At 38.9% G+C, this 144,179-nt stretch overlaps 3 protein-coding genes across 3 annotated transcripts in view; 2 read left to right on the plus strand and 1 right to left on the minus strand.

Moving 5' to 3' along the window:
* Positions 1–39,087: 39,087 nt before the first annotated feature.
* LOC140238917 (E3 ubiquitin-protein ligase TRIM36-like) lies at positions 39,088–61,895 on the plus strand. The gene is made up of 10 exons (XM_072318815.1): positions 39,088–39,227; positions 44,915–45,563; positions 46,141–46,284; positions 53,757–53,952; positions 56,587–56,733; positions 57,681–57,776; positions 58,046–58,299; positions 58,794–58,921; positions 59,850–60,221; positions 60,755–61,895. Exons 1-10 carry the CDS (start codon positions 39,140–39,142, stop codon positions 61,414–61,416), a joined length of 2,736 nt encoding a protein of 911 aa, XP_072174916.1. The 5' UTR covers positions 39,088–39,139; the 3' UTR covers positions 61,417–61,895.
* Positions 61,896–67,246: 5,351 nt separating this feature from the next.
* LOC140238858 (cathepsin J-like) lies at positions 67,247–115,519 on the plus strand. Its single transcript, XM_072318756.1, has 5 exons — positions 67,247–67,632; positions 68,502–68,694; positions 70,170–70,384; positions 71,868–72,105; positions 114,334–115,519. Exons 1-5 carry the CDS (start codon positions 67,369–67,371, stop codon positions 114,423–114,425), a joined length of 1,002 nt encoding a protein of 333 aa, XP_072174857.1. The 5' UTR covers positions 67,247–67,368; the 3' UTR covers positions 114,426–115,519.
* Positions 115,520–123,912: 8,393 nt separating this feature from the next.
* The window catches only part of LOC140238699 (transmembrane protease serine 9-like), a 33,810-nt gene continuing 13,543 nt past the window's right edge, over positions 123,913–144,179 (minus strand). Inside the window, exons 6-16 of the mRNA XM_072318598.1 lie at positions 144,084–144,151; positions 140,942–140,946; positions 139,954–140,134; positions 138,179–138,450; positions 136,563–136,705; positions 135,620–135,788; positions 131,323–131,544; positions 129,751–129,943; positions 126,669–126,940; positions 125,803–125,936; positions 123,913–124,583 (exon numbers count right to left, since the gene is read on the minus strand). Coding sequence (XP_072174699.1) covers positions 124,419–124,583; positions 125,803–125,936; positions 126,669–126,940; positions 129,751–129,943; positions 131,323–131,544; positions 135,620–135,788; positions 136,563–136,705; positions 138,179–138,450; positions 139,954–140,134; positions 140,942–140,946; positions 144,084–144,151 — 1,824 coding nt within the window. The 3' untranslated portion in view covers positions 123,913–124,418. The remainder of the gene's footprint in view (positions 124,584–125,802; positions 125,937–126,668; positions 126,941–129,750; positions 129,944–131,322; positions 131,545–135,619; positions 135,789–136,562; positions 136,706–138,178; positions 138,451–139,953; positions 140,135–140,941; positions 140,947–144,083; positions 144,152–144,179) is intronic.

The following is a 144,179-nucleotide window of genomic DNA, read 5'->3' on the forward strand; positions in this document are numbered from 1 at the left end:
CACGTAATTTTTTTATTTTGAGTAATACATGTACGTTATCTCATGTCATAACTGTTACCATGGTTACAGTAAGCGACATTGATGGATTGATGGGTGGGTTCTGATTGCAGCGCCAATCCCTATATAATAAAGATTCAAGTTTCGCCTTATATGTCAGTTTATGAGAGCATCTGTTGTATAAAGAGAAGAATGAGGTAGTGTTTTTCTGCCTTTATCTCACTCAATCTTGCTCTATCACCCTCACCCCCTCCCTCCATCTTTCTCTCTAAAAAAGAAAAAGTGAAAACCTCAAAACACGCTTACCATCACGTAGTCAAACTGGCTCTGCGCAATTAATAACCCACAGATTATGTGCAACAGTTCTGTCATTGTCAGACCAATTGGTTTGCCAATCAACAAACGTCAATGTTCCGTGACTCAGGAGTTTTGTTTTTGTTTTGTTTTTCGTTGTTGTGAGAGATTTACCTGATCGGGAAATACTGCCGGACCGTAAGAACAGTACACAAGCTAGGCATTATGGAAAGAGGCATTTTCGCTTCACATAATGATGATGATGATGATGATGATGATGATGATGATGATGATGATAATAACAATAATAATAATAATAATAATAATAATAATAATAATAATAATAATAATAATAATAATAATAATAATAATAATAATGATAACAATAACAATAATAATAATAATAATAATAATAATAATAATAACAATAATAATAATAATAATAATAATAATAATAATATTAATAATAAAGTAATTATCATTGTTGTAATTATTGTTATTTTTTCTCTGTTACTGATGATATTCCCTAATATATCTCTTAAATATAACGTTCATATCAGATGTTGAGTGTTAAATGGAACGTGCCCGTACATATAGTCCCCTAGTTATCGTATCAGTTTGACAATATCAATACTTTATCACTCAGGTCAGCCATTTCCATCATCCATGCAATCAACCCTGCAATAGCGTGTTTCAGTAAAGGGAAATGTGGGGGTGCTGTATAGAGCTTTTCCGGATGCATGGTAAGATGACGAGACGGAGTTGTTGTACTTACACACATTTCTGTTGCTTTTATTATCATCGTTGTTGTAATTGTCACTCACATGTAGCAAAAGACAACACACGCGAACACAAATCAAACAAATATGTTTTTGTCATTACCTAAGCTAGTCAAAGCTTAGGACATCGCGTGGTTATTGATATTTGGCTGAGAAGAAATCCATGACTTAACTATGATTTCCGCTTCGGCAGCCCGTCTGTCAAAGTTTTAATGATACTGCAAGAAAGGGTTATAAAACGGAAGTTACTGTTAATCTACAAACACACACACACACAAACACACACACATAACAAGCTTTATATGTACTTGTGGGAGTACCCCATTGTTTTCTCCCATACAACCAAGACAATACTCCCACAGTGTCATTTTTACCCCACAGTGTCTGACTGTAAAGCAAAACATAAGATATGGACCACCCATAATGTGTCTCTTGGTTGTCCACACCCATGTACGCACACACACACACAGACACACACACATACACACACACACACACACACGCACACACGCACACACACTTTATGCAATACAATAAAACTCTAATGGGTAGTTTTTACTAATATCTAATACCAAAAACGTAATTTTTATGTTTGTTTTGTTTTGTTTTTTTGTTTTTGGTTTGTTTGTTTGTTTGTGTGGGATTTTTTGTGGGGGGGGGGGGAGCTAGTGGGAGGAGTTTGAAGTTATGACATCCTCACCCCTGGTGATTTCCATGCTATGTGATAGCTGACTATAATATTACTGTTTCGTCGAAACAAAATAATGAGACATTTATTTGCCATGACTCTCTCATTTCATGCGTGATTTGGAAAATATTTCCTTCAACCGTTTCTCTTCACCTTATTTCACTTTATTTATCAAAATCACCTAAAATGGTGTCAAATTATACTTTGAGCCATGGAGGTACATTGTACCAGTAAGCATGTGTTCGTAATCCCTAAATGTGCGAGAAAGGAAAAAAATAGATACAAATAGAACCTGCCTCACGTAGATTGATCATAGTTATTCATCTGTAGCTTCAAAGTTTACGTATAGTATTTACTGTTGTTGTACCTCACAAGCCATGTTTATTCCACCCTTTTCGCACGCTAAAGCCCCGGCCATGGAAGTGCGCATCCAGGTGGAAATCGTACAAAGCACATTTCAGGAAGTATCACATTAAATGAATCTCAGCTTGCACGACTTTCGGCGGGGCACACTAACTGTCATGTTGCATCAATGTTATACGTCCCCGGAGGGAATCATTTACGTCACCTCCAGCATATATACTGTCACCGCGTTCCCCGTGTGAAGTTTCCTTGGGCATGGGCGAGTCTATCGGTAATGTACATAATCATTTGGCTCTAGAGATCAGATAAAGCTGAAAGGACCCCTCTTTCTCGCCTCCCACACTAGAATAGATGAATAATTATTCCAATTACCAAAGAGCAAAACATGAAAAACTTATACAAGCACAAACATTACTCTCCGGCTAAAGCAGGTAAGTATGGTGGAATATCACGGAGTATAACCTAAGCAAAACAACCACAAATAATCATGTAAGGAAATACGATTTTTAAAAAGGAATGGAAGTACATATCGAACATAAAAATGTATAAATGTAGAAACAACAACAACTTGCTGGTTCTTCAGCGAGTCCTTTACCTTGTACTCGTACGAAAAAATGGACTCCAGTTCTCGAGTGGTGGCGCTAGAGTGAAATCATCGGATCGATCTTTCATGTATTAGTATCCTGCACCTCTTTTCAGTACGAATTATTATTTAAGACAGTGGGAATATAAAGGTGTCAAATGAAGAGAATATGGGATGTATAGAACGTTATGATGTCCTCAAAATTTCGTTTTCCAATGTGGCGTGCAAATAAGAAGATGGTAATCATCATGTATTATGTAACAAGTTGCCTCTTTAAAGGTAAAGAAGGTAAAGTCCCTTGCTGGTAGTGACTTACTGTAGTAGTTGTGAGGGCAGTCACGTTGACTGATAGTTTGAATGTCGATGACCTGTTCAAGTTTGTTTCACATTTTTGTTTGTCATCTTAAGATACACATCAATTGAAATTGAGTGGAAGAAAGCCAAGCTAAACGTTAGTGCTTTCTCTCTAACTGTTTATTGTTTGATTGCATAATCATCCAATGATCTAGCTCTTTTTTATTCTTTTTTTTTTCCTTGGGTGGGTATAGGTTTTCGTTTTCTTTTTAGTTTGATATCGTTATACTTTTTGACCTTTTATAGGATCACCATAATTCTTGTGGAAGTCTTTTCTCTGTTCTGTGTTCCTGCTATTGAATATTTGGAAAATAGGAAAAGGGTGTTGAGGTGAAAATGATGTTATAGCAAATAGGCCTAGTTAATCTTCAAAAGTGAATTTTTGGTCATTTCTCTATAGTTCGTGTCATCTACGAAATGATGTCTGTTATTTTTGTATTTACTACTTCATCCGTTTTTCTATTAATCATCAATATCTTCTTTTTTCAACCTATATTGACATCTAATACTATTTTTTCCCATACCTGTTTCTTCTGAAGATATCGTTTTCCCTTTACCTGTCACTTGGCCGCATAGGAACGTTAAGCTTGGAAATTCAACAATATGAATAGCTCCCTCTCGAAACTGAATGCTTCGGGTTTATGGCTTTGAAAAAGCACATCATTTCAGCAAATGCTATCTACCACGACCTGAAAAGTTTATTACATCATTCCACGTCCGCCTATCAACATCGGATTAATAGAATTAACATGGAATTCTCGTAATGACTACGGATACATAATTTCCAAAGTTTTTTTTTTACAGCACACAGTAATGAAATAAGACAATTTCCCTGTTTGACGCTAGGTGAGAAAACTATCTGGTGGAATGATATTTAATCATTGTTCTATTTCATTAATGTTGCTTATTGCAGTATGGCAGCATACCTTGCATTACAATATGTGAATGTGTGTGTTAAACTGTGTAAACGAGTAATGCTAAATGCCTCGTATGATATTAGTTATTAGGTATATTATCATGATATCAGGTTACGCTCTATCAAATTGGACCGGTGATTTCGCTACAAAGTACTCATTCTCTTGCGAGTTCATCATTGGATCACACACATTTACCACTGAACTCTTGGAAAATAAAAGTAAAAAAAAAAATACATTGGTATTCCGCAGAGAAACAGTGGCAACATTTTTCAGTTCACGAGTGTAACTCTCCGTCCCCAATCGAACTACAGGCGTATTGTAAACTCTGCAATGAAAGTATCACAGTTGCGAAGCCCTGTCAAAAGAATACTTGAACCAAAGAACAGGGACCATTGTTTGATTCAAATCCAGCTGTTCGGCGTGTTGCAGCACTCCCCCTCGCATTTCTTTCTTTGTCTGGAACTCTTTTCAATCGATTTATTAGCATATGAATAGTAAACGACCGACCAAGCACGCGAACGTATCTGCCACACAACAGTGAAATCAGCATGGTCAATGATTGTTACTCTTTTCAACCTACCGGGGGTACGATATTGTGTGCTTTTCATTCACTAATAGGCTTTTAAGCTATATTATGATAATTGGAAAAATACAAATGAAATAACTGGGCGAATATTCTGATAGTAAGCAATTTGTGACAAAAGTTAAAAAAGACTATACCATTGAAAGTCATTTTAGTGCATTCAATACAATAATGAAAAGATAAACAAAACAGGAACAGATATAAAAACTCGGAAGAAACACATTTGGTAAACAAATGCAATTATTTCCGAGAACGTTTGGCCATGGAGTTGTGTGTGTTGCAGCTCCATTTTGACTGTCCAATAATGTACCACTGGGTTACTACAAAATTAGGTCACCAAGTATAAGGATTTTGACTTCTGATCAATGCCATTATACTTTGCTCTTCTCTATGTGGAGGAATGTTGGACCGGTAGGTCCCTAAAAACTACTTTTGATGGGGATTAAGCGATTTCGCCTGATGTTGCTATTTTAATCAGTCAATTCAGACACACTTCGATAACCTTTAATTGCGTCTCCAGAAAATGACGAAAGAATTAAAGAAGGAAGGTTTATTTGAAGAGTTTGTTTGCAAAAACCGATAAGTCCATATTTGCCAAATGGAGATATCTGCGATTAAAGGTCAAGAAAAATAAAGAGAATAATAAGAAAATTTTTGCTTCTTTTGACCATATTTTCAAAAATATAGCTTTATATGTAGTGACCAATATATCATTTAAAAGGTATTATTTTGTACTTTATGACAGAGATCATACTTCAAAATCTTCAAAAATGGACTTATCGGTTTTTGCAAACAAACCCTTCATTTATTTCTCTTTCTTCTCTCGCTGCGCACCGATACATTAAGGTTAGGCTGTAAACAACCTATACAGAGCACGGTGATTATTGATTTCTCTTCATTCAGCTGGATGCTACTTGTTACGGTACGTAAACGACAAAAAAGAATACAGAATTCTCGCTGAACACAATTGTCTTACCCACACACAGACGAGCACCGTTCTATTCCCAAAGAGATTGTTAGGATACAGTCTCTTTGTTCATTCCACATACATTGTGCCAGCACAAAATAAGAAACCCTACGAAGGTAATGCTTAACATCGGGAAAAGAGGAGGGAATAGAATTTGCTTCTCACTCAGCTCACTCAATCTCGTTCTTTAAGGTTTGGCAGTGTACCTGAAGTGACAGGCGCTAGGCAGCGGAGGCGACGAACGCACGCATGTTTGTGTGCGCTCACCTAAAAGGCAGACGACGCGACGTGATCACACGGCGTAAATCCTCTCCGGCGATTTATGAACGAGTGACAACGGACCTGACTACGGACAGGATTGACGAGTACCGGTAGTTAAACTGTCGTCTTGTGGAAAAGAATATCGCAGTCTTGCAGAAACAGGACTTCAAGAAAGTAGCCTTCCCGTGTTCTAGTTAGCGCAGGAGTTCCTAGGACAGTCAACAGTTACCGGTTTGCGTATTCAAAACGTGGTCTCTCAACTTCCCTTGTAAGCCGGTAAGTGTACACATTCGATTTAAAGAATGCTGCCATACTCTACTCTGATCGTCATCCACTAGATACATGTGTCATTGTTTTTATTATGTGTAGACTTCATCTATACCATGTATGTAAGACGAATTCATGAGAATTTGAAATATTATGATCTTTTTTCTTTTATTGTGATCAGCTCGCACCTCAGAACAACATGTGTAGTTAAACGGTGATGCTCTGCGGATTATTTATAACATTATTTCGCTGATTACACATTTACAGCAATGCTGTCATTGTACTACATTATAAACACAAGCACACACACACACACACACACACACACACACACACACACACACACACACACACACACACATAAATTTGACACTCACACACACTCAAATGTCATGATGGGTGGCGATGCTTGTTTTCAGATGCTCGGTTTTATTTATTTATCGACCAGCTATTGTAATTCAACTAATTTATAATCGTACTGATTTTTTTCTCTCTCTCTCATAAAAAGAGAAAAAAATCCATCCTGAACACTTCGCAACAGTGCCAAACAACGGTGTATTGTGGTACTCCGTCTAAATACAGGGCTGTGTGACAGGTTCTGTCAATCCTGTTGCTACTATAACTGCATCCGCCGAGGAGGTGTTGTTTTCTACAGGTGTTTGTGTTTGTTTGTCTGTTTATTTGTGTCGTTGATTTTTGTGTGAATGCTTGTTTGTCTGGTAGCAATACACAATTACTCGAAAGTTAGTATTTGGGGATTTGATTAAATTGTTAAGAAAGGTCTGTTGTAGAGAAACAAACAGGTGGGTATGTTTTGCTGGTGATCAAGGTTGTGATCTGGATCTAAATTATGATGTACTAAGTATTCAAATAGTGCGTTCACAGTTCTATATACACTCCTACAGTGTTTGTCACCCACACTCTATGGGGCCCTGGCGGACGTTTGCGCTCTCCAAGTCCTTCTAGAAAGTTTGATGTATGTTTACATCCGGCGAATCGATAGCACATTTCATAATGCCAATGAAAACTAAAGGATACCAGTTTATCATGCCTGGCCAAAATATAATCCAATTCTCAGTATGAGACAGTTTCCTTCACACGAAGGTGAACGGCCCGGCAAAGAGAAGGCTAATGATACCTGGCCAAAAGGAGCGCTCGAGACATGTCCGACTTAGCAACAATGCATCGCGGATTCTAACCATTGAAATGAAGGAAAACTATAACGGACAAGGATTCGAAGCCTTCAGACCAGAAACACATATCATTATTATTGTTGAATAACACAACATTCTGTGGGGTCTAAATGTCTGCTCCAACAAAGGAACTCATAGTCATTATTTCCGTAAATGGCACGGATTGCTGGTCTATCCACTGCTGACAATGGCATATAGTGATATGCCTGCAAACACACACACCGATCGTTGTATCATTTAATTTTGTTTGTTCATTCAACGGCTTCCCATGCATTTTCGTACCGATGATCTACGGCCAATATCTCAGACACAACTAACGCCAGCTCACTTCCATTCTCACTGTTTGTGAAGAAGTTGCGTGGAAGAAGGGAAGGAGGAGAAGAAGAAGGAATGAGAAGTTGAAGGAGAAACAAGAGGACGACAGAGGTGTGGAAAAGATACACTATTAGGAGAAGAATGAAGTAGAATAGAACTAAAAAAAAAATCAAATCTTTCTTACACATTTTGTTTTCAATATGACGCTAATAGACGGTTATTTTCGTTGTTAGAAATTATTCAAACGTGATTCTGTCAGTTTCTCTTTTGTGAACACTCTTTTGGTGTTGGATAGAGCTATGCTGTGTATGTTAACAGCCTTACGTGGAGATGCATCTTGCAATATCTGAAATTCAAACCAGAATGACGTCTTTCAAATTAAAACAACGCACCAATGAATACTCCTGCACGCTGGTATGTACGTGCCTAAAGCTTCCTTAAGCCTTCGAGCACTTTGGGGAAAGAACTTCGCATTAAAGGACTTAAAAAGGCCACACCTTGTAAGCTTCTTTCAATAAGCTATCCGTCTCTCTCTAAGATTCTCCTTGCTCCTTAAACTCGAACTAATAAGGCTCTTGAAGTATTCACTTGTGCAACTTCACTGGGTAATTAACTGCGTCTCTCCAGACGGGCAGTTAGAAGTATCATTGAAATGTCATTGAAAAGTATTAAAGGGATGGTACAGTATTGGTTGAGATGAGAATTGGGCTTTTAACTTTTTGCGAGATACCAAGAAAATGCTTATGAAATAGTACAGAGCATACCATTTTAAGAGGAATTCAAAGTTTATTTGATGAAAATCGGGTTTGGAATGACTGAAAAATCCAAAAACAGAGTAAAACAAAGCGATCGTAATAAAGTGTGCATGGGTCCCACACTTATTAGAATAGCTCTGTTTTGGATATCTCATCCATTTCAAAACCAATTTTCATCAAATAAACGTTTAATTCCTCATTGAATTACATGCTCTTTCATATTTCATAAGAGGTTTCTCATTATCTCACCAAAAAATGTTAGAAACCTGAAATTAGGTCTCAACCAAAACTATACGATCCCTTTAAAGAGTAGAAAAGAAAGGGATAGAGAATGGGGAGGGATAAAGAAGAGGAAGATGAGAAAGTAAAAGACGTTGAGGGTTGAGAGAACAGGAATTATACACAGAAGATGAAAGATTCCATGAGGATTTATGGTGACAATACCAAGTTCTGTAGCAAAATTACCCCGGATTTGATGCATTACTTCATTAAACTTTATGACAGTGCTATCATTAATATGGGTATAATAAATAGGAAGATAAACTTCTCGTCGTCCACAGGGATTTCTTTTTTTAATGTTTCAACCCCTGATGCAGGAGGACATTTCGCAGGTATGCCTGCATACATTGTATATTTACCGCGCTGGTCATTAAACCATACACACCTTTAGCAGCCTGCTCTGATGGCTCACTGGGGGTTCGGCAGGGCAGCTTTGCAGGGTGATGAACGGTTCACTCAAGAGCACTGACAGTCAAGCGTATGTGTCCTTTGAATATCATTTAGCCCTTCCACTTGAGTACAGTTGTATGTTGTGGCAGTGACTGCATAGGTTCCAATCAAAGGCCGTCTATATGGAAACCGATTGGCAGCATCAATCTTTTATCTGCTCCCATTTTTCCCCCTAAACTGTTTGCATCACTACCCCCCCCCCCCCCTCATCCTATTCTTACCATGGACAGTGGACTATAGAAATCTATAGTTATTCTAAGTGAAGATGTTGAATAAATACGCAGTGCATTGGCTTCAACGATTGTCTATTTTGCCCAGGGATATGTTCGCCTCATGCTCTTCATATTTCGAGCTCAATTCTCATGAATGGTAACTCTGCACTAAAAAGATATGAATAACATTTTGATATAAAACGTCAATTGTGCTTAGCGCACTTTATGATGAACGAGTTGGTCATTATCATCATGGGTGAATGATCGCGCTGAGATTATGGGGATTCGTGCAAAAAATAGAATGATCATTCCCCAAAATAAAGCCTTCCTGGATGTTTGCAAAAATACCCGATTTTTGTTTTGTTTTGTTTTGTTTTGTTTTTTTTCCCTGCAGTCTGCAACAGACTGCATGCAATCATGCAATGGGAACATTTAGCCTGGATACAATGCGCTGTTAATACATAATTAATTAATACAATAAATCATCAAGTTCGTAAAGTTATAACGGTATTAGATTTTGAATAATGTAATTTCGTTAAAAGTAGGGACCGTAAGATATTTGAAATCAATATAAGTAAAGAAGGTATTTGAATGCTTGAAAGATTTCATACGATATTATACAATTTGACACCCACAATCTGTCCAACAATGGACTCAAGAATATCTAAACAGATTGCAGTTTTTGTCAACCAGCCAGAAACCAATCTTGTAGTTGTCGTTATAGTTTTTTTTTTTCCTGGACACTGACAGCAATAAGAATATAGACGCTGAGACATGATGTCAAAGTTATTCTTCTTGGGGTGAGTGCTTTGGGTATATACGTTTCAGCACATCTAGTTTTCCACTGTGTACGTATATTAATCAAGAGTGTATCCCATGGGGTCCAGATTTTATTTCGCGTAACGTGAGAATTCCCTCTGAAATTCCCCATGCAAGGCTTGTGTACAGTCGTGCAGAGTTTCTCCGTATCCAATTCTACTGAATAGGAAATGACCTTTCATTCACAAATCATAGCCTTACGCACTGCTCAGAGACATTTTCTTAGCTTCTGAATGACCAAAATAAGCTACAATGAGCTAAGGAAAAGAGAAAGGGAAAGAGAAAGGAGCTTCAATACTATGTCGACACACTGACAAAGTGCAAAGCACGAGAAATGTGAAATGTGGATATACACTATCGCTGTAGGGCCAATACAATGTAGCACGATATTGTTGTTATTTTTATTTGACGAAGAAGATGTTATGATTTCGTGCTATAATTCTTACTCGTTAGCATGCTTGTGAGTGCATAATTATGTGTGTGACAGTTTGCGTACATGATTGTACTTGTAGTTTGATTGACTTTATAACACTTATTTCTTTTTGTAAACGATTTGAGACAGATGCAATGGGAAGAAGGTCTGAAAAGAGACTATATACCTTGGGCACGGGGTTCCTCATCCCCAGTCTTACATGTTGAGACGCATCCTTGCTCAGCGGGCGAGAAGCCCCTAGTGTAGAACTGGGCTCAGAATGGATTACAACCACATCCGTCTCTGCCAACCTTTTTATCATAATTTTCACTGCTATTCTTAGCAAAGGAGATATCCGCTTCCACTAAAATTGCAACAACAACGGTAAAATTACGTAAAAAAAGAAAGAGAATTGAACATGTTTTCAGGTAAACTGGCAAAAGTGGTATACTTTTAGATACATTCTATACATGTGAAAACAAACTGGGGAAGACATAATCGAATGCACTCACATAATATGAAGTGCGCATGCCCTCTTATGTATTGATTATTTTGTGTATTATTTAGTGAGTTACATGGATTGACAGGTGTAAATGTGCACGGAAATGTAATGTAATATCAAGGAATATATAATGAGAGTAAGAAAAGAGAACAAACTGAATTAAAGTTTATCTGAAGTCAGACTACTTATCGAACGATTAGTGCGATTAGTGTAGTATTATTAACAGCGACACAATACCTTATTTATTGATGAATGAATCCCCTTCCCAACTATACACGTGTGTCTACAGAATTGCTGTACGCACAGATTCTAGAATCGAAGCAGAACAGCTATAAAGGAAAACACTTCACATTTTATAAGTTCAATTAAATAGATACGTGTTTCGATTGTTGGTGCGGGGTATTTATGTTGCACACAATGTGTATAGTGCACAACATCCATATTTCTCGCTTGTTAGCACACACTGTTAGGGCCTAAGTCGATTTAAATTTAGTAGTTGAAATATGGAGCGTAAATATATTACGGAAGAATTATTTTGCGAGATAATAGTAATAATCATTATCATATACTATACTACTGCTTTTCTACTACTACTACTACTACTACTACTACTACTACTACTACTACTACTACTACTACAACTACTATAATGACAATAATACTGATAGTATAATAGTAATAATAATGATAATAATAATGATGATAATAATAATAATGATAATAATAATAATAATAATAATAATAATAATGATAATAGTAATAATAATAATAATAATAATAATAATAATAACAATAATAATAATAATAATAATAATAATAATAACGACATGATAATAACTGCATGTGTCTCTTAAAGACTGCAATCAGAGCGCTGTTACAAAAAAGCACACACACACAAAATAAGCGTTCATTAGAAGTAGAAGTATAGTAGTACTAGCAGTAATCGTACTTTAATCCTATTACAGTCAATGACTAAGCTAGTGTGAATCTGGTTTGTGGAGAAAGTTCTTTTGAAATACGTCTTTAAGGTTATACCCTATTTTAAGGAGTTTACCGAAGGCCTATAATCCGCATATTTCGTAGACTTTTATGTGTTTAGGATTGCTTTAAGTGGAAACGATACAACTTCCTTTGAAAACGTTCTCTTATTGATAGGTATAAAGCGTACCGATAGCTCCGAAAAGTTGATTCTTTTTTTTTTTATATACTGTGGATATTCCTCCCAAAGAAAGATTAACCTACAGACAATCTATTGTATTCTTGTATATGTAAATAATTTGACAGACAGAATCCTGGACAACTTACACATGACAAGAAGTAAATGATTTTCGAGAGTGAAAGAACAGCAAACAGGCACAACCTTCCTATAATCTGTAGCAGCAGTACAATCCGTCATTTGCTCGCCAAAACACATCGACGCAAAAACAAGAAATGACGTCATCCACGACACCTCAATGCGAAATTGAATCGAACACGTGGACGATTACGAGCCCCAGCGTTGTTAAGGCGATGCGATGAGCTCATGCTGCTATATTCGGCGAATGCTCTTATAGCTAAACGAATGTCACGGTACAGCAAGCGCATTTCGCACAGTGAGAATATCTTAATGTACATAGTGCATTGCAAAGTATCTTTGCAAAATACAGCCAGTATTTTACAGCCTGACGAGACCCCTGCAAATAAACTCCGGCATTTATTATCTTAAGCATGCCAATCATCCTCTTGAATACTCTTTAGTGCTGCTTGATCGTCACGGTGGTAAAAATGAAAACGTATTGCCTGATCTATCAGCATTGAATGCAAGCTCAACGAATTCCAAATTTGGAAAGTAGTAATTGAAGTCAATAATCATCTCTTATATTCATATTTTATATTCATCTTTCTACACGTGATTGTCTCTTACAACCAGACAACTTGCCTGAGCCCTGTCGAGCTTTGCCCGATATAGCAACAACTAAATATGCAAAGTGCATTCCAAGTGTTGAAATGCACTCTGTGTGTACAGTTAAATGGAATAGCTTGTTGCCAAGTCTTTATGGTACAATGTGTTTGACAATGACTACACTAGCTCATTGGCATACTATGAGAAACATCAATCAGCCTATACACGGGTTATCTGGACCGAGAAGAGGCCTGAAAGATTTTAGAATACCACGAGGGTATTGGCTTGATTTTACCAAGGTGGTATAACTCTAACGTTGAAGACTACAGTGGATCAACATCAATGACATCTTGTATCAGGAAGAGGGAGAAAGCTCCCACCTCTCTGATCAAACTAACACTGACTAAGTGGGTACTGTGCTATAGTGGACAGCCAGGAAGTGGACAGTAATCTGTATGGACTCCCATCGTGCCCATCGACAAATTCTTAGTGCCAGTCCTTGTTTGCGCACACAGTCTTAAGTCTCTCCGTACCAGGGATTTTGGACAGTGTGTGCAACACTAATGGGGGTTTTCTGTGCCAATTTACACTCAAAGCACACAAAGGTTTATAGGCATAATTTACCATTTGCAGATGAAAGAAAAACCCAGCATTAGTGGTTTGAAATAGTTCTAAAATGTGAGTTAGGGATAGAAACAACCACTGTAAAAATTTGAATCTGTATAATCGATGTTAAGTATTGTTAAATACACAAAATGTGAACAATTATGATACAAATGTTTCCAGACTGACACCGTCTACAGTTATGGTTTATTGAAAGAAATACTGATATATCCTTATATTTTAGGTTCTATCGCGAAAATTTTTAAATAATAATAATAATAATAGTGTATACTTTTATAGCGCAACAGTCCATCAAAAGATGCTCATGGCGCATATGGTAGGATGTTTTGTGATACAACAGACCTACACATGTGGATCAAATGTGATGTCTTGGACATTTTTTTTTTTAAGTTAAACAGGAACTTTAAAACTGTTTTCAGCTTCAGATTTTATTTCTAGACCCAGTCACACAAAATGGACACCTTTGTATTATGTTGCAATGATAAGTGTAGCAGAGCAAGCAGAAATGAAAGTGTTGACATCATTGGGGCTACCCTCCGTATTCAAGATCACCTCATTGTCGTCGTTTACAGTCTATTATATTAAATGGTTAGTCAAATACCGGTTAGTGATTGGCTAAACAGAGTCACGTGATGGAGGAACATTGGTTATGTTCGCCCATGGGAGAACATTTTTGTAATGTTCTCCCATGGGAAAACATTTTCACGTAACAAAATGACAGGGACCCGCGCACAGTGAATTTGGCTCTGCGCGAGCGATCGAGTGCGTTGTGCTGGTGGACGTTGCGAACATGGGTTGGTATATGACTAACCCATATAATATAACAGATGATGACTTTTGTTGTCGGGAACATACCAAACGTTCGACCCTCAGGGTTTGAAATGCTATTTTTATAAGTCCCTCGACTTCGTCTCGGGACTTATAACCTCCCTCAATAGCATTTCAAACCCTTCGGGTGGAACATTCGGTATGTTCCCTCCCCCGCCAGTCATCATCTCAATGTTTCCCCATCGCCGCCCACATCTATGATTTCATCTATAAAGCCTAGTACATGAGCACTAATGACAGAAGTTAATAAATAATTGCAGCTATACATTGGTCCATATCCTCAGCTCCGGTTAGGATATCCTCTGAACCATCGGTTACCATGGTTATAGTTACTGATAATAACATAATGACAAATAACTGTATGAACCTGGGTATACATTTTCATGTGGAAAGCGGCTCTACGTTCCGAGGTACAGTAATTATCCGAAGTGCATTTTCTGGCGTCTAGTGAACACTTGCATTGGGATGTAAATACGGCAGGTTCATTACGTAATTAAATGACATAACGGAGATGCCTGCACAAACACAGTGTATTGTTTGTTCACATCAGGCGCAGATGAATCGTGTACGAGGTGGCGGAGATAGCACCTTGTCTGTGGTGTTTTATTGCATGCTCGTCTAATCACTGTTTTTACAGTCCATGTTTCTGTTCAATATTCTATATTTTCATATAACAATTTATTATATCCTGTGTCCCTTTTGATTACATACTGTCTTTGTATTCCTATCCAGTTCTGTACTTCTCTATCTCTCTATCTGTATAATACTATTTATCTATCGGTATACTACCTTTTTTTTTCTACTCATCGATTTATAGTGATATACATGTACATTTGTCTAATCGATGTGTCTTGTTAATTGATAAGCTATACTGATCTATGCGAAAATCTGTACCCTCTTTGTCTCATGACGACACTCTGTTGGTCTATTTGGTTCATTTCTTTTTGCATTATTTTTTTTAATACTGCGTATACATGTACCTATTTATACTATTTGCCTATAAGCCATTTCATTGTCCTACACAAATCAAAATAAATTATCCAATTTTCCATGTATACTGTAGCTATCTTATGGATCTATGCCTCCTCCTATACATTATACCTGCATCAGACTATCACTTGCACCAAAGCTATATCAAATTGGATTATCCGTGATTATTGGTCATGACTCAGTTAAATCCATGTCGATCCATCTATTTCCGACTCACTTGATCCTTTTGTTTATCTATTTTCTGTCGTATTCAAAGGGTATTCATCATCGGGGCATTAGATAGATCCCTCTTCTCCACCCCACCCCCTTTCTCTCTCTCTCTCTTTTAGCCCTCAATTTTTTTTTTTTCGCCGCACTTTCCTCTCTGGTATACGACGTGCCGCCGTGTCCTTCGCATATGATAATTGAAAGTTTCTATACGTTGAACATCAGTCGATGGGTTGCCATTTTCACCACAATTGCCCTTCCTCTTCTTACATCACTAACGTGATATGTGTTGATATTCGGATCGTTGAGGTTACTGTTTTATTTTTCAACTATTGCCGGATTATTGTTGTATGTCATTGTATTCGCCTTAAAACGATTGCCAAATATATTTTCATTATGTTATCATTCTCAAGATTTGGTTGCCATATCATGACTATATTACAGCGTATATGTCAATTGAATGTCGGAGTCTCGACCTCTTACGAATCTACCACTGGTTTACCTCAGTGCAGTATAAGGCAGATGGCAACATTTGTATTGTAGGCACCTTTTGCTCTTACGCTCCCTTATGTTTATTGTTAACCCTTTCTGTGTTGTGGACTTTGTGCAGTGTGTACACTGCTGTGGGGTTTTCTTTGCCGATCGACACGTAAAAGCACGCAAAGAATTAAGAAATACACCGTATGCTGCCACCTTTTAACAATTTCGAGTGCATTGCTTTACTGTTTAACCCTTTTGGGACCACCTGCTGGATTATGCCGTAGACTTTTCATACAAAAAATGTTGCCATGAAATCCCCTCCTGAGGTGGGAGTCGAAGAAACGGTGACGAGTGTCCTGAATCAGGAAACGTACAAAAGCAAAATGGCCTTCATTCTTTCAAATACAGACCCGCATATACTCCCACATCTCTTCCTCTCTCTCCTTTCTGCCTCCCCTCCCCCCCCCCCCCCCCCCGCCGTCTCTTACTGTTATTCTCTTTTCTCCCGTCGTCGGTCAATTCCACTCTAATCAATACAATCGAACCACACTCTTGGAAATGAAGATGGGTCGAGGCAGAGATTGGGAACGGTGTCCCTCCCTCCCCCCCCCCCTTCAGCATTGCTTCACTCTCCAAGATGCTCTCTTTTGCGTTTATTGCTTGCCAGCGCGCCTTGTGTATTTACAATGCATGCACGTGCAAGTTAGAAGCTTATCGAACTATGAGGTAGCCTCCTATTTTAGTGACTATGATGTCAACGGTAGCAGGCCCCTCCACATCCAGGGTTCTAGCTATGTAGACGCTTCTCTAGGTGAATACATGGACAAATGGAGGAGGTTCTCTCTCCAATATGCAAGACATGTTTGGTTTTTCGGAAATGTCAGAGTACTACATTACTCATGAATGCCAAAGAGACACAGACATGATGTCATTTCACTGGAGCCACGATCAATACAATCTCAATTCCACCTGCCATGAATGACTGCCCCAATTTCGTCCTCCTATAAACGCCCTAAAGTAGGCCTACATTGGTTTAAGACCACAGACTAATATGCGAAATCCCACTGTTCTACTTTCCATGGTGTTTTTCCCCCTTCCTCTACAGAGACGATATACCAATAACAGTTTTCACAGTTTTCGTAATCTTTACTGTAGTTCTATAGGCGTACATTAGATGGTTAGATATCGATATAAGATAGACTATTAGTCATAAAGGTCTTCATGGCTTTGGTCGAACCGGTCTTGGTCTCATGCTCTGTATAAGTTGGTCCATCATTTCATATTCTGTCTAAGAAAAGAGAATCAGTTTCGATGTTGCTACCTGCTTTTCTTAAGGTTTATTTTTCTTGAATATTTTTGAAGTCTGTCAAGGAAAGCCAATTGCTATTATATTGATGTGCAAGGCTTTAATTGTCTATTTTGAATGTTTCACGAACTCTAAGAAATAATCAAAGTCATTGTGTTCAATCATACTTCTAAAAAAAATCCCTAAATTTCAATACACAATACGACATTCACTATACAGAAACCTGTTGGAATACCCCCCCCCCCCCCCCCAAAGAAAAAAAAAGGCGAAAACTGTCACCCGCACCACAGAAATGTAAGGGGATTGAACACGATGTCTGTCGTCTGTCTATGTGACATAGTTTATTTTATTATGCACTCTTTGCTGCTTCCGTACACTGATCATTCTGCCATACGGGACTGTGAACATAATATAATAGCATGATGGTTATTACTATACCACAGTAAAACGGGTTGCAACATCTACACACAAGCTCTTTCAACACAATTAATAGCAAAGGTTTCATTTTTTCAGATGTATATCGTCTACTGTTACAAAACTTTTAAAACTACTTGACTGCCCGTCAAAACCCTCTTTTACGACTTTCCACTTGATAAAATCGTATGATAAAATGGAGTGCAGATTTCACCTTTCAAAACTGGTATCGCCATCTTATAAATTTTAATATTGTGAAGTGCTTTGTGTAGGTGCAGCAGTCTCAGGTTTGCATGGTTTGTGTGCACGCTCTGTTACGGCATTCAGAATCTTAGCAAGTCATTATTTATTAATGTAGAGTGCTCCTGTTGACAAACATAATCATGTTGACAAACAGGAAGGTGAACAGCATTGCACTGGATTTATCTTATTTGCCTATCAAGGGATAGGCTCACTGAGATAACTCCGAGTTTACCAAACTTCAGGAGGGTGACACATATCTTTGTAGACATGTATTGGCCTGCATGCCTACTTTTATCATCACATAGGAGCTGTTGATGCATTATTTTGTATTGCATATTGCCAGATGCGGTCAATCGCGTCAGTTTGTGAAAACGCGCAAACACGTCTTCCTATTTTCACGAACTGACGCAATGGATTTACTCCGAGATTGCTCCTAAAATTATATTGTTCGTTTAGAATACAAGATGAACAGATTTTATTAAGAGTGGAGTTAAATTCTCTTCTCTCTTACCATTATGATATTTAGGTGATCATATGTGAAATTTGAGCATAAACATTGTATTCGAATGATGAAAACTTCATGCATGATTATCTATATACCATTATATATATATATATATGAAGAGTTTGTTTGCAAAAACCGATAAGTCCATTTTTGAAGATTTTGAAGTACGATCTCTGTCATAAAGTACAAAATAATACATTTTAAATGATATATTGGTCACTACATATAAAGGTATATTTTTGAAGTTATGGTCAAAAGAAACACAAATTTTCTTATCATTCTCTTTATTTTTCTTGACCTTTAATGGCAAATATCTCCATTTGACAATTATGGACTTATCGGTTTTTGCAAACAAACTCTTCATATATATATACTCATAACTCCGGGGCCGATCGCGTCACTTCGTGAGAAAACCAGCGATGGCTAGAAGTAGACGAAGAATTGAGAAGAAGAAGAAGAAGAAAAGGGATGAAGAAGGAGAAATGTATACCATGTATTACATTGTTAATCAGCTATGGAGTTCTATGCCACTATCGCAATCATCGCAACCTACACGTTTGTCAACAGCTTAGCAATTACTATAAGCGGAAAGGAGGTAATCTTCAACATAAAACAAGCTTGCCATTTGTCGTACCCGCAATGGAAGGGATACCAACTTGGTGCTTGCGTATTGTTAAAGCTCGTTATGAAGACACGTTTGGCTATGCATTATAGCAAAGACATTTCGCTCATCGTAATACTAACAATCCGTAGCATTATAATGCCAATTTGTCTCGATCCTTTTTGCATCAAATTTGATCAGTCCGATGTAATAGCAAGTCATTCATTTCACACTGTTCTACACTTCTAAGTAGCATTTGATTGCCAGGGCGCGTGTGTGTGGGTCCTGAAGGATGCTACGTGAGTAGTTCATTGCATTACATCTGCGTACAACACTGTTTAACTCTTTGTACGTTAATCCTTGTGCGTATGTTATAAGGAAGGTGGAGTATTTATTACACGCTGAGAGGTTGGAACTGTTTTCATTGCATCTAACTCTGCAGTCCTTCGTTGAGAGCAATGCCCTCCCTTGCTCCACACAGAATGTTCTCTTCTCCAATATGAGCTGAGGACCCCCACAGCATGACGTAGCCAGCTATTTCTACCCGTGTGATCGCAGACCTCGCGGCGCAACTTCCGTTGCCTAGTGACGGCGCTGTCTACCGTAGATGAGGGCTTCGATCGGTGCGTTCAGACATCAACGCGAAAGCGCAAGTGTGGTGTTGTGATGTATAGCGCAACATGTTGAGTTTACCCACACGTGGGACTCATTCTCTGTGAAACTGAACACGCAGCACGAGATTTTCCTGATTCCACGTCACCACTCGTGCCTTGGAGGAGTGGCGTGGATCGATAGGAGTGACATTTCCCGAGGCATCCACACATATTTGATTTGGTTTCGCCTCATTCACGGAGATCTTCAAACAAACCGACAAGGGCTTATTATTGTCATCAAACCTGCCAAATTAAGTTGGTCTTTCATCCATCTTATTGCAAATCAGTGTACTTAAATGACAAAGAATAGAAAAAAAAAGGTATAACGGAGCACCAAATGTCAATAGTAAACGATAATTGCATTTGAAGAAAAGTGCAGCATGTCATTTCGAAAGTGCCTGATTAGTATAATATCATTATTCCTTCACTCCTATGATGCATTATACATGTAAATAAAAGGGTTTTGACAGTAATTATACAAACCGACATGTATGGTATTGCTGTGTCCACACCAGTGAACACCACGCAGTGTATATAAAGTAGATGAGTTTAAGTTTTCTTGCCATGATCATTTCATTCCGTTACCATGGTTACGTACTCGATGATCTTTCACTTAGAGCGTAGAGAGTGTTATACGTAATCTCTCCAGATTGTGAGGGGTAACACACTGCACTGGGCTGGAAGAAAGAAGAGGCGCTGGGAAGAGACAAGTGGTATATGATTCATTACTTTAAGTCATCCAGTTCGGTGTATACTCAATGTATATCTAGGTCTAAATTCTAGCATTACACAGATTAAAGGCCTTTCAGTAGTTCAAGCATTATGAGTCATACCAACAGCGGTTGTGACCTTGGAAGGGAAAATAAGGGGGCGCTATGTTTTCATGGTTTACGCTTGGCATGAACTACCACCTGTCAGTATTATCATACTTCGAAGCAGATTAATGTTCCTCGATGTGCTGGTTTATGTGCCTGTGAACAAGTGTGCAGCTGATGTTGGTCATCAACGCTCGAACCACTTTGAAAATATTGATTGCTACCAGCCCTCGCTTGTGGATGGTGGCTGTTTAGATCCCCTTTTTTCGAGTTTAATGGCATGTTGCCGGAATACTGTCAGCAGTAACTCTGTCATCATTATTTCAGTGTTTTCTATTGTTATGAAAAAGCGACATCTGACACATTTTCATTTCTCGTATGATAATGTTAAAGAAATAGCAACATCTTTATCATATGGACAGTGACAAGGAACGACTTATATCGTTTAAAGCCGCGAGGTACGTTATAGAAAATAGGAAATAAAAAGAAATGTAAGCGTTGTCCATTTCTGCTGTGAAATCATCTTGGAATTTACGTTACTTGTTACTTGTTGAAATAATCCAATAAACTGCAGCTCCGTTGAAACTATACCGAGATGTGTACTATGTTACTCGTGCTGTCATACGCATTGTTTGAAAGTGCAGATATTATGTTAGTATTATTCCATGGGCGTTGATATTCCGAATCCTCTATGGGTGCAGTTCAAATACCTTACACAGCACTCATATTTCTATGTGTCCACACTATCACCTGACTATTGTTTTCCTGAAGTACACAATGAAAGTCTTCGTCTTCAGCGGAAAGTACACATTCCCTTGACCTGTGTCTGAGATATGTTAAGGTAAATATTATTTCTCCGTGCCTTCTGGATTAGCCAGGACACCTGCATTTTTTGTGTCCTATAAAATCAATTCTTGTGGAATTCTTTGAGTGCCGTTTTCTTATTACCGTTCGACAACTTTGACATCTGAATCCCTTTGAAGTGCCATAAAACTGAGGGGCGACAGTTTGTTCCCTCCCAAATCCTCATGGTGCTGGCTAAGGCTTTGAATACCATGCACAATGTGCTTTTCTGGTCGGTAGCCCCTGTGGGTTGCCAGTCGTTCATGACACAGCGGATAACATTTGACATGGACTGTCGTGAGCAGCCTTCTCCCAGGCGTTGAATCACAGGAAGAACAAATTGTAGCTCGGACCAATAACGGGGGCGAGAGACTGCACATGCTTGCGGTTTCCTCGTTCCCCACCCCAGTAGTTGGAGGCTGGATATGCGGCGACGGGCCACGGGGATTCCCAAACATTACAAACAGTCATGATGTACAGTGCCCATGTGTCCTAAGAAATCATTTGTATGTTCAGATCCCTTTCGGTCTTTGGTCTTCAGAGATTAAGCTCTTAATCCTTGTTGATTTTATCGTTCATATTTCCATCACAAACGGAACAATCAATAATCAACTCTGTATAAGAGAGGCATGATGAAAAGGGGTGTAAATTTTAGTGAGCGATACTATTCTTAGCTCTAGATGTTTCATGATAATACTTTATCCAAAATTTCATTTTGTGTGTTTGATTTGTGTCTCTATCTCCTGTTCAGTCTCCCTCTCCTTTTTTCGTCCTCCCTGAGGTCTCTCTACTTCCCACTTAAATACTTTCTCACACCCTTAGTTCTCCTGCTTGTCACTTTTCTCTTCCTTGATCTCTCTTGAAAGTAAAATTCCATGCAACACCATAATAGCTTTTCCCATATTAGTACGAGAAAATTAGTTGCAAACACATTAAATGCAAATTTGACGTGACGATGCTACCATTTCACGAATTCTCGTGTAGGACTTTTCTCATGGAGTACAACAATCTCGAACATCACGTGACCCACAATAACGGATGATGAAATTAGTGTGACGGAAATAGACTGCTTGTGAAAGTGAAATAAGTTATTCAGGGTATATAGATACAGCGCATTCTGTGATATATTCTGCATGTAGGTCTAGTGTGTACATGAAATAGGATATTCAGGGTATACACAGTATACGGTACAATCTGTGATAAATTGGGCACATGAGCCACGTGTGTATATTCCGAGGCAGGCAAAAAGAAAGTTAATTGGGTCATTATGTTACCAACGAGAACTCGTTGGTGCTAAAGAGTGGATACAGCCTACCCTTGATTCGCGATTGTTTTTGTGACCATTTCGTTGTGGAAATCACAGAATCAGGATGATAATACGTAGTTACTCCCGCTGCTGATGATATGAAGAAACATTAGTACGTTCTCGTCTATACAGGAGTTTTGAATTTGTTTTCAGTGAATATAGGAAGAACAGCATTGAGATCAAGGAGGATTTACACTCCGCAAGGTGCAAGCTTGATGCCACATGAGCGCGCGCGTTTCAGCTGACCTCACTGAACAGAATACTAGTACTGAGTACGCTCGGCGCTGTCCGCCTGTTTGAGTCACAGAGCAGATGTGTCTCGCTGGATGTTGATCGAAGTGATCGAATATTGTCATCGTAGATATCCTCATTCTAGTGCGACGCTCTCGTCAGTGAAGACGGGTATTACACGCAGGACAAACGCCACGCAGTACACTCCTGGATATGACGTAATATCAAAGTCATGGGCCGCCGTTGAAGTTATCGTTTTTCTACGTCGAAAGAAAACATCAATGAATTTTTCGGATCTGTAGCCATACAATAGCGAGAGAGTGTTTTCTTCTATCAAACGGCAAACAGTGAGAGAGGTAATTTCATTCCTTGTGCCTGTGTACATTAACGTATTGTCCACCTAGGTTGATAACAGAGGCGATTCGAGGATGAAAATGCATTAGGCTGTGCTTCAATAAGCTTTCGGGGTTTGATGGGCGAGCATGCATCGCAGTGTCATTTCGTAGTCCCATCAATACGTAGACAGTACAGTGTTACAATTTTAGCAGCGTTTGACTCTCTGAATGTGTCTTACATTTATGTAACCCGGTTAGGGAAGATAAAGAATGAATTAAAGGCCCTGCACCGTGTCATATGTGTGTTATTATCCGCAGGTCACCAATGACGGAGCTCTGAGCGGGAGACCACAGGGGGTGTGTCATTCCTGATTTTGTCAGCGATATTGAGGACAACCGGGAGGGGAAGCATTTGTTCGAAGTAAGGGTGTACTTGGTTAGGTTCTCGTACCTTTCAGTGCAATGGCACGCCGTACGTGTTCCTCTTGAATTATAAATGTAATCCATATTTCTGCGTACCGGCAAAAGAAAATTACAAAAGAAACGAAACTCTATGAATGCTGATTTATGCAAAAATTTTGAAACCTATATAGGAGTTGAAACTTGTTTAGCGCGCGTGATGGGGATAGGTCGGGAGACAGATACATCTTGTAGAATCACGTTGATTCAATGACGTGAACCGTTATCAGAAAAAAAAACACAACAACAACAACAAAGAGTTCTTTATAAACAATAGGATCAGGGAGGTGTGAGACAGACTCGGTCACACCTCACTGATAGGATGTTACCACACCAGCGCGTGAATGCAAAGAGTGATGATGAATATACTGTATCACTCCTCCTTTTACCTCGGTGATCGACTCGCGCTCTTACTGACCCCTAAGTATTTCACCGAGATTTCTATTTGCCTCTATCACGCAAAACGTTTCAGGTGCGAAGCGGGGTGCAAAGCTCCCAAGAACACTTATCTGAAAGTTGCAATAGAATTTGAACAAAATTGTGTCACCGATGGCGGTGTGAGAGTTGATTTATGTGTTTAAAGTAGGCACATAGGATACCAATACATCGATACTTGCGTCATAGATCGTTGCCTCTGTTTACAGTGTTCGTGTGGTTTGCTCCACATGCACACTTATCAGGGACGTTCAATCCGTGCCATGCGATCAATACAACTCATGACGTCATGATATAGGCCTTGACCTCACGTGACCGTCACAGACCATTCCCCGACGAAGGACATCACCAGACTATCGTCAACAATATTCGGGCTGAAATGGCAGAGCTGTCAGCCGTATTCATCATCTTCTCTTGATTAACGCATCGATCAAGCTGCACTTTGCAGTAATTAAGTCTAGAATTTACCTATTTTGTTTTGTTATTCTCCCAACAATATAATGTAGATGGCCATGCGAAGGATTAATTTTTGTGGATGAGGAGTTTTTATTTTCTGGGAATAATGAAACAGTTGTAAGGAATAGAGACTGGAGATCACCATTGCCATACCTCTCTTCTATAACACCGAAGTATTATGTTCATCTTTTCGCCAGATTTAGCAATTTTCCTCCGTTTGGACAAATTTCCTATTGTGATGACATCTATCTAGCCAAACCAAATTACATTCCGATGTTACATTCTGGTGTAAACAGCGTGAAAACGACACTATACATACAAAAAGGTCTGTTTATTCAGGAAGACAATTCAAAAATGTGTGACCAGCTTTCAATGTTTGTCACTTTTGAAGGACGTCTCTGTAACATGAGCATGTGTTTGCCTAACAGGCCGATTGTGTTGGGGAAACGCTGGATATTTGAACGGCAATCTTGATCAAATAACGCGGTAACAGATACAGTCCAGAATGAACGACGATGCGGACAATGGGAGTATCGCCGGCCGAGTTTGTGCACTTTTCATTCCCCGTGTTTTCTCACTCCCTGGCTTTCAAAAAGCTCAGTTTTCCTTTCCTTTAGGGCAACTAAAGGCTCGAGCTAAGAAGCCACAATTGTCCTGAAGGTTTGCTCACGATACACAGAGGTGACGATACAACAGAGGAAGAATTCAAGTGATCTTATGTTAAGCAGGTGATAATGACAGATAGAAATACAAAGATACAGTTCTAATGGACCAATGGACTCTTTACCCCACCCCTCCGGCAGGTCTACGGGAACGTCTGCTGCGAGGCGAAAACACATTTCATAAAACACTGAAAACAACGATGAGATATCACAGCGGGAAAACTGGTTTAGAATAAGCTCGTCATTATTGTCTAATAAGACACAGGATCACTATATAGTTATGAATATTAGAGAGGCAGATAAAGAGAGAGAGAGAGAGAGAGAGAGATGCTTATATTTTATGAGCTATATATGAGCAAAGAGGTAGTATAAATATCTTGGAGTAGGTTAGTATACGGACTGAGCTATGCGACGGAGAAAGAGAAGGGAGAGACGCAAAAAGAAATGGGGTCACAAGGGAGGCAGATATCCAGGGTTCATGGAAAAGTTGCTGATCAGACATTGTACCGTGGTCTCCCACGAGTCACGTCCAAAGCATGTTATCCAGCTAAGTTTGTAGAATCATGGACCTATAGGTCCATGGTAGAATTAAACATCAACCCTGCCAACGATTGTGTCATTGAAAAGAAGGTCGAGCAACAGAATTTTCCTTCGACTCCGCACATCCGGTAAAGCGATCAGTTTCGGCCATTAACCACAAAAGGAGACATTGGCAATCACCGAGTAAATCGGCGATGATCAGTCGGTAATTCAAGCGAAGGAAGACCCTGTCGGATTCCAAGCAGGTTATTCGCAGATAGTAGCAGATACGACACCTTTTACAGATCCTTTGCACATATTGCATGTAAAAGGGGAAAATATCTAGTGCTCTGTTCTAAAGAGTTTCAAGTGCGTCTTATCTTCTTTGTTATTTGGTTTTCTGTCTGAGTTTCACCGAAATACAGATGTCTTACCATATTATTAAACTGACAACTTTATAGCAAATGAAGCAGTATTCAGCTTTTTTTTTAAATACACAATGATTTTAAAACTGACGCGGAGGCATGGACAACCGCATTTGCTCACATGTTGAAAATCTGAATTTTCATTCAAGCTTTATATAACGTTGAGCTCACGGAGATATGCATTCTAAATTGATTCATACTCGCAAGAAGGAAGCTTAAAGGGATGGTACAGTACTGGTGGAGATGAGAATTGGGCTTTAAACTTTTTGCGAGATACCAAAAAAAAAAAATCATTTATGATATGGTACAGAAAATCGGGTTTGGAATAACTGAAACATCCAAAAACAAAGTAAAACAAAGCGATCGTAATCGCTCTTTTTTGGATATCTCAGCCATTTCAAAACAAATTTTCATCAAATAAACGTTGAATTCCTCATGGAATTACATGCTCTTTCATATTTCATAAGAGGTTTCTCATTATCTCACCAAAAATGTTAGAAACCTGAAATTAGGTCTCAACCAAAACTGTACGATCCCTTTAACATTTACTGTCTGCCTTCCTCTAGCAGCTGTTTCGCTAATCATGTCTCACTGATATGAATCTATCTATATGCTGTTTTTTCGACATTTATTGGCACTTCCCCGCAACATTGTAACTCTTCTCGCTCGTCCAACTTTCGGGAAATGAGCAATTCAGTTGTCATAAATACTGTGAATGATGAATGTGGCTTTTTTTTTCATCAGTTTCACTTTCATATTCAGAATCTACGCTGTACATGCGATTGCTGTGGTTTAATTGCAGTCCCTAGTAGCAACATATTTTTGGTTTACACTGATGTTTCGCGTAGTCAGTTGCGTATTCACAGGCAGGCACATGCCGTTATATAACCAGCGATCATTTGCTACAACATTAGAACATCACCATGTATCACACAACACCCCATGTGCATGTATGCCAGTTGACGTTGTCGATGAAGAGCGTAAAACAATCGACCTTCGACGCAACAGATGCGCCCGCTGCGTCGGTCAGCTGGTCGTCATTTGCCAGACGACACGAGTTTCGCGATGTCAATGCCATGACAGATCTCGATCATCATTCGACTACTGTTAGTTTACATCCGAGCTGGGACATGGGAGAGAGAGAGAGACAACCCCTCCCCATCTCCACAAATTGAGGCTTATCCACTAGCTGTTTATGAAGTGCTTATCTATGGCGGCATACCGAAGCACATAATATTTTGTATTGACACTTTTGTCCAGGGTCATCTTTTCAAACGCTGCGTAAGAAGCACTTGATAACGTATTAGTGAATATCAGAGATTATCAATTTTCACCTGCATATGAATAATCATAATTAATATTCAGTTTCATCCATTAGTCATTGTCATAACTTATCAATGTTCTGAATGTAATTTTAGTACTAATATGACCATAGAATCACGACATTTATTGCTGCCACAGAGGGGTGACAGAATGAATTAGGTTTATGAAGCTAAGCTAACATTGAATTTTAGGCTATTGATTATTTAGTCGATAGTTACAAGGTTAATCTTTGAACCACTCATTGCGGATGCTTATGTATACCCTGTGAGTGGGTTTCCATCCCATAGCCATTCTCGAAGTCTGCGGAGAAAGCTTACAGAGGTTCTTTGCCCTATTATGACGTATATGCCTCCATCAGCTCGCATTCTGAACACGTGTCAGCTGCGTCACACATGGTGAAGGTCGACACGCCACCCTTGCCGACCTCTGTGGCGCACATGTCGAGGCGCACTGCACCCGGAAAAGTCATCGCAGGCATTCAACTTGCAAGAATTGTCGATGAACACGTGGCCCTTGCAAATAGGGGTCTATTTCTCTCCTTTTTTCTCCCGGAATAATGAGGAAGATTTAAAAAAAAAAAATGTGACATTTGTGACATTGCTGTCAATGACAGCAAAATGACATTCAGAAACTCATGTACTCTCCCGCGTCCAGCTCTTATTCATTATAATGAGACGTTATGCCCCCGGCGTTTGCCTGAAATTTACACTTTTCTGAAAGAGGGTGTTTATATTTATACTTCCTCTCACATGTACTGCATATGTTCATCATTAGTAAAGTATAAAACATGTTTCTTGTATATATCTCTATGGATATTTCGTTTGGCATGAATCATAATCGATCAATCAAAATCTGATTATAAGGACCAAAATTTCAAGATGCCCTTGACGTTCTATGACATAAGAATAAAAACGAGTTGCCAATGGTGACGAAAGTGAATATGTAATTTGATTATTTAGAAAATAGAACTAAGTTCAAAACATGACTGTATAAAGAAATGGTGAAGTACAGTAAGAAAAATAACTAGTTACCTTCACTATTTTCCATAATACATGTAGGGCCTAATTGTTATTTTGGTGGCGCTGTTCCATTGAGGGGATTCATTATGTCACAGTTGCATAGGTATGAATGTTCAAACTATCTTCTCGTCGTCCTGCAAAGGAAACATTACACTTGAAAGTTTGTGTCAAACCAAACGTGCCGCCTCTTTATAAAATTCTTCAAGCTATGAAAGTCTAGGTTTTTCTTGAAAGCATGGAGATGATGTGCACTGTAGGGCACTTTGATACTGTATTCAAATTTATGGATATTCTTGCATCTGAGGATATATTAAAGTAACACGTTACTCGAAATCAGTCCACTTCCATATATTCTGTACATTTCGATTCTTGGTATTCAAGTTGCATGCAATGGTTACTGCTATGTCGGTCGAGCCTCGTACAAGCTTTTGCTAATTAACTGTGCATAATATGAATAAGAGTTGAATATGTTATTGAATTGGGGTATTCTTCCCATTGGCAATATCATGCATCTAAACAATCCGGCTTTCCTGGGAATGCTTTTAGGATTCTTTTAATACTTCATCAGTTATAGATCTCGATTATTCCTGTTTCTCTTTTGTTAAACTAATTTATGGGGGAGGGGGTAGAGTGACATCTATGTCTACTGATCCTTCAACCTGCCTAGTGCATTAATGCAAGTCTTTGAGAATAGTTACAAGGAAACTTGTCTTAGAAAACAAACAAACATACCTTATGGTGCTGTCCTCAACGCATGACCAGTTCAGTGGATGTTCACGAGCTCGGTACGAATCAAACTTGATCCGTAATGTATCTGAGATGAGTCCGTCCCCTCCCCTCCCAATTTTTCTTATCCTGTTTTGTGTGTTGGTGTATCTTACGATGCGTATAATATAGCATTCATAAGAGGTCAACGCTTTGGCTGGATGGCCTATCCTGTCTGTCTATACACCTGTTCGACATATTTATGATGGACTATCAATCTATCCGCAATAACTACGCCTGTTGCTTGTTGGCAACCGTGCAAAGAGAGAGGTCTGAAACATGTTCAAGAAGTGAATATCCCAATCTGGATATGGCCAGATGGCGACATTTTTTAAAGATGCAATTTCTATTTCGTGCTTGCAGACTACTTGTATCGCGTATTAATAGCAAATAAACGGAACAGAAAACCCCACGGGATTTCCTTTCTCTTTCGCCAATGCTTGACTTCTACTTCCTTTTTGTGCAAAAGTACAGAGTAATTCTATGAGCGCATTTGTTTAAATACTGTTAGAAATAAGCCTAAGTACCCAATTGGCAAACCGTACATAAAAGGAGACTTGCAGTTAATAAGAAAGAAAGACAGACAGACAGACAGACAGACAGACAGAAGAAAGAAATAATGAAAGGAAGGAAGAGAGAGAGAGAAAGAAAATGCATTTGTGACACACAACACGAGGAAGTTATTTTCAATGTTTATTACAGATACATTACAAATGATAATACTGAACAATATTATAGCGGTATCTTCTATCTACACGTATTATGGCTGACAGAACTGCTATGTCGCTCTGTAAAATCATATTGTATCATTATCCTCAACATCTACGGAACTCATTGATCATTGTCTCTTCTCCTCGAGCAGCTCGCTATACGAAGATCTTGATCGCTGTATAAGACTGAATCCATGGGGGATTATTCGGTGAGAGGATAGCGGAGGAAGCGCCGAATTAAGACGCACTTTGTCACGAATTCTGTAGGCGCCAGTCGCCGGATATTGGTAAGGAAAAAGTTCCCATTGGCAAAGAAAATGTGAGAGGAAAAAAGTCATTTTTGTCAGTTTGTTACTAGAGTATTGTTCTCTAATTTCCTATTTATAGTTGAGGTAAAGGATCACACACAATTGAGTTCTATTAGTAAGAGAGCGCATTCATCGATCATTTTTAAAACATTATGATTGTTTGCTTTTTTTTTCATCAACATGAATCAGTATAATTTTACATCTCGAAATATGAACAGACTAGCCTTTTCCAAAGTTATGAAATTCTTCCGTCAAGATATTCTTTATCAATCAGTTTCAGACCAGCCTTTTGCTCTATACACCTCACATAAAGACCGCTTCTTGACCCTTTCCTTTAAGCTGCGGTGATTACCGATAAATTATGTATCGAAGAGGTTTCTGGCAGTACTCGTTTAGTGGACAGATTAAAAACAACTTCGGACTAAATCAAGGACGAGATAAGTAGCGTTTGGGATGTTGCCATGGCAACTGTCAAGCCGACGGATATTCGGTAATGATCCGTCGTCATACGGTGCTCCCTTCCGACACGAGCCTCTGCCTTCGGGAAGGGTTTGGAAATTGGAGTGCGCACTTCGAAATCATATCGCTCATCCCTTTTCACCCCATTCGGAATAGTGTATTGAAACTTCTGCCGGCTTCCATTTATTAATACCACCAGACTTCATCTTTCGGAAGAAGTTTTGTTTCAGGCACGCAGCCATATACGTGTACTTAGGCTATGGAGGCGTATTTAGGCCGGTTTATCGAACAAACATGATATTCGTTGAAGTTCCTAAAGACAACATTAGTGGTGAACTTGAGCATACAATATGGACTGGGGGTCACCATTGTAACTGGAGTATCCAAATGGCACTAACGAAAATAAAACAGTCATTGAAAATTATTAAAGTAAATGAAGAACTTGCTGCCAAGTCACATTAAAGTGCTGACTGGAGCTGTTTAATCGTTAAAGAAAACGCTGCGATAGAACAGTCATATTATAGTTTCAAGATTATTGTAGTGCAAATAAAGAAAAAAATATTAAATGCATATGTATGTAACCATTGGTGACAGTCATCTAAATCATGCAAATTAAACATTGTGATTTCATTGCCTCACACATCTTTATTATAAGTTTGTTTTGTTGATAATCCATCAGCTACTTCGCTTTCCAAGAGACGACGTCCTACCCTATCTTTCCTTTTCGAAAAAATGTATTTGGAGAACTGAATTTCTATTATATTCAGGTCATGTCAAGACGGATTTTTTTTTTATATTTGTTTTTTAGATCTGTTTGCGATATTGGAGACTCGTGACGTTACACGTCTTATTTACATAAGTATATGACTGCTCCAGCCGACAGCACTGGCCTAGGAAAATAATACATGAAACTTCATCACAACTTACCCTTTTGTCTATGTTTGTGTGTATAGTATTGGAATGTCTGTTTGTGTTGGTATACTCTCATATCATTCTGCTTAGGGATTTTAGCTGTCAAATTGGAATGTATGCGCTGAATAAATAATCGCATAACATCAAAAGAAACATTTTTATTCACTATACCTCACGATGACTGGATTACGATTTTTGAATCATGCTGCGCTATTATAACTCAGCATTATCTTGTATGTATGTTTTGTCACTAGCTGTATCTCTCGATCATTGTGCCACCTTTCTGCAGTGTATTAGTATTTCGTTGCCGTGTACTTTATTTCGCGGCACTCTCAGGGGTGCGAACGTTTCAATGCAATCTTGCGCGCATGTATTCTAATTGGCATTTTGTAGTTATATGTCTGTTTTAAATTGTTCTTTTATAATAACCCTCATGATTGCAAAAATTCGGGCGATTTGGCGAAGCATGCACCTGCACGATCTCCATTGTGTGGTTAGATGAATCAAGAGCACAGAATCGGTCCTGAGGCCTCTAATGCATTGCCGTGTATTTTTCCTAAAATATGCCCATCTACAAATCAAGTGATTTTAAGTTTCTCCCCAATTGACTGGTAACAGAAGGATAAACGATACGTCAATGGGTTCATTGATTTGGTCAACAATGTAGGCCTACTGACTTGCATACCTTTTTATCTATCGGGAATTATCACTAATGGTGTGTCACAGTTATATGAACTGTCCAAAAGAGTATCTGATAAAGCAAAAGTGATCCTTCCGCAAACAATGTTCCCATGTGAAACGTTAGTGATGATATTGTTCATGTAAGCAACTTGGCATTTATCTCAATTTTGATTCGCACATGATGAGAGTGCGGTCGTATTGGTCCACCACTGTCTGCTGGTTGTCAATCTGAGTCCCTGGACGGATTATATGAACTGTTCTTGTGAATTGTTTCTCTGCCAGTAAGAGAAGCGGAAGTCATATATTAGCGCGTCTCTTGGAGTCCAATCGCACGCAGGCAGGCTTGCACACAACTCCATACACGACGCACGAATTGTGCGCCAGCCCTCTACTCTGATTCATCACTAATCACCCAGATCAAACAGTTACACAGTAGTGAGTTTTAATGACAGTCATCATACACTCCCGGTTAACTCACTTCACCTCGCTTCACCGCTCTGCTGGCTTTTCCTCGGCGACTGAAAAAAACGGAAATTGATGCCATGCTCCAAACTTTTAGTGTGGGGTTAGGTGCGTCTAGAAAAAGACCCACCTAAAGGTACTCCTCCGTATTTACACGCGGACGGCTCTCGGCGGCACACACCCACTTGTCCTGGATAACGGTATATCAATTTAGATCAGTGTAGAAGTTACCGACTTCTCCGGAGCCATGACAGTGTCCGTGTAATTGGAATATTAACTCAGTCCTAGGCTGGTACAAGCCTCTCAGAACTTCTTATGAATCGGTCAAGTTTGTTGAGTCATTATTGATGGAATATAGCTTCGACAGAACAAGGGACATAATCTTGAAGTACGCTTGATAAAGGGATTTACCAGAACGAGATTTGGAACCATCTCCCCGCTCTGCGTCTTTGCAAGCCTATAGTTTGGTAAGTTCTTGAAAATTGAACATTAATCAAATCAACGTTATTTGAATTTCAATGAAATGCATAATGCTGACTGTGCAATGAACGCCAAACAATTAGAGATTGTATTAGTTGAGACCTAAACCTGTCATAGTAACGCAGAGGAGGTTATAATCGTAACTGCTGCGAAGTTCGAGCTACATCAAACACCATGATTGTCTGTGAGTAGTTAGCGCTGCAAAATATTAAAGAATAACAACGATTGATTAGTTGTAATTCGTTTTTGGGAATACTGATTATTGCAAGCGACGGACCAGGCACAAAACACTTCAGTTAAATACACTGTAGGTTTACTCGACAATCGTGATTGTATTGACGCGTTCGATTTGATTCCATTATGCGTCGGAGTGATTATGATCGCCCACTAGATCGAAGCCGCAACCATTGTTTCCCTCTTGATATTTGCATGAGCGTCGAACCTTGGCATGAAATCAAAAGCAAGGAAACACATACGTATATCAAACACCACACAGGGGATCTTGTGAATAACTCCTTTTTAACCACAATTTTCAATTACCTTTGATTTATTTGGGTTTCATAACTATATGGCATTTTTTCCATTTAGCGAAATTGTAATCACAATGATATCTCATTAATTCACCCTGTAATCCGCTCTTTTGCTATTTGTGCAATGACGAAAAGCACAAAGTTTAAGTTAAATTCTCATTGAAACATTGTGTTTATGACATGTTATACCTGTCATCACTACATGGTATTGGAATCTTTCAGACACTCTGAATGCTAATACGAAAATGGAGTCCCATATTTACAAGTTTACACTATCATGTCCATACCCACTATACGTTCATTCACCACAGCCTTTTAATGGTAACTATTCCTCGGATGCAAGCCTAGAAGTTGAATATGACTATCTGACTCCGAGGAATATGACTATACTATAAATGTTTTCAAAAAAAAAATAAAAAAAAATGAAAATAAAACAAGGCAAAAGGTGTGACACAAACTTTCCTATACTTTTCTTCACGTCAATTTGACGTTAATCTAGCCCTTGTTTTGTCTGCGTGTTTGCAATTTTGGTTTGGGCTGTTTGTCGGTTTCTGTTTATTTGTTTGTTTTTGTTTTCTTTTCTTTTTTTAATACAGGTGAGAACGATTACCTTTTAGTAAAGTGACATGTCTCGTTTTGGTTTTACCAGCTGTTACTGACATTGTGTCTCAAATCTTTACGTTTTACAAATAATCCTCGTTACCTTGACACCCTACAATGAAATGGTAATCTCTATTCATAAAACAAATAAGCATTGTAAATTCATAGAGTTGAGATTAAATGTACATTACACGCTTCGCGTTAGGTCTTCGTCTTCCTGATGGCTTCACTGCAGGATTAGAGAGATCGCTGCGTGACTGTGAGTGAAGGCGTTAGCCTGACTCCAAGGCTGCGTTTTATTTATGTCACACTATTTGCAAGCAACTCCAAGTTTGACATGTTTTTGAACAGCACTACACGGAAATGCACATGTCCATTTTAAACTCAAGAGTAAATTTACCTTGTCGAATGACAAATGGTTATTTCATAATTATATAGATGCGTTTAACGTAGTCATAATCGTCATGTCCGTGATCATGATAATGACCACTATAAAAGATGTTGTAGGGTAGCGGCTCTTGCTGGAATGGCAACTTCCCACATCAACAGCCTATCAGGGAGCTGGATTCGTGTCGTTACCATGACAACTGACCTTCCAGCAAGACTTGCTAACATATCATTTTTTTTTTTTTATAACAATGAGGCCCAAATGGTTGCGTCATTCAACTTTTGATTTATCAAGGAAATCATAATTCGAAGCTGAAAGTAATGATAGTACAGGTATTCCAGGTTCATCATTTCATTTTGTGTTGTTGTCATACTCTGTTTTTGCTTTTGATAATTGACAGCATTCAAATATTCTTCAGTCTGAAGGCTAGACTATGCTACGGACTTGTTGGAAACCAAACCCGTCAGTCAAATGCTTACCTCCGAAACCTGAGTTGAATCATCCCCCTCTGAGAGGTGGGCTAATTGAACACGGAAACCTGCCCATATCCTCAGGTGGCATGCGCCATATTAGCCTCCCGTCAAGACTCCTCCCGTCATTAGACGAGTGTAATCTAATTAAGATGGTGAAGATTATATCGATTAGGAGTTAGAGTGTCTTAACATCTCAAGTATTCGACTTTGATTGAGCCGGCTGCATCGTCTGATCGATCGATACCAAGACTGTAACATATCGGTTACCTATATATGCGTTATATTATGAAACTATAATGTATATTTTATAAGAGCTGGATAATGATACCCTGTAAAACATCAAGAAAAGCAATCTCATGAAATCTGAATTCGTCGGCATGTTCGAGATCAGTCACCGGAAATCACTCTCTCAAGAGATATATACCATGAGGAAAGATTAGATTCACTATCTTCGTGACTTTCAAATTCGTCGTCATCCATGCAAAGAAATATGGAACTGCAGTATTGGTTTGGTTTGGTTATGATTTTGGTGATTGCCCTTAGAAGGTCCATCTCTATTTCAGCGTCCCCTTTTACAATTTTTATCCTTAGACGTATATTTTGCAATGACTCCGGCTAAGGTTGTATGTACATGTACAGCTATAGTACAAATTCTTAACATCACGTTTCCACCTATAGGTACTGTTTACCACTGGGAGCAGCGATTAAAAAAAAATTGAGATATCACATTCGATGTATATGTGTAGGTCTGTTATGTATCACAAAACATCCTACCATGTTAACATTTCGCAATAAAGCCTAAAATGTAAGAGACATCACTTATTTTCTCAATAAACCATAACTGTAGACGGCTTAGTCTAGAAACATTTCTATCATAACTATTGTTCACATTTTGCATATTCAACAGTATTTAACATTAACTACACTGATTCAAATTTTTACTTTGGTTGTTTCTATTTCTAACCTACATTTCAAAACTATTTTTAAGCTCTAAAGCTGGGGTTTTGATTTCATCTGCAAATGGTAAAGAATTCCTTTAAGTCTCATTCAAACTAAAGTACGTTAAAGACCACATTACCATGATTACATCCTCGATTCTGATTGGTTGAAATTGAGAGCATAGATTGAACATTTACCTTCTGCCCCATCGTACATAAACCGCCCTCTGTTGGCTCGTGGCGATACGTAATATTTACTAGCTTTCATGCCTTTCATACCGCGAGACGTGAACCTTGTCCGATATGATTATAATGCAAACGTTGATATGGCAGCAGACGACAATTTGTTCATAATAGGGGAGTGAATTGGCTAACGCAATCACGACCGATGAAGTAAAATTTCATTTACTGTAATTTGATGTATAAAACAGATATAGACTGGTTGTTGTTTTTTTCGGGACTTTGTTCATATTGATCATATCACTCGAACATGCGTGCAATATAATGTGCGCGAAGCGCGCCGTCACTCTCTGATGCTATCGTATAGCCTTATCTTTGAACAAAAACTGACAAAAATAAACTTTGGCAGGAGAAAGCTAAATTTTAAGAGGTTTATAGACACACAGCTAGAACGGGAGAAATTCAAACTCCAATAGAAGATGAGTGGGAGATTTTGCGAAGATGACCTCATGCAAAGCGAGAGATTCTCCGCTGAAAGCGGGAGAGCTGGATTCTCTGCATGAGGCCGATCTCAAAGCTGCAATATTTCCTTTCATTTAAAAAGAACGTTATAAGTATCCGTCTTTCCCAATCTGGACGGGGAAAAGATGTGAATCAATTCCTCTATCACGATGATCCTTATTCTCGAACCATCGTTCATTTCACACCACGCTCAAGTTGATGTCTGAATCCCAGACTAACACACGCTATTCATCAGGAACAAACCTCCACGTCATCGGGTAGAATGAAATGATGTTGGTAGTCATTTGGGAGGAGGGGGGAGGGGGGGGAGAAAATAATGTATGAACTCTGAAAGTTGTTAGGCAGGCTTTTCCATTTGTTAAAGGGAAGGTAAACCCAAAAAGCAATGTGGATTGAGTGAAAGCAGCAACATTAGTAGAACACATCAGTGAAAGTTTGAGGAAAATCGGACAATCGATGCAAAAGTTATGAATTTTTAAAGTTTTGGTGTTGAAACCGCTGGATGAGGAGACTACTAGAGGATATGACGTATGAGTGGACAACAATACAAAGAAAATATAAAGGAAATTCAACAAAAATTCACTTTTCTAGAATCATGAAAGAGCAATGGACCAACCTCTTTCAGAAAGCAGGGGGAATAATTGCTACCCCTAACATATGTCAATATCAAGTTGATGGAATTTGTAATTTTCATGAAAAATGGATTTTTGTAGAATTTTCTTTATATTTTCTTGGTATTGTTGTCCACTCATACGTCATAACCTCTAGTAGTCTCCTCGTCCAGCGGTTCCAAAACCAAAACTTTAAAAATTCATAACTTTTGCATCGATTGTCCGATTTTCTTCAAACTTTCACTGATATGTTCTACTAATGTTGCTGCTTTCACTCAATCCACATTGCTCTTGGGGTTTATCTTCCCTTTAATGCTGATATTATTTCCGAGTAAAACTATTCGAAGTCTATTTGATATGTTTTGAATAATATTCACTATATTGTTTAAATAATATATTATTTGAATAATATGACGTATTGCCACGAACACATTGGTGAGGTCACGATATGCGTGAAAAGAAAGATAAACCACTTAATCGGTATGGACTTTGCATCAATAGCAGTTCCTTCCAGTCATAATACGGCCTGCCTATCGCCTATTTGTACACACACCAACTGTTTGTACAATGACATACATTTGCTCTGATACCATGAATGTTTCGACATACGACGACCTTCGCTGAAATGTGGAGTCTCTAATCTGTAAGTGGAATTATCGAAAACAGGATGCGAAGAAAAAAAAAAAGGTTTTATTAAAAATTGAAAGAATCCATTAAATATTCTGTCAATGATAGCAGTGACAAAGTGCGTTCGTCACAAAGGTTGCTATAGCAACAACCCCCCCCCCCCCTTCCCCGGTAACTGCCCCTTACCCGTCTGGCTACAGGTGGATTTGAGCGTTGAGGGTGCTACCGCTACCCGTATAGTTTGCATGCGATATTCATCACGTCATTTTCCCAGCCGCCATCTCGACAAGTCACTCGCGTTGATGTGGAAGTGGAAGCGCGATTGATGTGTATCAGCGCACGATAGAAAACAGGGGAAGTTGTTATGGGTATATACCTGGCATGTTACACCGGAGCAATGTTTCCAATTTTGTGAGGATATCTAGTGATATGAAATTGCAGTGCTGGTCAATTTGTCAATCCCAAGAAATGGATCTGAAATTTCACCATGAAATGGAAGTCGCACCTGCACGCAAGTAGCTTGTGAAGAGCGGTTATACCAGAAACTTATCGTTGCGTTCTATATCGAGGTATTATGCTAGCAAGTGTTAACATCGTCTCGACCTACCTTCAGTGTTTTTTTTTTTCCTCGAGGAATTAAAGAAATCTCTTTGTTAATTAATGCAAGGATGAAGATGCCGGACATTAACTGGTGTTGACGTTTTCGGAGGTTTTTCACGAATATTGTACTCACGGGATATATAATACCATCAACGTTCGTTGTATAACCATGTGAATTCTAACCCGATATCATTACTTTCGTGGACGAGCCGTAGCTAAAGTCATTACTGACGTCTGTAGACAACACTCATCTGGAAGGAGTGGTTTTGGCGTCGGTAGAAATCCCGCCGTTGATACTGTCAAGGTTTGAGCTCTTCCGCTTTCTTTGAAGCTGTCTCCAAGATGGCGTCTCCAACGGTGTCAGCAAAGCTAAAGAGTTTTAACTTTAACTCACCCGTGTACGTCTTACCAAAAGGATGGTATCACGATGGTACGTTGTCATGGTGATTGACATTTTTTTACTGTCCTGCATTATGCATCCATTTTAACCAGCTTGATTACTCTGATTGCTACATAATTTGATGTATACACTTTAACCATTTCTGCAAAATTTGTATGCAATATGTTAGAAATCATGTTGCTGTCGATTTTATTTGCCATACAAACTGTTACATTTAATGTAGGCCCTACTCATGAAATGGAATGCTCACCGTCAGACATATAAGAACAATATGAGATGGATGAACTCGATGAGTAGAATTAACCATAGACGCATGTCACTGCATGTGAATGGTTGAGCCCGAGAAGTAAGAAAGGTGGAACAGGGTGCATTTCAATAAGATATCGAACATAGCGTCATTATAAAATGTTTTTATGTAAAGATAACCCACTAACATTCTATGACCTTGCCTTTTTAAGATGTCACCCCATTCGCTGAAATGTCAAACTGATATCAACTTGCAGGTGTAACCTTACGTTCACAAAGTAATTACGCCTCCAGAGTTCATTAATTCCGTCATAACAAACTGATAAGTGCAGTAGGTTACTGCCGACTATTGAAGTCATCAACAAATCCATAACGTTAACCCCTTCATTCTCAAAGGGTTGATCACAAAGGTTCTTAATCATTCCCAACGGACTCTGTTTGGATATAATATTGCGAAAAAAAAAAGTTTCAGCACAAAATAACCGACAAACGCTCCTCGCAAATGCTACACTGTACTCATGCACATTTCTACATTTCTCTCATATGATAAGCATATTCAAGGCAGTAAAAAAAAAAACAACAACGTAGAATTCCTCTAGTTTCGTTTTGCTGTATCTGTGTAGGATTACTTTTAATTCCTTGATGATTGTTTTGCTGCATTAGTATGTCTATAACCAACAAGCTGTTAGACATAAATTAATGCATCTCGTGTCATCTTCCAGGGTAATGGCAAACTTTCACGTAACATGTGTAAAGTTTCGAATAGCGTTGGATGGACGAACCATGCAGTCGTTGTGATCATTGTAGCTGTCCAGCCAAGTTTATTTCAGTTTCAGCTTCTCAAACACATTTTGCCATTTTGTCTCAGTGGGAATCGTGGGTAATTTAGTGATCAATCCAGGTGCCAGATACAATACCATCGCTTTCAGTTCGACTTGAATTAGCTCACTATACTGACAATCAATTGCACGAAACGATGACGTGGTTTTCCCTAACGAAGTCGATATTGGTATCTTGATATATACCCAATACTATCAGTAAGATCTAATATTTGTCCGTTACTTCCGACTTCTGTGTATATCTCACATGTTGTTGTACAGGAAAACTCGAGTTAGAGGAGTACAGAATAGAGAAAAGCGATCATTTTGAAGGTAGTTCAGTTTGACAGTCGATATACGAGCTTTTCTCAATGATAAGAAATCTACAATGTATTGTTTAAAAATGATCCGACGGCACGAATTCACAGCGAAGAAAAGAAGGGAAGGCAATGTAATCGCTGCTATACTCCAGTAATTACAGCAGTACTTTTCTGAATATGAATTGTATTCTTCTCTTTTTACCGGCCCGAAATGAAATGTTAGTAATGAGCCACAGTTGGTCTGATGCTTTCGAGTGTTTTGTTTGTGCTTGTAAAATGAATGTTTGCATTCTGCCGAAACGTGCTTGATTGAGCACTGGGCTGCAGCTGCTCCACAGCGTCCGTTCATTACGATATGAAACATCCACTGCCACGAAATTGACCTAGCAATGCAAACACAGCTGATCGCGTAAAATGAGTGTTATAGTACTGATGATTATGGTAAGCATGGTATTGGCAAGAATAAATCAACACGTGATACAGTATGATATGTGTACGTGTAATGGGTTCGATGAACAGACACGCCATGGAGTGTATACGACATAGTGATAAACACGCTATGAATACGATAGAAAATGACGTGAACACCTTATTTTTCGTCCTCCAAAGAGGTTACTAGTTATGTTAGCCGTGTTGGCCTTGCTATTTTTTGTTTTGTCGTCTGTCTATTTACGCATAAGATCCGAGTTTGATAGAACTTGCAGGAAATGTCAAAAATACGTCACGCAATAGTTAAGTAGATTTTGTTGGTGATCAGGATTACCGCTATATTACGAATAATATGTGCATATGTTGTATGCATTCTACAGATCACTTTTCGTGCTGTGTGTATTGACATTTCCGGCAGACATGACTCAAAACGTCTGCAAATTTGCATGGCTGCCGTGTCGCTATAAGAACTAGAGATTTTTAATCACACTACATCTTTTGTAAGGAAGTAATGCAAGGACGTCCCCAAGGTATAGCATACTGGCAGTATCAGCAAGTAGACGGAAGCTGGGCAAATATTAAGTGTTAGGCCCGTATCTGAAGAATGTTCTTAAGAATTGCATTAACACATAGGCCTACGCTATATTTTTCATGGATTGCGTGTTTTGCTGCCAGTTATGTCTCCTTGCCTAATGGGATATCACTGTTGGTGTTTATTGCCTACCAATCACATGTAAAGGTCATCTTCAAAACAAATATCATCCCACCCACCTCCCCCCCCCCCCTTCCAAGGAACATTCATGGGGCTGGGATTTGATTTATAGATTGTCGTCATATATCTATACGGCTGCAATTTGTTCTATCATGTTTATATATCTATTACCCTCATCTTTATATTCATCTATTCATATATGTGTTCATCTGTCTGCGCTGTTCTCCGCGTATCTTGTCTGCATACCATCATTTTATCTATCTGTCTTGTTTCCGCTTCATCTTCTCTCCCTCCCTCTGTCTCCTCCGCCCCTCCCTTCCTCCCTCCTCTCGCTCTGCCCTCCCTTTTCATCTTCCAATGTTTTCTGTCTGTTTTGTTCTGATCGTCTCTCTTTTCTCTCTCCCTCCGTCACTCTGTCTCCCCCTCCTAGTTCACTGCCGGGGTAAAACATGAGAACATTCATGCAATATCGATCTTTGGACTCGCGTCTACGTATATGCACACGCCATTGTAATCATAATGGCGACTGCCTTGGGAAATTTGCTTTGTGCAAACAGAATGGATGGAAGTCGTGGCCATGAGGAGCTGCCATGTGCGTTTATTGTAACTCACTCCAAAGTGAGCCTGTCCGTTAGGCAGAGAATTCGTGCGACCTGTCCAATTTGTGGAGGGAGTTGACATGTGAGACCCATATTTTGTTGCAAACGAGACGAGTATTCATGATGCATATTTATATTTCATATGCATAAGTGAACACTGGGGAGGCCCGCAGCACGGCCATGTAAGCCTATACGACCATGTTATTTTCAATATCAACCCAGACTGCTGAAACGAGCAAGCACATTAAATTTTCACGCCCCAGATGTCGTTACCAGGTCGGATGAGAATCGCGTGTTGCTAAAGAAAGTATATTGATCGAAGTACAGAGCAGTGCAGCTTTTTGCTTCCATAAGTTTAAAACGGGTCTAGGGCAATTACCCCCTGGGCAATTACCCCGCACCCTTCCCCTGGCCCTAATCCTAATCCTTATCCTGAACCTAACCCTAACCCTAACCCAAACTCCTAACCCTAAACCTAACCCTAACCCTAATCTTTACTCTTACCTTACCACTAACCAGTATTTGGCCGGGGGGTAATTGCCCTCCGGGGGTAATTGCCCGGATACGATATAAAACAGAAAGTGTAAGTGGCCAGGCATTATGTAATGTGTTCATGGGTACATTTTGCATCAAATTTCCATCATTTACCTGGCGTTTTAATCATGGCAGGTGACTTTCCAAGAGCAGGAAAGGAATTCTCTAATTTCTACCCTTCCTGATGCTGAATGTATATATATATAAGAAATGTTACAGCATGTGAAATAGTGGGAAATAGTGGGAAATTCCGCATTTGTAGACGAAAGATGATATGTTTACCTCTGATTTAGACATTTCGAGGCAATAATAATTTGCAGGAAGTTCATGTTGACTTGACAACGTTACAATTTCCAATAAAATATGTGAAACTTTAATGATAATACAGTCAAACCTGTCTATAGCGGCCACGCAAGGGAAACAACAAAAGTGGCCGCTATAGACAGGTGGCCGTTATAGGCAGGTTGGTGGCCATTTTGAATTTCAATACACTTGTACATGTACCTGGGTCACATCACCTATACCTCTCTTTCTTGTTCATTTCATTGGCATGTCTACTCTATTAAGGGCTTTTTACACGTGTAAATTTTTGCTTAGCCCCGGACCAACGGTGGGGCTAAGGGGGGGGGGGGGGGCCTTAGCCCCACCGTTGGTACGGGACTATCCTTAGCCCACTTTCTGTTTACACTCGTTTTTGCCAAAGTGGGCTAGCCCCACCGATAGTACGGTACTATCTGGCCCTGCAAAATAGCAGGGGTTAGCACCGCAATTGCGGTGCCAAGCAAGTGAGTGTAAACAGAACGAAAAAATAATCCTGGGCTAAGCGACGGAGACAAAGTCCGACCCTCACTGACCAATCAGAAACGAGGTAATCAAGTGCTGCCGGTGCGTGCGTGTACGTGTACAGTACACAGCGTAATTATGAATATTCATGTGGTTTGGAAAGTCCGGGGCTAAGAAATACGAGTGTAAAAAGGTCAGTTTTCTCCTTAGCCCCGGACAAGAGATAGTACGGGACTAATTGGCGAGTGTAAAAAGCTGAAAAAATTGGTACGGGACTAACGATAGTCCTGGGTCAGAGAAAGTCCGGGGTTAAGAAACACAAGTGTAAAAGCCCTTTAATCGGACCAAGCAGGTACATGTACTCGCCTAGTATCTCCTTGATCAGACCAAGGAGGTATCACACACATACCTCCTTGATCAGGCGATCAGCTGGTGAGTTGACCACCTATAAGAAACGCCGTTGTTCCGCTTTCACAAGACCTATTGACTTCTGTCTCACCCGATCCCCGTCTGTTCTGGGGTATCCTTCTCATCAGCGACCGCACAATGTAATGACTCAAAAGCTTCGAGCCAATGGTATGACTCACTTAATTCTTCTCTAGCCACGTCCGAAACACCTGTTGCGCGAAGCATTCCGGTTTTCGATACCGGGCCAGAGACGCCATGCACATCTCTCTGGACGCGACTTAAGCTCAGTCACTGATCTGACTGATCACACGAACCGGCATTGAACCATACATGTCAAGGTGTATAGCATCTTTGAATGATCTTACGAACCGGCTTGTGATGACGCATTGCAGTAGGTTACGATGCTACACGTGGCGCAAGACCCTGACTGTGCTAGATCATTTGGTCGTCGACGGGCCCATGGCGCCGGAGGTTATTTTTCGTAGTGGCACGATATCTTACTCGTCTTAGTGCTTAACCAGCTATTCTCCACCAGGATTGTCACCACGCGACCATCACGTGCCGGTTTGTGAATCAAAGTAAATCATAGTATATCATTTCCTATTCATGATCACGCGCTTAACTGAAATATGAGATGCCCTACCACACGGGCAGTGTTTCAGACAATGTCAGAACAGGGAGGTGGGAAGAAACGTTCCCACCTCCCTGTTTACACTGTTTGTATAAACAAACATACCTGGTGACTTTATTCAATTCTTTATGATTCTTTCTCGACAGAGTTATCAGTCAGACCAGGGACAATTCAGAATGAGTTGATGAGTAAATGCCATCACTTGTTTTATCGTTTGTTTTTCTCATTCACCCACAGACATTGTGCAACAGCTCTTTGCAATGGCGAACTGTAATATGGAACACTTGGAGAGGGAGTTGATCTGCCCGCTCTGTAGCGACTACTACACCACGCCCCTCCTCCTACCCTGTCATCACAACGTATGCCATCGCTGCGCCAAGGCCCAACTGACAGGCTGCAGCATCACTCCTCGAGGCTTTCACGCCTCCAATGAGAGCCTACATTCTACGGGCGGCGATAGCGTCGTGACCACACCCACCTCTAGGCCCGACAGCGCAGCGGGAAGGACCAGCTCACGCAAGCCGTCCATAACCTCTTTCTCGTCCACGCCCAACTCTCCGCTCGACGCACCAGGTGGAGGATTCAACACGGCGCAGCGATCTTCGATGCGGAGGTCGTTCCGGAAGAGGGAGAGCGTCACGGGATCGGGCCCGATCACGCCCAGGGAGTCGGCAAGGACGAAACGGAAGATGAGCGGGGCTGGGAGAGATTCCCCGAGGCCCGCTGGAAGAGAGTCCCCGAGGCCCGAGTCTCCGATCTCCGAGTCTCCCCGCCCGGAATCTCCCCGGTCGGACACCCCGGGACCGTCTGATACCCCGCGGGGTCGCAAGGGTTCAACTGGGAGTTTGCCGAGTCGTTCAGACTCGTTCAGCTCCAGTGGATCAAGGTACTCGTGCGGAGCATGAAACTTACTATCACACTGAAGTGCATGGTTATGGTATTATTGTTGTTTATCATGGGTGTCTCATGTTCCCAGTAATGCAGCATGACTTTCATCAATGAAACTAACTTACAGATATAATGACATTTTATGCTAGGAAACATATCCGAGGGTTAAATGCGAAAGCAACATCATCAAGAGATGGGGACATTTATAATTATAGTAATAATAATAATAATAGTGAGACTCTTATAAAGCGCACATTCCTACCTAAAAAAGATTATCTGGGTACTTGTGGGGGATTATGTTGAAAAATTGTCCTTTCCGATGCAGTATGTTCAAACTTATCCCAATGCTTGTTGCGTAATCAAATTGTTGATAATCGCCTGCTTATATCTTGCAATGCTTTTAATCTGAATGATTTCCTTCATAGACAAGGACAAATCTTCAGCTGATCTTACTTAGAAATTGTGACGAAAACTGCGCCGCCTTAGTAACACGAATAATTTCCCCTGTAGGACCTACTTTTTGCGAATGATCGCATGATTATCGGTTGCTCGTTCCTGTTCCTTTCTCCTGGCAGAGGTCGATCGTCGTCGACCGGCAAACTGAACGCTCCGATGTCGACAACCATTCACTGTCCGTCCTGCAAAACAGACGTCTTCATCGGCGACAAGGGGATCAACGGGCTCTTCCGGAACTTCGCCCTCGAAGTCGTTGTCGACAGGTATAGATATCACTCAAATCCTCTGGTTATTGGAAAATGCGTGTGCTCGTGGGAGGGGGGGGGGGGGGCAAAGTCATCTCTAAGCAGATGAAGCCGGTGAAGGTCAAATCCAAGTTTCTTCGAGACTGTGCACGAGGGGGAGACAATTTCAAGATTCAATGTTTCTCGCTTTGCATGCTTTATTTACTTAGATGTGCCACGGTGCGGATTCCGTTTTAATTGACTTACCTAATTGTTGCAATTCCCTGACCTGACAATGCCTAAAGGAACCCTTTGCAATCGAAATCCACATCATCTCGATTTTGGCTGTTTAAAGAGATGAGCAGAATGGTAGGGGTATCATGGGTCTAATTGTGATGAAACTTTTATTATCCAAATAGCGAGAAGATTATTCTTTCTTGTTTGAGTATACCATTTTACTAAAGCCAATTTGAACTTTGTTGAATGTACATAGTCTTGAGTTGCACTTTCATGATGTAAAAAAAAAATAAAGTGTCGTTTGACAGATTGAAACATTGGGACTTCATCTGTGTCCATAGATTTATACTCTCATCGATTAGTATGACAATTATAATGAACTATACTGCATTCTTCACCAATGCCGCTCAGTTCTCTGTAGGCCATGGTGCGATGGGAAGTTGTGTACAGCATCTAAGATAATAAAAAAAATGAATTTGATATCAATCATATGTGTGGCGCTCCGTCGGAATGAGTCAAAAGTCGCAAAAAATGAAATCGTAGTTATGCCTATAAGTGAATTCTACAGACTCTAAGCTTTACACTGATATGTAATACAACTCATTTCGACATCCCTATAGATCATAAAAACGAATATCAACCACGTTTGTTATGTCAGTTGATTTTCTAAATAACGGAGAAAATCGCTCTCAAAGTTCAGGCTATGTTCATGTTCACAACCTGTTTCTTTCACGGGACGAAACAATACAACTGTCCTGCTTAGCGACGGCGTTTACGCTCCATCGCACGCACTACCGTATAAGGCGATAGCTTGGGTATGTAAGATAATCAACCAATCGCAGGACAGGTCTATCATTAACGATTCTGACCAATACGGCAGCCCGAATGTAAACTTCGGCGCGTTTGTGTCCGTGCCGCTGCTGCCGCATGAATGAGTTGGTACGCGTTGTGTGTCGGCTGCGTTGTGGTTTGCCGCAATTTTTAACTCACAAACAATAGGAAACAGTAGAAAGAAAAGAAGGCACGCAATGCGTCTTACGAGAAGCGTCTTTTAGCGAGGGCGTTGATCGCTTCCATTCTCCTCCCATACATGTTGTTGTCAATGGAAACTAAAGAGGATGCGTTTAGCAAGTACCAATACCTAAATAGAACCTGAGAACCTATTGTAGGCGGGCACGCAATGCGTCTTACGAGAAGCGTCTTTTAGCGACGGCGTTCATCGCTTCCATTCTCCTCCCATGTTGTTGTCAATGGAAACTAAAGAGGATGCGTTTAGCAAGTACCAATACCTATTAAATAGAACCTGAGAACCTATTCTAAGCGGGGGTTCAAAAGACAGCATCGGTAGAAAAAGTCAATGAAGTTGATTAACGATAGTCGTCTTTTGAGATCGTGTTCTTTGCGTGTACTTAAAACCCTCAAATTACGCACATGGTCGTAATGTTGCAGAGCATCAAAAACTGCTTTCGCGTCTTTTCTGCTGCAGCTGTATACAGCCGTAACATTATGAATTCCCGCCATATTAAAGGCACATTTCCTTTATAGGCGTTGCGTGCACAGTAATTATCGCTTATCAGAAGTATCAGAAGTATCAGAAGCAAAGGTTGATGTCGGCTTGACAGCTTCACGTTGGGTTTACAATGATTCTCAGTCACTTTTCTAATAGCATAGCATATAAAAAACAATTAACTTGTAGCTTAAGCGGATTTTTTTTTTTTACATCACATGTGCAGTTACAATCTTTCTGCGTTTGAGAAGTGGATCATAAACAATAATACTGAAAAATATTCGGAATTAATACTTAGGCCTTCTTCACTTCGTTTTGTATTCACAAACCTTATCAGAAAAAAAAAAAATGATTGCTTGATTACTTTCGGGTAAAGGAACTACCGGAAAGGAACCGCATTTAATTTTCTTGTTAACGAACCTAAGCTAATAGCAAACCATATTTCATTGTGTGATTAACGAACCGTCAGAATAATCAATTGTATTACCCCCCTCCCCCAAGGAAAAAAAAATGCATTTCAATGTCATGCGTTGTCAATAGCGATAAAAGGCCCGTTTTTATTTCGTAGTGTGTCTCAGTACTCCTGTGCTTATTTCTAAGGATGTGCCTCTCTTAATGATTGCGATTGATGTTCAACTATTTCTTTCACGGGAGCTTGAACAGGAAGAAGCTAAAATTCAGGCAAGGAGACGAGTTTTCTTCCATGAGATGCAATCATTAAGACACATCTATTCACGAAAGTTGTGTGATTGCTTATGTGCTAAAGAATTGTGTCCATTACATGAATCAGGCACTATACAAAACGGTTGAAATCTACTGAAAGTCGAACTTCGTTTTGCTTTTTGTTTTTTGTTCAATTTCATTTCAATTTTAAGCGGGGATAGACTAGAAATTAGTTTGTCTATACTGGCAGGAGACATTACAGTTTTGCAGTACATGCTCCGCATTTAAACAGTCGCCATATTTTCGTGGTCAGAATCAGATAATGGACACGTGATATATTATAAAAATGAAAATAGAAAACAACGAACACGCCATATGTACAAACATTATGAACTTCAATGAATTAAACTTACCTGTGATATTCTGCATAAAAACAATCACGCCGATTAAATGATTTAATATAATTAATAGAGCACACAGCGATATCATGCATAGCAGATCAAATCAAGTTCAATTGGTGAGAAAGCTAAATGAAGTTAAAAAGTTGACTTCTTTTCGTTTCTCTTTCAATTCATGAAAACAGAATTACATTGTATATCTATTGAAGAGGATTGTCTCTGTCGCGAACGATCGCCATATATAGCACTGTTAGTCTCCTGCGCAAATCCGAATCCCTAAATACTTTAATTTTTGCTTGATAATGTAATAACCCTGATCATGATTTCATAAAGGACTCGCAAATTCAAAGTTTCAAACCGTATACTAAAACATTATATTGTATATGGTGTATTTCAAAAAACATTTTGAATGCGTTGCTTGTTAGCATGTTAATAGCACCAATCTGCCTTTTATTTTCCGTATACGTAAAGCGCACAGAAACGTAACCAAATGTTACAAAATACAGTGAAATGCATTGTACGGCGTGGTACTATCATTAGAAGTATATCCCATTCCTTTTTACTTTTATTTGTTTGAACCAAACCATGTGTCATTTTCGTAGCGACATCACTAGGAATTAGAATGTATGAAGATAATCGTTACTCAATCTTTTTTGCGCTACTATTATAGCATTTACATTTGCCAACTTTTATTGACATGCAGTACTATGTTACTGTATTGTTACGATTACGAATGTTGGTTATGAATTCAAAAGACTGGTTTATTAATCGAACTACAAAGGTAATAGCTGTTTTGAAAGTAGTTCGATACAAGTTCAAAACGCGATCGAAGTCATTGTCATTGGGGGGAACTGATAGCTCTAGAAAACTTGTTTAGGCTAGTAAAGATTGCCGTATAGGCAATCTTTGTAGAAAGTTTTGACTTAGGCCGTCTATTGAGTATTTTGAGAAATTTAATAAAGAATTATTTGTTTTGATTATGTCAAGAATTAGTTTGAACTATGAGAATAAAAAGGCGCGCTTACCCAAACAATGTCGTAGTTCGATTAGACAGTCATGATGGGTAAAGTGAATTCATGACTTGACTAATCCTTACTGAATTGATGATCACTTCTGTAAACCATCAGTTATGTCTTGTAATCGTAGTCAAAATTCTTTTGAGCAAAGAGACGAAAACCAACAAACAAAATGCCGTGTATCATCGCTCGAGATTCCAACATTTGGCGTCACCCGACCAACAATAAGTGACAAATCAAATGGAATATTATGTTGTGGGATAGCAGACTGTGTTACGATTTTTAAATGTTTCGAGCAATTGTTAAAAAAAAAGAGAGAAAATGAGGCAAAGTTCAAGAAATTAGAAAAAAGCACGTAAATGCAGGCGATCATGTTTGATAATCATAGTAAGAGATTACAATCGGCCGTGCGGATGTATATGATTGCCTTATTTACATGTCTGATTTCTGTAAACTATGTGATATTTAAATTTAAGTTCCCTTCCCTCCTTGATAGAAGTTTTGTTGGGTTTTCGCTATAGGCATTTATTAGGAAACGCTGTAAAAACGACAACAAATGCCTACTATACATCAAGAGATGACCTATACATACATATAAATATATATAAATCAACTGCTTGTTTGTTTGTTTGTTTGTTTATTTGTTTGTTTGTTTTGAATTACCATGGTCTTTGTCGGGGGAAAGATGAAGAAAAGTAGTAGAGTGTATCACTCTCAAATCCGGATGATTGCGATAAGTGTGTATCCCCGCCCTTTCTATACAGGTAAACGATTTAAGCTTGGTATGCTATTATAAAAGCCTGCACGTGTCACGCGGAAGAACTGATTCCGTGATCACTTTTAGCCTTTCATAAAATTCACGTTTTAAGATGGTAACGATAGCTTGTAGGAGATAGAGTAAGTTAGCGTCACTGACTGTGGTTCTGAACACAAAAGGAGACTGAAAAATTCCTTTACAAATTAGCAGACATAATGCCGATCCTCCAACACTGTTGCTCCATTCCGTCATTGATTCTGCTATCAATGGCGAAGAAAGAATACTGGTTGCGTGATTATCCACCCCTTGATAGCAGGAAGTTTACCTTTCATTGTTTAAGGCTTCGTTGATGCGGGGTTTACTCGGATACAAGGCGTGAACATTGCCGTGCGAGTTCTTTCATTCGAAATTCCTCAGAATACGCAATTCAATGGGCAATTAGCGCTGCTACTTGGCAAAGCTGTTAGCCAACCCAATTGTCCCAATTCTTTGCAGACTTGACCTCTCACATGTCAGCTACACGCAATACACGGCAAACAACTTTCATTACAAACATTCTGATTAAAAAACAAAACAAAATGAAGAAGCACACTTTTGAGTAGCGACACAGCTTTCTGTCCCTTTCTCAAATAGGTCCTACTTCTAAAAAAATACACAGATGACTAGAGTCAGAATATCCTCCAAAGGGAACACGAGCTATCTGGGCATTAATAATGTTTGTCTTCCTATTTCTCTCCATGCCGTCACGGCCCAAACCATCATAAGTAATAAGGCAATAAGTTTCATTAACCAGGGAAATAATAGTACGCATTACATACATTTGGCGAATTATCACACAAATTGTCGACTTTATAAAAACGAGAATAATTGACAACTTAGGCCCTACTATATCTCCAGAGATGAACTTTAAACAGCAAGTCACATACCAGGGAACGAAAGTTATGATTATTTGAACAAATTCATTAATGAGGCCAATTAATAACCGTTGTAAAAGTACACACACGCATAAAAAAGGTTTCGAGTTCGATATGTGATCATTGTATTAGCTCATAGATAAAATATCATAAATTTTGCGTGATCGTTCGTTGGAATTATTTTTTTTCAGTGCGATTTGTGCGTCATGTCAATCACCACTCATTGAAATGGAGTGCATGTATCAAACGAAACTCGCTGGTCATGCAATCAATAGCCTTGGTCAGCTCACTATTATTGCGTAATTCTATAGCCCTCGCCGCTTGGCCGCCGACGCCGCCGCGCGCACCATGCTTTGTTTTTGTCTTCAAAGGGGTCAAGAGCAATGCCTCATTAGCATACACCCTAGCAACGGAGGCGGAGTCTCGATCTGGCAAGAACAATAGGTGCGAAACGCAACGCAAAGGCGAGCGTTCGAAAAAAATGTAACCGAAAAAAATTGTCTCAGAAAAACGGTGATATGGGACACTTGTACTCATTTTCACACGCTGAAATTTTCTGTACAAACAGATAAAACATAAAGGAATCAAAATCCGTCATAAAAAAATTTCGACCCGAGTAGTGCTTCCCCTTCATTTTCGGCTCATTACGGGAAAACTCCCCGTGCGACTTATGACTCATTTTGTCGGAGCGCCACACATATTTGATACCAAGATCATACAAGCAGGACAGAAACAAATTTATTTTATGGCACAATATCAATATCATTTGACCCACGCAGCGGAATGCGGAAATATCTACTCATATTATTATTTGTTTTGTGACAAGCGTACTCCATTGCTCCGCGCCCTGATTACACAAGGCACACAAACTTGATATTTGAATACGAATGCGTATGATCACAACCATAATAGAAAGACATTATTACGAAGAATTGTTGCTGCAAAATGAGCTGTGAAAAACGGGTTTCAGGAGGAAATAGATTTTCAGGTTTGTGAAATTCAGAAATAGCTTTCAGTTTGCGAATGGATTTATCTCTGTATAGTTTGAACCACGTTTTATTCAATCATTACATTTTGTTATATAGAATTTCTATATATCATGCCTTCTTTGTCTTGATTTCCATAAGATAATCAGGAAGTTTAGCCAATTTAAAGGCACCAAATAAAATATGAAGAAACACGGCAGATCGTAGGAAACGCGAGAAAGTTTACTGCAAAGCACTCCGGGGCAACGCAGTCATTGTTCATTGATGATAATAGGAAATCATTTTGATATATTCATTATCGTGCTGTTTAACTTATTTCGTGCATTAGTGGATCCCATGATCTCGGGCCGAGTAAACAAGGCAATTTATTTGATTAATCGGAGTGAATGAATCTAGCTTCTCGGATGAACGGACGATGCACTATCCCACGCATTTATCTGGGTCTTTGTATAGCATTTAATGGTGGATCGGCCATGCGAGTACTGTAAACAATAGAAAAGAACAACAAAAAAAAAATGAAGAAGCTTAAGGTGCTTTGCCTCCATCAAAAGGTTTTTTATGCCTATTTGATGTTTGTAGGTTTATGACGCGACTCAACCCGGTAGTGATAAGAGTTTACAACAAAGCAAACATGCGGATAAATGTGACATGTTACCTTATGTCATACAAAAATGCTAAATCAAGCTTATTAAGAGGTCATTCAGAGAGGGATTGAGGTAGACATCGCTATAGATTATTAGGACAGGTGTTCAGTAGGAACGTACTGCGCATCACCTCATAAGTAATTCCCTATTATGTTTAAGATGCTCTTAATTTTAGTTTTCTGTACCTCCTGGATATTTGATTACCCCTAAATCTTCACACTGTGAATGTGACACCATAGAGGTGCGTTTTTTTCTCCATTGATTTGATAATGTGGACTAACAAATAAAGCTGACACTAGCTATGAATCGGAAATCTGATTTGCGTACTGTAACACGTACTTTTACAGCAAGATTATCAATATTGATACCTATTAATTTCCCTGCCGCAGGTATAAACTAGCTGCGAAGAAGGCAGCCAGCATTCCGTGCGGCTCCTGCAAAAAGAAACCGGCGGAGGACGCCACCAAGAGTTGTCTGGACTGCAAGGCGCCATACTGCACCGAATGTTTCGCCATTCACCACCCGTGGGGCACTCCCCGTGCTCAACACGTGTGTATCGGACCCACCTACAACTACAGACCGAAGGTATCTGTCCAATCAATTTTGCTAATAACTCTTGTCATGATGAATTAAGATCATTACATTATCAAGATGTGTACAGTATCGAGGAGCTTGCATTTCAGCAGGACAATTTCAGAGCTAAGGCATGAACTTGAAATGACCCATTCATATACTTTTTATTTCCATAGCAACGTTTTGCACAATCTCTCTGAAAAGACATTGGATTAGGGGAAGAAAATCGCTCCCTCAAAAGGGTGCTAATGAGAACCTTTGTTTCATTATTCTTTTCACAGTGAAGCTTTAAAGTGTAAATGTATCATGGTATTGATGTGACGTCCTGTGTGTCTGTCAACACTGCAAGAGCATTGTCTCTTTGTTTGTAGTTTCCGTGTTCATTTCCGGGAACCTCCACAATCTTACTATATGGAACATTTCGAATCGTTTTCTCATGGAGTCTTAGTTGAAATGACGCATGTGCCACGCAACACAATGAGGCATTACACTTACTCAGCGATATTTGTCTCGATTTCCCACGAACATGATTAAGATACCTTGCAGCATTCTTTTATGTTCATTCGTGTCGTCACATTGTAAATATTTACTCCTTCTTTTGTGTTCAATGTACATCATGCAACAGACTCGGGCGTATCGAGTGGGTTTATAAAGTTTGCAGTTGTGAACAGTGTTTGCCGAGTACTTAGCCTTAAAAAGACAAAAAGGGTGCATTGAAGTGTTCCCTATCAGATGTGATGAAACATTTCATGTGAATGACAAAAACAAAAGGAAGATAGCAAGTTAATCAATTCAGATTTCATCAGCGTGTTTGATAATCGATTTGAAATCAAAGTTTGCGACTCACTTCCGTAGTTTTCTGATGTTATGAGATCACTCACTGCGAAGAGCACCATTACTCTTGTCGTGATACAGATCATTTCTCTCTTAAAATCGTGCAGCAAAATATCAACTGGAAATTCCGTTAGGTGACTTATGTGCAAATACTTCAAGTGTTTTTGTGCGCTGAAATACAACCTAGCGATCTTACAGAATTCATGGCATGCGATTCCTTGATTGAAATGTTCTTCGTTTTCTGCGTGTAAAATGAGCATCATTGCCGCCCCTGTATTGCGAATCCAATTACTTTTTGTTTAACTTGTTGTAATCGCTTGTATCAATCAATATGACTGCGATCAGTAGGCAATTGGTGTGGCAGCATGTGAGTTCATCGCAGTGTAAACGAATTAACGATATCCCCCTGACGGTTTGATGAATGGGGTGAATGGATTGCTCACTGGGGGAGTGTACTCTGCCCCCGGCAAAGAGAATCAGACTTTGAACCCTTATCCGCGTTCATAATATATCTCTACACACGAATTATTCTGAGGGCTTCTTTTCAGGTTTCAAACAAAATAATTGAGCCCGTGTCAAAAACAGACATGCCTAAAGGCAGGGGAGTTCCGATCAGTGACTCATCCACTTTTGGGATTTATCATAATACAATCCATTTATATTCGTCACGAGCGACGAACTGCCCGAGACACGTCGTCATCAAAAGACTTCACCTCTTAGCACCCTCATAAAATGAGCAATAAGATACAAATGTTCTTTAATATATGATCAAACTGGAAGATCAAGTCTGATAAAAGTGACGCTACGAAATGAGACATGCAAATGACGGGTATTCATCGATATTGAAAGAACGATTTTTGATATTCCTATGAAATGACTAACCATATCAAAATGTATGTGTATACATTAATCGATTTATTCTATCTGGGAGTTGTTTATCTCATATTTTACTGTTCTTTCGTGTCTTTTAAACCACCGCGCAGTTTGACACACATGCAGGTGTTGCTATTCGTGCCAAACTTGTAAAAAAGGAAGAAAGTCGAGTAGCCATGTGTTGTACATCTCAGTGTTATAGGTCATGTACCGCGCATCAACTGAATTTCGGTGGATCCTAAACCTCGCATGCATTATTGGATATTCATAAGGCATATAAGGTTTCGCTATAGGACATCATAGGCCTCAGTTTCAAAGGTGTCAAATTCGATGATTAAAATGTTATCGTAATAATAGATCTTGGAGGTACTAAGGTCTGGCAGGGGAAGATGGTGAGAAGTTTGTTCTTGCAACAACCATACTACCCTTATTTTAGCGACGAAAGGAAGTAACAAAAGTGCTCGTTCTCGTAGATGAGCAAAATATAGTTATCAGTTTTGTGCATGGGCGTCGGGGCTATGATCATGACGTCTCGCATTTGATATCTCTAAAACTAAATAATATCCGAAGTTGACTTTAATGATAATATGGAAAAATTATGTAGCGCTTAAGGCAAACATGTTTCGAAGCGCTTTACAGTAAAGGAAACAAACATACAAATCAACTACGAATATAATCCACAATATGTAATCGTCAGTCCTGTTCTTGAAATGAATGGTTTTTAGTTTCTTTTTGAAATCATTTTTAGATCGGACTTTACAACTCAGGTTTCCTTGATGTTTCAGTCGGTTCCTCTTTTCTTTATCTTTTTCTTTCTTTTTTTTTTTGGGGGGGGGGGAAATAGGACAGAAATCATATGTGCCTTCTGCGTTCCCGTATAAAATTGACTACCCCACGTGTGAAGAAAGTAATTGTTACTCTGTTCGTGTCCGTGTGTAGACTCTGATGTGCAATGAGCATCATGGCGAGAAGATCACCATGTACTGCGAGGGGTGTCACAAACCCATCTGTCACAGGTGTAAATACAACGGGGCGCACGCTGAACACAAGGTCTCCATCATCGAGAAGAAATATACGGCGCTCAAGGTGAGCTCAATGACCTGTAATGTATGTTACTTGCGCTGCTACAGAGTACGGAAGTGATGATGTCGCGGTCTTATGTTATCACGTGGGTTGGAACCAGATGCGAGCATAGCGAGCAATGATAACGTTCAGATTCACAGATATTTGGGCTCGTGCGGTTGCTTATAGAACCAGTTTCCATGGGCGATGAATGGCTATATGAAATCACACTTCGATAATATATTATTGATGTATCTGCCACTATCCACAACCAGTATAAAGATGACCTCTAAATACTCCTCATACTGCCGAAGTTAGTGAAAGTTTCCAACCGGAGTCCTTTACCATTGATGTATGTCAGTATCGGAGAAAGGAATTATATGCTTGTTGCCTGCAATGCTGGTGGAAGGGAAGATGGTGATTATGTTAAAAGTTATTGTCTGAAACATTTCATATTTTGTTCGCCTAGAGTTTTCCGTTTGTATTGCCCCACACTCTCCTCGTTCTTATATGTCGTTTATAAATGGAAACTGAACAAATGATAAGTTTTAAAAAATCATGACTTGAAGCATTTTAGTCTGTATTCTGTGCCATTTCTCACATTTTACTAAATGGAAATATGGATGGAAGGGGTAGAGTGGACTTTGACATCTGTATTTTGCAATGTTACACATTCCCCACAACTTTCGTTCTTGGTTATGATAACGAAATTTTGCATACTTCCCCAACAAAATTTAACAATGAAGACAACGTGAATTGCAGCCAGCTCTAAAATAGGCATCAATTATTTTGATAAGGGACACCACATTGTTTAATTTCCAGGTTGTCAAGTATGCTAGTTAACAAAGGTTTTAAAATTACCATAATAGTGTAATGACAATTAATGGAATGCATCTCTAAGGAGACCCGTATATCATCAGTGATCATATTAAAACTCACATGCTAATGACGTAAAACATTTCATTTTACAGGAAAGGATGGAGCAGGCGATTGGAGCAATCCAAAGCAGACGACGCAAGATCGGCGGACAAGTGGAGAAGCTGGAAAAGATATTCGCCTCCATCGAGGTATTCTGTCCGACAGAGGGCGCACTTTTCCATGTTAATTTTGTTTTTTGTTGTTTTATTTTTACCGAGATTTTTCTCGGTATCAAACCGTTGTTTTCATTATGGTATTCTTTTGCAGTCATCTGCTGTAGTAAAACACTCAAATCATGTTAATGAATGTTACCTTATTCACGCTAGCATGTAGAATAAGAAATCAAGATTATGAGAAAAAGAGTGTGCGTATTTCAAATGCGTCACAATTGCTCTCATTAATGTCTCGTTCGTTCTAGGGCAATTCGGAAGCCATGCAGAAGGCGCTAGCCGAGGCGCTCGAACTGCTACGCGCCACCCTCGCCGAGAGACATACCGCCCTCACCGAGCAGGCGGCTCAGGAGGGCGAGAAGAGGACGAAGAACATCAAGGAGATCCTCGACACCTACAAGGCGGTGCTTCAAGGATGCAGCGTGGCTGACCTCGCCTCCGAGCTCCTCAAGGAGACGGACAAGGCCATGTTCGTACAGGCGGCCAAGCCTCTCGTCGGAAGGTACGAAGGCTGTGATTGGTCAACTTCATCTTTATTCTACCTATTTGTTTGCAATATTTGAATGCTGGGTTGTTTCTATAAGAGGGCTCATCAATAATGTTCCACACTGGTCAACAAATTGCTTTATACTCAAAAGGACTCCCGGGGGGGGGGGGGGTTGGGGTAGGTAGACCGTACAGCGAGGTTAGAAGGCAGCGGTTGATGATAATTGTGTGGTTATTCGAAATAATCACCTATTTTACTGAAAATCACCTGAAATAATGACTGGAATACCAAATGATCTCACTCGTGTATCTTTTCATACAATCTTCATAATATGCGACTGTTTTTAATCAGTTTCAAGCCAATTTTCATTCTACTGTGCAGCCACTACTGATCATTATCTTGACGAAAAAGCATTTTGATACATTCTAGGCTGGCAACTTCGATAGTTAAGTTGTCCCTACATTAAATGTTCTATTCATTGGTCTTATCATATTCCCACGTGCTCCCAGGTTGATGGACACAGCGAAGTCTCTCAAGCAGACGCAGGATATGTGTGAGAGTTACGAGACGTTCGGGAGCTTCACTCTCGATTCAGCGGACGCTCTGAAAAACCTCCAGAATTTGGACTTCTACCAAGGTAAGAGAAGCATTTCTCGGGTACTGCAGAATTTGTGTCGATCATAGTTAAAACAGAGAGCGCCCCCACCGACATAGTAACTTTTTGAACTAATTTTTAGGGTGGCACGACATATTTGCTGCTGCGACAATTGCTCCGGTCTTATTTTCTCCATGGACTTAGGGTTAGGGCTAGGGTTGTGATAGGGTTTTAGGCTTAGTTTGCTTTGAGGACTAGGATTAGGGCTAGTTGAGGACTAGGATTAGGGCTAGGATGAATATGTTTGTGGGTATAATTTATGTTTGGCTCAGCGTGCAGATATTTCATGGGAGCAATTGTCGCAGGAGAAAATGTCATCGAACCTATTTTTGGAACCCCTGTCGCAACTGACAGTTGGAGCGGAATACTAGCCCAGTCCAGGCATAGTAAGAAAGAACAGTAATAAGCGCTTTTTTTTCCAGATATCGTCTTGAGATGACAGTTGCTACCATAAGAGATTGATTGATGATTTCAAGCTTTAACTATTCACATTTCTTGGTGTAAAATGAAAATAATAATTCCTTCAAGTCTCCCTAGAACTTCAAGGTAAAGACGATGTTGTCTCCTTCTGAGTCGTAATTTGAATGTTGTCTCGATGACAAGTAATTACTTCTTTGGGAGTGGAACACAGAACATACAAGCATACAAACGTTCTTTGTAAAAATGTTATTTCTGCCGTTAAGAACTTTTTGCCAGGATTTATTTGTTTGTCTGTGAGCAATATTACTCAGAGCTCTGTGACATTGGCGACTAATTCCTTAGCAGAGGTTTACAATTTCCCACTGGTTTTTCGTCTTTTCCATAAAAAGCTCATCTTTATTGCGTTTTTTTTTTTTCAAAATTGTTTTGACTGCGTTTTCAATACAAACATCTTCTAATGTTTTACTCTCCTTGTATCTCCCCTACACAGCTCCCGGTCAACCGGTATTGCGTCCTCAAGCACCAAACAAGGTGGTGTGCCTCGAATGGGAACCACCCATCGCTGGGGGCGCCGTTGACTCCTACACTGTGGAATACAAAGTGCTCAACGGGCAGCAGCAGACGAGCGACCGGCCCGTCGAGCGACCATCCAGCCTTCACCTCGATACGAACGGGAGTGCGCCGGAGGAGGAGGAGGACCCCTCCGAGGAGGGCTGGACGTCCGTCCCGGATTTGACTGAATGCAAGTTCGAACTGGATGACCTGGATGTGAACTCGGCGTATAAGTTCCGGGTCAAAGCGTGCAATCCCGCCGCAGCGACAACGAGTGACTGTGTGGTTCTGAGGACCCCACCAGCACAAGGTAAATCATATTGATGTTCAGGGTGTTTGGTAGCATTTCGTTTAAGATATTTCTATCGGCGTTGTCTGTGTAATGGTTGCATCGCTTATCTCAGATACATGAAACACACAAAGCTGAGAATTAACCAGGGCACATCAGGGTGCCAGATGTGAGAGCGTTAATATTAAACGTCGATAAATATCGTTCTAGATGAGAGACGACGAATGCAAGAGTATGATGTTGTATTTCCTTCAGCTCGTCTGCCCTGTGGCCACAGGCCATCTACGTGACAATATTTGTTGACCGTGGCTAGTTTTCATTTCATTTCATTTATTTCATTTCCACATTAAAAACAACAATCATAACAGTTTCAAGTCATAGTATGAACATGTTCATTGAAGGGGACTAATATTAAAGCCTATCAGGCTTCATGGCAAAAGGCCCCAAAGTTTGATTATGTTAACCTGAAATTTTCAACAACGATAGATTATTGACTCATGCCCTTGCACCGTAATGATAATGTTATTTTCTCTTCATTTTGTCCAATATCACAGTGTTGCCTTTCAAGTGGACGTCTTGCCAGTCCAACTTGGCTCATACCTCTTCGAAAATCCGCAAGGATGGTCAGGAGGTATTGGTTTCTCCCACCGCTTCACTCTTCTCCTCCAACTCGAGCTCGTTTCCAACGTCGCCGATCGCCATGGAACCCGTCCACTTCGTGGGCGACAAGAAGCTCTCTTCCGGCCGCCACTACTGGGAAGTCCGCGTAGACCAGTCTCCGCTGGCCGTCCACGTCGGCGTGGCCAGCGAGCGCATGGCCGAGCAGTTCAGCCGCAGCGGCGGCAGCGACGCCATCGCCGATCGCGACAGCGGCCACGACAGCTGCGACGAACTGGACGACGACGCCCTGCAGCAAGACCCGACAGTCTTCGTCACGCACTGCTTGGGAAAACTGACGCTGCCGTCAACGGGTACCTCGCCGAGGAAGAGTTCGAGCAAGGCGTCGAGGAACAGTCCGCGATCGTGCGCCATCAACTCGAACGTCATCGGCGTGCTGCTGGACACGGAGGCAGGGAGGGTTGCCTTCTATGACGGATTGACCAGGGAATGTCTCTTCTCAAGAAAAATCAAAGTATCCGGTGTCATCCAGCCGGCAGTGTCAATCGTTGGTTCAGGAACGGTGAGGTTAAACGGCAAATGTGCAGACGGGAACTGAGCTATGATTTCTAATCCCATTATTCGTGACTGAAAGAAGTGCGTTTCAGTCGACATTCCCCTCGCCTTCCTGAACATCTACGTCAGCGGAGTAGTTGTTGGAACCGTGTGAATGAGAGAGGGCTCTCAATTCATTCCAAACCTTGTCCGGACCAACCATGTCAAGTTAAATGATTTCGAAAAATGAGACAGTGTGAATGTGTGAATTCGCGGAGTACCACAACCTCGTCATGTGTGTCGGTACATTCGGAACTGAAATAAAAGACAAAAGAAGAGAAACCAGGTTTATCGATAAATTCATTCATTTTCTACGTTATGTGGATCGAACTATATTTTCCGATAATTTCCATTGCTGAAACTTTAATAGATCTGTTTCGAATGCGTCAAACTGGTCAATATCTTAACGTGGATTTAACGTTTTTCGTCATTAAGCTGGTATTGTGCATTTTGTTTGAGGTTGATGTGGGGAGCAGGTTATGGCTTGGGATGTTGAATGAGAAAAAAAAAATGTCAATTTGTTGATTAGATTTCTGTAGCAATTGTGTTTCTTGGCGATATGATTTATTTACTTCAAATGAAAAGGAGCAATAGGTTGGATTTTAAAATATATCTGGTTCGAGGTCACAATCTAATGGAAACGTTCGTGTGAAATGGTTTCCTTTCTAGATTTTCTTTTTAAGTGCGAATCTGTCTTAAAGATATTTGCTTGCTGAAAATCACGAGTTCACGTTTCAAGCTCGAATCATTGCCATATTATTGGTATAGTGAAATGAAATCTACCACCCATTCTGAATACAGGTATGCAATCTGAGCAAGTGAGACGTCAGTGTACCGCAGTGGCAACGACAACGTACAATAATTGAAAATATCGTCAAACGCTTTATGTCTTTGTTGATTGTGCTCATTCCAGCCCCTTGTGTATTCAGCAACCTCAATGGAAGTATTCAATAGAACTATTCTACTTTAAAGAAACAGTATGGAAATGAAGGGTATTATTTTGTCATGGTCTTGTAGTTTTGCCCCTTCCTCTTATTTGTGAAATGAAGGCCATCCTGAACTCTGTTTCAGCAAGCAGTTTTTAATCATCTTTTCTATCCAGATAGGGTTGTTTGTTTCCTAGGTAGTTTGTTTGCTTTGTGATATGAGGTCTCCCAGAACAGTTGTTCTTGCTGAGAGACATTGACTGAATATAGCAATTACAAAAAGATGGACATCCTATACACACCGGAATAGTTTAAAAAAAAGATTCAGTCAAATAAAAACAGTTCACTGAAAACTAACATAGAATGAATATACCACAATGCTGAATTGGAAAAAAAAAATCATTTTTATTCCACCGCCAGTGTTGATTGGTTGGTATTTGTTCATAGACTGAAATGGTGCACAAATGCATAAGACAATGCACTGTATGTATGGGTTTCACTATCATTTTTTTTTAATGATACCAGATTGCAATTAATTGTGCAAACTTTAACGTTCATGACGTAGTTTGACTTGTCATTGTAACATCAGGATTGCTTTTATGATGATGATGATGATGATGATGATGATGATGATGATGATGATGATGATAATGGTGGTGATGGTGGTGATGGTGATGACAATGATTATGACGTCCATGGTTATCATTGTTATTAATTCTATCATTGTTATTATCATTGTAATTAATATATAGCTATCATGATTGCTTGATTCTTGTCATAACGACACCTGAATTAATTTGTCTTGTCATTTTTATTCCACCGCCAGTGTTGATTGGTTGGTATTTGTTCATAGACTGAAATGGTGCACAAATGCATAAGACAATGCACTGTATGTATGGGTTTCACTATCATTTTTTTTAAATGATACCAGATTGCAATTAATTGTGCAAACTTTAACGTTCATGACGTAGTTTGACTTGTCATTGTAACATCAGGATTGCTTTTATGATGATGATGATGATGATGATGATGATGATGATGATGATGATGATGATGATGATGATAATGGTGGTGATGGTGGTGATGGTGATGACAATGATTATGACGTCCATGGTTATCATTGTTATTAATTCTATCATTGTTATTATCATTGTAATTAATATATAGCTATCATGATTGCTTGATTCTTGTCATAACGACACCTGAATTAATTTGTCACGACATAAACACGTTGTCTTGACATCGATCTGAAATGTGTATTTTTTTTTCTTTAAAACGTTCACTTTTCAAATTTCAAGTTCCTATCTGTGACATACGACGCTTTATACAAGACTGTAGACGAGGCTGAGAACACGTGCAATTTTCACCCCTCCACCCACTTACTGAGTTTGATTTCAATATTTATTTCTTGTATAGGCCTGTATAATTGTATTTACTTTAAGCACTTTTCACCATTCGTATTCACATTGATGTCTGTGACGAGCACACTTACTCTCTGGTGTGAGGCACGTTTATTTCTGGCGTGTCAAAACATGACATTTGATCGGTATGCTGTGTTCAACTTAAATAATTTGTATTTTATTCCCCACTCGTGTAGTATTTTTATTTTTTATTTACACCAGTTAAAGAAAGCTAGGTAATCTCTACTTAATTACAGTCAAACCTTTCACTGAAGACCACTCAGGTAAAACAGAAAAGAAAAACTTCTTCAGGTGTAGGCGTCTCTTTTTATATAGACAGGTTCACTTATCCCTTACAGGATTACTGCCTCGAAATATTGTCATTTTCTGTATAGGAAAGACGCTGATGGTATGAACATAGTTAACGTTTATGATGCTCTCAACAAAACATGTATGCCTGTTATTATTAGACACGTGGTCGTTACAGAGAGACGATCGCGAGAACAGGGTTGAGTGTATTTTCACCATTGGGGCAGAAATATCGGCAATTAACCAGTTATGCGCACCCCCCCCCCCATAAGAAAATCAGCATTTCATTCCAGCCTGTTATCACGAATGTGTCTCAATCATGTAATCATGCAATCGTGTAATAGCTAAGTTGCAATATGCCTATGAGAGGTAGATGCAATCGGGTGTTGGCAATTTAGACGTCAATGAAAAAAACATGCCTTACGTTGTTTGACACGTTTGTGTCACCTGACACGTTTGTTATCACCTGACATTTCTAGACATATGATAGCGTTCATTTTGCTATCATAGACTGTCTCGTGATAAGACGCGATGTTATACATATTTTCGTTATGATCATTGTTTGCGTAGACGGTAATCATGCGCCTTTGCTCAAACCAAACCGAAAATTATTATTGCCTTGATTGCTTTGATTTTTAGCTGTGCTGTATGGGTTATGAACTGGCGAACGTGTGGATGTATGTGTATTGGAGATATGCACAGCGTTCATCTAATACACCCGGTGAAAAGAAAATTGTAAATAGATACTGGAGAATTCTTTGCAGATGAAACTATGCCTTTTGGGAAGAGAAATTCTTTATCATATTTATAGTTTATTGCGAGTTATCTTTATGTAGTTGTCGGTTTAAAAAAGAAGAAGAAGAAGAAGAAGATAAGTGCCTGACCTAAATGTGTGCAATGTTCGTAGTCAAGTTGAAATATGCTTCATGTTTATGTGCATCTTCTACAAGAATATCATATTTATCTTATTTTTCACTCTACAACTGCAGCAATTTTCAACATGTAGTGTATTCCGTGTACAGACAGTTTTTTATCGCAAATTAAGAAATTATGAGAGCTGTATATATATTGTCATATATTGTATTGGAGGAATGCAGAAGCTTGACGTAATATTGATAGAATTTTGTCCGTGTGTCGTTACTCTTGACAAATTGCCGGAGTAAAATGTTTGATGAGTTAGCAGGCTATGCAGACGAAAGAATGTGCACAAGCTTTCACACTGCTTTTCATATTGATGACATGTATTTCATTGTAGCTATCACTGCGTAATAAAGTCCATTCTGATATCAGAGCAATATTACATTGTCCGGTTTGGGTTTTTCGCCGTATCACATGCGTTTTATGTCCTTTCAATGCAACCGCATACTTTCACTTCCGCTTTGAATGGTGAGTCATTTCTATCTAGTATATTGTATTTTACCCATTAAAATTATGACTGCTCAAATACCGTATACTATGGTGTAGCAATCTTTACTTATATGAAATGTTGGAATATTGGCATAACTACGGTAGGTTACGCTCACCGTCCTCAGAGGATTACTGTATGAAACAGCGATTGACAGTGTACGGCTGTGATAAGATTACTCATCCTTGCCTAAAGCATGTAAAGTGATGATGATGATGATGATGATGATGATAATGATGATGATGATGATGATGATGATGATGATGATTTGAATTCCTAAAATAATGATAATGATGATAGTAATAAAGGTCACCATCATCATCGTCATCATTATTAACATCACCATTTAATGATAATTTATCTTCATTGCCATCAGTATTAGTATCATTAGGTGAGGAAAAGTCAATTAAATGACCTGTAGTGCCTTCGTAGTCAATATCATTTTAAAGCCAAGCAAAGCGCAGCCAATGTCCAGCGTTAAGCACGTAATAACACAAACAATATGTGGCTCCTACTTACGTGAGGATCTAAGCAAACATACAAAATGCCTGGGAGAAAAGAAAATGGAAAGCGGCTCAAGAGTGCTAACAATGCAATAAATAGTATGTTTCAGCAGTATGAACATAATGAGTTCAATTTGTGTATACGTGCATTAGGGCGGGTTTTCACCTCCCAGGTGTGAAGTAGATGGAAGTACATGCATGTGATAATTGCGGGTTAATGAATTTATACTTGCATATAATTCCGGCTCACGTTATGAACGTAACGGAGTACTTAGCTGATTTCCACGAAAAAAAAAAGTAGATCTGGACAAATTTGTCATTTATCAAAGTAACAGAGATTGGGAGCAGATATAGAGCGAGAGAATAACGATGAAAACATATAAATACCACGTTGCAAAAATATTTGGTTGGATTAGATAAGCGACATGATAGAACAACAAAAACAAGGACGTTAGACATTAGGAGAGAACGAGGACAAAAGAACGCAGATATTCTATAACGGTTGTCTGACCTGAAATTAGATACGTTTGCATCTATTCTGAATAAATCGAATCAAGGCAGCCTCCAATGTGTTATCAATAAAGTTTACGAAATTTTAAATACAATGATCGCCATTTGTTATTTAGACGCAGCCATCACACCTGAGATTGGATAAGGTGATAATTTCATGAATTAGCAATAAATCAGCCTCCTAGTGACCTGCACTTAAAACTATGCTTTTGATGTACCTTATATTAAGGTTGCTTGAGTTCACTGACTTCTTACTTTTACAGTCAACTTTTAACATGGAAGGAAAATGCAGTTACATTTTATCCTCGCGATGTTCTTTAGTGCAGGCCGATTTTACGTTTCTAACTGTTACGTATATATGAAGTAGATACGCAAGTGTCTATGTGATATACGCAAGTGTCTAAGTGACAACATTAAACATCACTGGAAAAAAAAATTGATATGCTGGTGTGTCTTGATGTGTACCTGACAGGTCCTATGACTATTCTTATGACGTTTAATGAAGTCATATCAGTCACATGCGACATTAGTAAAAAAAAAAAAAAAAAAAAAAAAAAAAAAAAAAAAAAAAAAAGTGCATGGCCTGTGTGTGACAATTTCAGAGCGTATTAAAGTTTGTGCATACAGTTCCAGTGTTCGGCAGTGCTGGCCTTTGCTATTTGTTCAGTGAAGTATAGCATCTCCTCTGACTTTGTCAATACAAGGCATGCTGTAAATGTCAGGTGACAGATTGCATGTGACTAGCTGTTGGTGTTCTGTCTACTAGTGCGTGGCCGGAATATCCTTGTTTTGAGAACCTCATTGTCAACCAGGCAGCGCACCACATCAGACATTCAAAACAAGATCAATACACGGTGAGTTTTGTCTGTCATATACGAGTTGGGTTGCACCGTACTATACAAGATGGCGAAATTTCTCACATGCATGGTTCTTTTGGCCGTGCTCTTCGCTGCGTTGTCGCACGCAGCCGTTGTAGATTCCGCGGCGCTAGACCTGTCCTGGCTCGACTGGAAAATCAAGTTCGATAAGCACTACGCGACGGCGCGGGAGGAAGAGGTCGCCCGGGCGAGGTGGACGAAAAATCTCGAGTTCGTCGAGGAGCACAACGAACTCTATCGACGAGGACTGAGCAGCTTTCGAGTGGGGTTGAATGCAAGGTCGGATCAGGTATCGGACCTAAAACATTTCAAGTTTAATGTGAGAATATGCATACATACATGTACTTCATAATAAATATGCTGTGATATGTGTACTACATAAGTACATGTATGAATATATGGCCTATGCATGTAAGTGAGGGTGTATGTGTGTTTGTATGTATGTATGTGTGTAGGATGTATTTATGTATGTATGTGTTATGTTTGATATATTGTTATAGTGCTTTTATATGTTATGATATACTCATATATCTCTTTTAATGGAACCTTAGGGAGACACTTTGTCATGCTTATTATCACTACGGAGACTCAAATTATGTCTCCTCAACGTCTGAGGACGAGTTCCGAGTCTATACTCGGGCAGGTGTCTATGGGAAATGCATGTTGTAGCAAAATCAGTCCGTCCTCAACGGGTTAACCCGCATATTTTCTATACACTATCTCGCTAGATCAACAGCTTTCTTTATATATATATATATATATATATATATATATATGTATATATAAGAGAGAGACAGACAGACAGATAGACAGACAGATAGAGACAGAGAAAGAGACAGTGAGAGAGAGAGAGAGAGAAAGGAGAGGGAAGAGGGAGAGGGAGATATAAGGTAAAATTATCGTAAAGTTTTTACACAAGACACGACATCCAGGGTCATAAGTGTCTGTTTGAAATGTAGATTTTTGCGTTTCCATGTTTACATGAATCGGGTCATTTTCTGAATGTGTAATTTTCGACGTAATAATTATTCCTAGCTAAAAATACCGATGGTTACGCTGGGTATAAGAGAAATTTTAGTTGCAAACAATTTTTTCGTAACTTTCTAGTTTTAATGTTCCATTTCTTTCTCTTTTGTCTCCTGAACTATTTTGAACGAGGACGTCACTCCTTTTCAACGTCGACCCCTGGTGGAGCTGAAACCTCAGCCGCGGTACAAGAAGCCATCCCAGCCAAGCCGTTCAACGTTCTCACTAGGATTAGCGCCCTCATTCGACTGGCGAAACTTTGGCAAGGTAAACCCCGTTGTGGATCAGGGGTCGATTGGTGAATCGTTCGCCTTTGATGCCGCAGGTGAGAAGGAAGACACAGCCATCATGAAAAGTGATAATAATTCATTACAGTACACATTCACTCAAACACTCTCATATTGTTCAGTTATTGCATGTTTAGTGGAGTAATATTATACTTGACATCCCCATGAAAGTCATATTTTCCTCAAGAAATCCCGAAGGGACTGTTTAAAGGTGTTAGACCACAATTGCAGAAAATGCGATGGGCCTATTAAAAACAAATAAAAAACAAAAACAAAAAACCTATGAAATTCACATTATTTTATTCTAGTCTCGTCAGCAGCCAGTCAAATCCTGGAATTATATCGCAGCACCTGACGTGACATCACTGCAGGCAATATAACAATTTCGATCCTCGCTGCATTTGTCACGTGATTGCATTATGACTAATCACCGATCCCCATAGTTTATGTATCATATTTGAAAGGTTTGATGGTAAGACGGGTTAAGCACCATCTTCGAATGTTTTAGAATATAAGCCCATCATCAGATAGAGTAAAATGGAACCTTTCCAGTGATACCTCACTTGTTGCATAAAAAGAGGTATCGTTGATGTTATGATTAAGAATATCCTATAGGCCTATTTTCTTAATATTTTCTTTGTTTTCGTCAGGTTTCACTGCAAATGTCCCAAATTGACAAAAAAAAAGAGTTTACTCGTTTTCGATCATTCTCTTCATTTGATAGAATCACATAACAAAAATGAATTAATTAGGAAAGAATATGATCCTTGGTAATGTTGTTAGTATCATTACTGTTTTCGTTTATGTACTCCGAATGTTTTCTTTTTTTTATTTCATGATTCAGTTGGTGTGTAATCAGCTTTGTACACAGTAATTTCATTCAAAACAGTAAGTGGTTGATGTTCACATATATTATGTCTTTTATATCTCACCAACTTTGAAAAAAAAAAGTGTTTTCATTTTTCCTAAATAACTAAAATCGTTACAGTCCGAAATGTCATCGGCTTTTGAGAGCTCGTCCATAATTCTTCCTGTAAGTCAATACCGTAAGAAGAAAGAATACAACTTTATTTCAAATCAATATTTGATTGTCATCCATGATGATAAGAATTGATTTTCAGCCTGATTTCTTTAAGCTGGAAATTATGAGTGTTCTCCTAGCGAGTTCAACATCGCAACCACCATCTCAGCAACTGCGACAACATCTGTTAAATGATAACAAGCAACGATGATGATAATGATAATAATAATAATAATAATAATAATAATAATAATAATGAAAATAATAATAATAATAATAATAATAACAATAATAATAATATTAACAATGATAATAAATAAATAAATAAATAATTATAATCTATTGTCATCATTTCTATCAACATCATCATAATTATCGTTATCATTCTCATTATTATCATCATTATCATTATCATTGTCATTATATCGAAATAGTAACAGCATTATTAGTAAAACCGAGGAGCTATGTCATTCTCTATTTTTACCAACACAGATGCCGTCGCCAGCTTTTCCGCCATCAATGAGGGAACCGAATTATCCGAACTATCCGCCCAAGAAGTTGTCGACTGCTGCCTACCGGAATCGCTTTTCAGCGCTCAGGTATTCACCTGTATCAAGAACAACGGCGGGCTGTGTGCGAACAACACCTACCACACCGGGACTGGCGTCAAACCTTGTAATAACGACTCGTGCAAGGCAGTAGCGTCGGTAAATCAGCATTTACTATTTTCTTCACAATCATATCACCCAGAAAACCATTAAAACAGTATGCTGAAACATGGGTGGGGTGGGGGAGGGGGGGGGAGGCGGCGGCGCTGGGCAGAAGAAGCGGTTGCTCCACCTCACACCGCGAAGATATTTTCAAAGTTTGTCTTGTCGAATTTGAAAAATACTGAACACATTCGGAGAATAAAGACAGATCTTGAGAGATGTTTTTGTTTTGTTTGGGGTTTTTTGTTTTATTTTGTTTTTTGTTGTTTTTTTTTTTGCCTGCATTTTGCATCTGTCAACACACCAAAATTTAGTTTGGTGGTAAGATCGGGCCCTAACAAGTAAATGATGTTAAAGATATCGGCGTGGCCGATTCTCTGGCTTTTGGTTACGATCAGGCGTATAAAGGAAAGTAAATTTGTTGTTTTGGGATGTTTTTTTTTTCTTTTCTTTAAGTTTGTTTTGGACTTTTTCCGTTTTGTTGTTGTTTGTTTCTTTGTTTGTTGGGTTTTTTTTTTGCAGCTGTGTCTGCTCATGAACAGTTTAGGCAAATTTCTGTTTATTCTAGTGTCTTATATAGCATAGCGTGCATCAAGATGGATTCTAGTCCTACCGAGTAATCGCTTTTACTACCAATTATTCTGGTGAACTACTCTGGCAGCAAACACAGTCTTTACCTTACCACACAGAGAGTCATTGCATGTTAGTAGAAATCAGCTCAAAATTGAACATATTATTCTTTTCGTTTGTCTGTTTTGGCTTTCACTGTTTGCGTGTTTGTTTGTGTCTGGTTGTCTGGCAACACGGAACATGTGTTCGCAACAAAGGGGGAAATAAATTGTATGGATTTTTAAGACTTGTTACAGTTAAATTGAATTGTGTATGTACATGTATTAAATTCCCTGTTCTTCCAATGGGAATAATATTTTGTTCAACTGTGACATAAAGAACAGAACGCTCTTTCCTGCCACCGGCGAAAAATGAACATTTCGTAATGTTCTTTACACAATAAAGATTCCCTTTTACTTCATTTCAGGACATCTTTAATCATTGACTAAGAAACATTGCTCATATGTACTAAAACGAGGAACATTATTCAAGTGACGAAAAAGTCACGTGATTATGAGGAAGGCCCATCTGAAGTTTCTATCAGACCCCACGTGACGTTTGGTAATTTCTGCTCTACAAATTATATTAGTTATTTATTTCATCAGAATGGTGTCATATCTAATATTCATCAGATCAGCTGCAGTTTACTAATCGCCTCTATAAAGAATAGGGTTTTTTTTCCCCGGATTACTGTTTTCTTTCCCCGTCGATATGTCAACTAGCCCAAGCACGGGGGTCGAAATGTCGAGGCGAACAACGAGACGGCACTGTCCGAGGCGGTAATGTTTACTGTTTGTTTGTTTGTTTGTTTGTTTGTTTGTTTGTTTGTTTTTTATTACTCTTTTTTCTCAATTTGTCAACTACTGAGTAGCCAAAGCACGGGGGTCGAAATGTCGAGGCGAACAACGAGACGGCACTGGCCGAGGCAGTCTTGTTTACACCCGTGGTAGTGGCCGTGGACGCCAGTCACACGTCATTCCAGCTCTACGAAGGTGGCGTCTACAGTGACCCGTCATGCTCGAAGATCGAGCTCGACCACGTTCTCCTTGTCGTGGGCTGGGGCACCACACCTAACGGAGAAGAGTACTGGATCTGCAAGAATACGTGGGGTAGGCTTGATTATGTCGTAATTCAATTCAGTCCTTTTACTCATCCATAAGAAATAATGCAATATAATGATAGGCAGATACATAATTTTAGGCAGAATCGGGAGCATTGTGTATTACAAGATGCGATGCATAAATAGAATAAGACACAAAAGAATAATCTGGTGGGCAGGTAACCCCAAGAAATATGTATAGGTTATAGACAGACACCAAGTAAGCGTAAAGATGTACATATTTTCAGAGGTGTAATATCGGGAAATGTGAAATTATTTGATTTGAGACACCCTCAGTGGAAAGCAATTGTTTGTTTAACCCTAAAAGGGCGGGGGGGGGGGGCGGAATCCGCCCCCCCCCCCCCCCCTCGACGTTTCGCGCTATAATTCTGTTACGCGAGAAGGCCCCGTCGCGAGGCTTCTTGACTTTGTTTGTTCAAGTCTCGCGCAACTTTTGAGACCAAATTTGCGACGTCCGCGCGTACTTTTGCGAAGCCACGCCCATTTTTGTAACGGAATGTCGCCCCAAAACGGGCACAATTTTGTGATTTTGTGTACATTTCCTATGGAAAACAGTGCTCTGTCGTGAAAGTCATAAAAACCTGATTATTTTTACAATTAATCACTTTCATTGATTAGTTTTGTGCTAATTATGGTAGAAAAGTGGTCAGTGACAAATTCCAATGAAAAAAACAAAGAAAAAACAAAAGTTGAAAAACAAAGAAATACATCAGAAATTCTGAAAACAATAAAATACATAAGAATTGAAATGAATTTTGGAAGTTTTTGTGATGTACAATCGTTGAATATGCTGCAACAGATTTACAGACCAAAAATTAGACTCTCAATGCTTTTAATTAGGCTAAAATATGATCTTGAGCTTAATTTGCATAATTAATTAATTAGGTGATACGCTATCAGCGTATCACCTATTGTGATTGTCAAAATCTCTCTTTATTAGGTGATACGCTATCAGCGTATCACCTATTGTGATTGTCAAAATTTCTCTTTTTAGGTGATACGCTATCAGCGTATCACCTATTGTAATTGTCAAAATTTCTCTTTTTAGGTGATACGCTATCAGCGTATCACCTATTGTGATTGTCAAAATTTCTCTTTTTTTTTATTCTTCTTTCTTTCTGCCACATTTTGTGTCGTCAATATCTCAATAATGACATTACGGAATGACATGACATTTTCAGTCAACATGTCTCATGACAAAATCTAGCCACAATAAGGTTTTCATGACAGTAACATATCTATGACGTCATCTAGGCGCCATTTTGTGATTTTCGGACCTTGTCACGTGATCGATCATAACTTCATAACTAGATGTTATTTCTGTATCATTTTCGGTGGACATGAAGTTCAGGGGCCCGTTTCATAAACTTGTCATCAGTGACAACTGCCACATTTCAATGACAAATTTGCTCTCAGCCAATCAGATGGAAGGATTTCAGTAGCTTGTCACATCTATGACAACATGTCACTGATGACAAGTTTTATGAAACGGGCCCCAGGTCACGCTCTATCTTACTTTTTAACGCTAGTTACACAGGTCATCATTACGCGCGCGTAAGCGCGCGTCAAAATTTTAAAAGACTCAAAACGACTTCCCAATGGGAAATCTCGAAGTTTCAGACAATTTTAAGCGTTTCAAACATTTTCTCGCGTGCGCGTCCGTCCGCGCAATTTCGCGCGCAGAGGGCGTAACCAACATGAAAATGCTATTTTTTTGACTGATTTGGATTCCTGATACTTTGAGTAACAATATCCACTGATTTCCGATCGATGTTGACCTATAACAAAGGAATGCGCTGGCGTCAAAGTTGAAATTTCGTGTGCGCGTCTATGTGGAAATATAGCGAAAAACATGTCTTTGTTTATTTCGCAATAGCTCTTTAAAAAGTCCGTTGACCCTATGTTTTTATTGCATATTACAAAAGCATATGAATTGGAAATAACGTTTCAAGTATCAATATTTCCCGAAATACATTATGACGTCATCATATCATCATCTGAAATCAAAAAAGTGGAATTAATTTTTTTGAGGTACTGTTTCTAACATTCATTTGCTCGTATCTCTGTTGTTTAAGCTCAATATTATCCCAAATTCACATATGTTGTACTTTTAACATTTGCCTTTCAAGTCCATGTCATGGTTTTGAAATTTGATGACGTCATCATACTTTAAATTGTGATTAAAAGTAAAGATGCAAAATCGGACAAGTTTACGTGTTATGTCTATGGGAAGTGATTTTTTTTTAAACCATCCATTGACTTGACAACGTTTAAGCGCCTTTATCTCAGCTGATTTTGCTTCATTTCCTCTGAAATTTAAGTATGTTGTAGCTGAGACAATAAGCTGCAGTAATCATGCATTTTGTTCTTTGAAATCTTCTCATGAGGTTGACAATTTTGCAGTTTAAAACTGAAAATGAGAATGGAATGTGGACGAATCGATTCCTGATTCATCTTTCACATACATAAGTTTACGTTCCTCATATTTTCTCGTCGAGACGTATGGCCGAGTGGTTAAAGGCGCCGTCTCAGAGACGTGAGGTTGCACTCGTGCGGGTTCGAACCCCACAAGATCAAGAAACAAAATACCTAGCTATTTTACTTTTTTTTTTCTTCAATGGTGTATTACACATTCGTCCATGTAGAAATTACGTTCGTATATAAACGCACCTATACACACACACACACACACACACGCACACACAATATCCCTCTGTTTTGTGTTGGAGACCACATTGCTTCGACAGCTGCAGAATGTTGCATCCTGACTCTGTCAAATAGTATGTAATGACGACAACGGAGGTGTTGTACTTTGAGCAATTGTCTTTCAAGTCCATGTCATTGTTTTGTACTTTGATGACGTCATCACACTGAAAATTGTCATTAAAGGCAAGGTATCAAAATCAGCCGATTATAGGTTTTATGTCTGCGGGACGTATTTTTCCGAAATTGCCAGAAATGGCACAGCGACCTCAGTCGTTACAAGGCCGCATTTCCTTCTAGCAATGCAATACATGTTCACGCGGCCACAATTGTTGAGTGGGCATTGACTTTTTCCCCCTGTAATATCTATACATTTTTTTTTTCGGCCTTACCGTTTCCGTGGATGTCCCGTGGCCGAGTGGTTAGAGAAACCGTTTTGCATGCACGCTCAATATAACTTCAAGGTGCCTATATCACATTCTTTTCTTTGTCGATCACAGATGACCGACATCTGATGACCCCAGGCGTATCACCTAACTCGTCAGTGTGACGAGTTTCATGTCTCGTTTTTTATTCTTCTTTCTTTCTGCCACATTTTGTGTCGTCAATATCTCAACAATGACATCACGGAATGACATGACATTTTCAGTCAACATGTCTCATAACAATATCTAGCCACAATAAGGTTTTCATGACAGTAACATATCTATGACGTCATCTAGGCGCCATTTTGTGATTTTCGGACCTTGTCACATGATCAATCATAACTTCATAACTAGATGTCATTTCTGTATCATTTTCGCTGGACATAAAGTTCAGGTCACGCTCTATCTTACTTTCTAACGCTAGTTACCCAGGTCATCATTAGGCGCGCGTAAGCGCGCGTCAAAATTTTAAAAGGCTCAAAACGACTTCCCAATGGGAAATCTCGAAGTTTCAGACAATTTTAAGCGTTTCAAACATTTTCTCGCGTGCGCGTCCGTCCGCGCAATTTCGCGCGCAGAGCGCTTAAGAAACATGGAAATGCAATTTTTTTGACTGATTTGGATTCCTGATACTTTGAGTAACAGTATCCATTGATTTCCGATCGATTTCGACCCATAACAAAGGAATGTACAGGCGTCAAAGTTGAAATTCCGCACGCGCGTCTTTCTGCAAATATAGTGAAAAAACATGTCTTTGTTTATTTCGTCATAGCTCTTTAAATCGTCCGTTGACCCTATATTTCTATTGCATATTACAAAAGCATATGAATTGTAAATAACATTCCAAGTATCAATATTGCCAGAGAAACGCGATGACGTCATCAAATCGTCATTTTATATAAAAAAAGTGGAATTGATTTTTTTGAGGTACTGTTTCTGACATTCATTTGCTCGTATCTCTGTTGTTTAAGCTCAATATTATCCCAAATTCAGATATGTTGTACTTTGAACATTTGCCTCTCAAGTCCATGTGATGGTTTTGATATATGATGACGTCATCATACTAGAAATTGTGATTAAAGGTAAAGACTCAAAATCAGACAAGTTTACGTGTTATGTCTATCGGAGGTGATTTTTTTTCAAACCATGCATTGACTTGACAACGTTTAAGCACCTTTACCTCATCTGATTTTGCTCCATTTCCTCTGAAACATAAATATGTTGTAGCTGAGACAATAAGCTGCAGTCATCATGCATTTTATATTTTCAAATCTCCTCATCAGGTCGACAATTTTGTAGTTAAAAACTGAAAATGAGAATGCAATCTGTACGGAATGATTCCCGATTGTTCTTTGCAACTGTATATTGGTCGAATCCACGCGGCAACTTGTGGGAAGTTGAATAGCGCCATCTCAGTCAGCACTGTCACGACAGTATTATCATACATTTAAGTTTCGCATAGAATCTCCAGGACAGCCATATGGCGTAATCGCTTAGCGCGCTGGGTGTTCATAACGCCATACCGGAAGGCGAGAAGTTCGACTCCCGCGGAAGTTTTCTCTTTCTTTTTTTTTTTTTCCGGCAATTCAGCTTTACTCCGATGTCATTTATCGTATTATTTTACCAAGTATACGTAACCCGTGAACACGGCTGCTCTATTTCCCTCGTTTTGTATTGGAGTTTGGAGATTGGGTTTGCTTCATTAATTTTGTCACACTTAATGTTGTAAATTGCCCCTTGTTACAGTGTCCCGCTTGCCACCTTTCGTTTGCTCTTTCCTTTTCTCTTCATTGGTTCTTGTAATATTGTAACAGGATAGGTAGGAACATGTACGTTTAGATAACTGGCAGGAATGGGAGCTGAATTGATTAACTCTAGTCCAGGTGTATGGCGTCTCGCTCATCTCTTTGAAATTCCAGGTTGTTATTGTTTGACCCAATAACGGAGTTGTATACAGGTTTTATGTTGCTATAGAGGTATCTTGTGCCACATGAATGGAAGGCATCACTGTCTAGTAGTAGTAATGAACTTTTTCATGTTGTAAATGATATAAAGATATGGATTTCACATCCAATCTTCGGGACAGCCGTGTGGCTTTATAGTCGCTTAGCGCGCTGCATGGTCATTATGCACTACCTTAGGACGAGATGTTCGGGACCCGCAGGACGCTATTATTTTTTTTCTCTCTCTCTCTTTCTTTGTTTTTCTTTTGGCAGTTCAGCCTCATTCCGATGTCATTACCCCACGACACACAGTCACTCAAGTTCCCTTTTTTTTTTTTTTTTTTTGTCGGAGGCTTGAGGTTGGATTTGCTTTATTTATCATACGTAATGTTGTAAATTGCCCTTGATATACAGTGCCCCGCTTGCCACCTTTCGTTTTCTCTTTCCTTTTCTCTACGTTTGTTCCTGTTACACTGCACAAGACAGGTCGGAATATAATTTACATAACTCAACTGGAGCAGGAATGGCAACTGAATAAATTAACTCTAGGACAGGTGTATGGCGTCTCGCTCGTCTCTTTGAAATTCCAGGTTGCTATTGTTTGACCCAATAACGGAATTGTAGACAGGTTTTATGCTGCTATAGAGGTATCTTGTGCCACATGAGTAGAAGGCATCACTGTTTAGTAGTAGTAATGAACTTTTTCATGTCCCTCCATGTCAATTATAGTGTGTTCAAAGGGGTTGTGTGTCTATCTGCCAAAGAAAAGGAAAACCTTATTTTCGCCATGGCTATTTCTCTATACGTAACCGTAGGTGATGAGTGTTGTTGGTATCTGAGCAGTGAATAACACAACATCAGGCTAAAATCCCCCTTTTATACGCGCTAAGCGTTCAATTTGATATATCTTTATTTATGTAGTCAATCACTGCTAATGGCGTTACAGAATTATGTTATAACACCTTTCACTGAAAGTTTATAAAGCAAAGTTTATGGACAAGGCAAGCAATTGTACATGAATAATACCAATGATTTCAGAGGGAAATTATGGTATACCTAAATGTAAGGGTATCATTGCTTTGGAATTGCTGAAACAATATCTTGGCACGAGGTCTTCCACCTCTAATAACTGATCCCTTTAAAGATGTGTCGGTCACGGGTGATCGTCATGATTCATCTTTCACGTAGAAGCTTCCGTTCCACACTCTTAGTTCGAGAAGACTTACCATCATACTTCAAATTGTGATTAAAGATAAAGACTCAAAATCAGACAAGTTGACGTGTTATGTCTAAGGGAGGTGATTTTTTTTTTTAAACCATGCATTGACTTGACAACGTTTCACCACCTTTATTTCAGCTGATTTTGCTCCATTTCCTCTGAAACTTAAGTATGTGGTAGCTCAGACAATAAGCTGCAGTAATCATGCATTTTATTTTTTCAAATCTCCTCATCAGGTTGATAATTTTGCAGCTAAAAACTGAAAATGCGAATGGAATGTGGACGAAACGATTCCTGATTCATCTTTCACATACATAAGTTTACATTCCTCATATTTTCTCGTCGAGACGTATGGCCGAGAGGATAAAGGCGACGTCACAAGATACGTGAGGTTGCACACGTACGGGTTCGAACCCCATAAGAACACGAAACAAAATACTTACATCTTTTGCTTTTTTTCTTTTATGGAGTATTCACCTTCGTCCATGTAGAAATCACGTTTTCATGTAAACGTACACACACACACACACACACACACACACACACACACACACACACACACACAATATCCCTTTGTTTTGTGTTGGAGACCACATTGATTTGACTGGCAACTTGGACTTGAAATTACAAATGTTAAAGTGAAGATGGCTCTTAAAAGACCGCATGGCCATGTTTGATTTTTTTTTTTTTTTACAATATAAAGACCTATTGGTAAATATTCATTCACATATCCTTTCCAATCAACTTACTTGGACACGCCGACACCACACGAAATTTTCAATTGGTTGCATGACAGAAACAATTTCATCTGAATTATGTAGGACTGCATAAAGAATTGGACTTCACGAATATTTCTCAATATTATATTATACTTCAAGTCGCTACTTAACATTATTTTCGTTGTCGATCACTGAAAATGAGAATGGAATCTGGTCGAAACGATTCCCGATTTATCTTTGTAACTGTATATTGATCGAATCCACGCGGCCACTCGTGGGAAGTTGAACAGCGCTATCAGTCACTTGACGTATATCGCCAAAAAACTGAATATCAATGTAAATTTGTGTTGTGTATAGCATACATAGATAGATTTAAGTTTCGCACAGGATCTTCGGATCTTCCGTGTGGCAGAATCGCTTAGCACGCTGCGTGTTTATAATGCCCGACCGGAAGGAGAGAAGTTAATCGAGTCCCGCAGGACTTTTTCCTTTTATTTCTTTTTTCTTTTCTTTTTTTTCAGCAGTTCAGCTTCACTCTGATGTCATGAACACAGCTACTCTATTTCCCTTGTTTTGTATTGGAGTTTGGAGGTTGGGTTTGCTTCATTAATTTTGTCACGCGTAATGTTGTAAATTGCCCCTTGAAACAGTGCCACGCTTGCTACCATTCTTTTTCTCTTTCCTTTTCTCTTCATTTAGATTTTGTTCTTGTTATACTGTAGCAGGATATTTAGGAACGTGTACGTTTACATAACTAACAGGAATGGGAACTGAATTAATTAACTCTAGTCCAGGTGTATGGCGTCTCGCTTATCTGTTTAGAATTCCAGGTTGTTATTGTTTGACAAAAACGGAGTTAAAGACAGGCAGGGAAGGAAGTGACTTGATATTGCTTCATATTATATGAGGAATTTCGGGCAATACCTTTCCAATTAGTGTAGTGATTTTGACAGGGTTCTCTGTCGTTTATTTTCGTCATGGCTGTTTCACTAGTTTAGCCATAGGTGATATGTGTTGTTGGCATCTGGGAGAATAGAACAGATCAGTACCAAACTGGAATAGCCCTATAAGCAATGTGGTAAGCATTCAATTTGTTGCATTATCTTTCTTCTTTAAAGTCAATCACTACTGATCGAATTACACCATATAATATGGCACGTTTCACTGGTAGTTTAGGAAAAGGGAGCTAATTCAATGCAAGATACAATGATATGTGCTACCATTGATTTTAGAGACGTCATTGTGGTGTGGTGCTGGTGGTGGTAAGGGAATCATTGCTTTTAAATTAATGAGACAATCCTTGGAACTTTGCATCAAGAATATAATGCATGTTCGTGCGGCGTTTTTTTTTTTTAATCCTGACGTGGACATTATTTTTCTTTATCTTGTTTTTAATTCAAGAATGTTATATCTGAATATGTTCGATTTAGTTACGGTTTCAATGCATCTTGTTTACCATCTTCTCTGACATTAAATTGATGGTTTTTAAATTTGACATTGTCTGTCAATTTGTCTGTTTATGCTCATAAAACACTGCTATAACAACTAAAACATTTGTTTCACTTGTCACACGCAATGCTATGGATTGCAGTTGTGCATGCAGTTTTCCTTTTGCCACCTCTCGTTTTTCTCTCCCCTTTTCCCTCACTTTGGTTTTGTTATACTGCAGATGGGAATGATTACAATAACATAACCCAACTTGAAGTAGGAATGAGAACTGAATAAATTAACTCTAGGCCAGGTGTATATAGCGTCTCGCTCATCTCTTTGAAATTTCAGGTTGTCATTGTTCTATCAACGGAGTTGAAGACAGGCTTTATGTTGCTATAGAGGTATCTAGCTCCACATGAATGGAATGCATACGCTGTTTAGTATTAGTAATGAACTTTTTCATGTCCATCCCTGCCAAGAAAAGTGTGTTTGACGGGGTTCTGTGTCATTGTGCCTATGAGAAAGCAAAGTTTTATTTTCGCCATGGCTGTTTCTCTATGCGTAGCCGTGAGTGATGGATGTTGTTGGCATCTAGCTGGGCAGTAAAAGTATCATGCTATAATACCCCCCCCCCCCCCCGTTAGGTTCTAAGCGTTCAATGTGATATATATTTCTTCTTCATTATGTCAATCACTGCTGATGGAATTACAGAATTATGCTATGACACGTTTCACTCAAAGCTTAAAAAGCAAAGTTTATGCACTATACAAGTAATGGTGCATGAATCCTATAGACCATTGATTTTAGATGAGAAATTATGATATGCCTATAGTAGGGATGTCATTGATTGGGAATTAATGACACGATTAAGCATTTTCATAATCCTTATCCTTCACTCTAACCTCCGTGAAAATATCATATTTGAATTCAACCAATAAGATGGCAAAAAATGCATGCATTCATGTTTTATCAATATACAATGTATGGACTTTCCAAACATTCAACAGCGATTATCTCAAAATGAACATTGTGTGGGTTAGCACTATATTGCATCGACCCCTTCAATTGTCTATCAAGTTCATGTCGATGTTTTCTAATTTGATGACGTCATCATACTAGAAGTTGTGATTAAAGGCAAGATATCAAAATCAGCGAAGATTACTAATCGCTGCCTCATGTTCCTGTGTTTGATCGTCCAGTCAATACCAAACTGACGACATACGTTGAATATGTTATACTTTGAACAATTGTCTATCAAGTCCATGTCGATGTTTTCTAATTTGATGACGTCATCATACTAGAAGTTGTGATTAAAGGCAAGATATCAAAATCAGCGAAGATTATGTGTTATGTCTATGGGGGGATTTTTTTTTTAACCATGCATAGACGATAACGCTCAAGCACTTTTACCTCACTTGATTTTGCTTCATTTCCTCTGAAACTTAAGTATGTTGTAGCTGAGACAATAAGCTGCAGTAATCATACATTTTATTTTTTTTTCAAATCTTCTCATCAGGTTGACAATTTTGCAGCTTAAAACTGAAAATGAGAATGGAAGGTGGACGAAACGATTCCTGAGTCATCTTTCACATACATAAGTTTACGTTCCTCATATTTTCTCGTCGAGACGTATGGCCGAGTGGTTAAAGGCGACGTCTCAGAGACGTGAGGTTGCACACATTCATTCATTCATTCATTTTCATTTTCATTTCATTTATTTCATTCCTTCTTTCTTTTTCGTCAAACATAACACGAAATGTATCAGAAGATATAACATAGGCATGTATTCGACTTTACATGGTAGATAATGGTTAACAAATACGAAATTATACATGCATACCGGCAAAATACAAAGTTATGTTTGGAGGATAAAAAAAAAAAGAAAGAACTGAGAGGTTCACTGAAAAGCATGCTTGTAAATTGTGAACCACTCAAAAGGATTCTTGTGAATACATTAAACTTTTTTTTTTTTTTTTTTACAAAGACAGGAGAGAACAAGACAGTAGAAACACAACGACATTACATGACTTTACAGTAGGGTATACCATGACACATGCGGGTTCGAACCCCACAAGATCACGAAACAAAATACTTAGCCATTTTACTTTTTTTTTTCTTCAGTGGTGTATTACATATTCGTCCATGTAGAAATCACGTTCGTATAGAAACGCACCTATACACACACACACACAATATCCCTCTTTCTTGTGTTGGAGACCACATTGCTTCGATTGCTGCAAAATTTTGCAGGCTGACTTTATCAAACCGATTATAGTATAAGTAATGACGACTACGGAGGTGTTGTACTTTGAACAATTGTCTTTCAAGACCATGTCATTGTTTTGTACTTTGATGACGTCATCACACTGAAAATTGTGATTAGAGGTAAAGACGCAAAATCGGACAAGTTTACGTGTTATGTCTATGGGAGGTGATTTTTCTTTTAAACCATGCATTGACTTGACAACGTTTAAGCACCTTTATCTCAGCTGATTTTGCTTCGTTTCCTCTGAAACTAAAGTATGTTGTAGCTGAGACAATAAGCTGCAGTAATCATGCATTTTATTCTTTGAAATCTCATCAGGTTGACAATTTTGCAGTTTAAAACTGAAAATGAGAATGGAATGTGGACGAAACGATTCCTGATTCATCTTTCACACACATAAGTTTACGTTCGTCATATTTTCTCGTCGAGACGTATGGCCGAGTGATTAAAGGCGACGTCTCAGAGAAGTGAGGTTGCATACGTGCGGGTTCGAACCCCACAAGATCACGAAACAAAATACTTTGCTATTTTACTTTTTTTTCTTCAATGGTGTATTACATATTCGTCCATGTAGAAGTCAAGTTCGTATATAAACGCACCTATACACACACACACACACACACACACACACACACACACAATATCCCTCTTTTTTGTGTTGGAGACCACATTGCTTCGACTGCTGCAAACTTTTGCAGGCTGACTTTGTCAAACCGATCATAGTATGTAATGACGACGACGGAGGTGTTGTACTTTGAAAAATTGTCTTTCAAGACCATGTCAATAAGCCAGTTCGGGGTTAGCTCATGGGCACATGGGTACAAATGACCTTTCTTCTTTCTCAGTTGATTAGGCACTCCACTAGTTTCAAGCGACAGAAGGCATGAGCTTGCCCAACGTAACAATTTATGGAATTCATCAGTCATGTTCAAACAAAGGATGAACTTGCATAGACCAGGTGACCAGAATGATCCTTCCATTGACATTTTGGAAAGCATCCATTTCATTATTTTGCATTGAATGTATTAACAATCTCTTTCTATTGATATTGTCAGACACCGCTTTTGCTGTCATGTGGATGTGCTGGCAAGCACCACTTATAGGGATCAGTTGAATAATCATTACATTACAGATGCTTATCTCAGTGAATTTAAAAACCACCATGCTCTGCTGGTACAGATGACCTTTTTCTGCTCATGCTCAAAGTGGAACCCCGAACTGGCTTATTGTTTCGTACTTTGATGACGTCATCACACTGAAAATTGTGATTAAAGGCAAGGTATCAAAACCAGCCGATTATAGGTTTTATGTCTACGGCACGTATTTTTCCCAAGTCGCCAGAAATGGCATAGCGACATCAGTCGTTACAAGGCCGCATTTCCGTCTAGCAATGCAATACATGTTCACGCGGCCCCGTTTGTTGAGTGGGCATTGACTTTTTCCCCCTGTAATATCTATACATTTTTTTTTGCCTAACCATTTCCGTGGATGTCCCGTGGCCGAGTGGTTAGAGAAACGGATTTGCATGCACGCTGAATAATTTCAAGGTGCCTATATCACATTCTTTTCTTTGTCGATCACGGATGACCGACATCTGATGACCCCAAGCGTATCACCTAACTCGTCCTTAGTGTGACGAGTTTCATATCTCGTTTTTATTCTTCTTTCTTTCTGCCACATTTTGTGTCGTCAATATCTCAATAATGACATTACGGAATGACATGACATTTTCAGTCAACATGTCTCATGACAAAATCTAGCCACAATAAGGTTTTCATGAGAGTAACATATCTATGACGTCATCTAGGCGCCATTTTGTGATTTTCGGACCTTGTCACGTGATCGATCATAACTTCATAACTAGATGTCATTTCTGTATCATTTTCGGTGGACATGAAGTTCAGGTCACGCTCTATCTTACTTTTTAACGCTAGTTACACAGGTTATCATTACGCGCGCGTAAGCGCGCGTCAAAATTTTAAAAGACTCAAAACGACTTCCCAATGGGAAATCTCGAAGTTTCAGACAATTTTAAGCGTTTCAAACATTTTCTCGCGTGCGCGTCCGTCCGCGCAATTTCGCGCGCAGAGCCCGTAAGCAACATGAAAATGCAATTTTTTTGACTGATTTGGATTCCTTATACTTGGAGTAACAATATCCATTGATTTCCGCTCGATTTCGACCTATAACAAAGGAATGCACTGGCGTCAAAGTTGAAATTCCGCGTGCGCGTCTTTCTGCAAATATAGTGAAAAAAACATGTCTTTGTTTATTTCGCCATAGCTCTTTAAATCGTCCGTTGACCCTATATTTCTATTGCATATTACAAAAGTATATGAATTGTAAATAACATTCCAAGTATCAATATTGCCAGGAACACGCGATGACGTCATCATATCGTCATTTTAAATAAAAAAAGTGGAATTGATTTTTTTCAGGTACTCTTTCAGACATTCATTTGCTCGTATCTCTGTTGTTTAAGCTCAATATTATCCCAAATTCAGATATGTTGTACTTTGAACATTTGCCTCTCAAGTCCATGTGATGGTTTTGAAATATAATGACGTCATCATACTAGAAATTGTGATTAAAGGTAAAGACTCAAAATCAGACAAGTTTACGTGTTATGTCTATGGGAGGTGATTTTTTTTAAAACCATGCATTGACTTGACAACGTTTAAGCACCTTTACCTCATCTGATTTTGCTCCATTTCCTCTGAAACATACGTATGTTGTAGCTGAGACAATAAGCTTTAGTAATCGTGCATTTTATGTTTTCAAATCTCCTCATTAGGTTGATAATTTTGTAGTTTAAAACTGAAAATGAGAATGCAATCTGTACAGAACGATTCCCAATTTATCTTTGCAACTGTATATTGATCGAATCCACGCTGCCACTTGTGAGAAGTTGAATAGCGCCATCACAAGTCAACCAGTCACGACAGTATTATTATACATTTAAGTTTCGCACTCGGTCTTCAGGACAGCCGTGTGGCGTAATCGCTTAGCGCGCTGGGTGTTCATAATGCCATACCGGAAAGAGAGAAGTTCGACTCCCGCAGGATTTTTCCCGTTTTTTTTTGTTTTTTTTTTCGGCAATTCAGCTTTACTCCGATGTCATTTATCATATTATTTTATTAAGGGTACGTAACCCGTGAACACGGCTGCTCTATTTCCCTTGTTTTGTATTGGAGTTTGGACATTGGGTTTGCTTCATTAATTTTGTCACACTTAATGTTGTAAATTGCCCCTTGTTACAGTGTCCCGCTTGCCACCTTTCGTTTGCTCTTTCCTTTTCTCTTCATTGGCTCTTGTTATATTGTAACAGGATAGGTAGGAACATGTACGTTTAGATAACTGGCAGGAATGGGAGCTGAATTGATTAACTCTAGTCCAGGTGTATGGCGTCTCGCTCATCTCTTTGAAATTCCAGGTTGTTATTGTTTGACCCAATAACGAAGTTGTAGACAGGTTTTATGTTGCTATAGAGGTATTTTGTGCCACATAAATGGAAGGCATCACTGTTAAGTCGTAGTAATGAACCTTTTCATGTTGTAAATGATATAAAGATATGAATTTCACATCCAATCTTCGGGACAGCCGTGTGGCTTTATAGTCGCTTAGCGCGCTCCATGGTCATTATGCACTACCTTCGAGACCCGCAGGACGCTATTATTTTTTTCTCTCTCTCTTTCTTTGTTTTTCGTTTGGCAGTTCAGCTTCATTCCGATGTCATTACCCCACAACACACAGTCACTCAATTCCCCCCCCCCCTTTTTTTTTGTCGCAGACTGGAGGTTGGATTTGCTTCATTTATCATACGTGTAATGTTGTAAATTGCCCTTGGTATACAGTGCCCCGCTTGCCACCTTTGTTTTCTCTTTCCTTTTCTCTACGTTTGTTCATGTTACACTGCACAAGACAGGTCGGAAAATAATTTACATAACTCAACTGGAGCAGGAATGGCAACTGAATAGATTAACTCTAGGCCAGGTGTATGGCGTCTCGCTCATCTCTTTGAAATTCCAGGTTGTTATTGTTTGACCCAAGAACGGAATTGTAGACAGGTTTTATGTTGCTATAGAGGTATCTTGTGCCACATGAGTAGAAGGCATCACTGTTTAGTAGTAGTAATGAACCTTTTCTTGTCCCTCCATGTCAATTATAGTGTGTTTAAAGGGGTTGTGTGTCTATCTGCTAAAGAAAAGGAAAACCTTATTTTCGTCATGGCTGTTTCTCTATACGTAGCCGTAGGTGATGAGTGTTGTTGGTATCTGAGCAGTGAAGAACAGAGCATCAGGCTAAAATCCCCCTTAGTTATACGCGCTAAGCGTTCAATTTGATATATCTTTATTTATGTAGTCAATCACTGCTAATGGAGTTACAGAATTATGTTATGACACATTGCACTGAAAGTTTGTAAAGCAAAGTTTATGGACAAGGCAAGCAATTGTACATGAATAATACCATTGATTTCAGAGGGAAATTATGGTATACCTAAATGTAAGGGTATCATTGCTTTGGAATTGCTGAGACAATATCTTGGCACGAGGGCTTCCACTTCTAATAACTGATCCCTTTGAAGATGTGTCGGTCACGGGTGATCGTCATGATTCATCTTTCACGTAGAAGCTTCCGTTCCACACTCTTCGTTCGAGAAGACTTACCATCATACTTCAAATTGTGATTAAAGGTAAAGACTCAAAATCAGACAAGTTGACGTGTTATGTCTATGGGAGGTGATTTTTTTTTTAACCATGCATTGACTTGACAACGTTTAAGCACCTTTATCTCAGCTGATTTTGCTCCATTTCCTCTGAAACTTATGTATGTGGTAGCTGAGACAATAAGCTGCAGTGATCATGCATTTAATTTTTTTCAAATCTCCTCGTCAGGTTGATAATTTTGCAGCTAAAAACTGAAAATGAGAATGGAATGTGGACCAAACGATTCCTGAATCATCTTTCACATATAAGCTTACGTTCCTCATATTTTCTCGTCAAGACGTACATGGCCGAGAGGATAAAAGCGACGTCACAAGAGACGTGAGGTTGCACACGTACGGGTTCGAACCCCATAAGAGCACGAAACAAAATACGTATATCTTTTTTTTTATGGAGTATTCACCTTCGTCCATGTAGAAAGCACGTTTTCATGTAAACGTACACACACACAGGCACACACACACACACACACACACACACACACAATATCCCTTTGTTTTGTGTTGGAGACCACATTGCTTTGACTGGCAACTTGGACTTGAAATTACAAAGTGAAGATGACTCTTAAAAGACAGCATGGCCATGCTTGGTTTTTTTTAACAATATGAAGACCTATTGGTAAATATTCATTCACATATCATTTCCAATCAACTTACTTGGACACGGTGACACCACACGAAATTTTCAATTGGTTGCATGACAGAAACAATTTCATCTGAATTATATAGGACTGTATAAAGAATTGGACTTCACGAATATTTCTCAATATTACTTCAAGTCGCAACTTAACATTATTTTCGTTGTCGATCACTGAAAATGAGAATGGAATCTGGTCGAAACGATTCCCGATTTATCTTTGCAACTGTATATTGATCGAATCCTCGCGGCCACTCGTGTGAAGTTGAATAGCGCTATCAGTCACTTTACGTATATCGCCAAAAAACTGAATATCAATGTAAATTTGTGTTGTGTATAGCATACATAGATAGATTTAAGTTTCGCACAGGATCTTCGGATCTTCCGTGCGGCAGAATCGCTTAGCACGCTGCGTGTTTATAATGCCCGACCGGAAGGAGAGAAGTTAATCGAGTCCCGCAGGACTTTTTCCTTTTATTTCTTTTTTCTTTTTTTTTTCAGCAGTTCAGCTTCACACTGATGTCATGAACACAGCTACTCTATTTCCCTTATTTTGTATTGGAGTTTGGAGGTTGGGTTTGCTTCATTAATTTTGTCACACGTAATGTTGTAAATTGCCCCTTGAAACAGTGCCCCGCTTGCCACCATTCGTTTTCTCTTTCCTTTTCTCTTCATTTGTTCTTGTTATACTGTAGCAGGATATTTAGGAACGTGTACGTTTACATAACTAACAGGAATGGGAACTGAATTAATTAACTCTAGTCCAGGTGCATGGCGTCTCGCTGATCTCTTTGGAATTCCAGGTTGTTATTGTTTGACCAAATAACGGAGTTAAAGACAGGCAGGGAAGGAAGTGACTTGATATTGCTTCATAATGAGGAATTTTGGGCAACACTTTTCCAAGCGTAGTGATTATCACGGGGTTCTCTGTCGTTTATTTTCGTCATGGCTGTTTCACTAGTTTAGCCATAGGTGACATATGTTGTTGGCATTTGGGAGAATAGAACAGATCAGTACCAAACTGGAATAGCCCTATAAGTAATGTGGTAAGCGTTCAATTTTTTGCATTATCTTTCTTCTTCAAAGTCAGTCACTACTGATCGAAATACACAATAATATGACACGTTCCATTGGTAGTTTAGGAAAAGGGAGTTAATGCACGATGCAATGATAAATGTGCTACCATTGATTTTAGAGACGTCGTTGTGGTGTGGTACTGGTGATGGTAAGGGAACCATAGATTGCTTTTAAAGTAATGAGACAATCATTGGACCTTTGCATCAAGACCGTATTCCCATCTAGAATATAATGCATGTTCGTGCGGAGTTTTTTTTTTTTTTTAATCCTGACGTGGACATTTTCTTTTCCTTGTTTTTAATTTAAGAATGTTATATCTAAATTTGTTTCTTTCCCCTTACATTTTTTTTTTGTTGGATATAAAGTTGGACGTTCCGTGACCGAGTAAAAGAGCAGCGATTTAGTTACAGTTTCAATGCATCTTGTTTACCATCTTCTCTGACATTAAATTGATTGTTTTTAAATTTGACATTGTCTGTCTATAAAGCAATTTGCCTGTTTATGCTCATAAAACACTGCTATAACAACTAATACATTTGCTTCACTTGTCACACGCAATGATGTGGATTGCAGTTGTGCATGCATTTTTTCTTTTGCCACCTCTCGTTTTTCTCTCCCCTTTTCCCTCATTTTGGTTTTGTTATACTGCAGATGGGAATGATTACAATGACATAACCCAACTTGAAGTAGGAATGAGAACTGAATAAATTAACTCTAGGCCAGGTGTATATAGCGTCTCGCTCATCTCTTTGAAATTTCAGGTTGTCATTGTTCGATCAACGGAGTTGAAGACAGGCTTTATGTTGCTATAGAGGTATCTCGCTCCACATGAATGGAATGCATACGCTGTTTAGTATTAGTAATGAACTTTTTCATGTCCATCCCTGCCAATAAAAGTGTGTTTGATGGGGTTTTGTGTCATTGTGCCTATGAGAAAGCAAAGTTTTATTTTCGCCATGGCTGTTTCTCTATGCGTAGCCGTGGGTGATGGGTGTTGTTGGCATCTGGCCAGTAAAGAACCGAGTATTATGCTATAATACCCCCCTCCCCGGTTAGGTTCTAAGCGTTCAATACGGTGATATAGCTTTCTTCTTTATTATGTCAATCACTGCTGATGGAATTACAGAATTATGTTATGACACGTTTCACTCAAAGCTTAAGAAACAAAGTATATGCACGATACAAGTAATGGTGCATGAGTCCTATAGGCCATTGATTTTAGATGAGAAATTATGACATGCCTATAGTAGGATTGTCATTGATTAGGAATTAATGAAACGATTAAGCACACCTTCCACTTCTAACTGTCCCCTATGAATGTGTGTCGATCATGTGAGATCGTCATAAATTATCATTCACGTATAAGCTTACGTTCGAAGTGTACTCTTAGTTGGAGGAGACCTATAGTTACATGGTTAAAGGCGATGTCTCTTTCGCTGGAGCCGTACGTTTGGCCCGTTTTTCTTTTGCCCTTTTCTCTTTAATTGAGATATCACTTTCGTCCAGGTATAAATCACATTCTCATGTAAACAGACTCACTTGCTCTATATCCCTTGTTTTGTATCGGAGGCTTCATTGGATTTACTGCTTGTAAATCTCACAGGCTTGTATATAGCCGTAAGAGCTCTTTGAACTGATCACTATGATAGCAAGATGAGAGGGAGTCATATTGGTTATGTAAATAATGGTCAAAGGTCATATTTTAAAAGGCCACTGTTAAAGCCAGGATGGTTATAAACACTTAATTGTCATGTTTTATTTGTACGTGCCGAGGATCACTTGGATCCCGTTTACAGTGCGAGGTTCGGCCGCGGCTCGGCCGCGCCGAGACCGCCTTCATTTCGGTGTAAACGCGCAAAAGGCCAAATGCGGGGCCAAAATGGCCTCGCATTAGGCCACGCTAATGTGGTCTCGGCCGCGGCCGAGCCGCGGTCGCGCCCGGCCTTTTTCTCAGTGTAAACGCAAACTGGGCTAAATGCGCGGCCAATTTTATTGTGGCTTCCAAACACTCGCCTGTACTATTTCGCTATTCAGGATATTAACCACTTCAACGTCGAAAACTAGTATAGTTTAAGGTGGTTATGTCCTGCAAAGGATTTTCTCCTTCGGCAAAGGCCTTTGCCCGAACGGCGACTTCGCCACTACGACAAAATATTGAAAGGTTTGAATCAAAAGCGCGGCCGAGCCCGGCAGTGTAAATGGACTAAATTGCGGGGCTCGGCCGCGCAATTGAGGCTCAAAAAGTCCGTAAATCGACTTAGTCGTACACGCACAGAATTTCCACATAGTTTGTGTGACAGAAAAACAAATGTGATCTGAATAATAAATGTAGGCCCCCAAAAAAGTTCAACTAAGTATCTCATTATAACTTCAAGGTGCTATATTACATTCTTTTCTTTGTCGATCACGGATGACCGACATCTGATGACCCCAAGCGTATCACCTAACTCGTCTTCAGTGTGACGAGTTTCATATCTCGTTTTTTATTCTTCTTTCTTTCTGCCACATTTTGTGTCGTCAATATCTCAACAATGACATCACGGAATGACATGACATTTTCAGTCAACATGTCTCATAACAATATCTAGCCACAATAAGGTTTTCATGACAGTAACATATCTATGACGTCATCTAGGCGCCATTTTGTGATTTTCGGACCTTGTCACATGATCAATCATAACTTCATAACTAGATGTCATTTCTGTATCATTTTCGCTGGACATAAAGTTCAGGTCACGCTCTATCTTACTTTCTAACGCTAGTTACCCAGGTCATCATTAGGCGCGCGTAAGCGCGCGTCAAAATTTTAAAAGGCTCAAAACGACTTCCCAATGGGAAATCTCGAAGTTTCAGACAATTATAAGCGTTTCAAACATTTTCTCGCGTGCGCGTCCGTCCGCGCAATTTCGCGCGCAGAGCGCTTAAGAAACATGGAAATGCAATTTTTTTGACTGATTTGGATTCCTGATACTTTGAGTAACAATATCCATTGATTTCCGATCGATTTCGACCCATAACAAAGGAATGCACAGGCGTCAAAGTTGAAATTCCGCACGCGCGTCTTTCTGCAAATATAGTGAAAAAACATGTCTTTGTTTATTTCGTCATAGCTCTTTAAATCGTCCGTTGACCCTATATTTCTATTGCATATTACAAAAGCATATGAATTGTAAATAACATTCCAAGTATCAATATTGCCAGAGAAACGCGATGACGTCATCAAATCGTCATTTTATATAAAAAAAGTGGAATTGATTTTTTTGAGGTACTGATTCTGACATTCATTTGCTCGTATCTCTGTTGTTTAAGCTCAATATTATCCCAAATTCAGATATGTTGTACTTTGAACATTTGCCTCTCAAGTCCATGTGATGGTTTTGATATATGATGACGTCATCATACTAGAAATTGTGATTAAAGGTAAAGACTCAAAATCAGACAAGTTTACGTGTTATGTCTATGGGAGGTGATTTTTTTTCAAACCATGCATTGACTTGACAACGTTTAAGCACCTTTACCTCATCTGATTTTGCTCCATTTCCTCTGAAACATAAATATGTTGTAGCTGAGACAATAAGCTGCAGTCATCATGCATTTTATATTTTCAAATCTCCTCATCAGGTCGACAATTTTGTAGTTAAAAACTGAAAATGAGAATGCAATCTGTACGGAATGATTCCCGATTGTTCTTTGCAACTGTATATTGGTCGAATCCACGCGGCCACTTGTGGGAAGTTGAATAGCGCCATCTCAGTCAGCACTGTCACGACAGTATAATCATACATTTAAGTTTCGCATAGAATCTCCAGGACAGCCATATGGCGTAATCGCTTAGCGCGCTGGGTGTTCATAACGCCATACCGGAAGGCGAGAAGTTCGACTCCCGCGAAAGTTTTCTCTTTCTTTTTTTTTTTTTTTTCCGGCAATTCAGCTTTACTCCGATGTCATTTATCGTATTATTTTACCAAGTATACGTAACCCGTGAACACGGCTGCTCTATTTCCCTCGTTTTGTATTGGAGTTTGGAGATTGGGTTTGCTTCATTAATTTTGTCATACTTAATGTTGTAAATTGCCCCTTGTTACAGTGTCCCGCTTGCCACCTTTCGTTTGCTCTTTCCTTTTCTCTTCATTGGTTCTTGTAATATTGTAACAGGATAGGTAGGAACATGTACGTTTAGATAACTGGCAGGAATGGGAGCTGAATTGATTAACTCTAGTCCAGGTGTATGGCGTCTCGCTCATCTCTTTGAAATTCCAGGTTGTTATTGTTTGACCCAATAACGGAGTTGTAGACAGGTTTTATGTTGCTATAGAGGTATCTTGTGCCACATGAATGGAAGGCATCACTGTTTAGTAGTAGTAATGAACTTTTTCATGTTGTAAATGATATAAAGATATGAATTTCACATCCAATCTTCGGGACAGCCGTGTGGCTTTATAGTCGCTTAGCGCGCTGCATGGTCATTATGCACTACCATAGGACGAGATGTTCGGGACCCGCAGGACGCTATTATTTTTTTTTCTCTCTCTCTCTTTCTTTGTTTTTCTTTTGGCAGTTCAGCCTCATTCCGATGTCATTACCCCACGACACACAGTCACTCAAGTTCCCTTTGTTTTTTTTTTGTCGGAGGCTGGAGGTTGGATTTGCTTCATTTATCATACGTAATGTTGTAAATTGCCCTTGATATACAGTGCCCCGCTTGCCACCTTTCGTTTTCTCTTTCCTTTTCTCTACGTTTGTTCCTGTTACACTGCACAAGACAGGTCGGAAAATAATTTACATAACTCAACTGGAGCAGGAATGGCAACTGAATAAATTAACTCTAGGACAGGTGTATGGCGTCTCGCTCGTCTCTTTGAAATTCCAGGTTGCTATTGTTTGACCCAATAACGGAATTGTAGACAGGTTTTATGCTGCTATAGAGGTATCTTGTGCCACATGAGTAGAAGGCATCACTGTTTAGTAGTAGTAATGAACTTTTTCATGTCCCTCCATGTCAATTATAGTGTGTTCAAAGGGGTTGTGTGTCTATCTGCCAAAGAAAAGGAAAACCTTATTTTCGCCATGGCTATTTCTCTATACGTAACCGTAGGTGATGAGTGTTGTTGGTATCTGAGCAGTGAATAACACAACATCAGGCTAAAATCCCCCTTTTATACGCGCTAAGCGTTCAATTTGATATATCTTTATTTATGTAGTCAATCACTGCTAATGGCGTTACAGAATTATGTTATAACACCTTTCACTGAAAGTTTATAAAGCAAAGTTTATGGACAAGGCAAGCAATTGTACATGAATAATACCAATGATTTCAGAGGGAAATTATGGTATACCTAAATGTAAGGGTATCATTGCTTTGGAATTGCTGAAACAATATCTTGGCACGAGGTCTTCCACCTCTAATAACTGATCCCTTTAAAGATGTGTCGGTCACGGGTGATCGTCATGATTCATCTTTCACGTAGAAGCTTCCGTTCCACACTCTTAGTTCGAGAAGACTTACCATCATACTTCAAATTGTGATTAAAGGTAAAGACTCAAAATCAGACAAGTTGACGTGTTATGTCTAAGGGAGGTGATTTTTTTTTTTAAACCATGCATTGACTTGACAACGTTTCACCACCTTTATTTCAGCTGATTTTGCTCCATTTCCTCTGAAACTTAAGTATGTGGTAGCTCAGACAATAAGCTGCAGTAATCATGCATTTTATTTTTTCAAATCTCCTCATCAGGTTGATAATTTTGCAGCTAAAAACTGAAAATGCGAATGGAATGTGGACGAAACGATTCCTGATTCATCTTTCACATACATAAGTTTACATTCCTCATATTTTCTCGTCGAGACGTATGGCCGAGAGGATAAAGGCGACGTCACAAGATACGTGAGGTTGCACACGTACGGGTTCGAACCCCATAAGAACACGAAACAAAATACTTACATCTTTTGCTTTTTTTTCTTTTATGGAGTATTCACCTTCGTCCATGTAGAAATCACGTTTTCATGTAAACGTACACACACACACACACACACACACACACACACACACACAATATCCCTTTGTTTTGTGTTGGAGACCACATTGCTTTGACTGGCAACTTGGACTTGAAATTACAAATGTTAAAGTGAAGATGGCTCTTAAAAGACCGCATGGCCATGTTTGATTTTTTTTTTTTTTTTACAATATAAAGACCTATTGGTAAATATTCATTCACATATCCTTTCCAATCAACTTACTTGGACACGCCGACACCACACGAAATTTTCAATTGGTTGCATGACAGAAACAATTTCATCTGAATTATGTAGGACTGCATAAAGAATTGGACTTCACGAATATTTCTCAATATTATATTATACTTCAAGTCGCTACTTAACATTATTTTCGTTGTCGATCACTGAAAATGAGAATGGAATCTGGTCGAAACGATTCCCGATTTATCTTTGTAACTGTATATTGATCGAATCCACGCGGCCACTCGTGGGAAGTTGAACAGCGCTATCAGTCACTTGACGTATATCGCCAAAAAACTGAATATCAATGTAAATTTGTGTTGTGTATAGCATACATAGATAGATTTAAGTTTCGCACAGGATCTTCGGATCTTCCGTGTGGCAGAATCGCTTAGCACGCTGCGTGTTTATAATGCCCGACCGGAAGGAGAGAAGTTAATCGAGTCCCGCAGGACTTTTTCCTTTTATTTCTTTTTTCTTTTCTTTTTTTCAGCAGTTCAGCTTCACTCTGATGTCATGAACACAGCTACTCTATTTCCCTTGTTTTGTATTGGAGTTTGGAGGTTGGGTTTGCTTCATTAATTTTGTCACGCGTAATGTTGTAAATTGCCCCTTGAAACAGTGCCACGCTTGCTACCATTCTTTTTCTCTTTCCTTTTCTCTTCATTTAGATTTTGTTCTTGTTATACTGTAGCAGGATATTTAGGAACGTGTACGTTTACATAACTAACAGGAATGGGAACTGAATTAATTAACTCTAGTCCAGGTGTATGGCGTCTCGCTTATCTGTTTAGAATTCCAGGTTGTTATTGTTTGACAAAAACGGAGTTAAAGACAGGCAGGGAAGGAAGTGACTTGATATTGCTTCATATTATATGAGGAATTTCGGGCAATACCTTTCCAATTAGTGTAGTGATTTTGACAGGGTTCTCTGTCGTTTATTTTCGTCATGGCTGTTTCACTAGTTTAGCCATAGGTGATATGTGTTGTTGGCATCTGGGAGAATAGAACAGATCAGTACCAAACTGGAATAGCCCTATAAGCAATGTGGTAAGCATTCAATTTGTTGCATTATCTTTCTTCTTTAAAGTCAATCACTACTGATCGAATTACACCATATAATATGGCACGTTTCACTGGTAGTTTAGGAAAAGGGAGCTAATTCAATGCAAGATACAATGATATGTGCTACCATTGATTTTAGAGACGTCATTGTGGTGTGGTGCTGGTGGTGGTAAGGGAATCATTGCTTTTAAATTAATGAGACAATCCTTGGAACTTTGCATCAAGAATATAATGCATGTTCGTGCGGCGTTTTTTTTTTTTTTTTAATCCTGACGTGGACATTATTTTTCTTTATCTTGTTTTTAATTCAAGAATGTTATATCTGAATATGTTCGATTTAGTTACGGTTTCAATGCATCTTGTTTACCATCTTCTCTGACATTAAATTGATGGTTTTTAAATTTGACATTGTCTGTCTATTTGTCTGTTTATGCTCATAAAACACTGCTATAACAACTAAAACATTTGTTTCACTTGTCACACGCAATGCTATGGATTGCAGTTGTGCATGCAGTTTTCCTTTTGCCACCTCTCGTTTTTCTCTCCCCTTTTCCCTCACTTTGGTTTTGTTATACTGCAGATGGGAATGATTACAATAACATAACCCAACTTGAAGTAGGAATGAGAACTGAATAAATTAACTCTAGGCCAGGTGTATATAGCGTCTCGCTCATCTCTTTGAAATTTCAGGTTGTCATTGTTCTATCAACGGAGTTGAAGACAGGCTTTATGTTGCTATAGAGGTATCTAGCTCCACATGAATGAATGCATACGCTGTTTAGTATTAGTAATGAACTTTTTCATGTCCATCCCTGCCAAGAAAAGTGTGTTTGACGGGGTTCTGTGTCATTGTGCCTATGAGAAAGCAAAGTTTTATTTTCGCCATGGCTGTTTCTCTATGCGTAGCCGTGAGTGATGGATGTTGTTGGCATCTAGCTGGGCAGTAAAAAGCCGAGTATCATGCTATAATACCCCCCCCCCCCCGTTAGGTTCTAAGCGTTCAATGTGATATATATTTCTTCTTCATTATGTCAATCACTGCTGATGGAATTACAGAATTATGCTATGACACGTTTCACTCAAAGCTTAAAAAGCAAAGTTTATGCACTATACAAGTAATGGTGCATGAATCCTATAGACCATTGATTTTAGATGAGAAATTATGATATGCCTATAGTAGGGATGTCATTGATTGGGAATTAATGACACGATTAAGCATTTTCATAATCCTTATCCTTCACTCTAACCTCCGTGAAAATATCATATTTGAATTCAACCAATAAGATGGTAAAAAATGCATGCATTCATGTTTTATCAATATACAATGTATGGACTTTCCAAACATTCAACAGCGATTATCTCAAAATGAACATTGTGTGGGTTAGCACTATATTGCATCGACCCCTTCAATTGTCTATCAAGTTCATGTCGATGTTTTCTAATCTGATGACGTCATCATACTAGAAGTTGTGATTAAAGGCAAGATATCAAAATCAGCGAAGATTACTAATCGCTGCCTCATGTTCCTGTGTTTGATCGTCCAGTCAATACCAAACTGACGACATACGTTGAATATGTTATACTTTGAACAATTGTCTATCAAGTCCATGTCGATGTTTTCTAATTTGATGACGTCATCATACTAGAAGTTGTGATTAAAGGCAAGATATCAAAATCAGCGAAGATTATGTGTTATGTCTATGGGGGGATTTTTTTTTTTTAACCATGCATAGACGATAACGCTCAAGCACTTTTACCTCACTTGATTTTGCTTCATTTCCTCTGAAACTTAAGTATGTTGTAGCTGAGACAATAAGCTGCAGTAATCATACATTTTATTTTTTTTCAAATCTTCTCATCAGGTTGACAATTTTGCAGCTTAAAACTGAAAATGAGAATGGAGGGTGGACGAAACGATTCCTGATTCATCTTTCACATACATAAGTTTACGTTCCTCATATTTTCTCGTCGAGACGTATGGCCGAGTGGTTAAAGGCGACGTCTCAGAGACGTGAGGTTGCACACATTCATTCATTCATTCATTTTCATTTTCATTTCATTTATTTCATTCCTTCTTTCTTTTTCGTCAAACATAACACGAAATGTATCAGAAGATATAACATAGGCATGTATTCGACTTTACATGGTAGATAATGGTTAACAAATACGAAATTATACATGCATACCGGCAAAATACAAAGTTATGTTTGGAGGATAAAAAAAAAAAAGAAAGAACTGAGAGGTTCACTGAAAAGCATGCTTGTAAATTGTGAACCACTCAAAAGGATTCTTGTGAATACATTAAACTTTTTTTTTTTTTTTTTTTTTTTTTTTTTTTTTTTTTTTTTACAAAGACAGGAGAGAACAAGACAGTAGAAACACAACGACATTACATGACTTTACAGTAGGGTATGCCATGACACATGCGGGTTCGAACCCCACAAGATCACGAAACAAAATACTTAGCCATTTTACTTTTTTTTTTTCTTCAGTGGTGTATTACATATTCGTCCATGTAGAAATCACGTTCGTATAGAAACGCACCTATACACACACACACACAATATCCCTCTTTCTTGTGTTGGAGACAACATTGCTTCGATTGCTGCAAAATTTTGCAGGCTGACTTTATCAAACCGATTACAGTATAAGTAATGACGACTACGGAGGTGTTGTACTTTGAACAATTGTCTTTCAAGACCATGTCATTGTTTTGTACTTTGATGACGTCATCACACTGAAAATTGTGATTAGAGGTAAAGACGCAAAATCGGACAAGTTTACGTGTTATGTCTATGGGAGGTGATTTTTCTTTTAAACTATGCTTTGACTTGACAACGTTTAAGCACCTTTATCTCCGCTGATTTTGCTTCGTTTCCTCTGAAACTAAAGTATGTTGTAGCTGAGACAATAAGCTGCAGTAATCATGCATTTTATTCTTTGAAATCTCCTCATCAGGTTGACAATTTTGCAGTTTAAAACTGAAAATGAGAATGGAATGTGGACGAAACGATTCCTGATTCATCTTTCACACACATAAGTTTACGTTCGTCATATTTTCTCGTCGAGACGTATGGCCGAGTGATTAAAGGCGACGTCTCAGAGAAGTGAGGTTGCATACGTGCGGGTTCGAACCCCACAAGATCACGAAACAAAATACTTTGCTATTTTACTTTTTTTTCTTCAATGGTGTATTACATATTCGTCCATGTAGAAGTCAAGTTCGTATATAAACGCACCTATACACACACACACACACACACACACACACACACAATATCCCTCTTTTTTGTGTTGGAGACCACATTGCTTCGACTGCTGCAAACTTTTGCAGGCTGACTTTGTCAAACCGATCATAGTATGTAATGACGACGACGGAGGTGTTGTACTTTGAAAAATTGTCTTTCAAGACCATGTCAATAAGCCAGTTCGGGGTTAGCTCATGGGCACATGGGTACAAATGACCTTTCTTCTTTCTCAGTTGATTAGGCACTCCACTAGTTTCAAGCGACAGAAGGCATGAGCTTGCCCAACGTAACAATTTATGGAATTCATCAGTCATGTTCAAACAAAGGATGAACTTGCATAGACCAGGGGCCTGTTTCATAAAACTTTCATCAGTGACAACTGCCACATTTCTATGACAAATTTGCTCTCAGCCAATCAGATGCAAAGATTTCAGTAGCTTGTCACATCTATGACAACTTGTCACTGATGACAAGTTTTATGAAACAGGCCCCAGGTGACCAGAATGATCCTTCCATTGACATTTTGGAAAGCATCCATTTCATTATTTTGCATTGAATGTATTAACAATCTCTTTCTATTGATATTGTCAGACACCGCTTTTGCTGTCATGTGGATGTGCTGGCAAGCACCACTTATAGGGATCAGTTGAATAATCATTACATTACAGATGCTTATCTCAGTGAATTTAAAAACCACCATGCTCTGCTGGTACAGATGACCTTTTTCTGCTCATGCTCAAAGTGGAACCCCGAACTGGCTTATTGTTTCGTACTTTGATGACGTCATCACACTGAAATTGTGATTAAAGGCAAGGTATCAAAACCAGCCGATTATAGGTTTTATGTCTACGGCACGTATTTTCCCCAAGTCGCCAGAAATGGCATAGCGACATCAGTCGTTACAAGGCCGCATTTCCGTCTAGCAATGCAATACATGTTCACGCGGCCCCGTTTGTTGAGTGGGCATTGACTTTTTCCCCCTGTAATATCTATACACTTTTTTTTTTTGCCTAACCATTTCCGTGGATGTCCCGTGGCCGAGTGGTTAGAGAAACGGATTTGCATGCACGCTGAATAATTTCAAGGTGCCTATATCACATTCTTTTCTTTGTCGATCACGGATGACCGACATCTGATGACCCCAAGCGTATCACCTAACTCGTCCTTAGTGTGACGAGTTTCATATCTCGTTTTTTATTCTTCTTTCTTTCTGCCACATTTTGTGTCGTCAATATCTCAATAATGACATTACGGAATGACATGACATTTTCAGTCAACATGTCTCATGACAAAATCTAGCCACAATAAGGTTTTCATGACAGTAACATATCTATGACGTCATCTAGGCGCCATTTTGTGATTTTCGGACCTTGTCACGTGATCGATCATAACTTCATAACTAGATGTTATTTCTGTATCATTTTCGGTGGACATGAAGTTCAGGTCACGCTCTATCTTACTTTTTAACGCTAGTTACACAGGTCATCATTACGCGCGCGTAAGCGCGCGTCAAAATTTTAAAAGACTCAAAACGACTTCCCAATGGGAAATCTCGAAGTTTCAGACAATTTTAAGCGTTTCAAACATTTTCTCGCGTGCGCGTCCGTCCGCGCAATTTCGCGCGCAGAGGGCGTAACCAACATGAAAATGCTATTTTTTTGACTGATTTGGATTCCTGATACTTTGAGTAACAATATCCACTGATTTCCGATCGATGTTGACCTATAACAAAGGAATGCGCTGGCGTCAAAGTTGAAATTTCGTGTGCGCGTCTATGTGGAAATATAGCGAAAAACATGTCTTTGTTTATTTCGCAATAGCTCTTTAAAAAGTCCGTTGACCCTATGTTTTTATTGCATATTACAAAAGCATATGAATTGGAAATAACGTTTCAAGTATCAATATTTCCCGAAATACATTATGACGTCATCATATCATCATCTGAAATCAAAAAAGTGGAATTAATTTTTTTGAGGTACTGTTTCTAACATTCATTTGCTCGTATCTCTGTTGTTTAAGCTCAATATTATCCCAAATTCACATATGTTGTACTTTTAACATTTGCCTTTCAAGTCCATGTCATGGTTTTGAAATTTGATGACGTCATCATACTTTAAATTGTGATTAAAAGTAAAGATGCAAAATCGGACAAGTTTACGTGTTATGTCTATGGGAAGTGATTTTTTTTAAAACCATCCATTGACTTGACAACGTTTAAGCACCTTTATCTCAGCTGATTTTGCTTCATTTCCTATGAAATTTAAGTATGTTGTAGCTGAGACAATAAGCTGCAGTAATCATGCATTTTGTCCTTTGAAATCTTCTCATGAGGTTGACAATTTTGCAGTTTAAAACTGAAAATGAGAATGGAATGTGGACGAATCGATTCCTGATTCATCTTTCACATACATAAATTTACGTTCCTCATATTTTCTCGTCGAGACGTATGGCCGAGTGGTTAAAGGCGCCGTCTCAGAGACGTGAGGTTGCACTCGTGCGGGTTCGAACCCCACAAGATCACGAAACAAAATACCTAGCTATTTTACTTTTTTTTTTCTTCAATGGTGTATTACACATTCGTCCATGTAGAAATTACGTTCGTATATAAACGCACCTATACACACACACACACACACACACACACACAATATCCCTCTGTTTTGTGTTGGAGACCACATTGCTTCGACAGCTGCAGAATGTTGCATCCTGACTCTGTCAAATAGTATGTAATGACGACAACGGAGGTGTTGTACTTTGAGCAATTGTCTTTCAAGTCCATGTCATTGTTTTGTACTTTGATGACGTCATCACACTGAAAATTGTCATTAAAGGCAAGGTATCAAAATCAGCCGATTATAGGTTTTATGTCTGCGGGACGTATTTTTCCGAAATTGCCAGAAATGGCACAGCGACCTCAGTCGTTACAAGGCCGCATTTCCTTCTAGCAATGCAATACATGTTCACGCGGCCACAATTGTTGAGTGGGCATTGACTTTTTCCCCCTGTAATATCTATACATTTTTTTTTTTCGGCCTTACCGTTTCCGTGGATGTCCCGTGGCCGAGTGGTTAGAGAAACCGTTTTGCATGCACGCTCAATATAACTTCAAGGTGCCTATATCACATTCTTTTCTTTGTCGATCACAGATGACCGACATCTGATGACCCCAGGCGTATCACCTAACTCGTCAGTGTGACGAGTTTCATGTCTCGTTTTTTTTTATTCTTCTTTCTTTCTGGACAATTTTGTGTCGTCAATATCTCAAGAATGACATTACGAAATAACATGACATTTTCAGTCAACATGTCTCATGACAAAATCTAGCCACAATAAGGTTTTCATGACAGTAGCATATCTATGACGTCATCTAGGCGCCATTTTGTGATTTTCGGACCTTGTCACATGATCGATCATAACTTCATAACTAGATGTCATTTCTGTATCATTTTCGGTGGACATGAAGTTCAGGTCACGCTCTATCTGATTTTTTAACGCTAGTTACACAGGTCATCATTACGCGCACGTAAGCGCGCGTCAAAATTTTAAAAGGCTCAAAACGACTTCCCAATGGGAAATCTCGAAGTTTCAGACAATTTTAAGCGTTTCAAACATTTTCTCGCGTGCGCGTCCGTCCGCGCAATTTCGCGCGCAGAGCCCATAAGCAACATGAAAATGCAATTTTTTTGACTGATTTGGATTCCTGATACTTTGAGTAACAATATCCATTGATTTCCGATCGATTTCGACCTATAACAAAGGAATGCACTGGCATCAAAGTTGAAATTCCGCGTGCGCGTCTTTCTGCAAATATAGTGAAAAAACATGTCTTTGTTTATTTCGCCATAGCTCCTTAAATCGCCCGTCGACCCTATATTTCTATTGCATATTACAAAAGTATATGAATTGTAAATAACATTCCAAGTATCAATATTGCCAGGAAAACGCGATGACGTCATCATATCGTCATTTTAAATAAAAAAAGTGGAATTGATTTTTTTGAGGTACTGTTTCTGACATTCATTTGCTCGTATCTCTGTTGTTTAAGCTCAATATTATCCCAAATTCAGATATGTTGTACTTTGAACATTTGCCTCTCAAGTCCATGTGATGGTTTTGAAATATGATGACGTCATCATACTAGAAATTGTGATTAAAGGTAAAGACTCAAAATTGGACAAGTTTACGTGTTATGTCTATGGGAGGTGATTTTTTTTTAGAACCATGCATTCACTTGACAACGTTTAAGCACCTTTACCTCAGCTGATTTTGCTTCATTTCCTCTGAAACGTAAGTATGTTGTAGCTCAGACAATAAGCTGCAGTCATTATGCATTTTATATTTTCAAATCTCCTCATCAGGTCGACAATTTTGTAGTTAAAGACTGAAAATGAGAACGCAATCTGTACGGAACGATTCCCGATTGTTCTTTGCAACTGTATATTGGTCAAAACCACGCGGCCACTTGTGGGAAGTTGAATAGCGCCATCTCAATCAGCAGTGTCACGATAGTGTTATCATATATTTAAGTTTCGCATGGGATCTTCAGGATAGCCGTGTGGCGTAATCGCTTAGCGCGCTGGGTGTTAATAACGCCATACCCGAACGGCGAGAAGTTCGACTCCCGCAGGAGTTTTCTCTTTCTTTCTTTTTCTTTTTCTTTTTTTTTCGGCAGTTCAGCTTTACTCCGATGTCATTTATCGTATTATTTTATCAAGTATACGTAACCCATGAACACGGCTGCTCTGTTTCCCTTGTTTTGTATTGGAGATTTGGAGATTGGGTTTGCTTCATTAATTTTGTCACACTTAATGTTGTAAATTGCCCCTTGTTACAGTGTCCCGCTTGCCACCTTTCGTTTGCTCGTTCCTTTTCTCTTCATTGGTTTTTGTTATATTGTAACAGGATAGGTAGGAACATGTACGTTTAGATAACTGGCTGGAATGGGAGCTGATATGATTAGCTCTAGTCCAGGTGTATGGCGTCTCGCTCATCTCTTTGAAATTCCAGGTTGTTATTGTTTGACCCAATAACGGAGTTGTAGACAGGTTTTATGTTGCTATAGAGGTATCTTGTGCCACATTAATGGAAGGCATCACTGTTTAGTAGTAGTAATGAACTTTTTCATGTTGTAAATGATATAAAGATATGAATTTCACATCCAATCTTCGGGACAGCCGTGTGGCTTTATAGTCGCTTAGCGCGCTGCATGGTCATTATGCACTACCTTAGGACGAGATGTTCGGGACCCGCAGGACGCTATTGTTTTTTTTTCTCTCTCTCTTTCTTTGTTTTTCTTTTGGCAGTTCAGCTTCATTCCGATGTCATTACCCCACGACACACAGTCACTCAAGTTCCTTTTTTTTTTTTGTCGGAGGCTGGAGGTTGGATTTGCTTCATTTATCATACGTAATGTTGTAAATTGCCCTTGGTATACAGTGCCCCGCTTGCCACCTTTCGTTTTCTCTTTCCTTTTCTCTACGTTTGTTCCTGTTATACACTGCACAAGACAGGTCGGAAAATAATTTACATAACTCAACTGGAGCAGGAATGGCAACTGAATAAATTAACTCTAGGCCAGGTGTTTGGCGTCTCGCTCGTCTCTTTGAAATTCCAGGTTGTTATTGTTTGACCCAATAACGGAATTGTAGACAGGTTTTATGTTGCTATTAGTCCATGGGCCAGGCCAGATATTGGTACCATCTGAGGTGGCACAACCTTTTTGGTGTGATTTTGTTTGGCGGGCATAGATATGCTTATTAAGCTATGATAGCATTTCCAAATGAGTAGCTTAGTCATAGTAAATGAATTTTTAACCAATTTGGTCTCGTTGTTATATCCCTATACTTCTGAATCGAAACTAACCGCTATGCAAAGAAGAGCACTGTCTTCTGTATGTTCCATAGAGCTGTAAAATGCAGCTCTATGGTATGTTCACAGGTGTTCTATTGTAAACGCGGTGCGCTTAGTCTTTATTCAAGGCAGCGAAGGGAATATCCAAAGGTTATGATGTCCACAGCGCTTAGTCTTTATTCTAGACGGCGACGGGAATAGCCAAAGCGTATGATACAGTGTATATCCTTTTATCTAAAAAAAACAAAAAAAACAACAACAACAACAAAAGCAATTCCTCGTGAATTTTACCGTATCTTTCAATTATTTATCATTTTCCGGCGAAAACGCTACGGTGAAAACGCTGATACCAATGTCGCTTTATTTCCCTCCAACAATATAAGATATGCAAAAACAATGTACCGATACATTACAATACATTATAATGAATGATATTGTAAATGAACAGAGTGATTTTTGTTTAAAACTGATGTATTTGTTGATAGGGTAGTATAAAAGCAGTATAGATAATCCCTTTTATGAGGAACTTTAGATATGATAACGGTACATTGGTCTAGATAAAGACTAAGCGCACCGCGTGACAGCTGTGGACATCATAACCTTTTGGATATTCCCTTCGCTGCCTTGAATAAAAACTAAGCGCACCGCGTTTACAACAGAACACCTGTGGACATACAGAAGGCAGTGCTCTTCTTTGTATAGCGGTTTAGTTTCCATTCAGAAGTATAGGGATATAAAAACGAGACCAAATTGGTTAAAAATTCATTTATTATGACTAAGCTACTCATTTGGAAATGCTATCATAGCTTGATAAGCATATCTATGCCCGACAAACAAACTGACACCAAAAAGGTTGTGCCACCTCAGATGGTACCAACAACCCATTTTTCGGGTCTTGGCCCATGGACTATATAGAGGTATCTTGTGCCACATGAGTAGAAGGCATCACTGTTTAGTAGTAGTAATGAACTTTTTCATGTCCCTCCATGTCAATTATAGTGTGTTCAAAGGGGTTGTGTGTCTATCTGCCAAAGAAAAGGAAAACCTTATTTTCGTCATGGCTATTTCTCTATACGTAACCGTAGGTGATGAGTGTTGTTGGTATCTGCGCAGTGAATAACACAGCATCAGGCTAAAATCCCCCTTAGTTATACGCGCTAAGCGTTCAATTTGATATATCTTTATTTATGTAGTCAATCACTGCTAATGGAGTTACAGAATTATGTTATGACACCTTTCACTGAAAGTTTGTAAAGCAAAGTTTATGGACAAGGCAGGCAATTGTACGTGAATAATACCACTGATTTCAGAGGGAAATTATGGTATACCTAAATGTAAGGGTATCATTGCTTTGGAATTGCTGAGACAATATCTTGGCACGAGGGCTTCCACCTCTAATAACTGATCCCTTTGAAGATGTGTCAGTCACGGGTGATCGTCATAATTCATCTTTCACGTAGAAGCTTCCGTTCCACACTCTTAGTTCGAGAAGACTTACCATCATACTTCAAATTATGATTAAAGGTAAAGACTCAAAATCAGACAAGTTGACGTGTTATGTCTATGGGAGGTGATTTTTTTAAAACCATGCATTGACTTGACAACGTTTAAGCACCTTTATTTCAGCTGATTTTGCTCCATTTCCTCTGAAACTTAAGTATGTGGTAGCTCAGACAATAAGCTGCAGTAATCATGCATTTTATTTTTTTTCAAATCTCCTCATCAGGTTGATAATTTTGCAGCTAAAAACTGAAAATGAGAATGGAATTTGGACCAAACGATTCCTGAATCATCTTTCACATATAAGCTTACGTTCCTCATATTTTCTCGTCAAGACGTACATGGCCGAGAGGATAAAGGCGACGTCACAAGAGATGTGAGGTTGCATACGTAAGGGTTCGAACCCCATAAGAGCACGAAACAAAATACTTACATCTTTTGCTTTTTTTCTTTTATGGAGTATTCACCTTCGTCCATGTAGAAATCACGTTTTCATGTAAACGTACACACACACAGAGGTACACACACACACACACACACACACACATACAATATCCCTTTGTTTTGTGTTGGAGACCACATTGCTTTGACAGGCAACTTGGACTTGAAATTACAAATGTTAAAGTGAAGATGACTCTTAAAAGACCGCATGGCCATGTTTGATTTTCTTTTACAATATAAAGACCTATTGGTAAATACTCATTCACATATCCTTTCCAATCAGCTTACTTGGACACGCCGACACCACACGAAATTTTCAATTGGTTGCATGACAGAAACAATTTCATCTGAATTATGTAGGACTGTATAAAGAATTGGACTTCACGAATATTTCTCAATATTACTTCAAGTCGCTACTTAACATTATTTTCGTTGTCGATCACTGAAAATGAGAATGGAATCTGGTCGAAATGATTCCCGATTTATCTTTGCAACTGTATTTTGATCGAATCCACGCGACCACTGTTGGGAAGTTGAATAGCGCTATCAGTCACTTGACGTATATCGCCAAAAAAACTGAATATCAATGTAAATTTGTGTTGTGTATAGCATACATAGATAGATTTAAGTTTCGCAGAAGATCTTCGGATCTTCCGTGAGGCAGAATCGCTTAGAACGCTGCGTGTTTATAATGCCCGACCGGAAGGAGAGAAGTTAGTCGAGTCCCGCAGGACTTTTTCCTTTTATTTCTTTTTTCTTTTTTTTCTGCAGTTCAGCGTCACTCTGATGTCATGAACACAGCTACTCTATTTCCCTTGTTTTGTATTGGAGTTTGGAGGTTGGGTTTGCTTCTTTAATTTTGTCACACGTCATGTTGTAAATTGCCCCTTGAAACAGTACCCCGCTTGCCACCATTCGTTTCCTCTTTCCTTTTCTCTTCATTTGTTCTTGTTATACTGTAGCAGGATATTTAGGAACGTGTACGTTTACATAACTAACAGGAATGGGAACTGAATAAATTCACTCTTGTCCAGGTGTCTGGCGTCTCGCTCATCTCTTTGAAATTCCAGGTTGTTATTATTGTTTGACCCGAACCGGACTTAAAGACAGGCAGGGAAGGAATTGGCTTGATATCGCTTTACATTATATGAGGAATTTCGGGACACACCCTGCCAAGTGTATAGTGATTATGACGGGGTTCTCTGTCGTTTATTTTCGTCATGGCTGTTTCACGAGTTTAGCCATAGGTGATATGTGTTGTTGGCATCTGGGAGAATAGAACAGATCAGTTTCAAACTGGAACAACCCTAAGCAACATGGTAAGCGTTCAATTTGTTGCTTTCTCTTTCTTCTTTAAAGTCAATCACTACTGATCGAATTGCACAATATAATGGCACGTTCCACTGGTAGTTTCGGGAAAAGGAAGTTAATACACGATTTGGGTGAGTGCTGCCATTGACATCAGAGACGTCATTGTGGTGTGGTACTGGTGGTGGTAAAGGAATAATTGCTTTTAATTTAATGAGACAATCATTTGCATCAAGTATCAAGTATCTTCTCTGACATTAAGTTGATGGTTTTTAGATTTGACACTGTCTGTCCTCTATTTGTCTGTTTATGCTAAAAAAAAAAAACCCACTGCTATAACATCTAATCACATTTGCTTCACTTGGCACACAAAAGGTTATAAATTGCAGTTGTGCAGTTTATTTTTGCCAGCTCTCGTCTTCTCTTCCCTTTCGCTACGTTTGTTTTTGTTATACTGAAGGTGGGGATTTATGCATTTATATACATACTTCAACTTGAGTGGGAAAAAGAACTGAATTGATTTACTCTAAGCCAGGTGTATACCGTCTCGCTCATCTCTGTGATATTTCAGACTGTATTGTTTGACCCAATAACGGAGTTGTAGACAGGTTTTATGTTGCTTTAGAGGTATCTTGCGCCACATGAGTGGAATGCATATGCTGTTTAGTATTAGTGAAGAGTTCTTTCATCATTCATGTCCCTCCGTGCCAATTACAGTGTGTTTTAAGGGGTTGTGTGTCGATCTGCCAAATAAAAGGCAAAACTGTTATTCTAGTCATGGCTGTTTCTCTATACGTAGCCGTAGGTGATGAGTGTTGTTGTCATCTGAGCAGTGAAGAGCAGAGTATCAGGTTATAATCCCCCTGAGTTATATCTGTGCTAAGCGTTCATTTTGATATATATCTATGTTTATGTAGTAGTCACTGCTAATGGTGTTACAGAATTATGTTATGACACGTTTCACTAAAAGTTTGTAAAGTAAAGTTTATGGACTATGCAAGCAATGGTAGGCCTACATTATTAATATCATTGATTTCAGAGCGATATTATGGATTACCTAAATATCATTGTGTCATTGCTTTTTTGAGACAATATGCTTGGCACTCCTGCCACTTCTAATTGTTCCCTTTGAAAATGCGTCGGTCACGGGTGATCGTCATTATTCATATTTTACGTAGAAGCTTACGTTCCACACTCTTGGTTCGAGATGACTTACCATTTAATTGCGTGGTTAGTAGCGATATCTCTTTATTTATTTGGAAGGAGGTAATGCCGCTTTCGTCCAGGTACAAATCACATCGTCATCTAAACAACCACACACTCTCTCTATTTGCCTTTAAGTGTTTTGTACTGGACGCTTTATTGATTTTACTGCTTGAAAGTTCCATAGGAGCTTTCTTTCTTTTCTTTTTTTTTTTCTTTGGCAGTTCAGCTTTACCCTGGTGTCATTTTCTTTCATCGTACAATTTCATCAAGTACTCAGTATATGCAACCCCCTGAAAACAGCTTCTCTACGTCCCTTGTTTTGCATGGGATTTGGAGGTTGGGCTTGCTTCATTAATTTTCTCACACGTAATGTTATGAATTGTCCCTTGAAACAGTGCGCCGCTGGCCACCTTTTGTTTTCTCGTTCCTTTTCTCTTCATTTGTTCTTGTTATAATGTAACAGGATAGTTAGGAACGTGTACGTAACTAGCAGGGATTGGAACTGAATTAATTAACTTAGTCCAGGTGTATAGCGTCTTGCTCATCTCTTAGAAATTCCAGGTTGTTATTGTTTGACCCAACAACAGAGTAAAAGACAGGAAGGGAAGGAATGGGCTTCATATTGCTTTATATTATATGAGTTATTTCATGCCACTGATAGTTTAGGAAAAGGGGATTTATGCACGATGCAATCACATGTGCATGAGTGCTACCATAGATTGATTTCAGAGACGTCATAGTGGTGTGGTACTGCAGGTGGTAAAGGAGTCATTACTTTGAAATTAATGAGACAATCATTTGTATCAAAATCGTATTCCCATCTTAGTATAATGCATGTTCATGCGGGCGCTTTTGTTATCCTGACGTGGACATTACAATTTTTGTTTTTCTTATCTTTTTGGATTCAAGAATGTTATACTTAAAGTTGTTTCTTTCCCCTAAGGTTTTTTTTTTTTTCTGTGTGTGTGTGTGGATATTCCGTGGCCGAGAAGTAGAACAGCGATTTAAGTTACGGTTTTAATGCATCTTGTCAAGTATCTTCTATGACATTAAGTTTATGGTTTTTTTTTTTTATTTGACATTGTCTGTCCTCTATTATTTTGTCTGTTTATGCTTAAAAAAACACTGCTATAACATCTAATACATTTGCTTCACTTGTCTCCTAAAAGGTTATAAATTGCAGTTGTGGAGTTTAATTTTTGCCAGCTCTCGTCTTCTTTTCCTTTTCGCTACGTTTGTTTTTGTTATACTGAAGGTGGGGATTTGTGCATTTTGCATAACACCAACTTGAGTGGGAATAAGAACTGAATTAATTTACTCTAAGCCAGGTGTATGCGGACTCGCTCGTATCTTTGACATTTCAGACTATATTGTTTGACCCAATAACGGAGTTGTAGACAGGCTTTATGTTGCTTTAGAGGTACAAGTGTATCTTGCGCTACATGAGTGGAATGCATAGTTTATGTTGTTTAGTATTAGTGAAGAGCTCTTTCATTTCCCTCCGTGCCAATTACAGTGTGTTAAATGAGGTTGTGTGTCGATCTGCCAGATAAAACGCAAATGTATTATTTTATTAATGACTGTTTCTCTATACGTAGCCGTAGGTGACGAGTGTTGTTGCCATCTGGGCAGTGAAGACCAGAGTATCAGGTTATAATCCCCCTGAGTTACATGTGCTAAGCGTTCATTTTGATATATCTTTGATTATGTAGTAGTCATGGGTAATGGAGTTACATAGTTATGCTATGACACGTTTCACTGAAAGTTTGTAAAGCAAAGTGTATGGACTATGCAAGCAATGGTAGGCCTACATGATTAATACCATTGATTTCAGAGCGAAATTATGGAATGCCTTAATGTTATTGTGTCATTGCTTTGTTGAGACAATATGCTTGACACTCCTTCCACTTCTAACTGTTCCCTTTGAAGATGTGTCGGTCACGGGTGATCGTCGTGATTCATCTTACGTTCCACACTCTTGGTTCGAAAAGACTTACCATTTAGTTACGTGGTTAGAAGCTATGTCTCTTTCTTTATTTTAGTTGAGGTAATGCCGCTTTCGTCTAGGTACAAATCATATTGTCATGTAAACAAACACACACTCTCTCTATTTGCCTCAGTTTTGTATTTGGACGTTTCATTGCTTTTACTGCTGGAAAGTTTCACAGGCTTGTAGCTGTAAGGGTTTTTTTTTTTTATTTTTCCTTTTTTTCTTAGGCAGTTCAGCTTCACTCCTATGTCATTTATTTTGCTATTTCCTCAAGTATACGCATCCCCACGAACACAAACACGCAATTTCCCTTGTTTTGTATCGGAGGTTAGAGTGTTTCTATTGCTTGTGGGAATTTTTGGTTATCGCCAAATTACAATTCATTTAGCTGAACACGGATACTCAAGCAGCAGAGCCCTTAAAATAAGTCAGTAAGTAGTTACAATATAGCACCATATTTCGTCCGGGTATAAATCCCATTGTCATGTAAAGACACACACTCGCTGTATTTTCCTTTGTTTTGTATTGGACAATTCATTGCTTAACTGCTGGAAAATTTTACAGGCTTGTAGCTGTAAGCGCTCTCCTAACTGATCACATTAATGACAAGATTCGATATAGCAGTTTTGGTTATGGAAATAAGGGCTAAAGTTCATATTTCTAAAAGACCAATATTAAAGGTAGGGAATCCCATTTGCATGCCTTAAATGAAGAGTTGTATAAATACAGTGGTATGTTGAAGAGAGTATATTTTTAGCAACTCCCATAAAGTATTGAAAGTGGAAGGTAACATTTAGTACACTTTTATTGACTGTTAGATTTTGAATTGCGTTTTTTTTTTTTTTTTTCGGGGCTCACCGTAAATTCCAGTACATTACTAGGCTACCTTTGCAGACCCATGCACTGCATGTGTGTCCATCATGTATATTTTGTGAAGAAAGTTCATCAAAACTTACAAACATTTCTATTACATTCTTGCCACACACTCTATATGTTATTACATTAGCTCTTATATTTATAGATTTGTGTTTATAGATAAAAAATACAGAAGACTGCAACAAAAAGGCTTAAGTGTGGCTGACACACAGAAGTACTGAGTAGTTGAGTTTTGTGCATTATTCAAATTGTAGATAACTGTTGACTTCCAAAATTCTCAGCAGTGGCCTAAACAAGTCCCCTGAGGTTCATATTTAATGTTTTGCTGCATTTTGGGAGGTCTGTAAAAGGTATCCCCTACCTTTAAAGTCAAGACGATCTTTGAAACTCTGTATTGACGTGTTTCAATTTGTTCGTGTTTATATTTGTTCGTCATCGTACAGATACACTGTACTAAGAAAACCTGTTTATCTACTTGGGCCTATTTACTTGCACACGCAGACACACGTACAGGACTTTCCATGTGGTTTGCATTGTTATTAACAATTTGTTCTGAATAATAAAAGTCCCCAAAAATCGACTTTGCTAAAATATTATTGCAGAAATATAACTTAAAGTAGCTATATTTTATTGTTTCGTTGTCGATCACTGGTGACCGATATCTAATGACCCCAAGCGTATCACCTAACTCGTCTTTAAAGTGACGAGTTTCATGTCTCGTTATAATTAGAAATTGATTGTTTCAAAAAATCTTATGACACAATCTTGTAGATTATGACGCAGGTCTCACGCATGCAAAATTTCATCGCGATCGCGCCACCGATGGCCGAGATCTCGGGGGGGGGGGGGGGCGGAATCCATCCCCCCCCCCCCCCCCCCGGCCTGAGCATAGCCAAAAAAGCCCGGCCCCTTTAGGGTTAAGGTTATTGAAAATATAGTAAAGCAAGAGAAAAAAAAAAGGAAAAATCAATAAAAATTGCACGAGCAGGAAGAAAGTCATGTGAATTTGATCTACTTTCAAAAAAATAAGAAACCAGGTTTCATCGCCTGACTAGTCTCGTATTCAAACTGCGTTTATTTCTTCATTAAATTTTCTGTATTTCTGCTTCAACAATTATGTCCTCTTTCTAAAAAAAAAAAAAAAAAAAACAAAAACAAAATAAAAAAAAAAACAGAAAACAGAAAAAAAAAATGAAAGAAAGGAGAAGAAGAAGAAGAAGAAGACTGCGGAAGTTATAATTGTTCCTGTAAAAAGGACCACTTGGTACTATTAATGTGACGTGATGTATTGATATCACCACGGCATACATTGTCTCAGAATAACCATGAACAATGATTTTGTTCTTTTTTTGCAGGAGTAACGTGGGGCGAACAGGGCTATATCAACATCGCACGTAACAAGGACAACATGTGTGGTATCGCTTCGATGCCCGTTACTCCTTACTAAAGCCACACATGGCTACATCCGGGCTTTTTCCTAGAAGGGGCCACATCAAACCATGGAGCTACAACGTTAGAAGTCCTTGGTGACCACCAGTACAGATAAAAGCCTTTCCAAAGCTACAGAAAGACAGATTTGAGATGTTTTGCATTTAACGAAAAAGAATGAAAGAAAAGAAGGTGGTAGCATAATATTTTTACTGACCACAATGTGCTTGTGAATTGATAGTGAAATATTTTCCTCTCACCTTGAAATTTTGACGAAATATATTTTCGAATATCATGAAAGTAGTCCTATATCATGACTAAAAGCAGTGCTGAAAAAGAGATTAAGAAATCGGTTAGAACAAAGATGTCTGAACAGACCCTACTTATATAACACCATGATCAATACCAGCTAGTTATCCTGATAACTTAAAAATGGTTGGTTTTGCTCTCTGATTTGTTTCTTTCATTTTATTGATATCCTCTCAATTAGATAGAATCCCTTTGGGGTATCTTGTCCTCAACTATAGTGCAGCTGATAATTGCCATACCAGTGACATGAAATAAATTATTGATCATATCATATCATCATTATGCTCATTTATCATAGACCATATATACAAATTCCATGGGATAACTTACGTTTTTAGTCATTTGTATAATGTGTGCTCCAACTCTTATAGATGTGATGATTTTTTTTTTGATAGATTATCTCTTCAGTTGTTTTTAAAGCAATGTAGCTGTCATTTAATCACTCGCCATCTACTGAGTACTCCTTATTCACAAAGCAAAGAACAAGAAGTCATGATAAATGTTTTATGTATAGCATGATTTATGTATAACATAAATTGAGATTAAAGATGTTTACCATTGTTTGCCAGGACCAAAAACAAAAACAAAACAAAACAATACACTGCAATAGCCATAACAGGTTTTATACCAAACGAACACAATCTGCAATGTCTCATCAAAGTAAATGTTTTCAGAGGTCACAACACCTAAACTTTGTCATAGTTCCTTTCTTCCTAACTTTTGTGTTGGTGAATCTATGCATTTTTTTTTTATTCCTACTGTGAATATTTTACGATTGAATAAAATGAGTATGTTGTGCGTGATTTAAAATTCGCCTGTTTTACTCTTTGAATGGTATCCTTTATCGATTTTCTGCGTGCGATGAAACGATCTTTTGCTTGAAACAGTGCTATGCCGAGATATAACATACTTAACGTGTGTTTTTGATAATGTTCTCAGCAATCGAACACAAATCTTCGCCATATTTCCTCCATTTCGAAAGTTTTCCATAACACAAAATCATTTCGCTCACATTCCACTCAAGAGTTGCAGTGATTATGCAAGTGTTGAATTTTACATGATAAGTTCACAGTTGCCCAGCTGTTCACAAAATTATATTTCCTATGATTTACCAGCCAATTATGATTTAGACAGCATAATCAATCCTCACTTTCATATTGTTATGGCTACAACACAATATAGTGAAAATACGTCAACTTTTGATGTTTCGCAGGCTATTTGAAATAGCTTTTCATAGTTTTGTTTCTAAGACATTACGATTTGCCGTAAAGAAAAGACATTTCCAACATTGTCTGGCAAAGTTAAAATCAATTCCCTACTAAATTCCCCATAACGCAAGTATTTCCTTTTCGTCGAAAGGTGGTGCAGCCTTCGGGCGGTTCCATAATTGCACGAGGGGTCAAGGTTAGCGATTCCCTGAAGGAAGAATGGATGGGAGATTTAAAAAAAAAAGACACACTCTATTGTTCTTTGTGATTTATCAGAGCGTTTGCAGTATTGCCAAATGGTGATTTCAGTAATCAAAAAGGATGAAATTTTGTAATATTTTTGGAACCCTTGGTGATCAAATTTTAGCCTGGTAACCAAATCAATATTTGGTAATTTCCGGTAATTTCATTTATCTATTCATTTATTTATTTATTTATTTATTTGGATGATTTAAGACCAATGAAAAACAATCACAATAAATGAAAACGAAAAGGAATTTTCCCCAAAGTTCTCCCCTTACAATACATTGCAATTTCCAACAGAAATGTAACATGTGCATCTTTTGTCACTCAAAACACACACACACACACACACACACACACACACACACACACATACAGACACTGATTATTATCTATACACATCGTGTACGTTTTGCATTTAGTGTGTGTACGTCTGACTATCAGACTATGCAACGTATTTTGCAATAAATTGATAAAGTGCACTGAGACGCAATGCAATCCTGTTGTGTGTTTGGCAGAGGTTGATATTGACATGAATAGTCATGAATCAGTTTGTATTTGTCTTGAAATTGAAATATTAACTACACTTTTCAAAATTTGATGATTTTTGATGATTTCTGGTGATTTCTAACGTGCCTTTTGCTGATTTCGTTCTGTAGGGACCTGGCAACGCTAAGCGTTTGTAGATTTGCTGGAAGCAGGCACCAAGCAAAGATTATCCGCACTTGTGTATTTTGGACAAAAGGGGATGAGGATTTGATATAAAATTAAAAATGAAAAGAAAAGAAAAATAATAGAAACTTTGTCTATGAATTCTGTCAACTGAAGTTGCCATCGAACAACAAAGACATGCTACTTTAACATGTTTGGATTAAACAATGCTGTGTGAAATGTAAGTGACTGTCCAACTTTCTATAAAGTGACAGCCTCTGCAAATTTGTCAGCTGTTTGTGTGGCTGTGATTTGCGCATGTGCAAAACAAAGGTCAAACATGTCAAATGAGAATGTCTGTGTATTTGCCACTGACTTTAAAACAAAAAGAATCCTCGGGCAACCATGAGAATCTAAATTACGTCAGTATGTGTTTCAGACTAAATTAGAGCGTACAGGTGTAAGCCATTCATCAACACTGTGTAGCAAAATCCCTCCATGCATTAGTTTATCAATACAAGATGCTATGCTTCAACAAGGAGTTCTTGATCACAACATCACATGTCCATGTTATTTGAAAGTCTGTGGTGTAGAGGGGTCAAATGAGACATACGCTAACCATGAACTCCCGTATTGTAGTATCCCAGACCACTTGAGGAGGTGGTGTACATAGCTAGCAAAGTGATTATTGCCTTAATCCTCTGTACGCGACATTTATTTCCTGTCCATGCACAAATGTGTGTAAGATTTTTGCACATTTGACTCACTGGCGCAGAAAGGGTTATATTGTTTTGTTGGCTGATCATCGGCAATAATGTACGGTTAAACACATGCCCACACGTTTGTTCAAAATAAATCTTCCAAAGATGGTAATTCAAAACGCATTTTGTAAAAAGGGAAAGTCCTCTGTGATTTCTTGGGAGTGTCATTATCTATATTCATTCATACTTATTCTTATTTCTGTTTTGGTATGGGGGAGGGGTTGAAGACACTGGTGGAGTGTTGATGGCATGAAATTGGTTTGACGAGAAGATGAACGTTTTGTTTATGGAAGAATAATAGATGAAATCCCTAAAAGATCTTTTAGCTCTGTGAGGTGGATCTGTCATTATAGAAGAAAACTGTCATGTAAACGAAGAAATCACTTAAGAAGGATACAGCTCGAATAAGCAAGCTTCCATAGCTGTAACACGGTAATGACGTTTAACAGCAAAAGAATAGCAGATGGTTGGTGCAACGTGGCAAGATAAAGTTTTGTGACCTTTATTCATCAACTACTGAGCATAACGCAAGTTCTGTACAGTCGCACTCGCTTGACCGGGACTCGGACGACGGAATCAACACTTTAATATCAGCACAAGATCACGGCGACATTTCAAACCTGCGTTGAATTCACATGAAGCGAGACAACTATAGAACGGAACTTTATTTTCACCTCCTATTCGAACAACTGGACACTTCGCACAGAATTCTTTTAACTGAGGGGAGAAAATTCAAATAAAATATGAAAATTCTAAGTCAATAAACGGGGCGGATATATAGCTGTAACATGCAAATTGAGGCAGTGTATAGCATATCATATTTTGCGACGCCAATTTTGGCTCGTCATCAGTCCACAGTCCAACTGAAGTCAAGATACATATCAGTAAATAAACCCCTGTTGTCTGTACCCTTGATGATAGCAATCTCTAATAAATAAACTGTAAATGAGAAAAACAATCGCTGTCACAATATCAGTCATTTACCTCATGTGCACAGGTGTACTTTCTCCCACAAGAAAATTGAGCCTACTACTTTATCTGTAACTATGACTCCTTAAAGTATGGTGAACGAGAAAAAAAGGACGATAATCATAAACAAGGTGATTTATACATTTCTGGAAAGCTTACGTCTCTAGGAATATGAATAATTGACTTTCAGAAGGTAAAAACGTCTCCAGAACGATGGAGAGATGGTGTTTTGAGACTCTTTTAGACCACCAGAACCCGATCTGACGGCGAAATTTTGGTGACCAAAATTATGACGTCACGAAATGTGCGCTGGTGCTACCACTCCATCCACACAGTGGGCTCTGTCTATGGAGGGCCGTTGCGAACGTGGTTCGTTTGGGGCATACGTATGGAGAGGCAGTGTGCCCGTTTCCATGTACGCCCCAAACGAGTTGTGTCCGCGGCGGCCTTCCATATCCGTCGCCTCTCCCTCACTTCTTCTACCACTCCGACTTTGCCACTGTCACTATCACTGTCATTGTCACTGTCATCACTAAATTCACTCTCGATGTCAAACTCAAAGTCTTTCCGTACAATATAAGGTAACAATTGGACGTTTTAATGTCTCAGCCGAAAAAGCAGAGGCGACTAAATACAGGTCAGATATTGCATCCGCTCACCACGAAATACGTGCTTTATGAACGGCGGCCTCGATATCCCGCTGCACTCGTAAAGGGTTTTGTTCATTTCGTGACGTCATATTTTAGGGCTCGAAAAAGACGACTGTTCCGGAGCGAATATCGGTGAAGCAAATCAGTCAGTTTAAACTCACGATTTCTCAGTGGGGCGAATATCTTTTAATAAGTCACATTAAAAATCTTTTTTAGGAAACATTTCCCTCTGCTTTGACACCTTCTCTTATATGATTTTCTTGATTTTAATGTCTCGTTCACCATACTTTAAGCGTCAAAGACACCTTGAGAATTCGTCAGCATTATCATGTCGTAAGTGCTGTTTTGACTAAAGACCAAGAAAGATGAAAAGCTTAGCAGGTTTAGTTCACCCACCTTGCAAGAGAATCATCATAGCTGAAACTTTCAAGAGATATGGATCGGCAAAAAGGGGATGTCTGTAAGGCTGGTTGTAATATTATCTGAAAAGATGTGCCCAAGGAGAAGCCACTCGTCAATATGCACTGAACTGAATTCAATGCATATTTGAATCTCCCCGAGGAGCACAATGTCCAAAGGACATGAAGGAGTCACTGTGGTGTAGGGCCAGGCCAGCTCGTCTTACATATCACCTTCAGCTTCATGAGAGCACTCATATAATAAATATCAGTTTTACGCAGTATAGAGCCACGCATTATTCAGAGTGCAATATTTTCCTTTACTTCAAACGTAAATCACCAATCATTGATTCCACATTTTGGAGGACCCCTGTCTGTTCGAAACGGGTTAACAAGTGCTGGAATCGCATCGTTTGCATCCCTTTTTATGCCGTGGATTATATAAAACCATATATTACATTTTACATTTTCTACTGAGACACTGAAATGTATCACTCTCAATCACTCTCACTCTCACTCTCAGATCACTCTAAACAAAACTATTTTTGTGTAAATGCAAGGAGGTTCAAGACATGAAGTCAGAATAGCAGTATTCCGTTTGAACCCTCACATGTGTGATGCTGCCACTCAAATATATTTGAAGTACAATGTATGTGCCAAAAGTGGATCTGCCCCATAGATAGGTAGACAACGTATCCATGTCTCAATGCGTATAATGACTATATATAGCTACTCTCTAAAGATGTGTCTTTGTGATGACAATTACTTTTCGCTGTTTCTACTTATCAAGAACGAGCGGTGCATAACATGAAGACTCGGGGATGCGCCGAAAGTTTCATGAAATGAAAATCCAAATGACTCGATGGGACACGTCTGGGTACTTACCTGACATGTTAATTTACAAAGAACTGCACTTGAAGATTGCAGCATACCAGTTTTATTTGTGAGAATTGATTAAAAACTGATCTTTTAAATAGGCTTTCTGGGAGGGTACAGTTTCAGAAAAGTTCGCGAGGTACAGAGCTCTGTTATTTTGATTTTAGCACATTTTTTGTACATTGTATGTACATGTGTGTATATACAGCTCTATGCATGATTGGGATTTTAGTCCACGTATTAGTTCCAGCACACAAAAGAGGAAAAGAAGGGACTGTACTGTACAAATGCATTATTATAATATCCAACAACTTTTAATTGTTGCGTGAAATTTTCAACGTGTCACGCGTCTTCTTCTTCTTAAGGATTTTCCAAAACAATAAAGACGTCAAAATTTATCGGACGCTAATAATTCATCATTATTATATTATCTCTTCTTTTCATATTTAATGTATATATGCAGGTCTCGACATTATATCGGTGTTGATGTCGGGTCATCAACCTTCCAAAACGATTAGCATTTGTGTATAATTATATGTAATGAGAAGTTGAACGGAGCGGTAGGCGTAGTTATAGATTTCAACAGGTTTAATGACCGCCAAGCTTTCGGTCCGTCAGTTGACCTTCATCAGGGCTAGGTTAACAGAAAAGAAAAATCAAGGGAATCCTTACACCATCACTCTGCTTAAAACATACTTTTTGGGATTTAAAATTACAATATAAGTGGAATACGCTTAAAATTAAAATAAACTACAACACCACACACTGCAAAAACATCGGCGTTAGATTTAAGACCATGGGTGTGAAATATAACACCGATCAAGTGTCAATAGAGGACCACACCCACAGGTGTAGAAAGTATGTTGTGATGGTGTTGAATAGTGTTCACCTGGCACATCATGGTGTAATTTGACACTGTCTGGTGATATTTTTGACACTGCGCTAGTATTAATTCAACAATGACACCGCATGTTGTCGATTTGATATTGCTGGTGTTAATGTCAATGGTATGACACCCGTCCAGCTTCAATATGAGACCACACCAACTGGTGTTACTATGGTGTAAATGTGTTCACACTTTCTTTTTTCAAAAATCAAGTACTTTATTGGAAAATTCTTGATCGTCTTGTTGAAGTTCAAAATCAACAAGAAGAAAAGTAAATAAGAAACTATTCAAAAAAACAATCTTATATTTTTAAACGACACCCGGAGGTGTCAATCTAACACCATAAATGAGCACCTAAAATCTAACACCAGGTCGGTGTTTCATATTTAACACCGGACTTTTTGCAATGCACATTTTAATCTTCCCGGTCACTACCTCAGCTCCCTGGGCATCACAGCTATCGAGAGAATCATAAGGCGCTCTTGTCCCACAGTCCTCTGGCGTGAATCATTCTGGATCGCCAATCTCCAAACTCTTCATCCCCATGGACTGAACCCCCCCCCCCAAACAAAATGACCAGATAGACATAAATAAGCACGATTCCGCATCACTGATCTCATGACATATCATAGACCCGCGCCCCACATACCCAACATGAAATCACAACACACACAGCCCTAAACCCAGCACCCACGAACACCCATCAAGTCCAGCATCCACATCAACTAAAGGTAAACAATAAAATCTGTGTATAATATGTATTTTCAATGTTTTTACCGTTTATCACTGTTTATAGATCTAGCAGCATCAAGATCATCGCACAACTAGGCTATCATCCTGTACAGAATTACATCATGTCAATGTGTTCTTTATGTTATATTATGTTGCATATGAATGTTTATACATTATCACTGTGTGTTATTTAGATATAATCACGTTCCTTTTAAAGTTAAGTTTGGCCACGCCTTGATCTTGGAGTTTGTTTGTTTGCTTTTATATTTCTTGTGTGTGTGTGTGTGTGTGTGTGTGTGCTCGCGATTGGATTGGCACCCTTTACTGTATATTCCTTTTCAAGAATTCACTTTGTAAAGCACGACTGTCTGCTGCAAAACGATGGACATTATCACGTGACGCTAAAGCAACCAATCACAAATCGACCAGTCAGGACATTATATACCGAACGGACCAACGCGCTGAAATATATTCAAATCAATCAATCTCTCATTCATTATTCCCCCAACCACCACGATTGCAGGGATTCCATCTGCGGAATAACAAAAGATAAAGACTTCATTGTGTATTACTTGCCTTGTGCTGTTTATTTTGTTTTACGATATCATTAATTCTCTTTGTGATGATTATATGGCTTGGTACATCATTTGCGTTGTATCTACGAGTCAAATCTTTGTGTTTGTCAGCATGGAATTTATCAGTTGAGTTGCCTTGTATAATTCTATGATAAGTATGTCCCAACAAGAATTACAACGGGACCCTCCGCAATGATAACTTTAAAGATAGTGAATCAATCCAAATACAATTTAAGGGTACGAAACTGTAACTCATTGCCCACATCTTACAGAACACCCCATTCGATTTGCTTCGGTGGTCAAAGAGAAATAAGGAATTTTGTAGAGCATGTCAGGAATCTCTTCCCTCCAAGTTCTGTCTATTGTGTGCACACACAAGAGCATCCAAGTGCTGAACTTAGAAGAATCAGACTCATGACACGCTTTACAACAATCCACATTTCTCTGTGACTGCTCAACCGAATTGAATGGGGTTTTCTGCAAAATAGAGCTATGGTGTTATATTTGAAGACCCTGAAGTAGCATTTAGACAATTTTATCATATTGGGTATTATCAATGCGAAAATCTGATTGTGTTTGTTTGTTTTTTTTTTGGGGGGGGGACATACTGTATATTTTGTCAACGAAGGCATATACATTGGTACTTGAGTGTCCGTACGCGAAGTTTCTTATAAGGTTTTATTTCGTGTTCATTTCGTAATGGGTTTTAAGCTAATGCTATACATTTATACCATGTTTCCGGCGGCCACGGCATCCTCGATTGCCCGAAACGTTATAAATGCTCTGTGAGTAGGTGGGACATTCTCCTTTATTTTCTCTCTCCGCATTATAATTTTGTTACGCGGGTCGATCCAGTGAACATGTCTGGCTATCAGACGCCATTCTCACGGCGTCTGGTCAGAATAGACTACACGTATTAAATCTCCCATTGCGTCCCACTATGGACTCCCTGTAAGTTTTATTGCGGCCTATTAGGGCTCACACCTGTAAATAAAATGGACTGTCCCAGACCCCTTCACAAATTCGTACCAAAGATACCATAATAAATGAAGAAAAAAAATAATTAAAAATCAATGATGTATAGTTTGGCAAAAAACTGAATAGCTGTAGATATTGAGTATGAAATCCTCTACAAACTGCATTTTGGTTGGAAGATGAAAGCTTTTCTGATGGAATTTGAGGGGACTATATTTCATTGGGTACGTGTACGGAAAATAGGTGATTTTTTGAGTGACAAGAACTCGTAGTCTGGCTTTGCGGACCCCTGGACAGAATTAGAGCAGAACAACCCACCCTGGCAATCTGATGGATGAAAGGTAATATCTCACTTATTCAGGTTAGTGAAGATGAAACACCTCATTTCTCCAGGCTATTTTACAGAATTTTTTGAAATTTGAATTTTAACACACGTCTCTATGGAGAATTATTTACCCGTGTGAGCCCTATAATGTGCCGTCGCGTTATGTTGAGTTCACCCCGTTCTACTGCGATCTGCCAGGTTTCTCGTGACTGCTGAGGCTTTTTTTTTTTTTTTTTTTTTTTTTTTTACAGTTTAAAAATCTGACGCGGATAGACGGCAACCACTTGTGTCATTACGTTTGCCCACCCCCTCCACGTTACATCTCACATCCATCCCATTTTGTCCATGGTGGCTTGAAACGGGATCGCCGTGGCTGCAGGAAAAATGGCGAAAATGAAACATACTAGAGTAAGCAACTGCTCGAACAAGGCGTCAAAATGTCGTCTTAATAGATCTAGTTCCATCGTTTCGTGCTGATGATCCAGTCGTAGAAATATGCGACGTCTGCGTAGACGCCGTACTTCCCAGCATCTGCGCAGCCATCCCCCCAGCTGACAACACCCGCCAAGTACCACGTGCCATCGCTCTCTTGGTAAACCAAAGGACCGCCACTGTCTCCCTGTACCATACAAAAACACACACAAAAAGCACAAACAACAACAACAACAACAACAACAACAACAACAAAACACCAAGAAATAAAAAGAAACAAAAAACAGTCAGAAGTTTATCATTGTTCACGTCGTTTTACGTCTTGCTTTCGTTCAACGAAACTACGTAAATGATACGTTTGTATCATGCTTTGTGTGTGTGTGTATGTGTGTGTGTGCTGAAGCGTGTAATTATAATTGCTCAATTTCAAATACATACTCCCCCTTCCATGAGCCGTTCTATTCCTAATTCGTTGATGCCACGCGCATATGTATTGCTCTATACGATGCTATACTTCTCAATAAAAAGTTCGCTATCGTGTTTATGCATTTGCGTGTATGTGTGTGTGTGTGTGTGTGTGTGTGTGTGTGTGTGTGGTGATTTTGATGTTCTCGCTAAAGCCACTATCTGCAAAGTTGCAATATAGCCATACTTAATATGGCTGGATTCCTCGTTACTTATAACCATTTACTCATAAAGAACTTTTGCTGTTAGGAAAACTTAACAAAAAAAAAAAAAAAAAAAAACAGCTCTCATCTTGTAACCGTGACTTATTGTTTATGTATCTGTGAATCTTACTATGCTTGTAGAAAGATAAGATGGAACTAATGATAAAAAATACTAAAACATCAGCACAAAATCAGAAAATATTTTACAGAAATCAACCATAATGGAGGGAAAAGGGAAATTAATCCTCTAAAAAGGTGTTGCAAGTTTCAAGGATCGGTTATACAATTAGCAATTAGGAATTTTTTGAAAATTCTGTAATTGAAAGAAACAATATTACGTAATGACTAAGAAAATGTTAATTTTTATGAAAGAGAATGTAACACAAGGAATGGATATTAAAACGCATAAATGCGATGACGTAGCATCAATCCACAAAATTGTGGTTTCCTGGAACAGATGCAAGAAATAGTTCGACTCTTTTTTTTTTGTTACGGATTTTGTAAGAAAATAAAAATTAATCTCAAGAAAAAGAATTCCATTCATTTTCTTTCGGTGACAAGTTAAAATGGGCGCATACTTTAAAATAATTGTCTTCAGTGTTCATTGTTTGATATTGGGGGGGGGGTGATTTGTAGCCTCTATGAATCAAATCAAACTTAAAAAAAAAGAGAGAGAGAAAAGCAATTGAATTTCTATTACCTTGGTATGTCCATTACGAGGTATAATATTGTCCTTACCTGGCACGAATCATACCCCCCTTTCGAGTATCCGGCACACATCATGGTCTCATCAATTCCCCAGTATGCGTTCTTGCAGTTTCTGTCCGAGACAATTGGCACGTCGACTTGCTGTAAATAGGGATCATAGGAGGCTAGTGCGAGTAGGAAAGAAAAGAAAATAACATTAGAGAGGTAATGTTGCTGTTTTGTTTTTATTTTCTTCTTTTTATCCTTCTTTTTACTCATTTCCGTACAACCTGTTTTTTTATTATTATCATTCTTATCTCTGGCATTGGCAAATGCTGAGGGCAGATTTAAATCACTTATGCTACACAAGGAAAGGCAAGGAAAAAAATCGTTAAAGTATTTATTTTAGGCTCCCTTATGTGAGGTCAATCTCCAGGGATCAGATCCCAGGAAAACAGGGTCATCCCACTAGACCGACACCCACGAGTCATACAGCCCACGAGTTCGACATTGAAAACAGGTCCATGAGTCATACGGCGCACGAGTCATACAGCCCATGAGTTCGACACTAGGCAAATAAAGCCCATGAGTTCGACACTATTGATAGGTAAAAACAGCCCACGAGTTCGACAGATACAACGTCGGTCTCGTGGGTCTTGTTAGCTTAGTGTTGAATTCATGGGCTGTATGACTCGTGAGCTGTATGACTCGTGGGTGTCGGTCTCGTGACGTGCACCCATAGTAGGAAGACTCTTGCTCTTGGCACCCAGGTCCACTATCTGACTATACCGGTGCCATGGTTGCCGTATAACTTCTTTCTCACAACAGTTGTTAAGTATTTTGTCATGAAGCAACACCATCAACTGACTTATCCTCATTTTTTCTTCAATTTCTGATAAATTAATTTCAGAGCGTACCTTCCTGGTCTCCCCAGCCTGTTACCCAGGAAACGGTGCCAGCACTTGGACGAGCTTGCGCCAAGCAAGCCGGTGAGACTCCGTCACACCAATCTACCGGCTCGCTGAGCTTGATGAGAGCCACGTCATTGCTATTGCTCAGGGATCCGTACCCTTCGTGAAGAATGATTTTCGATGCCGAGTATTTTTGATAGTATGCTCCGTAGTAGTCGTTGACGTGGTGAGCACCCAGTACGAACTCGTAGTCGCTCAGATCAGGATTACCAATAGCGCTGTTGGGTATATAAGACATCACTTTGGGCTTAATTTTAGAGAATATTCCTTTCTTGACTCGGTCATGACATTTAGCCTGATCTTCACTTATTTCACGCTCAAAACGATTTCATTTCATCTGGAGTGGCGCACGCAACAAAGTTAGCTTGCTTTGACGCGCTCACGAAATGAGAAAATACAGTTCATTTTGCATCTGCCATAACGGCATTTACATTTATCTGCATTGTAGTATCATTATGGTGAGTAGATAAGGAGTCAGCCGCCGACATTCAGGACACACAGCACCACTCAAAGTGGCAGTGCATACCAAGAAATTAGTTTTTTCTCATACTTCCTTTCCTTCATATCAAATCATTATACACACACTGTATGCTGTTGTGATTTTCATTTCCCATCTGGCAGAATAGCTGTATAGCCCACATTCCACTGCACTAGCTGGTCTTTCATTGGCCCAGTCGTAATACTTATGTAGGCCCTACTTGGGGCGGACCACTTTACCGGGTTATGGCTATAAAAGCACCTTGCTCTTCATGGGACATTGAAAATGCATGGTGGCTTGTGTTAATTCAACATGATAAACTCAACATCAGTTATGTGGCAAAATGGACATCTAAATATTAAGTGACGCATATTTCATATGTTTCTATTATTCCTCTTCAGATTACGTATACGCAAACATAAAAATGATTCCCTCGTAGTGAAGTATGGAGCGCCAAGTGTCGCATAGTCTCTTTCGTGACGAAATTGGTTTTTCGTTGACAAGTAACAACGGCAATTTTGTCGACAAAATAGCAATGTCGTCGCGAAATTGTCATTTTGTGACGAAAGAGAATATGCGACATCTGGTGCCCCATACCTAACTACGAGTTCATCCATGAAGTTAAAGGGATTGTACAGTACTGGTGGAGATGAGAATTGGACTTTTAACTTTTTGCGAGATACCAAGAAAACACTTGTGATATAGTACAGAACATACCATTTTAAGAGGAATTCAAAGTTTATTTGATGAAAATCGGGTTTAGAATGACTGAAACATCCAGAAACAATTATTATTTTACCTTACTTTATGATGGTTGGTATCAAAGTGGAATTGTATCTTTTAAAGATTGTTTTAAGAATGGTAAGTTTATATCCATTCCAGAAATTTTGTATCAACTTAAACGACAGAAAAGTAAGCAAACATTAATTTTTTATTACATTTTATTACGCCAGGTTATCCCAAAAGCATGGATAAGTAATTATGCGGAATCATGTACAAAGTTTCATAATAGGTTATTGGAAATTCCTAAAATAAGAATAGGAAGGAGAGAGCAGAAAAGAAGCATTCAAGATGTTTCAACTAAACAGTTTTACAAACTATTGTGTACACAATGTACCGATAGTAACAGATGTTGTATAATACTGGGAAAAGATATTCGACTCATCATTTGATTGGATGAATATATTCAAAAGAAACTTGTGTTATTGTAAAGAAAACAAATTAAAAGAATTTAATTTTAAGATTTTGTATAATCTACTACCAGTAAAAAAGAATTTGTACAGATTGCAAATCAAAAGAGATGGAAAATGTGAGCATTGCGATGTAGATGAAGATAATCTACATGCGTTTATTAAGTGTAAATTGAATAAGTTTTTCTTTTCGTATCAAACAGTTATAATTAAAATTATATATAATGTTGATTTTAAGATAACAGGAATGCATCTGTTAAAAGCCCATAAAGAGACTGAATTAGATTTGCTTTTGACAATTGCCTTTTGGTGTATTTATAAATATATACTGTTAAGAAATAAAACCGGAAAAGAATGTCGTGAAACTAATTTGCAACATTTGTTTGGGAGAGAAATTTGTAAAAGAATAGAGGAAGATCTGAATAGTAAGAAAACATATTATAATTTACCAAAGCAAATAAAGTATATTGTGTAAATAGTTTGTGGTTTCCTTTTAATCTCAGGAACCCCTTTTGAAGCTCATTGTATCTTTTTTTTTCCATTTTTTGTATAATATGATATAAAATGTTGAATTATGGAGGCAATAAATACCCTGTTGGGGTCAAAAAAAAAATCCAGAAACAAAGTAAAACAAAGTGATTGTAATTAAGTGTGGGTCCCACACTTTATTAGAATTGCTCTTTTTTGGATATCTCAGCCATTTCAAAACTAATTTTCATCAAATAAACGTTGAATTCCTCATAGAATTACATGCTCTTTCATATTTCATTAGATGTTTCTCATTATCTCACCAAAAACTGTTAGAAACCTGAAATTAAGTCTCAACCAAAATTATACAGTCCCTTTGAGGATCACCATCTGAACGTAACTATGTCCATGACATCATCTGTCAATCATCGCTTAAGGACTAATTTGGCTAACAAAGGACATTGGAATGCACTTTTCCCTATTGACAATCATAGCTCACATGTTTCCATGTTAATAATATGATTAACAAAAAATTGCAAGGAGACATGCAAGTTATATTTAGTCCAGACGAATCTAGAGCAAGGTGCATTCTAAATTAGTACTTTATATGTGATTGACAGATGATAACACTGACAAAATCTTGATTTGGAAGGTTTATTGTGGGCGTATCCAAGCAATCTGAAGAAGAATAGTAGAAAATCAATACATAATAAGTGTATAACATATTATGATCACTTAAATATTGTAATTGCTAAATAAGTGATGATCAGGGTATTATGAATCAATACAAGTCAACACCAATTTACATTGAAAAGTCCCTTTAACTGCGATGAGCAAGGAGTATAGCATGTATAGTGTTTCATCGTATGGAGCATTAGATAGTCGAACTTACGTATGGAAGCAATGGGCAGCCGACAAGACCCACTGATCATCGATGAGGGTTCCACCGCACCACTGACCGCCGAAGGATATCTTACGGACTTGTACCTGCCACGGCCAACTATTCCGATTTGCTTCATATCCCCCGACGATTGTAGCCGACACCGTTGAGGGAGGGATTGCAGGTTCGCCGCAGGCTGGATCTCCTGGGTAGCGTGAAACAAACTTTATGTATGGGGCGCCAAATGTAGCATGGCCTATTTCGTAACGAAATGACTGATTTCGTAGTCCAATAGGCCATGCGACACTTGGCGCCCCATACCAAACTACGGTCTTTATTCACGGTTTAAACCATGGACATAGATTGTACCACCTTCATGAATTCGGACCTATTAGTTTGATATTTTGTCATTCTTCACTTGTCAATAACATGATATCTCGGTTTTTTTTTTCATTAAATTTATCTATATTTTTTACATTATAATAACAATTTGTATTATGTTACATTATTAAATTTATATTTTCTTCGGAGTTGTATTTAGAAGACCTACCATTTCGTTGGTAATTGAAGAGGGGGTGTCCCTCGCAAATTGGTAACGGAGAGTCATTTGAACAGTTTACTCTACGACACATTAAAGATCATACAAGGCTTGTTTTACTCGGCCACCGTCTTCAAAAGGCCAGTGGTTGGTGAAAGATCTTTAAAAGTCGTTAGCTGCAAGGTTACCATTTTAAACAAACAATGAACAATCAAACAAACAATCAAATAAGGTAAAATCCTGAGAAATCAGTCTTATACCATTTTTACCCTCCTTTTCCCAACCAGAAATTTTTGAAATGCAAGTTAATCGCTAAACGGTTTTCGATGTTGCAACAAAAATATCTACCAAATCAAAGCCGCAGTCGCCAACCGACAAAACTTTACTTACGCCTATTGTCGAGAAAAAAAAATAGCACGATACTATTTAACAGCTATATAGAAACCAACTACACCCTGTTACAATGAACACTTTTGTAACGAAATTTCATTACAACTGAGTAAAATCCAGGTGTCAAAATTATTACAATTAAAGCCTTTGCTAACATTTGCAGATTTAGAAAAAAAGACAGCTTCAGTGCTTTATAATTGTTCTGAAATGTGACTTAGGGATAAAAAATAACCGACTTAAAAAAGTTCATCAGTATAATCAGAAGAAGATTAGAGAAGATTAGGGACATCTACTTATATTTGCGGCTTCACAGCGAAATTTTTGTACCGAAGGGTATTTTTTTATACAAGTGAACTACATGCATCAAATGTGATAACTCCTACATTTTAAGCACTGCTCCCAATGTTAAATGTTGGCTTTTGTCTAAGAGTGTAAGAAGTTGATTACAGACAAACTAAGAAAAAGAGAAAGGCAAATATTACAAATGGGAAGATTAACTGACCTCAATCCAAAGACCAATCGTGCAAAGAATTAGCAACAACTGATACATTAAACATTGCACAAAATAAAATCCAGGGGTTTACTGGCACTTATAAGAACACTATCTATATACAACAAGAGCTCGATGAAGAATTTTCACAACAAAAGTCGCAAACCTAGAGCAGCTGCGTAGGCGATAAAGCTCAGAAGAACAGCAAACTGGAACATCTTCTCTTCTTTTTTTTTCTTTCCCAACGTTTCGCGATCTTGTCTTCCCGAGAGAGAGCAGCAAGAAGAATAACTTTCCTGCCGACTTCTTTCACATTTTATGAGTGAATTGCGGACGTTATTTCTTCGGTAAAGATGATGGTGGGCGCCTTTGGTAAAAATGCTGACGTCTGTGGTATGCAAAACGAACGTTGATTGGTTGGCAGTACCCCACTTCATGCATATTCATATCCTTTTTGTTATCAGTCTCCGCCTCTACGCCGTACAGTCAAACTGGAAAATCGTCTTTGAAGCAGCTTGAACGTTGAGATGAATATAATCATCATATAAAATGTAGATAGCATGATGTAAGGCATACGACATAATATTGCATCATGAAAAGGGAAGAAATCGCTTTCCTCCGCTTTTTATTTTCCTTTTTAAAACGGAGAAGTGATCGAAGGAAGAATCCGGGACTATAACTGTTTAACAACAAGATGGATTTACTGATGGTTGGTGGAACGTGACCAGATGACGCTTCATAACCGTCATCTAATCAGCTACTGAGTACAATGCTTTTTTAACAGTCGTTTTAGCCATACAAATTTATGTCAACATTTCCAAGTCAACCAATATTGAATTCACCTCTGACACTGAAAGAGAGAGAGAGAGAGAGCAATAAAACAGAATTTTATTTCCACCGATTTTCAAACAAGTCAGCACAAAATTCTTCTAACTCTGGGAAGAAGAGTACACAAAGATATCGAAAATTCAAAACGTCAACAAAATGTGCGGATTTAGCATGCAAATTGAGGCAATGTACGGTATTGGGCTCGTCATCTGTTCACTGTCCAATCGCAGTAAAGATAAACGTTGGTAGATAAAACCCTATACTCTATGTCCTTGATGATAATACGCCCGAATACAATACGAAACAATCATAGTCAGAATAAGTCACGTACCTCATGCGAGCAGGTGTACTTTCTCCCTCAAGAAAATGAACTTTATCTACGTCTACTGTCTGCATACCTTCAATTTCTTGCACGTCTTATTTACCTTGAGAATTCGTCATCACTATCATCGCTGTAATATCATAAGTGCTGATCTGACTGTAAAAAGCAGGGGGAAAAAAGAAGAAGAGCAGAAGTAGGTAGACCTTGCCAACAAAGGCAAAGATAATTGCCTGGGAGACTAGTTGTCAACTCGAGTCTTCGTGGTTGCAGAGACGTCGCTGTAAAATAAGAATCAATTAATCAGTGATTGTAGCATTGGTGAAAACAGAACAAAAAAAAAATGGGCATGGGTATACTGTAAGAAAAAAAAATGTGTAAAATTACAGCAAATCTGAAAGCAACATGCTGAGTCGTTAGAAAATTTGCTTTCAAAATATAGGCTGTATGTAAATGTAGTATACATTTCAGAACTGTAATTGAGATTTATAGGTCGCTGTGTGACCTTGACTAGCAGAAATATACTGTGAAACGTTTAACATATTATTTCTATAGAAAAAAAAAATATGTACATGTTATAACTTCTTAAGGCAGTATACGCAGACTCGGGAGGGGTTCGAATCCATGAACTCCTGACTGCTATAGGCAAGAATGATAGATTAAACAAGTACCCCTTTAAACACCTTTGGGTGCAATTTTGAACCCTGAGGGTTCATTAAGGCACCCCTTTATACGGAGTCAGGGGTTCAAATTTTGAGGCAAAGGGGGTTGCTGCTATTGTATTACGCCTAGAGGTTCAATTTTTGTGTGCTGTAAGGGATTAGAACCATCACTGGCTATCAGGCGGAAGCTCTGTAGTCCATTTTATAGCAGGTGTGACACCTGTCTAGCAATCAGAATGCCGTTAGTTCAAATCCAACCCGAGTATTTATATAACATGTCCATGATTTTATGAGCTGATGTCTAGCTTCGCTATTATTGTTGTAATGTGTCCAAGAAATATATCGAACAATCATAGGAGAATGTCCGCAAGCTGTTGTTCTAATTCTATTGTTTTATAGTCATTAATACGAGAATGTCCAGCTGTACACTATTGTTAATATTTCTTATGTCATAAAGCCAAGCTTTGTCCGGCTTTACATTACTCTTATATATACCTCTTTGACATAAGTCAATAAAAGGAGAACGTCCGGATTTACATACCGGTAGCAGTGCACTATAGACTCTCTCACTATTTATTGGCTGGACCAACACTGTCAATGTCATTTGTATGTGTGTGTGTGTGTGTGTGTGTGTATTAGTTACTATTATATGTATGTATATTAGTTAGTGTGTTAGTTTTAATTTACACATTTCTTTACAGGTTATTTCGCTTGTCTTCTCTCCTCAGGTCTACACTTTAACCTTATTTTAATTTCTCATTTTTTTGCATTTCTCCCACAGGAACCTTTTCAGGATTTAACTGTCATCAATTTCCTCTCCATTTATTTTTCTTTTCCGCAGCAGCATTTAATTCTAGGATCTACACCAGCTCCCTCTAATTTACGTCTTGAATTTCAATTTGTTCTTTTCTACTTCTTTTCATTGCCCCCCCCCCCCTCTCTCTCTCTCTCCCTTCTCTCCGCATATTCTCACCTCTCCTCTACTTACCCCTCCTTATTTCTGTTAATCGTCCTTTCTCCATTCATTCGCATTCCATAGCCACACTGTTCGCCGACTTCGTTCTCTTGGTTTCATGAATCTTCACTGCTCTCCCCTATCTCCATGATTCTCCAACATTCAACTCCTTCCTCTTCCTCTTCCCTTCTATTTCATCTTTCCCCTTCTAACGATGTCCGAACATCTTACTTGATTCTCACACTATTCTTCCTTACCACTCTCTGTGTTCCTTTCTCTACTGTCTCCACTAGTGCAACTTCAACTTCCAGCCCATTACTGTCTCCCACTCTTCACTTTTTGCCCTCCTCACAACCCCCATATGTCGCTTCCATCTTCGTTTCTCCTCTTTCTAAGCTCTTCTTCCAAACTACGATCCGGTTAAGGACTACATACACATGGTGTCACCGCAAATCTTTCTTCCTAATTAACTTCACCATGCAAACCTTCAAACAACACATAGTTAGTGTGTTATATACAAGTTGCAGGTAATCATTCCATGTATATTATATACATGTTTGCATGACGTCTGTATAGCTCTGCTGATCGGATGTTGAACCAGCTGTACTTCCACTGCAGGCGCCCTTCCTCTCCTCACAAATAATCGTATATATATATATATATATATATATATATTATATAATATATATATAGATAGGTAGATAGATGGATATGTGAGGAGAAGAAGGATAACCAGACACACATATATATAATGAAGAAGCAGAAAACGGTGTGTAGCTTTAACACTATTATTTCTCCTAACGTTCATCTTTTCTTTTTCTTTTTTTTTCTTTTTTTTTTCTTTTTTTTTTTTTTTTTGGGGGGGGGGGGGGGGTAAACGAGTTGAACAATTTTGTCATCCGCCGGGAATCGAACCCTAGTCCTTTGGCATGAAACACCATCGCCATAACCGCTCGGCTGTATCAGGTATAATGATTCTCCACTGTCAGCGATGGACATCACATCACGCAAATACAACCACCAGTCTATCTTGTGAAAGGACATGACCAAACGGATTCACTCTTCAACACATAGATTATCCACATCATTCAATCTCTCAATCATTATTCTCCCAACCATCACAAGTGGGAGGAGTCCATCGGCGGAGTTACAAAAGAAAAGACAAAAACTTAATTGTGTATCATACTTGCTTTGTGCAGTTTATTCTGTTTTCAGGTACCATTAATTCTCTTTATGGCGATTATATGCCCTGGCACAATATGTTGGATGTTTGATCACAAAAGGTGTTAAGTGCCATTTTTGTAAATTTTAAATAAGTCCTCGATCAGAGATTTAGGAACAAAATATCCCATATTTTCTTATACTTTTCTTTTTTTTATAGCAGGTTAAATTGCAAATATTTAAATTGACAAGAATGGCGTTTTGCGATCAGATTCTTCATATAATGCGTTCTGTCTGGGTCAAAACTTTGTCTTCATTTGTCGACATGAAATTAACCAATATTAGGAACGACGCATGTCCATTGGACATCTTATTTAGTTGACGTGTCTAATCATAATACTATGATACGTGGATTCTATACTGAGTGCCCATACGTTGAATTTCATATGATATTTTGCTTTGACTTTATTTTTTTCATGGGGTTTCAATCTAAACATCTGCTCGAACTGGGCATCAAGGCTTCGTCCTCAGGTCTAGCTCGCTGCCTTCTTTTCGGCGATCCATTCCTGGAACTTTGAGACATCTGCGTAGACGCCGTACTTCCCAGGATCTGCGCAGCCATCTCCCCAGCTGACCACGCCCCCAAGGTACCATACCGGTACGTCATCATTCAGATCAATGAAAACCAAAGGACCACCACTATCTCCCTGTAGAGAAAAAGAAATTGGAAAACGAAACGAGAAGAACAAGAACAACAACAGTCAAAAGATACAATTTCATCTCGCTTTCGGGTAAACAAAATTACGCAATAATAGGCCTACATTTCTCTAAAATGATAATTGTGTATGTGTGTGTGTGTGTTTGCCCATGTCAAAAATGCTAAATTTGAACACTTCCTGGGATTGAAACTGAGTTCTTCTCCCTGAGCCTTAATATTCTCATCCTAATAAATACTTCGTTGATATCACGTGCACTAACCTATATTGCTTTACACTTTATGTTGCTTTATTTCTCGATTTAAAAAGTCTGCTACCCTTATTGTTGGTGTTAATTTTTTCCTGTAATATTTATGTGTTTTTTTCTCCCAAGTTCGCTTAACTCGCTTGTCAAACTGAAAACACACCTATAAGTAAGCCCGTGGGTATCGAACGAGAGTGATCAACCATTCTTGCAAAGGAAAAGACAAAACCTGTAAAATTGAGTGATGCACTATTGCGAATATTTATCAATCAAAAAGGATATACTGATAATGTAAGAGAATGGAAACCAATCTTTAGAAAATGGATTTCTTTCATTCGTTTTTGATGACTAATTTGGGTTGCATATATGTCACTGTTTGATAGGGGGGGGGGGGGCTCCGTACTTGAACTTAAATCAGAGTTGACAAGAAAAACCAACAAAACAATTTATATAAACTATTGTGATTTCAGCATTAAGTATAATGAACTTGGTTAACTTAACGATTTTGTGATTGTCCTTACCTGGCAGGCATCCTTTCCACCTTCAGAATATCCAGCACAAATCATGGACGGATAGATCTCATCTTTCGAATGTGCTGTTATGCAGTCGTCGTACGAGACAATTGGCACGTCGACTTGCTGTAAAAATGGACTCTCTGAAGCTTCTACGTTCGAGTAAGAGCAATGAAGAGAGAAAGGAAATGACATTCGAGAGGGGGTACGATTTTTTGGGTGCTGTTCGTTATTCCGAAGGTTCGCTATTCCGAAGGTTCGTTATTCCGAAGGTTCGTTAATCCGAAACACACAGATTCCCTATACCTAGAGGTTCGTTAATCCGAAAATGAAAAAGGGTTCGTTAATCCGAACATTTGTGGCGTTATTCCGAAGGTTCGTTATTCCGAAGATTTGTTAATCCGAAAATGAAATTCGGAATAACGAACCATCGGAACAACTGAAGAGCCATCGGAATAACGAACCTTCGGAATAACGAGCTGTAACCGATTTTTTTGCTTTGTTGTTCTTCCTCCTTTCTCTGTCCTCACTTCTTTACACTCTATTTCAATCTTTTTTTCTGGCATTTGTAAATGATGCAAGGCAGTATGAATGATATGGATTGTGTAAAATTGTATATTTTTGATAGAGCAATGTAATATGTATCTGATGGAGCATTAAAATGGTTATCTGTAAATGTAATGAATCAAGGACTACACTATCGGATTTGAAAACTGCTCCCTGGTTCATTGCAGGAGTAGTGCATCAGGCATTTCCATAGTTTGGACGGACACGGTCCAGACTTGCAGATGGAGGTAATCCTGTTTTCACTTAATGAATGTAAGAATGTTTTGGAACAGATCATTAAACTTTTATTTGCGTTGCTCTCCTCAAATGCTACCTGGGCCCTGTTTAATGATGAGTTATAATTGATTATAAAGTCAATTTCTATCATACGTCTATGGCAGCCTTTGTGTTGAAGAGATTTATAATCGAATTTATCTTTTGATAAAACGGGGCACTGATCCGACAATGAGGGCATTTAAAGTGAATGTTGTATGTTTTATCTGGAGATTTGTTTGATCTAAAGATAAAATCTTTTTAAAAACTACTGAGAAATCTGATTGCCTAAGAATTAACCATACGAATACACAAATTAAAGAAAAAATCGCTTTAATGAATATTTCATATTCTGCATATTTCATACAAGGTTATTTTTCACCCGATTCGATGCCACAAATGTTATGCCTAGCATCCAGGGGTCCACCATTTTCGTCATAGCATAATCATAGTATTGGTTTCTTTCTCATAAAACTGTTGTAAGTATTTTGTCACAAAAGAACAGTATGACTATCACCTGGTTTCCTCTATTAGTGGTAGGCTATTTTACTCTCATTATAGATTGTACTATGTTACTTCAAATAACCCAGAAAATGAACAAGAAGAGTGCCGGAGAGGCTTTTAAATTTTGAATTGAATCCAACACGTCCAAGCCCCATCTCAGATGTATCTGCGTCCAAATTTTTGAACCCTTTGATCAAGCACATTGGGTTGCCGATGCTTACATGCAAGGCAAATCAACAGAAATTATTATGTAAATAACAATAAAGAGAGGGGAGATTGAAAGGTTACATGAGAACACGTACTCTCCTGGTCCCCCCAGCCTGTTACCCAGGCAGTGGTGCCAACTTCCGGGGGATCGCTCCGCATACAAGCTGCCGAGACTCCATCGCTGAAGTCCACCGGATTTTCCAGCTTGATAAGGGCGATGTCGTTGTCAAAGCTGTCGGCTTGGTAATGCTCGTGAAGAATGATATTCGATGCCTTGTATTTCTGGTAGTACTGCCCTTCGTTGTCGATGTGGTGACCGCCCAGAACAAATTCGTAGTAGATCACATCCTCAGGATAGGTAATGAGGCTGTTGGGTATGTAAGTGACAAAGGATGTTTCTTTCTTTTTCATTAGATGTTAGTCTAGTCTATCTCACATTCACAGGGTTCGTCTCACCTTTGCCCTAATTCATTCCATCTTGAACCGGTATAGCAACTAAATGGAATACGCCCCATCAGAGCGGCGAGTCCGTCCTGTGCCAGCATTTTTAACATTTTAGGAATACGCGCCTCCCCGGGCCCTCACCACTTGAGTTTTCAGGGGAAGTTGCCTCCCCTCAGGAATGAGTGCCTCCTTTCGTGCAGAGCGCCGCTTCCTAAAAGTAAAGCGCCATCTTATATTCAATATGAGATCAGTGGTCGCTGTGCCGATATCCTCCATCTATCTTTATCAAAGATCAATGGTCGTCTTTATACTGCTGTAGTTGCCTCATAGTTGCTTTTGTCAATGAATGCTACACAGGTAAATGCGACCAAGGTAGCTCGCTCATGAAATTAGAAATACTGCAGGTCCTACGTTTCTTTTTCTCGTCTGCGACGTCATTGTTTTATTCTGACTGATGCGCATTACTTTACTGTTATGTTGAGGAGGTACGAGATGTAGTCACCGACAGAATCATACACTGGGTTGGCCCTACACGTCAACACTCAGAAAGGCAGTATCATTGAGAAATTTGATTCAAATTAAATCAAATCATATATAATTTGCAATTATGTTGTTATCACCATCATTCTCCATCTGACGAGATAACCGAATAGCCTATATCTCGCTGCATCAGCTGGTCTTTCATGGAGTTCAATCGTATCTATGAACTTGGGGAGGACCACGTATACCCTGCACCTCACAGCTCACCGGGATATGCACTCTGCTCTTTGCAATGAGCAGGCTGCGTAACATTATGACTAACCATTTGACTAACCGTACATCTATAAATATGGCCGACCATGGATTGGAGTACAAAACTGATATTGCACCTGGCTGAAAAAAAAAAGAAACCAAAAAATGCCACGGTACATCGTTGAACTGCAATCCAGGTGATACCCTTTGTGAGCAAGTAGGCAATCCTTTTCTGAAAGCAGTCAAAGCTCTCCTTTTCTTTTTTTTTTTTCTTTTCTTCAATCCTATCTCTTCGCAAGTCATTCTTCCCCTATACATACTCTTTCTTTCCTTTGTATGTTTCATATATCATGTATATAGGGGCTGCAAGCAAAGCTCAAGAATAGCCCTGCTGTTTGTACCGCGTGTCCGCGTATACACTTTTTTTTAAATACAACATTGTAAATCCAACGGAGACAAAATAAATCAAATCAAATCAAATCACATCAAATCATATCAAATCAAATCAAATCAAATCAAATCAAATCAAATCAAATCAAATCAAATCAAATCAAATCAAATCAAATCAAATCAAATCAAATCAAATCAAATCAAATCAAACCAAACCAAACCAAACCAAACCAAACCAAACCAAACCAAACCAAAGCACTATATACAACGCATCTTTACGGGACATGCAACTAGTCAAACTTACTCTTCGAAGCAATGGGCAGCGGAAAGGACCCACTGATCGTCAATGAGGGTTGCACCGCACCAGTGGATAATACCCCACTTTCGCACTTGTACTTGCCACGGCCAACTCCCCTCTGTGGCGTCACGACCCCCGACGATGGCGACCGACTCGGTTGAGGGAGGGATCGCAGGTGTGCCGCACGCTGCATATCCGCCAAGAAACGAAATCTATCTATTATTGACTTCTTTTTCCGCAGTCTTAACATGTATATAAAACATTTGGTACAGCTTTATCAAGAGACTGTGTGTTTTCAGCATTGGAAGCGGTATAAACACGTAATGCATAGTAAAATCTCGGCAAAGGCATACAAGCGCCGGCAATCATTTGCATTGTATTACACTCCTTTTGTCAGGATTGAAATTTTGGAGTACAATTTGGTCGCTAAACGGTATTCTATGCTGTAGCAAAAACAGGTACTTAGTATAGCTGATCACAGCCGAGGATGCCAACCAAGAACTAACAGCCTAAGCGTAAAACCAACAACACACCACATCATTTAAGCTGTAACAACTACAGGGTTCTCCCGTTGTAATGAACACTGTTATAACATGTATAACGAAATTTCATAACAACAAAGTAAAAACTCAGGTGTCAAAATCATTACCATTAAAGTCTGTACTATAAAATTCCCTGTGGTTACAACAAAATTTTGATATAAGGAAAGAAGGCCGTCGGCTGCGAGGATTTAGTTATACCGGAAGCTGGCTATAAACATACTGACGACAGATTGGCAGAGTTTGTGGAAAATTCGGCGGCCCTTGAATTCTCCTCTTGTACAGGTTCCTATATGGCACAAATATTTGGAAAGAACAATGATGACGACTTCGTCGTAAGATGTAGGCCTGTCTTCATCAAAGTTTACATTGAACAACATGAACACAATGAAGAGTTCATAAACAAACTGAGAAAGAGAGAGAAGCAAATAAAATATCACAAATTGGAAGATTACCTGACCTTAATCAAAAGACCAATTGGGAAAAGAATTAGTAATAACTAAATACACTGAACATGTGGTTTAACGGCACTTGTTAGTACACTGTCTCTACAATAGGAGCTTGATGATGAATTTTCACAACAGAAGTCGCAAACCTGCAGCGGTGTAGGCGATAAGGCTTAGAAGAACAGCAAACTGAAGCATCTTCTCTTCCTTCTTCTTTCCTAACGTTTCGAGATCTTGTCTTCCCGAAAGACAACCTCAAGGATAACTTTCTTCCTGATTTCTTGATTCACATTCAGTGAGTGAATTGCGGACGTTTTTTCTTCAATAGAGCTGATGGTGTGTGTCCTTAGAAAATGCTGACAAGCGATACGATCATTGATTGGTTGTCATTTCACACATATTCATAACCTTTTTGTTATCAGTCTCCGCCAGTCTGAGGATGGCTCCGCACCGTACAAAGTCAAACTGAAAATCATCTTTAAGGCAGCTCGAACGTTTAGTTGTAAATGATTATCATACAGAACGAAGATAGCATGATGACCTGTCGCTGACTGATAACGAGTGACCGATTCAGTTATTCTTTAACTTCATTTTAATCTACCATTATAAGGAACACTAATCGAATAGGGAGGCTTTCCCCTGACAGACCAGGAATCCACCTGGAATATAATTTTGTAGAGGTGTGCGATACTGAAAGAATAAACCCGTTCAGAGTTACCTTATGTGCACAGTGGTATACATGACCTTTCTTTTTATTTTTCAGTTGGTTTGGCGCTTCACTTTTTTTTTTCCAAAGTGACATAGGCCTATACTCATAAGCCTGCCCAACGTAACATGAGATTCATCAATCATGATCAAAACAAGAATGAATTTGCGGAGACCAGGGACCCGTTTCATAAAACTTGTCATCAGTGACAAGTTGTCATAGATGTGACAAGCTACTGAAATCCTTGCATCTGATTGGCTGAGAGCAAATTTGTCATAGAAATGTGGCAGTTGTCACTGATGACAAGTTTTATGAAACGGGCCCCAGGTAATCAGAATGATCCATCGATAATCCATTATTAACGCTTGTGGAAGCATCCATTTCATTATTTTGCATATTGAAGGTTTGACAGTAATAAACTTTTGTGCAAAATTCCAGGCTTGCTGCCAGGTGGATGTGCTGACAAGCATCATTTATGAGGATTTCATGAATATTCATTATATCGCATATGCTTATCTGAGTAAACTTATATACCCAACATGCCTGTCGGTACAAATGGCTTTTACTGCTCATGCGCGAAGTGAAACTCCGAACTAGCTTATTATGATACACCAGTGACCTTGAGTGTAGGACTCTGGAACAGCGCACGTATGTGTGTCAGGACCGGGCACCGTCCGGTATACCGTATAATAGGGAGCTTTAGATTTTAGACGCGCGGACGTTCAAAGAGAAAAAAAACATGATCTGAGCGTGCGCAGTAGCGCGGATCAAGTTACTGCGCACGCTCAGATCATGTTTTTTTCTCTTTGAACGTCCGCGCGTCTAAAATCTAAAGCTCCCTAGTGATAGCAACGGCAACCTATCTAGTACATAATACCTCAATGTTCACCTAATTAGAAAGCATTTGAAGGCATCTGATGTTGTGCTGACCGCGCTTTTCGGCTGCCCATACATGGGCTAGTAACATGCGGCGCACCGAACCTAGAGATCATTGTGGCCTCACGCTCCTTTTCCGGGCTCCCATAGAAACCTGTGTTAAATGCAGCATATTCCATGAATCATAAAAAAATTAATCGAATCATAGATTTTTTTTAAATTGAAGCAGATGAAGGGATATTTTCTCTGCTTTCAAGCAAACAACATATTTTGGGATGTTTTCCATCTCTAAAAAAAGTTAAGAGCCTCCATACGAGACTAGTCATCCAGTCACTCTCAAAAATGATAAAAATATCAAATTACCTTATACATCAATAAAAAATCATTACAAATACAAAAACCCTGATTCATTCAACTTCTTCATAAGCTGCAGAAGCTCCTGTCCTCAAGCAATGTCAAACACTACCAAAAGTGACAATTTTTCACTTGACTGATTTTTAATGATTTTTTTTGGTAAAAAATAACATTACCTCATCTTCCCGGTAGGCAATGCGCGAGTTGAATTAGGAGCGTGAGGCCTAGTGTGCATGTCAGTGATGCATGCTATAGATGAATCCAGGGAGATGCTCTTACCTCCCTGATGACTCAGAGCGCTAAAGGGCTCAAACGGGTAAATATTTCCCCATAGAGAGGTGTGTTAAATTTCAAAATTCAAAAATTCTATAAAATAGCTTGGAGAAATGAGGTGTTTCATCTTCACTAACCTGAAAAAGTGAGATACCCTCTCATCCATCAAATTTCCAAGGGAGTTTTTCAGCACAAACTCTGTCCAAGGGTTCGCAAAGCCAGACTATGAGTTCTTCTCTCTCAAAAAATCACCTTTTTTTCTGTGCATACACCCAATCAATAGTCCCTTCAAATTCCATGAGAGAAGCTTTCATCTTCCAACCAAAAGACAGTTTGTAGAGGAATTCATACTCAATATCTGCAGCTATTCATTTTTTTTTTTTTTTTTTTGGCCAAACTGCATTCCCTATTTTTAATTTATTTTTTCTTCATTCATTTTAGTATCTTTGGTACAATTTTGTGAAGCGGTCAGGGACATTCCATTATATTTACAGGAGTGAGCCGTGTAACTTATGTCGACCATAACTGGGGGACTTCCAAATGCAATGAGCCAGGTGCGTTGCTACGTCAGTGCATGAATTATCTCTTGTAAGGCATACTTGAAGCCCCCAGTTAAAAAACAGTACCCACACCGAATTATGTTATATAGATGCGCTTAATAATGCGATTTTCGGCTTTCCATAATGGGCTAGAGAAATGGCGCTTGAAACGAAGGAATGATCGGCTTTTGTGCTTCTCATAAATGTCAGCATATTCTGGTCTCCGGAGGGTAGCCGGAGAACAGAACATGGGTGTTCGATTTTTTTTTTTTTCCGGGGACCTTTTATTCCAGTCACTGCTGCTGTCTCCACGATGTCTCCGCGCGACGTCTCCTAAGTTGTGGCCACATCATGGAGACTCTTGTGCGCGACCTCAGGCTTGCGGAGACTCATTGTGGCCTACCACGGTGACGAGTTGTGGAGACGTCGCAGAGACGTCTCCGCAACTGAGAAGAAGTCTTGGAGATGTCGCTGCAAAATAAAGAAAGTATAAGTCATA

Source organism: Diadema setosum, chromosome 15 (assembly GCF_964275005.1).
Source record: "Diadema setosum chromosome 15, eeDiaSeto1, whole genome shotgun sequence".
NCBI classification, from domain to species: Eukaryota; Metazoa; Echinodermata; class Echinoidea; order Diadematoida; family Diadematidae; genus Diadema; species Diadema setosum.

Coding starts and splice junctions, on each gene's coding strand:
- LOC140238858 (XM_072318756.1), top strand. CDS start 67,369: ATGGCGAAATTTCTCACATGCATGGTTCTTTTGGCCGTGCTCTTCGCT. Junction 67,633..68,501: donor TGAATGCAAGGTCGGATCAG/GTATCGGACCTA, acceptor ATTTTGAACGAG/GACGTCACTCCTTTTCAACG. Junction 70,385..71,867: donor CGTGCAAGGCAGTAGCGTCG/GTAAATCAGCAT, acceptor ACTACTGAGTAG/CCAAAGCACGGGGGTCGAAA.
- LOC140238917 (XM_072318815.1), top strand. CDS start 39,140: ATGGCGTCTCCAACGGTGTCAGCAAAGCTAAAGAGTTTTAACTTTAAC. Junction 56,734..57,680: donor AGAAATATACGGCGCTCAAG/GTGAGCTCAATG, acceptor TTCATTTTACAG/GAAAGGATGGAGCAGGCGAT. Junction 60,222..60,754: donor GAGGACCCCACCAGCACAAG/GTAAATCATATT, acceptor CCAATATCACAG/TGTTGCCTTTCAAGTGGACG.